Here is a 144,179-nt window from a genome sequence, read left to right on the forward strand (position 1 = left end):
ACTTCTGGTTTCCCATTCTAAGTTATGGAAAAAATGAACTCACAGAAACAAATTCAAGTATCTATTCTGAAAAGTATTTACTTAGTTTGAATAAATTAACTGCAAATAAAAATTAGCTACAATATATAGCCTGAATAGAAATGACTAGAACAAATACAACACAGGACTTGATTTCCTTGCATTAGTCACAAAGCATGTGACAATCTAAAAAACTTCAAAATCAATTGTATTTCTTTGAAAAAGGAGTAACAGCAGTTACTGGTACATCACAACTAGTCAACTTATAATACAAGTTTCCTGACATGCATTTCCTGAGTGAACCCAAATGATCATTTTTTTAAAACAAGTAAATTTTGACAAGTTGAAGTAAAGTAAAATAGTTCATGGCTTCCAAGCAACAGGTTTTGTTTTTTAAAAACCAAAAGAAAATTCAGAACAGTATCATAACAGGATAAATTAAAGCTATGCTACCACATACAAAATCTTGCTAGAGTCAATTAAGTATAATACAACTTTTTGAACTAAAGGAAAACAAATCAAAAGATTAAAAAAATGATTCTGTCTAACCTAAAAGTGTACTGATTTTTACAAGTGTCACAAAGGGTTTGATGTAGTGCAGCTGTCTATACTTTCCTTGTGGGTATTAAAAAAAAACCAAAAATGGGTGGGTGGGGGAAAGGGAGAGAAAATGTTTTCTTCCTTCTGAAACCAAAGAACTTACTGGAAATGAAGAATAAACTGACCATGCAAGTATGTCCCTCTATTTGGCTATCACTGGTGCTCACCTGCCAACCAAATACTTCCTTGAGTCACACTGTGGCAAATGTCCTTTTAGGATTCAAACCCACAGTTAAGGCTGGTCTGTTAAATTTAAAAAAAAAAAAAAAAAAAAGCACTGTTGTCATTCAACCCTTCAAATCTTTCTACGTTTTTTAACACCTGAATAAGTCCAAATACAGGATAGTTAATTCAGCATTCTTCTTCTAAAAGCAAATCAAGTCACTCTCCTTTCTTGTTAATTTATGCTTTTTCTCATGGGAATGATTTTTTTTCCAGAAACAGTGAACAGATGAACCACAGTTTATATCTAAAAAATAAACTTGCCAAATGTTGCTGATACTAAAAACAGATTAGTTATTGTGGGAGAAAAATAGATAATCTAGATTAAATTGCATTTTCAAAGGAGCATATAAAATGTTTCTTAGCATTAAGTTTTCGTTATAGTACTATACTCGGAAGAAACATTAAGGAAAAAATTCTTTCCCGATTACCTTTAATGTGGTTAAAAACAAACACCTCTTACATAGTGGTAATTAATATGAATCTGTTTTTACAAAGTATTCTAATTTACCAAATTTCATATTTAAATGGGGTGGGGAGAGAGTCTCTCCTGTCCTTCTTCCTAACTCTGCAAATCCTTGAGCTACGCTTGCTAAACTACCATTCTCACCAGGAGTGTGAGACCACTGTCACCATGCTACTCTACCAGGAACATTCTAAGATATTTTCTATAATAAAGATAAATAGAAAAAAAGTTAATATACATGTTGCTGTATTTTACAATTTTGCAACAAACTGTAAACTAACATAGTTTGAACCAACAGTACCCTCAGTTATACAAAACCATTTTTCAACACTGAGGATGGGTGATTCAAAAACACTAAAAGGAAGGCATCAAATTAGACTATGTCTTTTTCTCCTCAAAATATATTTTCAAAACTCAGAAATCAGAAGTCTGGTACTTTCGAAAATTCCTTTGCTTGATTTTCCCAGATTTTTGCTCAGAAATTGCTACTATTTATTACAAATGTTTTTAAAAAATCTTCATCTTAATGCAAACAACCAGAGCAGAAAAACTGTGACGTGGACAACAGGTTGGAAAGCCCAGATCACTTAGCTTATAAATGTTTAATGTAGTCCTGGAGGACAACTGTCTGTTAGTCTAGAGGTCCTTGGAAAATAAGTCTGATGTAGCCTTGTTCACCAGCCAACTGATGTGCACAGAAGGGACAGGCGGCATGAAAAGTGTGAGTACCGTGAGGAAGCGGGATCTGGGACCAATAGGCAGTTGTCTTTTCTGAACACACATGCCCACACGGGCTAAACGCATGGGTCGGAGGGCCGGCGTCCACATAAAATCCAGCTTCACATCCAAGCCACAAAGGGACATAGGGACCAACAGACCTACACATAGGACATTCACGATCTTTTCCATCACGTTCTTCTTTGTTTCCCCAGTTATGATAGCCATGCACATGGCCGCAGTTTAGATACACCCAGGGTTGTTTTTCATCAACGACATCTTTTCTCTTCATGCTGGGAAATGCTAGTGTGTTGAACCCTACAGGGCACTGAGGTCGCGCTGCATTGATTTCCTGTCTTAAAGCTTCTAAATGCTTCACGGTAGGAGTGTGGGAAAGGCCTTCTGCAGTACGCCACAGCAATGTTGCGCCACAGAGATCAATTAATGAGCCATCTTGTAACTGATTGGTTTCAATTTCCACCTAGAGGAAACAAGAATCAAAAAACACACACTCACCACAGAGTTTTGGATTTTTACTTCAGAGTTTTGGTCTTACAAGCTCCTTACTCAAGAATAGAGATTTCCTCTGGTTGTTTATTGAAGAAACTTAACGGCAGTCATGAAAAATACAGGTTTCAAAATCAAGGATAAAATATTAAGCAGTAACACATCTTTTCAGAGTTATAGTAAAGACAATTTATGATTAAACCATCTGACTAATCAGTTAGCTTAATATTTACAATTTGGTAAATATCTTGGTCAAAGATATACAGATACAAGTAGAAAATACACAGAGTATTGTTTAAATTGGGAAAGCTTAGGTTTTAAAATATATTAACAAAATATAAAAGAATATATTTTTAGAGTGTCCTCATTGAAAAACTAGGATATTATCCTCCTGGTATAGTGTTTGGAAGTCAGAGCTTGATAGCCACACTTTGTACTTTGTATCAGCAAAAGATTTAATAGTTTTGGGGAATATGTAATGGATTCAGTCCAACTCACCCTATGAAGTCTACTGTAATTAAGAAGTTTACATCTTAGTACTCACCATTTTCCCCCTCTGCTGAGCTGATCTGGTTTCACGCAGGCTAAACACATTTCCACACACTGATATTTCTCTCCATATTCCCGGTTTGGAGTCTTCTGTGAACCCATTGCGTGGATGCATAACAAGAACGCCATTAGTGGTCAGGCCATCCATCTGTCCATCTGATGTCTTCCATTTGGCAGCCTTCTCCTAGCAGGAAAAATAGCTTCTGTTTATTTGTAAACTGGGAAACTGAAGTGGTTGTGAAAGGCAACATTTAGGAAAAAAGCTTCTTACCCCAAGAAAGATGTTTTTTGATGAGTCAAATCCTGCAGCATAAATCCGTGCTGTAAAGGGGGGATTCCGTTCACATATGATTCTACAGGCAAATCTTGATATGGTACTCTGCACTGACTGTGTATCAGAATTACTTTGACTTCCAGGAACTGTGTCAGTTACTACAAAATCAATGGGACTTTCAGTCGACCGGCCAATCTAAGAGAAAAAGAAATATCTATAAAACTACTGAAAGGAACACAGAGGAAAATTCACTCAAAGGCACAAACAATAGGTGAAATCATCAAGCCTCTGAAATTTCTAAAGCTCAAACTTATCACACTTAACTCTGGGGGTATCTATACCCTTGAAAACCAGCCTGTCCGATTTCCTCTAATGTAGTAATCACTTAGAGCACAGAATTAAGTAGGAACTTACAACCCAGAATACAGGAAACCCTCAAGAATGAAGAGTTTAGGATGGCTGAGATTTCTAAGTGGGTGCAGATTTTAATTTTAACCCCTTGGGATAGAAATATGTGTACCACATATTACTCTAGTTTCCTTAACAGAACATAATGAACATAAAAGTAAATCTTCTATGATGACTCCAGGACATTACACTATGAATACTGTTTCTATTAAGCTGAAGTACAGTGATGTCTTTGGGTCCTATAAAGGTGTAGAAGAACACTGATCCCTATGTTAAAACCTTACAAAGCCATGCTTTGAGGTCTTATGTCTACTTCACAGATTTTCTCCTGTCTTTTCTGTCAGGCTGTTAACTCTCATTTCTTGCTGATGGGTATACTTGTTTCTGCAGCATAATCCTCCTTGAACCAGCTACTCTTAATTCTGCTATGGGTTGAGAAATCAGATAACCAAACTTCAAAGAACAGTATTTCAAAAGGTTCTTGGCGGTGGCCTAAGGGATTCTCTAGGGAGTTAGAGAAAAGGAATTTCAGTATATGGACTCTGTGGCATTTATTTGATATGCCTAAATGTCTTCTCTGTTTTCTTCCTGGTTCTTGGCCATATTTTAGAGACAAGTTTCCTTGAACAGTGTTCTGTTGGATGAGGTGTCAGTGAAGTAAAAACATCTTCAAATGTACTAGCTAGTAAATTAATTTCATTTTGAAAGATGAAAGTTGAAAAAATGAAATCGGTGGAAAAGAAGGCAAAAGTGACAATTATCACAGGGTATTAAACATTTAGAAATCAGTTCATTAATGTATTTGTTATAAAGTAGTATCATAGGACTTCCCTAGTGGTACAATGGTTAAGAACCTGCCTACCAATGCAGGGGACAGATCTGATCCTTGGTCTGGGAGGATCCCACGTGTCATGGGATGACCAAGTCCTGTAACTACTGAAGCCCACGAGCCTAGAGCCTGTGCTCTGTCACAGGAGAAGCCACCACAATGAGAAGCCCGCTCACTGCAACTAGAGAGAGCTTGCTCGCAGCAATGAAGATCCAGCACAGCCAAAAATAACTAACACTGAATAAGTAGCATCATAAAAGATAAAGAAAATTGTTATTGAGAAAAACTACTGACCCTTTACAAAGAGGATGACTCTTAAGTTGCTCTTTGCATAGTTGAGCTTTAAGAATTCCTTTTATCAACACACTTTCAGATAAAACTCTAGTGTTTTTATCCTGCCACTAAGTACAAAGACTTATTTAGTCTGGATAGTTTTAGGGGGAAATTTATTGATTAAACAAATGTAACATTTGGATGTTCCTTTTCTTTATTTCTAAGAATACGATATCTAAAGAAAATGGTCTTAAACCTTTGGAACTAAAAATATTTCCACTATTCTAAAAAATTCAGCATTCCATTAAGAGGGCTGACTGTAAAGTGACTTTAAAGAAATATTTTGTTACTGACTACAGCAAAGACACCTCCAGGCCTTTTTATCTTCATTTTATCTCATAAATTTAAGAAAAACTGTAAAGTCACTGGGATAATAATTATAAGAACAACATTATTAGGCACTTTATATCCTATTTGTTTCAAAAAAGCCCAAGGCTTTACAAACACCCAATATTGAGAGAGACGATGTCATGAATATCAAGAATCTTGCTTATGTCTTTAAGGTTTGGCTTTTCTATCATTGATTTATAAAGTCATCAATACTGGATTGGTACAAAGAATGAGAGAAATAAAAACTTACTATACCATTAGCTTTGACCAAATACATGCTGAGAAGAAAGTTTAACTTCATGTATATGATATGAATAATTAGAAACTGTACTTTTAGTTGCCTAGAGAGGAAAGTGAGAAGTAATAGCAAAAAAGATCATAAATGTGTATAAAATATCCCTTGGTTTCTTTTTTGGATAATAATAGATAATAATAATTTTTACAGCTACCAATACTAGTAGCTAAATGTTTACCAGGTACCTGGCACAGTTCTGAATACTTCAGAGGGACTAACACATTTAACACATTTAAGCTTCCTAATAGTCATCTGAAGGAAGTTCTATTATCTCACTTTATAGGAGGAAACTGATGCAGAGAGTGGCTAAGTAATGTTTACCAGAAATTCTGATATCAGAGCCCATCTCTTACCCATGCTATGTGGACTTTTATATATGGGGTTTAGAAATCAAAATATTTTAATGAAATGCATTAAGTGCGATAACCTTTGAGCTGACCACAGCAAAAGTCAATTACAACAGGTTTTTAACCTTTTTTTGTTTTTTAAGGAAAAAAGTTTAGATGTTATAATACCTGAAACATATCAGTGTTGCTGTCATGAGTATATTCAACCACTACTGTCTGCGCTCGAGACAAGGTGTATGATATGCTATGCTGGTCCTTATTGCTTATTGCCTAAGAAAAAAAAAGATTAATAGCAAAAATTAGCAGGTACATCAATCTAAATAGATAACCATAATAGATAAAAGATAACCTTTTTTTCAAAAAAAAAAAAAGAGGGAGCTGTGCTCATTATACTATAACAATGTAATTGGAAAAAGAATTTGAGAAAGAAGAGATACATATAAATGTATAACTGAATCACCCTGTTGCACACCTAACACTAATACATTGTATTGGAGTATATGTACTCCAACATAAAACAAAAGTTAAAAAAAAATACCACTATACTGCTTCAAGGGTAAGTCAACTATTTTATAATTACAAAACAAAACATCTCTTATGTCACTGCTGGTATTCATTTCACCCATACACAGACATATAATAATATATATGTTAATACATAATCAAGGATATCACTGCTGCTATTTTGAATAAAATATGTTTGATCAATTGAGAATAAGAAAAATAGAGGTTTTTATTCTTTCTTTAAAAAAACAGTAATCTATTTATTACATGTATGACATATTTTTCCCCTTAAATTTAGAGATTAATAACTTGCATAACCTTTGCTGTGACAGTGGTTTCTTAGAGTGAGTGGAGTACAGAAGAATTCAGGCAGACCTCATTTTATTATGCTTCATAGATAACTGAATTTTTTATAAACTGAAGATTTGTGGCAACTCTGCATTGTCAGATGATGGTTAGCATTTAGCATTAAAGTACTTTAAAATTAAGGGCTTTCCTGGTGGCTCAATGGTGGGAAATTCCATGGAGAGGGGAGCCTAGTAGGCTACAGTCGATGAGGTAGCAAGAGTTGGACACAACTGAGTAACTTTCATGATGCTATTACTGAACACTTAGTTCTCAGTCACTCAGTCATATCCGACTCTTTGTGACTGATGGACTGTAGCCTGCCTGGTCCTCTATCCATGGGGTTCTCCAGGCAAGAATACTGGAGTGGGTTGCCATTCCCTTCTTCTGGGGATCTTCCTGACCCATGGATTGAACCCAAGTCTCCTAAATGGAGGTGGATTATTTACCAGGCGGATTCTTCACTCTCTGAGCCACCAGGGAAGCCTGCACACTTAGGAGACCATAGCATAGTGCAAACATAACTTTTATATACATATTAGGAAATGAAACCAGTTGTGATTTGCTTTATTGTGGTGGTCTGAAACTGATCCCAAAATATATCTGAGGTCTATCTGTGCACTGAAGCAATCACAGAGTAAAAACGTAAGTTCACTGTATAAAAAAAATTGTAAAATCTGAGTCTCCATTATAAGTATTTCAAGTTATAAGATACTTAAAAATCAAATCCCAGATAGAAAATGAAAGCAGTACTCAGTACTGCTCTGATAAGGAGAAAACACAGAATCTTGCAAGACAAGATTATTTATTTAAGAATCTTATTTAATAACTCAAAGAGGTTTAAAGTTAACAAATAAGCAAAGTTAACTGGTTTTTCTACCTACTCTGTGACTCTATAGATGACAAGTATTTGCCATATGCTAGGCTAGATACAGAAAAATTCATAGAATGATTAAACATACCAAAGGCAATGGATATAATGCTTATGACTGTACTTTTGACATATGCCAAACTAAAAACATTGTTAAAAAGAACTTCTCAGTTTTGTTTTCGGGCGTTTTCTATGCATATGAGTTGATGATAATATCAGAGGGGGAAAAACCTGCACAGAGGAAGTGGAAACAGGCTGTGTAAAAGAAACAGAGAAAGACACAGAAGAATGATTATATGCAGCAAAGAGGCTAAATGAAAAAAAAAAAAAAACTTTCGTAATTAGAACTTTGGTATTATGAAATTTTACTTGGTTTCAATTGGTAGCTAACCTGTAATAGATAAAGTCTTCATAGTTTTAAGATAATTAAGACTGTGAAATTTTCAAATATACAAAAAGAATATATAAATACCTGGGTACTAACTACCCAACTTTTATTATTCTTACTAATACCATTTCTGCTTCTGATATTTTAAAAGAAATTAAACTGCAGATATAATGAAGGCTGCTTATATGTCCTTCCCTACTCCTGTCTCTGTAGAGGAACTGAACCTCAAGAGTACAGTTAACATCACTCCCATGCACTTTAACAGGCTTTACTACACATTGATGCACTCATACACATGACAAAATGGTTTTAAAGATTTAAAAATCTATAATTACTTTATCTCAACATTAAGCAGCTGACTTTTCAATGAAATAATTTTTTAGTACTTTGGCCATTAATTCTTAAAGGCTAAAGGGATTTAAAAACACAGGTTTTGTGTACTTCGAGATTATAAGCTGTTTTTTTTTAAACTATGAGATCTACTCAGATTGAGAATACAGAGCTGTGTCAAGTTAAATTCTCACTGGATTGGAAGTCAGGGTTTAAGCACTCATCCCAGATGACTGCTAGACTAAACAGTTAGTTTTCTTCCTGACCTCATTATACACTCCTCCAAAATTGAAAAAGCAGAAAGTCAATCTTTGATCCCTAAGATTCCTGCTGCCTAGTAAAGATGAAAAGGAGCCAGCAATGAAACATGAGAAGTATGACAGTAAAAACATGGAGAGAAGTACACAACAGGAAATTACAGAAATAAGACTTAGAAAGATTTCCCTAGGATAGTAGTTCTTAACCAGAGGTAGTGTCAGCTGTGTAAGGGGCGTTTGCTGGCTGTGTTTGCTGGCCATCACAATGATTTGAGGGCTGAAATGGCATTCAGTGGGAAGGGACCAAGAATATTAGGTTGGTGCAAAAGTAATGGCTGTTCTGCATTGTTGAACTCTGCCTTTAATACTGGAATAAATTCCTAAATAAATGTGGCTATGTTATTATACATCATTTTAATGTGCATTTCTCACTTTATTTTTTTTGCTAATGACTTATTACTTGTTTATATTTATTTTAGACTATAGAAATGATGCTAGATTTGGGCAATTTTTTTATTCGAGTTCAAAACGGGTCATAACGTAGCAGAGACAACTTGTAACATGAACAATGCATCTGGCCCAGGAACTGCTAATGAACGTACAGTGCAGTGGTGGTTCAAGAAGTTTTGCAAAGGAGACAAGTGCCTTGAAGATGACGAGTGTAGTGGTTGGCTATCGGAAGTTGACAGTGACCAACTGAAAGCATCACTGAAGCGGATCCTCTTATAACTACACAAGAAATTGCCAAAGAATTCAACATCGACCATTCTACGGTCATTTGGCATTTGAAGCAAATTAGAAAGGTAAAAAATCTTGGTAAGTGGGTGCCTAATGAGCTGACTGCAAATCAAAAAAATCATTTTGAAGTGACATCCTCTCTTATTCTACACAACAACAAACAATTTTCAACCGGATTGTGACATGTGACGAAAAGTGGATTTTATACAACAACTGGCAATGATCAACTCAGTGGTTGGACTGAGAAGCTCCAGAGCCCTTCTCAAAGCCAAACTTGCACCAAAAAAATGTCATGGTCACTGTTTGGTGGCCTGCTGCCCATCTGATCCACTATAGCTTTTGGAATCCTGGTGAACCGTTACATCTGAGAAGTATGTTCAGCAAATCAATCAGATGCACCCAAAACTGCAACACCTGTAGCCAGCAATGGTCAACAGCAAGGGCCCAATTCTGCTCCATGACAATGTCCGACCACACACTGCACAATCAATGCTTCAACAATTAAATGAATTGGGCTACGGAGTTTTGTCTCATTCACCATATTCACTGACTCTCTTGCTAACCAACTACCACTTCTTCAAGCATCTTGACAACTTTTTGCAGGGAAAACACTTCTACAACCAGGAGGCGGCAGAAAATGCTTTCCAAGAGTGCATGGAATCCTGAAGCACAGAGTTTTATGCTACAAGAATAAACAAAATTACTTCTCATTGGCAAAAATGTGTTGATTGTAATGGTTCCTATTTTGATTAATATAAAGACATATTTGAGCCTACTTAATTGTACCCATCTCACACGCTAGTAAAGTAATGCTCAAAATTCCCTAAGCCAGGCTTCAGCAATACATGAACCATGAACTTCCTGATGTTCAAGCTGGTTTTAGAAAAGGCAGAGGAACCAGAGATAAAATTGCCAACATCCACTGGATCATGGAAAAAGCAAGAGTTCCAGAAAAACATCTATTTCTGCTTTATTGACTATGCCAACGCCTTTGACTGTGTGGATCACAATCAACTGTGGAAAATTCTGAAAGCGACAGGAACACCAGACCACCTGACCTGCCTCTTGAGAAACCTATATGCAGGTCAGGAATCAACAGTCAGAACTGGACATGGAACAACAGACTGGTTCCAAATAGGAAAAGGAGTACGTCAAAGCTGTATATTGTCACCCTGCTTATTGAACTTCTATGCAGAGTCCATCATGAGAAACACTGGGCTAGAAGAAGCACAAGCTGGAATCAAGATTGCCGGGAGAAATATCAATAACCTCAGATATGCAGATGACACCACCCTTATGGCAGAAAGTGAAGAGGAACTAAAAAGCCTCTTGATGAAAGTGAAAGAGGAGAGTGAAAAAGTTGGCTTAGAGCTCAACATTCAGAAGACGAAGATCATGGCATCTGGTCCCATCACTCCATGGGAAATAGATGGGGAAACAGTGTCAGACTTTATTTTTGGGGGCTCCAAAATCACTGCAGATGGTGATTGCAGCCATGAAATTAAAAGACGCTTACTCCTTGGAAGGAAAGTTATGAGCAACCTAGATAGCATATTGAAAAGCAGAGACATTACTTTGCCAACAAAGGTCTGTCTAGTCAAGGCTATGGTTTTTCCAGTGGTCATGTATGGATGTGACAGTTGGACTGTGAAGAAGGCTGAGCACCAAAGAATTGATGCTTTTGAACTGTGGTGTTGGAAAAGACTCTTGAGAGTCCCTTGGACTGCAAGGAGATCCAACCAGTCCATTCTAAAGGAGATCAGTCCTGGGTGTTCTTTGGAAGGAATGATGCTAAAGCTGAAACTCCAGTACTTTGGCCACCTCATGCAAAGAGCTGCCTCATTGGAAAAGACTCTGATGCTGGGAGGGATTGGGGGCAGGAGGAGAAGGGGACGACCCAGGATGAGATGGCTGGATGGCATCACCGACCTGATGGAGTGAGTCTGAGTGAACTCCGGGAGTTGGTGATGGACAGGGAGGCCTGACGTGCTGCGATTCATGGGGTTGCAAAGAGTCGGACACAACTGAGTGACTGAACTGAACTGAAAATGATTTGAAATTCACAGTTCGAAATCGTAATTACTTTTGCACCAACCTAATATTAAATATCCTGTAACAGGTGGGACAGTCCTGAATAAAGAAGAATTGGCACACCCAAAATGCCAAGAGCACTTCAGTGGGGAAATACTGGAAAGAAGTTCCTCAGATCAATAAACCTTTCACTCTACCACCTGCTTATTATTTATCAGCACATCCCTTCTTTGCAAAAGAACAGAAAGAAACATGTAAAAGAAATGGTCACTTTTCTACATTCCCTGGCCCTTAAATGACTCCTCGAGGACTCTTGCTTAGACACCACACTGGATATAAAACAAAGCCAAAAGTCCAGGGACCACAAATATGACTTAAAACAAGGCACTATATGCCAATTTCGCTCTCATTTATTTTTAATCTACAAAAATATACCTCAGATGGTGTAATATTAATGTACATTCTAGGGTTGCTTAAAGATACAGGTACTTCCAGATGTAAAGAACTCTTTGTAATGTTTATTCATTCACCACAGCATCAAATTTAGTCTGTGTTGTAAAACTGGAAGTAGAAGAATACATAGGAAATTTAAGATCTGAAATGTCCCCTTACTGTCTATCACTCTAGGAAAAGTCCAAGTGTCCTGAAATGATGGCCTAGCTTCTGGAAATGTTAGTTGGGAATAAAAACGGGGTTAGAAGCATGAAATAGGCCAGGAGACTGAGAAATTGTGTTATAGACACAACTGGGTATTTGCTTTCACAGCTTTGATTTAATAATTAATGAAAGTCTACTGTGTTTAAGGCACTATGCTACAAAGCTGTGGGGATCATAAAAAATAAAAAGAGCATCCATAAAACCTTTGATAAAGACCACTTAATTAAAAAAATGATCTCATCCAAACATGCTTCTAGGCCCTGAATACATATATTCTGTACCACGCTCCTTGCCCAGCTCAGGGAGGTCCCTCGAGTAATAGCGGGAACGCACTACATCCCAGGGCAATCCCACAATTCCAAATTCTAGATGAATCCCCATTCCCCCTTCACCCCCACTTTTTATTTTAATGACAAAAAAGGAATTATTTCCTTCTAATTTCTACTCATGGATCCCAGTGTGTCATAAAAAAAAAAAAGTCCTATGCCCTTTTAGATGGCATTTCTTTAGATATCCTATCTCCCAAGTGTCTTCTCCCATCCAAACAAAAGGAAACTTCTGGTATACAATGTGAAGGGTCTGCTAGAGAACATAAACAGCAAATATAAGTCTTTCAATTTCTCCAAGTTAATTTATTTAGTTTTTGTTTGTTTTACCTTTGCAGCCTGAGGAGTACAAGCAATATGCACAGTGCTGGGCTTCACCCCATTTGCCTTAGGTCTTTTAAACAAAGCAAATCTACTTTTCCTCCTTCCTCTATCGCCATTTGGAAGAGACCCATTATACCTGATGGGGGAGAAAAAAGTTTAGATGATCTCATGAAAGAACCACACAATTCTAAAACAAATGCTTTACTTTGTCTTAGAGGATCAACCACTGGTTAATTATCTATTAGTAGATTATAAGCATCTGGAATTAACTTTTAGCAACTGCTGATCCCCAGACCAGCTGCCTGAGTGTGAAACAAAAAAGATTTTTTTCTGTCCACGTCTGAAGTCACAGAGAAGTACCTTTTGGATTACACACAGCTTTAAATTACTTGTATTTTTCTTCCCTCTTTTACTTAAGATAATCAAGAGCTGATTAATGGCATATCTGACTTCTTATGACTCATTCTATTTTTTTTTAAGGTGAATGTTTGCATGTGGTAATACAACCTTTAAAAGTACATATTTAAACAAATATGACTTTTTAAAAATAGAATCTCCTTTAATTATGAACCAAACACTTTATAAATAAGTGAACTTTTGAAATTAGGAATTTTTAGACTTGTTTGTTAGTCTCAGCTACTGGCTTGTACACGTTCACGTTAAGTCAGTAAAACCTGTCTGACTGAGCATAACTAAGTGGCCGTTAAACACAGTTGTTGCTCAGATCTTATGACCATTTCTCCATGATAACATAAACACACCCTAAAGGTAAGCAAGTGAGCGAGGAGTGAACCAATAGGAAAAAGGTTCAAAACAAACATCTGGGTGTTAACTACATACTAGGCACTGCTGCTGCTGCACTGCTTTTAAGTTCCGTCAGTCGTGTCCAACTCTGTGTGACCCCATAGACGGCAGCCCACCAGGCTCCTCTGTCCCTGAGATTCTCCAGGCAAGAACACTGGAGTGGGTTGCCATTTCCTTCTCCAATGCATGAAAGTGAAAAGTGAAAGGGAAGTCTCTCAGTCGTGTCTGACTCTTAGCGACCCCATGGACTGTAGCTCACCAGGCTCCTCTGTCCATGGGATTTCCCAGGCAAGAGTACTGGAGTGGGGTGCCATTGCCTTCTCCGGTACGAGGCACTAGTGGGTTCTATTTCACAAAACACTTTATTTTATCCATTCTCCCATAAAAACTGCAAGACTGGTACCACTTGCCATTGCTACAGGTTAGGAATTAAGTTATTCTTGAGAGGAATTGAGTCCCTCCATTATTTTCTGAAGGTCACACAGGTGACACTGGCAAAGCTGGAACTGGAATCTAGGCACTTGCTGTGCTTTCTTTCATTCTTTACTGCTTCGCTGAAGCATGGACAGTAGCTTAATAATACTCTCTCCTCACACACTGTCCCCTTATTGCTCGACAAAACCCTTTGGTTTGATGGTTTCTTATTTATAGCTGGTTCATCTGGGGGGAAACTGAGGCAAGGAATGGGTACAGTTTTGAGGGTGTAGGAGACTGTGCTTATAAAATGGCCTACACTAGTGGCTGACAAGGAAGGGAAGGGAGTTTACTCAAAGGTTGTCAGATATAGAAATTACAATGAACAACCTTTATAAAATGTAAAACACACTGATTCTTCTGGTAAAAGCCCCTGCTAACCTTGCTAAAGGTTCAGAGTAGTGCCGCTCAGCTAATACATAGAGGATTTTGCTGCATGGGACTGTGCTGCCCCAGTCTCACAAACTGAGGGCTCCTCACTGCCCCTCACTACTGTCTACCAGAGCTCGCCTCCTTCCTCTTTTGGACATATGCTCTCTATTCCTACACTGTATTCCTATAGCTCAGAGCTCTTTTCTAAATAGCACCAGCACAAAACTGACCACCTTATCCAGCTTGAATTCTCCTTCTAAAATGTTGAGAAGCAGCACTGTTTGCATTTTAAGACATCAAGTGCCAGGTATAGAGACAACCATTTTATAAGATTAACTGAGAAACTGCTGGGCTAAAAGAGCCAGTTTAAACCATATACTAAATTTCAAATTCTAAGTCTTCAAATGACTCAAATTTCCTGCTGAAGAATTTAACTTTGAATAGCTTTTAGTGGTTAAAAATCTGTTATTAATACATAAAAATCTATGTGATTTTAAATTGTAATATTATAGTTCCTATATTAAGTTTACAATCTTTAAATTGTTTTTGAGAAAACAACATTTTCTTTAATCTCAAGAGACCTTAGTTGATCTTGTCTGTCATTTTACAGAAGAGGAAACTAAGGCCCAAAATGGTTAAGTGACTTGCCTAAGGCCACACAGCTAGCAGTGTTGGAAAAAGTACCGGAATTCAGGATTCCTGGCTTCCAGTCAAGTTCAGTAACACCATATTATTTCCCTACTTTTTCTTACTTTCTTATCTGAAACAATGGCCACAGTCTCAGTTAAAGAATAATTTGCACCAACCTGATTCTAAAATATGTTGTAAATGTCTAGAACTGCTTTTTAGGCAGGACAGAAACAGTAGGGAGAAAATAAATTTTACAATGTCTAGTTTCTGAGATCTCTAAGAAACAGACTAACATTGTGTCTCCATTTTGACACTGTGGCAAGTTTAGACTGGATAAACTGAAATAATGGAATCATTTATTCGTCAATCATAAGACTGTATGAGTTGAATGGATGAGATTACTTTTGAAGCAAACAAGTAGCAATGTCCTGGGCTTCAGAATCATCATATTGTTATGTCTATACAACTCTTTTAAGTACAGGACCAAAAGCACAAAGCAGCATCTGTCTCAGAGGGCAAAGGGACAAATAAACACTAACCTACATGAAATGACCTAAGCAGAGGGGAGATTTTGAGTATAGTCAGCTGAGGCAAATTTTCTAAAAGAAGGCATAGGGAAGACAAATGGATTGGCTATGTGACTTTAGACAAGTACAGTTTTCACTTCATCTTTAAGAAGGTTTGTCCTTTCTAAGGATGAGGGTGAGGCAGAGTTTATGGAGCATTTGAGTACTTACAAAGGATGACATAAAAATGGAGAATTAAAAGAATTTCTTGATTTGGTAATATAACTCTGTAGCTTTAAATACTCTTTGGAAATAGGCAGGATATAAATTCTAAAAAAAGTTCATTTAACGAAGATGTTCAAGTTACCATATATCATTCAATTTTATGCTCATCAGATGGAGAAGTCTTACCCTAAGACAATGAGTTCACCATATTTCACTGGTGCTTTGGATGGATGATTTTCTTGATCAGGAGAAAACATGAGCTTGGCTGTCTTTCTCAAATCTTTGTTCACTGGTCAGGAGCCTTGGGACACCTTTTGCATTATTTCCTAGAGGGGAAAAAGTTTTCATTAATAATTTGAACAATGAATTTCAATTTAAGTAAAGATGTTCTTTCCTAAAAGTCCTTGTGAGCACAATATTATGAAAATTATCACATAATATATAAAGTGTGTGACGTTTCCCCCAATAATGGTTGTATATTTGATATAACTGTTTAAACACATTAAAATGTAAATTTAGGAATGTTAACTTTACATTAAAAATGTAAATTCCAATTCCAGGACGATGAGGAAGACATTATTTTCCCTATGATTTCTGCTAATTATAACACAAAACCCTGAAATTATATATAAAGCAGAAGAAGACTCTGAAAAGTAGAAAGAAGGCAGAACAGCTAGGGGCTTTGGGGTCCATGGAATGACTTAGTGGCAAGTTCTTTCGGTTTTCTTTTTGCCTAATATCAATATATCCCAGATCTGAAGCTTAAGAATCTAGCAACCTGGAAATGCCAACTGGCACAGAGAAAAACAAACATCTGCTGCTCTCTCTGGTCAAAAGAACAAGAAAATGCAGCCTTAGCAAGACAGAAAACTTTTGACAATAACTGCTCTAATGCAGCCAACACCACAGAAAACACTGTGACTGCACCATCGCACTCACCAGCAAGAGCTGAGTGGTGAGCCCGGACATCTACCTCAGGAGGCCATAATGAGGTGGCCTGACCTCCCCCTGGGCCTACCCTTGCCAGAGGCAGTGTCAGAACAGGCCAAGTGGAGAGCCAGCATGACCACCCTGTTGACTGGCAACATGCCTCCTCCCCTGCCCGAGTGGTGTCAGTGGAGAGCGCAGGGAACCTGAGCTTCCATGTCCAACTAGTAGTAGTAAGAAGGCTCCCCGTACTCCCCTGACAGAGCAATGTGAGGAAAAGCCAGTGAAAATAGAAGGTCTGGATGATATTCAGAGTGTCCGAACATAAAACGAAAATGTCCAGCTTTCAAAAGAAAGCCACTTACTATATAAAGTACAAGACAGAATTAAAACAATGCAAAAAGATAATCAACAGATGCCAGAAGTTTAGATGACAGAGATGTGAGAATTATCTAACAAAGATTTTAAACCAGTCATGATAAAAAATTTCAGTAATCAATTACAAACAAGTTTGGGGCAGAGAGACAAACAAAAAATAGTCTCCACAAAGAAAGAGACAATATGTAAAGTTCACTGGATGGGCTCAACCCAGAATGGAAGGTATGTAGGAAAGGAATGAGCTGGAAGACAGAAAGTACCCAGTCTTAACAACAGACAGGAAATTAGACTGCAAAAAAACAGGAACGAGCCTCATGGACCTGTGGGGCTACAAAACGGCCCTATTAATAACATTAGGGTCACTGGAGTTCAGAAAGAAAGGAGAAAGAATGGAGCTGAAAAAGTACTCAGACAACGACTGAAATTCAACAAATGTGAAAAGGAAACAAAACCACAGATTCAGGAAGCTAAACAAACTCCACATAGGATAAAACTAAAGAAATCTATGCCAAGACACGATAATTAAACTTCTGACTTAAAGGCAAAGAAATTTTCTTGAAAGCAGTCAGAGAAGAACTAAATCTTACCTGTAGGGGGAAAACAATGAATTTTTCACCAGGAACTACAGAAGCCAGAAGCAAGTGGCCTATTTTCTTCAGGTGCTGAAAGAAAGTAACTATCAACCAGATTCCAGCAAAAATGGAAAGAAAAACGAAGTCATTCTCAGAGGAGGAAACATTAAGAGAGTCTGGCACCAGCAGAGCTACTCTAATAGCATGGTTAGCAGGAATTCTCTAAACAGAAAATATATTAAAAAAAACAAATAGCTTGGAACATCAGAAAAGAACAAAGAACATGGTAGTAAAATCAAGACTTATGTTCACACAAACCTGTACATAAATGTTTATAGCAGCTTTATTCATAGTAGCCAAAAACTTGAATTAATCCAAATGTTCTTTACTGAGTGCATGATTAACCTGTGGTACATCCATACTATGGAATAGTACTCAGCAATAAAAAGGAATAAACTACTGGTTCATGAAACATCATGGACACATCTTTAGAGAATTGTGCTGAGTATAAAAATCTAAGCTCAAAAGGTTACATATATGATTTCTTTTATACAACACTCTTGAAATGACAAAATTACAGAGACAGAAATCAGATAAGTGGCTGCCAAAGGTTAAACTAGGGGTGGGAGCAAGGGGGAAGTGAATGTGACTACAAAAAAGCAACAGGAAGGCACCACAGCGGTGATGGAAATGGTCTGTAGCCTTGTCAGTATCAGTATGCTATAAAACCAGAATATTGTGATATTGTGCTATAGTTTAACTATAGTTGAATATAACAAGATCATCTGATCTACACTATGTCATATATCAATATATGAATGTCTATCCCTTTTACTTCTCCCCTAAAGAGGCATTCCATTTTAAAAACCTGAAGCAGAAGATTTAACTAGGGGTTTTAAATGAGCTCTTCTTAGACAATTAACATACTGCCATCTAAACATGCAAACACTGCTGTGGCACACTTCTGACCAAGAGCAGTAAGAATTAAAACTTCAATAACATGAATTAATTAAATTTAAAATTTAAATTAACTTTTAATAACACTGTCCTGATTCAGATTCCTTTTTAGAGTTACTTTCTATTTTTAGGAAGTGGGGGTTTTTCATTTATAGCAGCAAAACATTTCCTTAAAAAGAACTTATTTAAAGAAGTCAATTTCAACAGTATTAAATAGGATTAGTAAGCACATAGATATGGCAAAAATGTGAAAATGATACATAAATGCCCATATTTGGCTGATACTTGTTTTTAGCATGGCTAGCAAGTATTAACCTATGTTATAGTTCTCTTTGAATAAACCAATCTGCTTCCTCATCTCTAAAAATGAAGGGACTAAAGTAAAATGAAGAGAACGTTGGAGGTGAAAATATACGAGAGACCATCTGGTCCTAACGTAAGAATTTACAAGTAATGTGCATACAGCACTATAGATTTAGTCCTATTGCCCCTATGGCAAAACAAGAACTAATTCTAGCTTTGACAAGGAATAAGAGTAGGGCTGGCATATACTCACCATTCTATATTTTCTAGAGCCTCTGGCCAAATTAGCCAAGGAAAACATGTTCCCAGTTATTCTTACTTTGTTTAGATACCTTAGAAGGTCTAATTTGAGATATTTATCAGATATCAAAATTTCAATCACAGAACACACTGAAACTTGGTTTCTATTTCTGTATCTAATAATCTAAAATCTCAAATAAGATACTTTAGTAGTAATGGTTATTTACGATCTTAAACAAAGCCCAGCAGCTAGGTAGTAACTCTTGCATTCACTCTCTGTAGATAACCTGTGTTTTAAAAATCTGAATAACATACAGAATTCTTCGAGATCAATTTTTGAAGACATACTCCTGAGAACATGAAATGCATATGTACATAAGTGTATTCTAATACTTCAATCACAGACAACACCTGGTGGTATTCAGTTAAGTTAGCTGGTCTGACCCCATATATTCAGTCCCATCCCAAAGAGACCTAGCAAAAAGAATAAGAAATAGCACCATTAAGTCTATATGAGACTGGAAAAAATGATAGAGAAAATCTTGCTAACACAATAAGGCTGTTTCCTATAATATCTATTACTTTGAAGTCCGCTTGATCTGTGAAAATTAAGCATGCTGTTCTCATCAGCAGGGACCTTCCCAAGTTGAACAAATTTTAAAAGAAATACATTCTGGACCGCTATTTGCGTGTGTGTGTGGGGGGGGGGGGTCAGGAAAACATGAATAATTCGCCATAAAATACGTTTCTTAGAGTCTCATTAATTTGACTGATACAACATTCTAATCATTTGTTCTTTAAAGGCCAGTGAAATACAACTGTTTTCTTATCAAGTGTTTGCAAAGGAAAAGACTTTCTAATGTGTAATTGTCAGTTTTACCTTAAGAAGGAAAACTGGGGAACCAATCTTGGTCCACATTGCTCCTTTAACATAACATTTTTCTTTTTCACACTGCACACAGCCTTTTTGCTTTCTACCCACTAAACACAAGTACAAAATTCCTGTCCTGAAAAATAAAAAGAAGCAAAACAAACACTAAGCAAGGGACAAAACAGACCTTAGGAATGTGTTTACATGATCTTTTGAACACTCCTATTTTGGTGGGCAAGAGAGTAGGTATAAGGGATGCTGGGGGCGAGGGAGGAAAATGTTTTAAAACATGAAAATGTTACAATTTTTTAATGGTAAAAAATATAATGTGGATTGCATATGTTATCTCTGATGAAACAGAATTCCATCTACACCAGCATTCCCCTGTGGTTAATTTCAAAAGGATGATTCAAACAAAAGGAACTCTTTTCTTATGCTTGTGGTGGTGGAGGCATTTTGTGAAAACAAATTAGCTGATGATTGGAGGGTGGTAAACTTAGAGCAGTTTCTTGCTAAGAGTGAAAAGTTAATCATCATCTTCCTTCTTTCACCATCAGCAGGATTAATAAGCACCATTTTTCCATAAATGGAGAAAAGAGATAGGCAAAATAATGGTGTCAGCTGTAGGAGTATGAGGTTACTGCTTTTCTTTCTGTTGGTGTCTTTTGGCTTCTCAGTAGACCACTGAAAGAAGTGAAGGCCATGTTCCCCTTCTCAAGATACAGGGCACTTCTGGACAAACTCCCAGCCCTGCTTTTCAGGGTGGCCAAGTGACATGCTGATAGTCTATCATCTACAGTGATAACATATTTTCATCCTGATGGGAAAGCAATTAACATCTCTCCCACAGATAGTGACTGTTCCCCTAAACTCGGGTTTCTCAACCCTGGCACTACTGACATTCTGACATGGGGAGTGGAGAGGAGAGATGGCCTGCACATTGTCAGAGGTTCAGCAGCACCCCTGAGAAATGTCTCACCTTCCCACACTCCATCCCCCAACTTCCTTCCTACCCTTCACCCTCAGAACCACTGAGAACAAACTGGAGATAACAATTTTTTTTTAGGAATTTCCCCTATTTTTGTCATAGTACTTAGTACACAGTAAGGTATTTAATAAACATTTGCTTACTACCATAATCATACTGATGTCTTAAAATTTTTTTATTTTATTTGGCCACACCTCACAGCATGCAGGATCTTAGTCCCTTGACCAGGGATCAAACCCATGTTTCCCTCATTGGGAGTGTGAGTCTTAACCACTGGTCTTAAAGAGTTATTACTAAGCCGTGTGATAGGGAGAGCAATGGCTTTGAAGCTGCAGTTTCAGTATTTCATTACACTTGATAAGAGTGGCTGGAATGAGAATGGGAGAACTATCATCTTATCTTGATGGTGATTATTAATATTTCTGTGCATTAAAATATTTTAATATTTTAGCAACCTCTCTCAACCTTCCTTCTGGCCAGTGCTTGGTAGCCTGACATTTTGTAATGTTGCTTAGTCGCTCAATTGTGTCTGACTCTTTGCAACCCCATGGACTGCAGCCTGCCAGGCTCCTCTGTCCATGGGATTCTCCAGGCAAGAATACTGGAGTGGGTTACCATTTCCTTCTCCAGGGGATCTTCTCAACCCAAGGATCAAACCCATACCTCCTTTACTGGCAGATGGATTCTTTACCACTAAACCACCAGTGAAGCTCAGCCTGACATTTAGAGAAAGGCTAATCTGTGGAGGCCAGATGAGGAAATATCTTCTTGACCTAGGGAACCCAAACTCAAAGAAACTAAAAGCAGGCTTTGAAAAGCATAGGGGAATGCTTTTAAATCAAAAGGCATATCAATATCAATTGGAATCAAACTTAGATTAAGGTCTATCTTGCACTTGTACAGAAAGTTAATCAGCAAAGTGCTTTCTCACAGGATTAGGTTATTTGACCCTCACAACAGCCCTGTGAATTAGTTAGGGATGTCTTATTAACTCCATTGTCCAGACAGGGAACAGAAGTTGTCAGTCAGAAAGGCCAGTGACTGGTTCAAGGCCAAACAGGTACTATGTGACAGAGCTAAAACTGAAACCTATATATTAAACAAACACACATTAACTAATTAATTTCTATCACAACTGTATCAAGTATAGTTACTTATCTCCATTTGACAAATGAGAAGACTGATGCTCCTAGAAGTTAAGCAGTAGTTCGGGTTTTTTGATAAATAACTTATCACACCCCAAACAAGGTTGGGTAGGGTTGATTCCTAAATATTAGTAAGAGTAAGAGGCCATTAGGGGGCCATTTAAGAAAAGAGACTGTAAGTAAAATAAACTCTAGACAAGTTACACTCCAGCAGAGACGAACAGCAACTATGCAATTATGACTAGGGCTATTGGACATTATTTGAAATTTTGTCACTTCCTCAAAGCTCACTGTATTTGTCAACCCTGTTGCCTGGTAGTGACCAACAATAAAAACATCAGTAAATAAAGTGGACATTGTATGCTTTTCTTTAAAAATGAGGAGGGGAGAAAGGAATCCAAGGGGAAAAGCACAGTATTACACTAAGACAAATTCCTGGCACCATGAGGAAGAAAAACACATATATGAGAAGACAGCCCAGACAGCGTAGGGACAGGTTTCACGCAATCCCAGAAAAGTTAACAGCCAAGAAAAAACTGCAGGGCAGTATTCCTGACGGGGGTGGGGGTTTAAATACAACCTGGCCACCCTACCCCAAAATGATCACTTAACTCCCCACGTCTAGAAAATGTATTTTAAAGGACACAACTAAGGATTTTTCTTTTTTTAATTGTGTCTGCCCATGCTTGGCCTGTATTCAACTCTTTTAGTTTACCAAAGTGCCTAAAATGATAATATGCTTCTCTCAGGAAAGCAAGACCAGAAATCCCCCTAGATTTCACCACTAAAGTCTTGAAGAAAATTTTGCAGAAAGCAGCAAATTCAGTGGGATTAGATAGCTATTCGGAACGAAAAACATCTGACAGAATTATACTCATTGTAAATGCTATAGTTTCTTCAAGTCAGCAGGCAACCCATGCCTCTGCTACCCTTTTTTCTTAGTGTCCAACACTTTCTGGGTTCTGTGCCAAGCACTGTTCTAAATACTTTACATAAAACAACTGATTTAATCCCAGAACAACCTTGTGAGGTTCAACAGATAAGAAAACCAAGGTTACAATTCAAACTCAAACCAGTACTCTGGATCAGCTGAAACAACTGAGTTTAAAATGAAAAGTAAATGGGGGGTGGGGAGGAGAGAACTGCACTGGGAAACTAAACAACAAGCAAGAAAACCTTCCAACTCTTTCCTACTATAACGTATTTAATAGTGAGAGTTTATATAAATGCTATTGCTCTAATACAGGACAAACTTCTATAATATTGACTAACCATCTGAAGTTTCTAGTAACTCAATTATTTTAAAGCTGAGTTCAAAAGTCCCTTGGATAAAATTTAAACTTGAAAAAAATGAATAAATGGATTTTTCTCAATCACTTTAAATCTATACCACCCTATGAAATTAAAATGGAATATGGAGTCCATGTTCCACAAAAAGTATTGTGTAATGATTATTTTGGACAGTTAGATTACTCCCAGAAACAGAATAATCAAGGTTTTCTCTAGTCCTTATTTTTATTAAAACACTGACCAAATTACATGCATTTAAAAAAGGCCAATAACAGTCTCAAGTATCTCCTCCAAGATACTTATTGATTATGAAGTGAAAAACAGTAACTTACAGAGGGCGAAACCTGGCAGACACCATCTTAACTAACTGATCAAGGTTAACATCTGCAATAAAATGTTTCAATATCGTGTTTTCCCTGATTATGATGTATGAAAGCCACATCACTTTTGTGCTATGTTGCCAGAAAACGTGTAACCTCGATCTAATCAGGAGAACATATCAGACCAACCCAAACTGACAGCCTACAAAACAACTCTCAGTACTCAAAGTACAAAGATCATGAAAGACAAGGAAAGACTGAGAAACTCCCAGGTTGGAGATGAAGGAGATGAAGCAACTACACAGGATCAGGAATTGGATCCTGGAATGGAAAAAGGACAGTGGAAAACTGAAATCTGAATATGGCCTATAGTTTAGTGAATAGTAGTATACCAATGTCAGTTTCCTGGTCTTGATAAATATACTCTGGTTATACAGATCGCTAACATTAGAGGAAATAAAGGGTATATGTAAACTCACTGAATTATTTTTCCAATTTTTCTCTAAGGCTAGAATTATTTCAAAATAAAAAGTAAAAAAAGAAGACAATAAAAATGGAAAATGAAATTTAATAAAAATTTTAAAGTAAAAAATTTAATATAGAAATGAACTAAAGATTTAAAGTTTGCTTCCTTCCAGCCCTCTCACAACCTAAATGTGTGACAGTTTCATTTATGCTGGGCCTGTCAAGTCACAGCGTCTAGTCTCCTGTCCTGTCTCTGATGTGAAGCTGCCCCATTCACAGCCTCTTTAGTGAGGAAAGTTGTTACTGCCAAGTGTGGCCATTCATTGGACTGAGTGATAAAAACTGAACCTTAGTGATGTATCCACACACTGATCTAAATTTGGCAGAATCATGTTTCATGATTTTTTTTCCCCTCAAAGTTATGACATGAGCAACTTCACTACTGAATGCTCTAGAAGGTTTTATTAGAAAATACTTTGTATATGGAATTATATCATAGCTTTTGATTTAATGCTATACTATACACTGACCTTTAACAGGATTTTAGTTTATTTGAGTTCTCAATAGTTTATAAAAGGGAACAGAAAGAAGGATGGGAGAAAGAAGAGTTAGGAAGCAGCAGCCCTGGGTGATTTTTGACACATTTCATTTAGAATAAAATCCTGAAAAGCCAGAAAGTCAAATACTTTCCTGAATCATTCATTAATTATTTCATTGTGGATACTATTCTCTTCAAACAGGAAGCAGCACTTGCAAAGGACTACGCTGTGACAGAGTTCCCTAAGGCCAACCCTAAGAACTCTGGCCCTTGACAGTCATGAGGGCTGGACCCAGGGTCGTTCATGAATTCTCAAAACTACAAACCAGTCCTGTAACACACAACTCCCCCAAATGGGGACGTTTCCCTCACCTCATAGGATTTGTCACCGGATCTGAATGAGAAACAAAGCCGCACTGGGATTTGTTCTGTTGGGCCATCTCGTTGATTCACTTAAGTCACAGAATTTTGAGTCTCTTAAAATTATTCACACTGTGAGAGTTAAACCAGCGATTTTCAAGGTCTTAATATAATGTTAAAAAAAAAAATCAAGTATTTGTAAAATGTATTCAGTTAGGCTAGATAATACTTGGTAATCTAAATAATATATCTAATAATATAAAGTTGGCCTTGATAATAATTTATGGTAATGCTGCCTTATCACTTAATATTTGTTTTCTCAGAGATGCATCTTTATTTCTCAGTATTTAAACAAATGTTTATGGTCTGCTCTTTGTTGATAACTTGATAACATGTATAAGGTTCTAGTTTTCTACTGCTCATAAACATAACAGGCCCTGAAATTAAAAACCTCAAAGATCATAGCAATTAGTTTTAAGGTTGAATGCTATATAAATGTTTTGATTCGCAGTAGTGGAAAAAACTACATCTAAATCAAATTAGATTTAGTGTATTTACTTCCTGCTTTTGATGCTTTCAAATTATGGTGCTTTTGAGACTTTTGAGAATCCTTTGGACAGCAAGCAGACCAAACCAGTCAATCCTAAAGGAAAATCAACCCTGAATATTCACTGGAGGACTGATGCTGAAGCTGAAGCTCCAATGCTTTGGCCACCTGTTGTGAAGAGCTGACACACTGGGAAATACTCTGATGCTGGGAAAGATTGAGGGCAGAAGAAGGGCGTGATAGAGGATAAAATGGTGGGATGGCATCACTAACTCAATGGACTTAAGAGTTTGAGCAAAGTCTGGGAGATAGTGAAGGACAGGGAAGCCTGGAGTGTTGCAGTCCACGGGGTCGCAGAGTAGGACACAACCTAGTGAAGGAACAACAACAATTTCCTGCTCTTACAGGGAGTTAACTTTAACTCTTTCATAGTTTCACAATTTCATTATAAGCTTTACTAAAAAGGAATGGGAAAAGAAAATGTGGTTGAAAATTCAAATAACAACTAAATCTCCAATATTTCTTCTAACAGTAAAGTCAGCTACCCACAGAGAAAAGTCATTATTAAAAGATGACTATTATAATCTCACTAATGAACCAAAGTTTCATCTTATGATTTCTCTGTGGTTCATGAAAAGTTCTCACAAGTAACAGCATCTGATCTTTCTTTGACCAAACCATGTTTTCCCCATAAATTTTTATAGCAGTAATTTAGAGACACTGTGGGTGGGAGGCTAAGAACATCTATTTTTTAGCAGAGTGAATATTTTAAATCACTCAGTATGGTGTTCCTATCTAATTCTTTTCATTAGGAAAATAATACATACATGTAGCCGGGATATTTCTACAAATTTCCTCTTTCCACTCTGATTACCCAAGTAGGTAACTTATTAAGATCAATTTTTCTTCCTAATCTGCAACTTTCTCCTTGTCTTCTGCTGTATACATACCCAAGAGAGTGTATACTCCCCTCTCACGGATTAGAAAATCTGATAAAAAATGGACACACATTACTGGGCAGCATGTTGGTATTCTAGCAAACAGTCAGTTTTAAACAAAATTTTAAAAAGAGAATGTTAGTTGTACCTTTTCTTTAAAAGAAAATAAAATGCTTCAGAAAAGAACACTGCTGGGAACATAAAACTGTTCATTTTTTAGCAGGAGCCTCACCCCCTCTTAATCAGTCAGCAGATCTAGAATTATTAAATCTCTTCCTATCACATTATAGAACAATCACAAAGCATTCAGGTAGAAACATCATCTAAAATTCTTAAAAAGCAAAACTCTCAATATTTTTTAAAAATTCTATAAATTTTCCCTACCTTGTAAAATGTTTAAATAGTAAATTGTAGTTATCTCAAAGCCCTAATCTCTTTGAGGGGACCTTGGGAGACTTACGGTCAAAAAGCTAAATTCTGAATAAGCTATAAACAGCTAACCAAAGTAAAATGACAGTGCCATCATTCTGGCTACCAAACGATTTCCTTCATAGAGCAATGTAATTCTCAAATTTAATAGTTCAAAAGAAAACAATGAATAATACTGAATTCCAAAGTATGTTAAAAACTAAATACTGTAGCCTGGATCGGAAAAACACTGCAAATGAAGAATTTTTAGTTTTCTGCTGACCAACAGTCAACAGGCAGTAAATCCCTGTCTAAGAGTAATGAGAGGTAAAAATTAATATTATAAACCTCCCTAAAAACCCAAAATCCTTGGCGCCTGAGATTTATTCAACCTTTTTCCCAAGAGGGAAGAAAAGATAATTTATACATAACATATTTCTAAAATCAAATGTGAAAAAATTAAGTATAAACCATCTGATGATTCCAATCATTCCTTTTGCAACCCTACCTTTAACCTGAAGCACTGACAATGTGACACTTAAAATTAAGCCATAGAACATCTACCTCTTTATTCCTTTGCTATCACCACAAGCTAGATAAACAACCTTCTCACCAGATGATAAAATCCAGATAGTACTAACGCATCTTCCAGTTACACTTGGAATCACACACAGAAAAGCAGTCTGTTCAGTGTTCTTTCACTTAAGCACCTCATAACGTGTGTGGGTGGGCCTGTGTTAGGGAAAACAGGTAAACACTATGTAATTCTAGATTCTATTGGCTGAGTTGAGAATTCACTTCTCCCCTCTCCTCCCTAAGGAAGTCTGTATCCCAAAAGAGAAGAAACGGAAGTAAGAGGAAAGCATTCAACAATTTTTAACAGACTGAATTTCAAGTTATGGAATACGGTACTTCAAAAGGGAGTATTCTATTTCTTAAAAGGCTGACTGAATTGACTACCTAAAGGTTCTCTAAAAATGTTGGAAATATAAAATTCTGAACTATCTTTTCATAATAAAGTAATAGCCTATTTTAACAGATTTAGTATAATACTTAATCTGTTAAGAAACACTCTTACTTAAAAAAACAGAAGAATCAATACCATTCATGCAAAGAAAGATGGCTCTTTCAGAACTATCCAACGAAGCAGATTTTTTTGGTTTTGTTACAAAAAACTACATTATTCCAGGCATAAGAACAGGTGAACATTCAATCACATTTCCAATTGATCATGCTTATTTTCAGATTTATACTTTAAAAATAGATTCACTGGGTGCTGATGAACATGGAGAAATGATACCAGTACCCAGAGCGAGTTGGGGTTGTATAAGTTTCACCAACAGCCACTGAAGGCACCAAATTATTTACTGACTTCAGCAGCTTTTAGATCCTACTTGTAAGCTTTATTTGAAGAGTTACTGCCTGCTTTTCCAAATTTCCCTGCATCTTTTCTTAAGAAATGTGTTTTCTTATGGTGAAGGGTTATACATGGAACCTGTTATTCCTCTACACAGCCAAAAATAAACCTGCTCTGAGCTTAATTATATTTCAGGGTTTTTTTTTTAAGCATGCTAAATTAAGTTACAAGAGCAAATTCTGGTCCATACCTGTTCAATAAGCTGCACATGCAAACTATCTATACTCTCACCCATTAAATTGTTGTTCAGCTTGAGTCTAGGGAGCAAATGCTCTTACAGAAAAATATTTGGTAGCCCTAATATCTGCCAAATAATAGATACCCTGATATCTACCAAATAGTAGTAAATTAGGGTATCTACTATCTACCTAATATCTACCAAATAATATCTTGTCACAAAATGAACTCTCTTCTAGCTTATAGCTACAAGTCTACTTCTGCTGCTACCCAGCATTCATAACTATGTCATATCCCCTGCAGCTATTCTTGAGCAAATCTGCATAATGTTTCTTTTGCTCATTATGCTGGCAGCAGGCCCACTTAGGTTACTGTGAATGTAAATCTGCTCAGGTAGTCTGCTTTTGTCCAATGTAGATACATGCTCAGTCCAGGAAACCTATTTGTCAAAGTAATCTAGGCATACTCTGACGTTTTGCTGTTTGGTGATCCTGCCACATCATGGGATTCCAGGCTGACGAAACTGCTCAAGAAGCCGGACGTGACCGGTCCAATACTCATACTAAACAGAATGTAGTTGTGACTGACTATGCCTTAAACTTGATGCCACAACAAAACTTGAGGACCTGCCATTCTTGAGACCAATATACTGACTCTCTTATTAACTTGGGGAGTGTATTTCTTGCTCACCTCCTAAGGCAATCAAATACATCAATAGCTCATACACTGTCATTGTGACTTATCTTTTAATGATTAAAAACAGACCATCAGGAGTATAAAAATTCCTTATGTATTTCAAGCTCTGTGTTTACCAAGTAATCTGAAGGAATATATTTTTTTTAAAGAACTCCAAGAAAACACTGAAGACAAAACCTCCCTATTTATTGAGAATGATGAGCAATTTAAAAATGGGACAAAGACCCGTATTCATAAGGGAAAAGGGCTAGAATTAAATTTTTAAGCTTTTCTTTCCCAATCTGAATTGACTAGTTACTTGGGTTTGCTTTTTAAGAACATTTTTTGCTTTTCACATGTGGTTTGTGTTTTATTTACAATGTCTGATTCAGTAATATCTCGTTGTTTTTTGTTGTCCCTGTGTCCATGGGATTTCCCAGGCAAGAATACTGGAGTGGGTTGCCATTTCCTTCTGCAGGGGAACTTCCTGACCCAGGGATTGAACTCGCATCTCCTGCACTGCAGGCGGATTCTTTCACTATTGAACCACTGGGGAAGCCCAGTCAAATACAAAAACAAAACATTAAGTAGTTTTGCTAACTTGTAGGAATCAAAGTTACCAAACTGGCAAATGGACCTTAACCTCAATAACCTTTCCCCACTCTTCTTCTGAATCTGCCTTGGCTTACAGGTGTCAAACTTCCTTGTCTTCACCTATAATATCTGAACTTCTGGGACTTATTTCAGTTGGGCTGGGTTTGTTTGTTTGTTTTTTTGAGATCAGTGATAAACTTTCAGTACCCTGAAAACTTAAAAATCAGTCCAAAAGAAAAATAAAACAAAGTGCACTTACCTGAAAACGTGTATGCCTTTCCAGATGTTTCTTTTCTTAAGTCTTATTTTTCTTATCTGTTGTAGTTTAGGTTTTGATTTCACCTTTGAACACGACTTCCCTCTGAGAGCCTGTTTCTCCTCTAATGGTCTCTGAATTCTTCTGAGGATGCAGTCAAGGACTCTTTCCTCCTAGGCCCTTTACCTCTAGCCACACCCACAGCAAGTGTGTAAACTATTTCATCCTTTAGTTCCACCTCACTGGTGACACGTATGTCATGTTCCTCTAAGACATAAGGCAAATTCACATAGATGGCCTTGGCTAGTCCACAGTAAGCTTTTACTGAACATGTGCCCAGGTTTTTACTTGCCGAATGCACCTAACTCTAATCCTTTTGAAGAAAAGGTATTTGAGGTCTAAGATTTTTCAACAAGGCATAATTCTTCATTGTTAAGGACAGGAAGAAGAAGACAATAACAAAAATATCACTGGTATTACTATATCATATAACCACACTGTAAAGCTGGAAAGAACCTTAAAGAATATCCTATCAGCTTCTTCAATTTTCAATTCCCTCATTTTACAGATGAGAAAAATCTGTATCTAGAGAGGGTAAGGTATTTGATTAAGTCATAGTACTGAGAAATAGATGGGGAAACAGTAGAAACAGTGTCAGACTTTATTTTGGGGGGCTCCAAAATCACTGCAGATGGTGATTGCATCCAGGAAATTAAAAGACACTTATTCCTTGGAAGAAAAGTTATGACCAACCTGGGTAGCATATTCAAAAGCAGAGACATTACTTGGCCAAGAAAGGTCCATCTAGTCAAGGCTATGGTTTTTCCAGTAGTCATGTATGGATGTGAGAGTTGGACTGTGAAGAAAGCTGAGCTCCGAAGAACTGATACTTCTGAACTGTGGTGTTGGAGAAAGATTTTTGAGAGTCCCTTGGACTGCAAGGAGATCCAACCAGTTCATTCTAAAGGAGATCAGTCCTGGGTGTTCTTTGGAAGGAATGATGCTAAAGCTGAAACTCCAGTACTTTGGCCACCTCATGCGAAGAGTTGACTCACTGGAAAAGACTCTGAAGCTGAGAGGAATTGGAGGCAGGAGGAAAAGGGGACGACAGAGGATGAGATGGCTGGATGGCATCACTGACTCGATGGACATGAGTCTGAGTGAACTCCGGGAGTTGGTGATGGACAGGGAGGCCTGGCGTGCTGCGATTCATGGGGTCACAGAGTCGGACACGACTGAGCGACTGGACTGAACTGAACTAAGTAGTGGAGCCAGGTAATAGATCTTTTCACTTCTACTAGGCTGTTTCATTAGTTTTGGAGGCAATATCACAATACTAAAGAAAAGAGCAGTCAGCTGACAAGTGACTCATACTCTGCACCATAGTATTATCTATCGTGTGAGATGGCCAAATACTGACCTTTAGCTCTATTCTTTTCTGTGTGCTGTTACTTTACACCATAAAGAAAAAGCTGAAAATTAGACAAATGAAAGTTTGATGATATGCGTACCATGGAGATTTCTTTTTTAAAAAACATAAATAATCAATAATTACACACAAAAAAATGCTCAATATCAACAGCCATTAGGGAAAGGTAAATCAAAATCTGAATAATGAGACATTTCACACCCACTAGGATGGCTGTAATCAAAAAGAAATATTGTCAAGGATGTGGAAAATTCAAAATTCCCGACCACTGCTGGTAGGAAAGGAAAATAGGGCAGTCACTTTGGAAAACAATCTGTCAGCTTCTCAAAAGATTAAACACAAAGTTACCATATGACCCAGGAATTCCACTCCTGGTATATATTCAAAAGAAATGAAAACACATATTCAAGCAAATATCTGTGCATAAATGCTCACAGTAGTAGTATCCATAACAGCCAAAAAGTGGAAATCAGCCAGATGTCCATCAACTGACAAATGGATAAATAAAATGTGGGACCTCCATACAATTGATTGTTATTTGGCAATAACAGGGAATAAAATATTGATACATGCCACAACATAGGTAACCTCTGAAAACCCTATGCTAAGTGAAAGAAGCCAACCAGAAAGGACTACATATTGTATAATTCCATTTATTTGAAATGTCCAGAGTAGGCAAATCCGGAGATAGAACTATGATTAGTGGTTGCCTAGGGCTGGGACATGCGTGGGGAGGGGCGGGGGGTCGGAAATGGGAACTTGAGGGAGCAATGGTTAAATGCCATGGGCTTATGGGGTTTCTTTTTCAGGTGATAAAAATGTTCTAAGATTGTAATAATGGTTATACAACTCTGTGACTACACTGAAGTATACACTTTACATTTCAAATGCATGGTATATAAAGTATATCTCAATTAAACTATTATATTATCAAAGAAACAAAGCATTTCCACATTAAAAAAAAAAAATGCCATAGACTCTAGATCACTGGATGCTGGCGTGTATGTGGAATTCAAGTACTGATCTTGAACTTACTACTTCTTGAACCAAAGAAACTAAGGGAAACAATCATTTGAACATTCTACAAGATATATAGGTTTTAACAAACAGAGCTGAAGACTTTCCCAAACCAACTGCTTCTTGTACAAAAATCACAAAATTCACAGTCAGGCTTGGAATTTTTAATTTTATATTATGTCAATCTACCTTTTATTGTAGACATTTTTGTTTGGTTTTACTGACATCTTACAGCACCTTCAATAAATACAAGTGAAGGGTGTTCCCCTAAGACCAACTCATCAATTCTCATACAAACTGAGTGTCCAAGAATTCAATTCAATTCTGACACTATCCACCTGGAGGAGTCAGCACAAATCCCACAAGTTAAAGGACTCAGTCCCATAAAAGAGCCCCACTTCAGCACTTACGATGCCAGCTGCAAATCTCAGGCAGCCCTTCAGTTCAGTTCAGTTCAGTTCAGTCGCTCAGTTGTGTCCGACTCTTTGCTACCCCATGAATCACAGCACGCCAGGCCTCCCTATCCATCACCAACTCCCGGATTTCACTCAGAGTCGCGTCCATCGAGTCGGTGATGCCATCCCAGCCATCTCATCCCCTGTCATCCCCTTCTCCTCCTGCCCCCAATCCCTCCCAGCATCAGAGTTTTTTTCAATGAGTCAACTCTTCGCATGAGGTGGCCAAAGTACTGGAGTTTCAGCTTTAGCATCATTCCTTCCAAAGAAATCCTCGGGTTTATCTCCTTTAGAATGGACTGGTTGGATCTCCTTGCATCCAAGGGACTCGCAAGAGTCTTCTCCAACACCACAGTTCAAAAGCATCAATTCTTTGGCGCTCATCCTTCTTTACAGTCCAACTCTCACATCCATACATGACTACTGGAAAAACCATAGCCTTGACTAGACGGACCTTAGTCGACAAAGTAATGTCTCTGCTTTCGAATATGCTATCTAGGTTGGTCATAACTTTTCTTCCAAGGAGTAAGCGTCTTTTAATTTCATGGCTGCAATCACCATCTCCAGTGATTTTGGAGCCCCCCAAAATAAAGTCTGACACTGTTTCCCCATCTATTTCCCATGGAGTGATGGGGCTGGGTGCCATGATCTTCATTTTCTGAATGTTGAGCTCTAAGCCAACTTTTTCACTCTTCTCTTTCACCCTCATCAAGAGGCTTTTAGTTCCTCTTCACTTTCTGCCATAAGGGTGGTGTCATCTGCATATCTGAGGTTATTGATATTTCTCCCAGCAATCTTGATTCCAGCTTGTGTTTCTTCCAGCCCACTATTTCTCATGATGTACTCTGCATAGAAGTTAAATAAGCAGGTGACAGTATACAGCCTTGACGTACTCCTTTTCCTATTTGGAACCAGTCTGTTGTTCCATGTCCAGTTCTAACTGTTGCTTCCTGACCTGCATACAGATTTCTCAAGAGGCAGGTTAGGTGGTCTGGTATTCCCATCTCTTTTAGAATTTTCCACAGTTTCTTGTGATCCACACGGTCAAAGGCTTTGGCATAGTCAAGAAAGCAGAAATAGATGTTTTTCTGGAACTCTCTGGCTTTTTCCATGATCCAGCGGATGTTGGCAATTTGATCTCTGGTTCCTCTGCCTTTTCTAAAACCAGCTTGAACATCAGGAAGTTCACGGTTCACATATTGCTGAAGCCTTGCTTGGAGAATTTTGAGCATTACTTTACTAGCATGTGAGATGAGTACAACTGTGTGGTAGTTTGAGTATTCTTTGGCATTGCCTTTCTTTGGGATTGGAATGAAAACTGACCTTTTCCAGTCCTGTGGCCACTGCTGAGTTTTCCAAATTGGCTGACATATTGAGTACAGCACTTTCACAGCATCTTCTTTCAGGATTTTAAATAGCTCAACTGGAATTCCATCACCTCCACTAGCTTTGTTCGTAGTGATGCTTTCTAAGGCCCACTTGACTTCACATTCCAGGATGTCTGGCTCTAGATGAGTGATCACACCATCGTGATTATCTGGGTTGTGAAGATCCTTTTTGTACAGTTCTTCTGTGTATTCTTGCCACCTCTTCTTAATATCTTCTGCTTCTGTTAGGTCCATACCATTTCTGTCCTTTATGAAGCCCATCCTTGGAATTCTGCCATAAATCAGGGGTTCCCATGACTTCATGGTCCCTAACTTACTAGTATGGCTCACGCAACTCAGGAGAAAATTTAACTTACATTTACCAGTTTATTATAAAGGGAAGTGTTATTTAAATATTTTGAGTATTAAATAGCTTACAGTCTCATTTGGCTAAATAGCTGAAAACAGAAAACTAAGATCTAGGTTACCAGATGATGGTATCTCTCCACAGCAGGATTATAAAGAGCCACCCTTCTCCGAATCCTCTAGATTCCACTAAATGCCATTAATGATTTCCTCTACTAACAGCAGCAATTGTGGGCTTCCCTACACTTTAATTAGCTTAGATGTTTGAGTAATTTTCAAACTGAGGCCTATGGCCTCCTTACTTTTAATTTTATACATCTGAAGTCACATCTAGAGAATAATAATACAATTACAATCCCAACAAATATCGTTTACTATAATGCCAGAAGCAATAAGAATATTCAAACTAATGCAAAAAGTATGATTCTGTATACCACTACTCATTTACTCACAGTTTGGAGGGGAAAAGGTGTAAATCAATCAGTTCAACCCAAATCAGGTACCATATTAAAGCAAAAGGGAATAGATAATGTAACACTTCAAGGAAAAGTATTACCATGTTGGTTGAAGAGCACCCAGGGAAAGGTCCACAGAAGGAGAGGTACTTGAGTTGGGCCCTGAGGGACAGACTAGATTTTGGTAAGTGGGGAAAAATCATTTCAGGTGGAAGAAACAACGTGCATCAAGACTGAAAAAAAAAAAAAAAACACAACTGTACTGTGTGCTCAAGAAAGGTCAGGTTCCCAGGAACTGAAAGGTAAAGAAAAGCCTGATACAGCAGGCCTTAAGAGTCTGGGTAAAGAGATTGAACTTTTCTCTGGAGTTAGTCAAAAGTCTTTAAGAAAGGCTTTCAGAAAGGGAAGAAAACAACTTGTATGCCTGTGTTAAACTCAATCCTTCTAACTGTCTATGACAGATGAGGAAATAAATTATGTGCTCATGGTCATTCAGAAACTAAGTGGCAGAAGTTGAGATCTGAATTTAAACATACATCCTGTCTACCATTCTATCTGGCAAATTCAATCAATCAAGCCAGGGCCAAAAGATGTCTGGCCACAATGTCCATGATCAAATTTGATATTATGTCAAATTAATTTTTTTAGTCTGCTTATTACTACACATTATGGTAAATGGGTTTTTGCCAAATTTGAGTAGACCGATGGGATAGCTTGATCTAAAAATATAGGCTGGAGTAGACACATAAAGGGCTTACCAGGTGGTGCCAGTGGCCAAGAACCAGCCTGCCACTGTAGGAGATGTAAGAGACAGAGATGCGGGTCTGATCCCCAGATGAGGAAGATCTCCTGGAGAAAGGAATGGCTACCCACTCCAGTATTCATGCCTAGAGAATCCCACGGACAGAGAAGCCTGGTGGGGCATAGCCCATAGGATCACAGAGAGTCAGACACGACTGAAGCTACTTAGCACGAGACACATCATTTTTGGGATTCTTGAGAAGTCATCTTGAAGAAAGAGTTATCTTTCTAACAGATTAAACTAATTAAGAGATCTGAAGACGAAGAGGGAAATACATGCCAATGCATTATGACGGAATGGATGACATAAGCCATGGAAAGCCCACAAAGACACAAGCCGCACGCCTCCTTATTCTAGTTACTGAGTCTCTTCACAGTGTTTTGATGATTCTTTACTCTTTACTTATGGAAATCTATATTGATGAATACAGAAGGCTGGTGGGCTCCCTGAGCATTTGTGTATGTTACTATTCAATTTCTCCCAGGTAAACGGTCTTCCCTAAGGAAGGGAAAAGACCCTGGGATCACCATACAGAAATGGATTTGTACCTGTCCTTTTCCTCAGGTCCATGGGTCAAGAACAAACCAGTAATGTGCAAATGTGAGATCATTTGCATACATGTTTCTGGAAGACACATTTGTAAATAAGAATCTGTATATAAAGCTGACAGTTATTGGGGTTATAAAGAATCAGACACAACTAAAGTGACTTAGCCAGCATATAAAGCTGAAGGATGCTTATTAAGCTATTTAAAACTAGCCAGGCCAAAACTGATCAAAAAGAATGTCTGATGTTGGATAGGGTTTTCATATTTTGAGGTTACTGAGAACCAGGAGAACCTGACTATGGTTGAGTTTACCTATGAGGATGAGGAGCTGGGTGGGGTAAGATGGGAAGGAAGCTAAAGAAATCACTTGTCAGTTACGATCTTTAACATTTGTGCAATAAAATATAAAACCTCAGTTTAAAAAATTCAGTTTCCACATAAAGAAAAAGTATGACAATAATTACTGATTCCTCTTTATAGCGTGACAACAAAGAAAATCTCTTCACACTGTATTTTTTCAATCATGGATCGATTACCAAGACCAGAAAAAAACATTCTCTTAAAGCATATTGCAGAAGTCCAGGCTGTGACCTAACCCTTTGCTTATATTTATTAAACAGTAACAACAAAACATGGGAAGACAAACGCACAAAACTCATCCAATCCCAAGCCATTAAGAGCTGGTTTGAAAAGTTTTCAAAGACCATGATTATGTTTTAGTAGATTATGGCCATCACAGCAATGTTTCCTAAACAATGTTAAGTCCGTCAGGTTATTAACACTGCTGAATTGGAAGTAGATGCCTTCTGGAACTCTGTTGTATTAAAAGTATGTTCATAGAGCACCAGGCTGAGCTCCCTCTGTGATAAAGCAACTTCCCACCAGCTGTCTGTTTTACATGTGGTAATGTATGTATTTCAATGCCACTCTCTCAATTTTCCCCGCCCTCTCCTTCCCAGCTCAGCCTGGTGCTCAGTGACAACCCAGAGCGGGGAATGGGGTGGGATGTGGGAGGGAGGTTCAAGAGGTAAGGGACATGTGTACACCTAGGCTGATTCGTGTTGATGTACGGCAGAAACCAACACAACATTGTAAAGCAATTATCCTCTAATTAAAAATAAGTTTAAAAAACTTAAAACAACATTTAACTTTTTCTTTAAAAAGAAAAAAAAGATTTATTTATTTTTAACTGCGCTGAGTCTTCGTTGCTGTGGGCTTTCCGGGGCCACTCCTTGTTGTGGTGCCCAGGCTTCTCACAGTGATGGCTTCTCTTGCTGCTGAGCAAAGGCTTCAGTAGTTGTGGCGCATGGACTTAGCAGCTCTGTGGCGCCATGTGGGATCTTCCCAGATCAGGGATCAAACCTGTGGCCCCTGCTCTGGCAGGAGGACTCTTAACCACTGTACTACCAGGGAAGTCTCCTAACTATCTTGAACTTTATTTCTAATCAGATTTTGATTGCAACAGTTGCAGTTTTGCTAACCATAGTTCTTTTCCTTGTTGTCAAAGGAATTTTGTACCTGAAACTGGAACTAACCCGGAAAATCAAGGTTGTTGCCTCAGCTAACCATTTGAAAGCCAGAATTTAGCTTCCCTTTAACTACATTTGTTAGGAATGACCACTAGACAAGAAGAAATCTATTTCTCAAACCAGTTCTCCACCTTAGTTTACTTTTTTCCAACCAGTCATCTCATTTAAAACCAGATTCTTTCCAACCATATCATTTAGAATCCATATTCTATATATATCAGACACCTGAAAAGAACGAATGCTGTTAAATTGATTTCCCTTTTAAGTAATTTCAGTTCAAGCTAAGACTGTATAGATGAAAAATACCAGTTTTCTTTACATTCAAAACTGAAAACCTATTCGTAGCAAATCTGAGATACAGAGGTGTGTGCCTTATGGTAGGTGGTGGTGGGGAGAGTATTGTTTTAAAGCCCAGCAAAATAATACTGTCTTATATGGATATTTCTAAAACTGTAATTAGTTCAGTTTATGAAGTGCCTACTATGGGTCAGGTACTGTAAGAGAAATTATAGATACAAAGATAATTGAGAAATATTTTAAAATTAGGGAAAACTCCTTTTCCCCCCGGAATTCTTCTGAGATTTCCTACTTTTAACCATTTAATGGTCTTACAAGCAAATAGACCTATACACGATACACTTCTGTGCATTTCAGGCTAAGTAATCAGATTCCAAATGAATTTTTTAAAAGTACTGTATACATTTTAATTGCCACCAACACTTCTTTATCTTTCTTCTCCCACTACAGAATATCTTTTTATCAGACCTCAAAAATTTCCTAAAGTTTTACCTTTTAGTCTTTATCTAAAATTTCCTAAAACTTAACCTTTTCAACCTTTTAACCTAAAATTTATAGAATGAGTTGAATATGATATCTATAATGAGTTTTTAAAAAATTCTTAATTTGCTTCTGCTGTTATCTTTGCCCTCATTATGCTTCCTGCCCTTATTGGAGTTTTATTGTAAAGTATATATATTAAATTTCCACACATATCTTTGAATTTCATACAGTTTACTATTCTTAAGGAGAGGCTTTACTATTGATATTTTCACATATTAACATTGGTCAAAACACTGAGTTTTATGTACTTAACATGATTATTTGTCGCAACAGAAGTAAGATTTAATTAACATACTGCTCTTTCTCTTAGGAGGCTGTGACACAGACATGAAATTTGCTCTTTGGATCTATACATTTGGAGGGCTTTAAGGGTTTTTGGTTTTGTTTTTACCTTAAACCATGCAGCATTTGGTCTATCACTGTGTTTACTGAGCCAAGTAGCTACAAAGACAAATAGCAAAGCTTCCTATTCATTCCACTAAATCAATTAGGTTATTCACACATTTACTGAACACTCGCCAAAAAGCTCTTTTTTTGGTATCAATAAAAAGTAACCTTATAATAAAGGTTTGTTTTGGGGAAAAAAAAAAAAAAGCCAGGGTTCTCAAATTCACTGTTACTTTGCAACTCTTGATTCACTTGCCTTCAATATTGTGTAGGTGGAGGAAGGAAACCAAGACATTCAGAACAAAATGTGAAGTCAAGGGAAATTTTTAGACAGCAAATAAATTGTGAAAATGACTTAAACTTACTGTCAGAACAATCTTTTGTAGAGAAACATAAATGCAGGCACTTTAATATATAACCCTAACATTCAATGAAAAAAATACTAGGCTCAGAAGACCATAAATTCAGATCTTATATGTTTAAACTACTCTGGGCTCTTTCTCATATAATTCAATAAACTGCAATTAAAATCATATTCAAACTGGCTTTGTCTAATAGCTCATGAAATATATTACTCCCTTTTTTGTTGTTATGAAAATGTTCTTCAGTAAATATTTAGACCAATTACAAATTTTCTAAGACCACTCATTTAATGTCACACTGTACTGTGGAAAATCTACTTTAAATGTACCATCCTATATTTGTAAAATGCACTACTGCTGCTGCTGCTACTGCTGCTAAGTCGCTTCAGTCGTGTCCAACTCTGTGCAAGCCCATAGATGGCAGCCCAACAGGCTCCGCCGTCCCTGGGATTCTCCAGGCAAGAACACTGGAGTGGGTGGCCATTTCCTTCTCCAATTCATGAAAGTAAAAAGTGAAAGTGAAGTCGCTCAGTCGTGTCGGACTCTTAGTGACCCCATGGACTGCAGCCCACCAGGCTCCTCCATCCATGGGATTCTCCAGGCCAGAGTACTAGAGCGGGGTGCCAAAATGCACTAGTATCTACATAAAAACCAAGTAAACAGATACACTGCTGATTCTATAAGATATAGAATACAGTCTACAACTGCTAATATTGGTGATCCATATAGTCATAGGGATTTCTTTAATAATGACTCTAATGTTAGATTAATTTGTGGCTCAGAGGATAAAGCATCTGCCTGCAATGCAGGAGACCCGGGTTCTATCCCTGGGTTGGGAAGATCCCCTGGATAAGGAAATGGCAACCCACTCCAGTCTTCTTGCCTGGAGAATCCCATGGACAGAGGAGCCTGGCGGGCTACAGTCCATGGGGTGGCAAAGAGTTGGACACAACTGAGTGACTTCACTTCAAAGCAGTGTAACTACTATTAAGTTTTTTAATTGAAGGATAATTGCTTTACAGAATTTTGTTGTTTTCTGTCATGCACTATTAAGTTCTGATTCAAATCATTGATTACCTACAGAGAAACGACGTTAATTTTTAAATTTTGTCAATGTATATTTAACATCATCTTGTGCTTTATTATTAAGTGCTTCAGAATGAGGAAAACAGTTTTTATCTTGGGAGTTTTCAGCTTTAATAGGAGATAGCATAAGCTCATACATACCTAAAATGTAAAGGTTTTATAAGAATAAGAGTTCAGGGGATAAGGAAAAATTACGTTATAAGAAAAGGAATATCAAAACAGGTCTTGAAACATTAACAGAATTTCTTTTCAACTAAATAGTGAAAATATTCACTAAGAAATGATTCCCAAATTTTTATTTACACTAGGAAGAGCTATTGTGGTGGCTGAAACAGAAAGATCCCCAATTGATGTGTCCCAATAAGCTCTATTACTTCAATTTTTAAGTTTTAAACCCTGTGTCTTCTGAATTCACTGTACTTCAAATTCTTTCCAACTTCTTCCAAATATAAAGTGCCATGGCTGTCCCTCTCTATGTCACATATACCACATATTTTTGACAAAAATGAAACTGAATATATGACAAATGCTCAGTAAACAGTAACTTTTAATGTTTTCACTATTTAGTTGCAAAGAAATTCTATTAATGTTTCAAGACCCGTTTGGATATTCCTTTTCTTATAACGTAATTTTTCCTTATCCCCTGAACTCTTATTCTTATAAAACCTTTACATTTTAGGTATGTATGAGCTTATGCTATCTCCTATTAAAGCTGAAAACTCCCAAGATAAAAACTGTTTTCCTCATTCTGCAGCACTTAATAATAAAGCACAAGATGATGTTAAATATACATTTAGGTTAGATCCTTTGGAGTCTTCATTTTAATTTGGTGCATAAAGCATAAATATTTCTATGATGTCAAGAAATTTAAAAGAAAAAGCTAACATTTCCTAGAGACTATAGAATATTAAAGCTCTATGGGGATGGATATATTCATTCATATACATATTAATGTAACCAAAGAACCAGAAGCAGTATCTAAATGATTGCATTAGAGACTGAAATGCAAATAACATTTACCACTTCATATTTTTGATGTTAAAAAGCAAGAGTAATCCTACAATATCATTTTTTCAATAAAAATCTAGTTTTCATTTTCAGACTAAAATCAGTCATAGAAATCAATATGTGATGCCTTTACTGCTGCTGCTGCTGCTGCTAAGTCACTTCAGTCGTGTCCGACTCTGTGTGACCCCATAGACAGCAGCCCACCAGGCCCCGTTGTCCCTGGGGTTCTCCAGGCAAGAACACTGGAGTGGGTTGCCATTTCCTTCTCCAGTGCATGAGAGTGAAAGTGAAGTCGCTCAGTCGTGTCTGACTCTTCTCCACCCCATGGACTGCAGCCTACCAGGCTCCTCCATCCATGGGATTTTCCAGGCAAGAGTACTGGAGTGGGGTGCCATTGCCTTCTCCTGATGCCTTTACTAGTGTCCCTTATAACCCCTTACTCCTCCCTCCTCTCTCTAAGGCCCTGAGTGTCCGAGAGAATCTTTGATTTTATGGTTCTTTATGAACTTCTTGGTCCAAGAGCCCAGTCTGCTTAAGGCATTCTTCTTCTTCTGAAGTCGCTCATTTGTGTCCAACTCTTTGTGACCCTGTGGACTGTAGCCTACCAGGCTTCTCCGTCCAGAGGATTCTCCAGGCAAGAATACTGGAGTGGGTTGCCATTTCCTTCTCCAGGGGATCTTCCTGACCCAGGGATCGAACCTGGCTCTCCTGCATTGGAGGCAGACGCTTTAACCTCTGAGACACCAGGAAGTGTTAACCTAGAAAAAGATGTTAATCCATAAAGACAATGCCTTATCTCATAAGAACTAGCTATCAACAAATTGGATTACTACAGCTAATAGGAAAATTAGTAGTATGGTATTTGTTAAAACAGCACCAAATTTTACATTTTGATACATTCTCAAAGCGCTTCAGAGGTGAAAATTCTAGCAATTCCATTTACATACTGCTTTTAGTAATTTAAAAGTGAAATCACACAAATTTCAAATTAGCACTAAATATTATATTAAAAAATAATCAAACTGATCTTTGCTAGTTGCGTGCTAACTCTTAAAATGGAAAAGATACTACAAAGTACATCTATTTTCCACTGCCCAACAATCAATCAGTCACCCTTCAGGTGGTAATATTGATATCTTCATTCCCCTTTGTAAATACATATAGTTTTATGTGTGTCTGATGTAGCTGACTAACCCTCAAACTCAAAAGCTGGGTACATGGCTCTGTCCCAGACGATCTGAACGTCACAATCCCTTGGCCACAAGGGCAGTGGACGAGTATGAATCCATGAGATACAGTAAGACTTTTGCTGGGACTTCCAGGGAAAAAAGATAGTTAATTTTTTCAGATTAAGGATTTAGGGGCTGAATGGACTAAAAGTTATCTTTTGCTCATGCAAGGCTTGAGAATAAAGTTACCACTGAGGAAGCAGTACTAAGAAACATACAGAAACTGAGTCTTGATGACTTTGAGCCATGGGTGGAGGTATTCTTGATGCTGCACCTATCCTGGACCAGTTTACAAAAACCCTTATAAATTGTGCCCCCAGCTGGCCCCCACTTGAGCCAGTTTCAATGGAGTTTTCTGTCACAATAGAGTCTTAGCTGATATTATAACCATTTTAAGTGTTTCCCCAAAGTAAATACACTAGGTCACAGAATTCAGTTCCAAAAACAAGTAAAAACAGACTCTTCCCCCATAGATGATTCTGGTTTTTCAAAGTCCACTCCTTTTCAAGAACCTGCTAGCCCATCTCCCTACTAAGTTCGAAGGCTGTGAAAGACTCTGTATCTTCTGCCTTTATACCGTCTAAACACAAAGTTAAAAAAAAATTACTGCAAAGGAATAAGAATAAAAAATCAACAGTGGGAAAAAAGAAATAAGTAATGGTGGGAGCGGGGGGACAAACTGCTATAGAAACTGTAAATAATAACCAGATGTGCTTTAAAGCTTATAAATTAAGCAGATTCAACCACATCTAGAATGTAATATAAAGATATCATAATGCTAAAATCAAAGTTCTTATTCAAAAAGCAGCTGACAAAATTCAAAGGAAAATTCTTTGGGAAATTGAAATAACTTAGACATCTGAAAACAGACAAATCACCACATAATTTCAAGACGTTAATCAAAATCATAGAAATTATTAATTTTAAGCATACTAGGTGGATACAACATGTTACTGAGCCTCCAATTTTCAGCCAGAGAGAATTTAACAGAATAAGTAAAAGACAACTAAAGTCACTTAAGGGTAATATAGAATTAGGACTTCCACTTTCTAGGGATTTTGGTGACTTAACTGCTAACAAGAAAAGGGAAAAATCAAAAATACACATGGAATAAAATGGTATTAAGATGTATATCCTTGTATTTCTCATATCTCGGTGGTGGATTAGTCACTAAGTTGTGTTCGACTCTTGCCTACATAGACTGCAGCCCACAAGGCTTCTCAGTCCGTGGGATTCTCCAGGCAAGGATACTGGAGTGAGTCGCCATTTCCTTCTTCAAGGGATGTTCCTGACCCAGGGATCGAACCCGGATCTCCTGCACTGCAGGCAGATTCTTTACCAAATGAGCTACCAGGTAAGCTCTCTCATATCTTACTGAAGTGAAATTTTACCTGCATATTTTCATCTTCTATATTTCAAACACCAGGCGTGAGTGTTGAAGTGAATTATAATTCTCTTATGATCACAATGAGACCATTAATTTAGAGTCTGTGTGCAAAAGGAGATAAATTCTTATTGGTTGAGATGAAGTGAAACAGAGTGGTTAAGGGAGTTCTGGAGTCAGACTGTCTATGCTGATGCCTGACATTGTCATTTACTAGGTGTGAGACTTGGACCAACTTCACTGAGGCTCAGTTTACTCTCCTGTAAACCTAAGATAACTAATAAGTCATAATCTTAACATGCATGCAGTGCTTATCATAAGTACCAGGCATATTTTTCAAAGACTTTTACATATTAATTCTTTAATTACTTCTTAAGAGATGTTAATGTTCGTAAGAGGCAATAATATCTTGTTTCACAGAGAAGGAAACTGAGACCCAGATCAGTAAATTACTTATAAACATTACAGTGTATTAACTTTTAATCTAACATTACCTATATTATTACCTACCTCAGTGAGTTGTTATGAGAAAGAAACAAAGTGCCTAGTACAAAGCAACAGCTCAATAAAGGTTTACTGTTACAGTTCGGATTGTCAACTTCTATTTAATATTTATTTCGTCAATTATTTTTAAATGATTATTTTAGTATACAAACTATTTCCTGCTAAAGAGAAACTGGGGGGAAAACTGGCTGGAAATTAACTTTTTTGAAGGGTAATAACTCATTCTTCAAAAACTTTTACAGTCTAGTACTCGTAAGGTTCCCATTAGTTTGAGCACAAGAATCTGAGTTACATTTGAGACATCCATGGAAAACAACTATATATATAAGTCTGGAGCTTGGAATGGAAATAAAGACCTGGAAATCTTCAACATACAAAAGAAATTACCTAGGAAGAGTATAGAATAAGAGAAGAAAACCTAATCTAAGACTAAGCCTTGTGGAATTCAAAATTTAGGATTCTACAAAATCAGCAGCAGCTTCTGAAAGACATTAAAAAAGCAACAGCATTAAGTGTTAGTGTAAGGTATATGATATCCTGGAAGTGAAGAAGAATGTTTCAAAAAGTAGGAAGTATCAACAATACCAAATGCTGCTGAGAAGTCAGGTTAGATAAATGGTGGAGAAGAGTCACTGGATTTAACAATACAGAGATAGTAAGTGATCTCCACAGCTTTTTTCTCCTCTACAAAACCAAATCAGGATGCCAATAAGAATAAACACAGCTTCTGAGTTTTGAGCACGTACTGAACACTTAACACTGTGCCGAGGGCTTTACATATAATTTCTACTCCTTTCAGCAACCCTATCTGGAAGGTATTCAAAGCTTTGAGAGGAAAACCAAGTCAACTACATAAGGCTGCTAATCAGTGAGGGAGGAATTTGAATCCAATTTTCTTCAAATCAAAGCCTCTTTCTACTGTATTATACTACCACACTAACTTGAATGGCTGACCACCTATGAAGTTGGTTCTGGAAAAAGAAAAACAGCAAAACTAAAGAAGCTGTTAGCCTGAGAAAACAGGGAATGAGTCTAGGAAAACAAGGCTTCAAAAAAAAAAAAAGTTTAATGGATGATGTGAAACAGGTGGAAAGAAAGAAGTAAAGATTTAAAGATCCAGCACAAAGAGCCTCATATCATCACAGCACTTTCATAAAGCAAACTCTGGTCCATGGCACACAGTAGTAGCACATCTGGGAGCCTGTTAAACATGCAAAATCTCAAGGTCCATCCAGACTTACTAAATCAGGATCTGCACCTAATTATGACCCCCAGATAATTCACACACTGTATTAATGTCCAAGAAGCCCTGGTCTGTTATCATTACATAGCTGAAGATACTAACCAGGTTAACAAGTTTGCAAAGCTAGAACTCAGGCCTCTTCTCTCTCAATTTAGGATAAGTCCTGCTTCATTATGTGCCCTCCAAACAGATACAACATTACTATGAACTTCACTAACCTGAGGTTTTTGCCACAGAAACACTTAGGAGTTAAAATGAGTCAATCAAGTTATCACTGACCATTTTGACTTGTTCCACTTCACTTGGAATTTTAAGTGTACCCAAGAATTTTCTCCAATCATTTTTTCTTAATAGTGCAATATACCTTAGTCCATTCGAGTTGCTATAACAGAATACCATAGACTGGATGGCTTATCAACAACAGATATTTATTTCTCACAGTTCTGGAGACAAAGAAGTGCAAGACTAAATCACTGGCAGATCTGATGTCAGGTGAGGGCCCACCTGACATTTCCTCATTCACAAATCTTTTTGCTCTGTCCTCACATGATAGAAGGAGCGAGAAATCCCTCCAGGGTCATTTACAAGGTACTTATCTCATTCGGGAGGGCTCTGCCCTCATGACCTAAATACATCCCAAAGGCCCTACCTCCAAACACTGTCATATTGTGGATGAGGCCTCTACACATGCATTTCGGGCAGGTATAAACATCAGTCTACAGTCCTGTGTGAAATATACACATGCTATCCCTGACTACAAAGAATAAGAATGCTTAAATTTACCTAGTGAGTTTCAACCCTGACACTCATGTGAAAAAGACAGTAAAGACTGGGAGAGGGAGATGGCCTATGGGAAGTCATGGAATCATGGAGTTAGAAGGGACCTTATAAGGCTGAGATGACAGACTTCATCTAGAATACCAACCATATAGGTGCTGACAGTGCTGTACCAAAAAGGAGTCTAGGGCCATTTTGGGGTTCAGTTCAGTCCAGTTACTCAGTCGTGTCCGACTCTTTGCAACCCCATGAATCACAGCACGCCAGGCCTCCCTGTCCATCACCAACTCCCGGAGTTCACTCAGACTCACGTCCATCGAGTCCGTGATGCCATCCAGCCATCTCATCCTCGGTCGTCCCCTTTTCCTCCACCCCCAATCCCTCCCAGCATCAGAGTCTTTTCCAGTGAGTCAACTCTTCCCATGAGGTGGCCAAAGTACTGGAGTTTCAGCTTTAGCATCATTCCTTCCAAAGAAATCCCAGGACTGATCTCCTTCAGAATGGACTGGTTGGATCTCCTTGCAGTCCAAGGGACTCTCAAGAGTCTTCTTCAACACCACAGTTCAGAAGCATCCATTCTTCGGCGCTCAGCTTTCTTCACTATTAGCTTTATCTGCCATAGGTTGGTTCCAAAGAGGGCTCCCATAGAGTTCCTGACTTTCCTTGTAAAGAAAAGGAAGCTAAGACATTAAGTGAAATACATGAGGTACATCCCAAATAAATGGACCAGAACTCTACTTTTCTTGACTCCTGAATCAAGAGACATTCTTATCCTGAACCATACTGCTTCTCCTTTTGGATACATTTATTAAAAATAGTAAATCATTTTCATGTAGTAGATAATAAAAATCAAACCAATTAAAATTTAACTGGCAATAAACAAGTCCTTGAAATTTACAAGCCTATGATAAAGACTTAGATGAAAGTACATTCAAAGATTTAAATGAAGCCCACAACCTCTAAGTTGTATCACTGTGATCCATGAATGATCTCTGACTCAGATTGTTTTCTGACAATTTTACTTCATGGTGAGTGTTTCCATGTGACAATTCTTCTTTAGAATTTAGCCATGATGACTCAGGGCACCTAGGTGCTATGAAGGCGCTTTCAATTTAAGAGGTAGGAGGAGAATGAGGGGGCATACTGAATTGTTCACAGCCTACTCAGCTTGGAAAAGTAGCAAATCCTTTTTGGAAGCCATTTAACAGACAGCCTCAGGAGGCAAATTCTGGTGAAAGCCTTAAAAAGACTGGTCTTTAAGAGCTCAACTATCTGCAGATAAACTAGTGTGCCATTTCTAAAAGTGATACAATCAAGAAGCTTCAGTAAAATGGGATTTACTTTCTGTTGAGGAAGTGTCTGTAATGAAATTAAAAAAGATCTGGGACCACTGACATCACAGATCTGCTCTCTGATGAACAGTTTAAGAGTCTACCTCAAAATTCACAGCCCTTCAGTGACCTGACAGGACTAATTCAGAGACTGAATCTTCCTACTTTAAATGAAAATTACAGTAAAGCAGTAAGTAAATTTGAAAAGCTTTCAGATACGTGAAGTCTGTCTATAGGACAGTGGTTTCTAATTAGCAGCTCATACTTTATAAAAGACACACAATTCACACATTTTCTCATGAATGATAAACTTAACTAGTTTTGTAATTTGGGTGTTTTAGTCCTTTGGTACATTTAAAGTATGGCAGTGAGAGACACTCTGAAGAAAAATCCATTATGTTAACTGTAGTCTAAAATTAAAGAAAATCAGCTCTCAGTGTTTCCAGTACATGTAGTTCATTAAATCTGGTGTAAACCCACAGGAACACGAAGTACTGTGGATAGTATCTGCCAAGAACCAGGAGTACAACTCTAAGGTTCTGAAGAACCACATACCTCCAATTGTTTTCACTTATTGTTAAAAAGTAAAATTAAACTGAACTGTGCCTTCTGAAGATTAAGGCAACTGATAGATACCTTGAACACTACAACTAGCAAAAAAAAATCAGGGCCAGTCACCTTATAATTCACTTTATGGATGGAAGAAGTTATAAAGGACTTCATCACATTACTGATCTTTTTCTCCTTTCTTCTCCACTGCCAAAAAACAGCTCAACAGAAGTCCAGACAGTTTTTCCCCAAGGCTATTTATGATTAACTATTATTACAGTGATGATGAAGTTCTTGATTGTTTGACATTTTCAGAAAAGACAACAACATACACCAAAAGCTGAAAACAGCTTTTGAAAATCCACTAGGCTAGCTGAGGTATAGACTATGGATGGATGCAGGATTAACTCATGAGGCTGAGTTTATTACTATTTCCTACATTACTCAGTTCAAAAAATATCCCACCTTATTAGGTCAGTTATCTCTGAGTGCCAGCTGATACAATATACTATCTCTCCACTAGAACATGTACCATAAAAAGCGCAAGAAAAGATAAAAGAAGCTAACTAGGTAAGACACACAGGAAAAGTACTACACTTGCAATCTACATGTCACTTCTTTTAGGCCCTTAATTCATTCCAAATCCACTTTATAAGTATAAAAAATGGCAGAAAAAAATGTGGAAGAGCAATGGGCTCTACTAAAGCTAGCAAAGGAAGATAAACAGCCAGTGGCAGAGTGGAGAGGAGAGTGAAAGAGAGATGAAGTCAGAGTTGGAATGAGTATTTGCAACGCACAAGGTGAACAGAATAACCTGGAACCTGATGCTGCAACCATCAACAGAGCTTAAGTAACAGACTGAATTTTCATATAACTCCATAAACTACTATTAATCACCATCATCATTATTCACTCCAAAATGAAATATAGGCTTTATCATGGTCATAATGTTCAAGTCAATGTGAAATATAACATGGCCCTTTTGCAAAGCAACTTTTTTCCTTAAAAGAGAAGCTGTATTTTTATTACTACTCTCTACTGCATTTATAAGTTTGAATCTTAGCTCATTAGGTCACGGACACTTAAGTAGATCCAAGTTACTAGGGCTTTCTGGTCATGGTTACTATTTTGTGAGAGCCGATTTTTTTCTTTCCTTCTTTCTCCTGCTCTCTCCCTTTTCCCTCTTTCTCTTTCTCCTCCTTCATAAGCTATTTATTCCACAAAAAATGGAAATGAGAAAACAGCTTCATAATCCTACCACCAAAATCAAAAGACTGCCTGTCATTTCAAATACAGTCACTTCTTAGAATTTCAAAGTCCTTTCCAAAAAACTACCACCACTTTTATTTCACAGATGAATCAAAGATAGTTGTTAAAGACTTCCAGAGTTAGTGGAAGCCCAAAAATTAAACATGGCCTATGTTCCATGCTCAAAGGATAGTGTTTAAAACACATTAAATAATCCAGCCAAGCAGCTTAATCCTAATAGTATGTGCAGTATATGAAGAAAGGATCTGGCTATCTACCTATCTATCCACCAAAAGGATAAAAACTCTTGAGTGAATTAAAGAACCTAGATACCTAACAATTTTCTGAAAAATAGGAATCTTGGTTAAAGTATTTCTTATACAGTTACGTATTTATGTGCTTAGTGGTCACTGTTAGTAATCTATTATATAATAAAATTTCATAAATTCTACCTAATTCCATTAATTTCTATGTTGTTGCTACTGTTCAGTCGCTAAGTCATGTCTGACTCTTTGCGAACCCATGGACTGTAGCACACGGGGTTTCCCTGTCCCTATCTCCCGGAGTTTGCTCAAACTTATATCCACTGAGTTTGGTGATGCTATCTAGCCATCTTTTCCGCTGCCACACTCTTCATTTGCCTTCACTCTTTCCCAGCATCGGGGTCTCTTCCAATGAGTCAGCTCTTCCCATCAGGTGGTCAAAGTATTGGAGCCTCAGCTTCAGCTTCATTCCTTCAGGGTTGATTTCCTTTAGGATTGACTAGTTTGATCTCCTTGGAGAGATCTACATATCATATTATTGGATAAAGAAAATATTGTGCCTTCTTATTATGCATAATTGACTAGAAAAAGGATGTTTTCTTTATTCAATGTTACTAAAGAGCATTCAAATGTTAAGTTTCTCAGGTTGAAAAACATTCCTATTAAAAAAATGAACTAGTATAAAAAATTTCAAAACTAATAGTCTTTACATCTACATTGTCCTATAAGTAGATGATTAAAAAAACTCCTATTGATGGGTTTTTTTTTGGGGGGGGGTAGGGAAAGGGGAGCTTTCAAACACTTGGAGGATGGAGGGTCTGATTTTTCTGTAATTTTAATAAAGATTTAAAAAGAGTTCTTTGTGGGAAATCAGCATGTTCTTGAAACAACTACTAATCTGAGATTTGAAACATGAACACAAGAAGACTTGAAAGCCAGATTCCTAACACTAAATGCATGCCAGTCTTTCAATTCCAAATGTATGCCATAGCAACAAGAAAGTTACACAGTTTCATTATGATGATAAATGCTATCTCTTCCATTTTGGATGCATGATACACAATTTATCAGCAATGACTGTTTTGAATACTTAAGTATTAAGAAATATGCATGGTCCTGTGTGTATATATTATGTGTTTTCATGTTTGAGATAGAACTTAAATATCCAAATGAGTATAGTCTCTTCCATGTCAGTCATTCTCACAGGTTATATCCTTATTCTACATGATGCTGCAACTGTCTAGGACATTATTAAAACTTCTCTTTAGTCTATGAGTAGATCTGATTTTCAGAAACAATAATGGCCTTCTCAGAGTAGATCTGATATTCACAAATAGCCTGAAGTTATTTCCTATTTTCTTTCTGTTAAAATCCTTTCTGAGTCATATCTGATAAATAAATTGAGATACCATTGTAGCTAATACCCCCTTTTTCCTTAAAAACAAGGAGTAAATAGAAAGTAATGAGCTATTTTCATGTGTGGCTCTTAAATTGGCTTAGAAGGCAATTTTTCAAAAGTTACAAAAATATTTGAGTAATGCTAGTATTGTTGATGGAGAAAGAAATTGCAACCCACTACAGTACTCTCGCCTAGAGTGTCCTGTGGACGGAGGAGCCTGGTGGGCTGCCGTCTATGGGGCTGCACAGAGTCGGACATGACCGAAGTAACTTAGCATGCATGCATGCTTTGGAGAAGGAAATGGCAACTCACTCCAATATTCTTGCCTGGAGAATCCCAGGGACGGAAGAGCCTGGTGGGCTGCTGTCTATGGGGCTGCAGAGTCGGACACGACTGAGGCGACTTAGCAGCAGCAGTACTGTTGAAATAAGTGCAGAGCTTTCAGGGTGGCTAAAGACTTATTTTAGATAAGTGTATAAAATAAGTATCCTTACTCTAAAGGAAGGATGGACAACCAAATCCTATACCAGCTGGTCTCCTCTACCCTCCATTTACATTTCTGACTGCTGCTGCTGCTAAGTTGCTTCAGTCGTGTCTGACTCTTTGCCACCCTAAGGACTACAGCCCACCAGCCATTTCTGTCCATGGGATTCTCTAGGCAAGAACATTGAAGTGGGTTGCCATGCCCTCCTCCAGGGCATCTCCCTGACCCAGGGACTGAACCCATGTCTCCTGCATTGGCAGGACGATTCTTTACCACTACTGGCACCTGGGAAGCCCCGTACTTCTGACTATCCCTGCTATTCTCTCTCACTCTAACACAGACACACTGATTTTCTTGTAATTTCTTGCCTTCCAACCAAACTTCAACCTCAGGGTCACTGTAATTGCTCTTCCCTCCACCTGGAATGTCCGGCCCCAAAATTAGCTCCAAGGCTTTTGCTCTCAACTCCTTCAGGTCTTTACTCATATAATTATTACCTCCACACTCCCATCCCATATATCCCCTCTTCTCCCTTTCTGCTTTATGTGTGTGTGTGTAAAACTGTTAATTACAGAAATTTTCAAACATACACAGAAGTAGAAAGTAAGAAATCTCATGTATCCATTATCCACTTTCAACAACTTTCAATACGTGGCCAATACTGTTTCATCTATGCTCTTTTCCCCTCCCAATTATTTTAAAGTAAAAACTTCGGATATCATATTTTAATTCATAAATATCTATTTCCAAAAGGTAAGGCTCTTGTTTTAAAACTACATTACATGTTCAATACATTATACCCTAAAAACTAACAATTCCTTTTCATTAAATATCCCAATGTCCAAATTTCCCAAATTTTTCATCAATGTCTTTTACAGTTAGTTTGCTCAAAGCAGGATCTATGGACCATACAATGCATTTGATAGATATGAGCTTTGAGTTGCTTTTAAAGTTATAATACCCCTCCCTCTCTGATTTCTTGCTATTTATTTCTTAAAAGAATCCAGGTCATTTGTCATTTAAACACAAAATATTTTACTTGTTTATTTTATTGTCTGTGTCATTACTAACATGTAAACACCATAAGGCAGAGATTTTAGTTTGTGTGCTATTAGCATTTAGACCAATGCCTGACACATAAAAGGCATCCAAAAAACACTAAATGAATATTTGGCATTCATGCCAAACGTGCACAGCAGAAATTGCTAATCACAGCACTCTGTCCTGCTAAGCCTGAACCAGGACTCCATGTTTTCTACCTGGCACTCTAGGCAGTCACCACCAGGCAATCAGATTTGGTACCCAAGTTGAAATCTACTAGCTATATCCGCCACCTTTAAATTAAGTACATTTCTATTTCCAAAATAGATTCAACGAACCTTGTACTTTGAAATTTAGCTGAAGCTTCGCATAATAAATTACTGACTGTATTTCTTGTCAGGTATGTTTCAATATTTCTTGGCTCATTTTAGACAATTTAGAGGGAAAAGCAAATTGTAGCCAAAAAATTAATAGGAAAAACTGCAGAACATGGTGGGAAACTAAGCGGAAGTACTACATATTTTTAGAAGTAGCAACATCCCAAGAGGCACATTATAAAATCAAAAATCAGCAATAAACTCCTCAAAAAGGAAGGAAGGAAGTAAATTACATGTATGTTCAATTAAAAACTTTTTTTTAACTACATGGATGGTCACGATTAACCGGGTGATGACAAATGTCAGGATTTTCTCATAGGCACCAGCAACATATTCTATTTTCTGTAAATGGTATTTTGAAGTGTAAAAAAGTATTACGGGGGTGATACAAGGAGTAATTGTAGAACTCTATTTCCCTGAAATGGGAGTTTATCGTAGCAAAATATCTAAAACATGTACAACATTCTGAAAAAATAACCAGTTCTTAGACTCATTTGCAATTCAGTTCTTTTAAAGTACCTGATGAAGCTCTTTCCCTTTGAGTTTATTTCTGAAGAAAGCTATGCTAATTGAAGGGCTTCAATCAGATGTTCATGTTTCAGTTAGTTACTTCTATTTAAAATGAAATAAATTCTTTGACTCAAGAAATCTTGTGCTTTCTCTTTATCTTGCAAATTCATTCAGCAAAAACAAAAACTATGTAAGACCTACTACGTGCAATTATTTTCAACCTCTGGAAGGAACAATTATTAGAATTGCTCTTTTGAGAGAATATATATATATACATACACATATATATATATAAAAGCTAGTGGTACAACCTGAAATTATATCTAGATATTTCAGTATCCAATATTTCTTGCACTGAGGTTCCTATACATTAGTCTGGGGGAAACTATTCTCTAACAGAAAACAAAGAAAAACAATAAACCCCCCTTACCATGTGTGTAAAAAAAAAACCTCCCAACAACTCAAATCCCTTGAAGGAATGATTTCTATTTACATTTCTTATGTGATATATTTAGAGAGAATCTGGAAAACAAGGCTAGTGATCTATAAACAGAAAATGCTAAGTGGAATTCACGGTTTACTGACTTTAGCTAGAATTTTGTCCCTTACATACTGTTGCCAGTAATCTGTAATATTGTACTCTTTAAAAGTATCTTCATCAGGTTTCCTTCATTATACCGATTTTCTTTCTTTTTTCTACTGGCTTTTAAATTTTTTTATTCTCCTCATTAAAAGACACAAATGTAACTTCATGGATCAGCATGATTTTTCCAAAGAAACTTCTAGCACCACCTCTCAGTGCCATCATGTGCTTGTCATTGTTTTCATAGATACAATTACAACAGAGGTAACAAAATAATCCATATAAGTCTTTCTGATTCAATAAATATGAGAAAAGGTCTCTACTGATGTGCCATGATAAGGCATATTATGTGAGAATGTTAGTGTTCAAAGTCTTCCAGATTAAAATCTCTTCTTAGCTACAGAAGCTTCTGTCTGAAAACAGTTCTTCACAGAGCACGACTACTGCAGGCCTTATCATCTGACCTACTGGACAACCACAATAAGGCATATTCTGAATTCACAGAACTCTTCGTATAGAAGTGATATTTTGACAACCTGAAAGGAAGGTGAAACAAAGACAGATGGAAGCATATTTAGGCTTCCCCTTGAAACTTGGCTCAGCAGCATTTAGCATACTAGACTCAGTTCCCTTCCCTGTACTTTTCAGTCATTTCCTTTAAGGGGTTCCAAAGAAACTAGGAAAACCTGCAATGCCAGCCTTTTGACGGTCAACACTAACTGCTGCCTTTGGACTCCAGTGACTGAGCAGACATTGTGTTAGTAGCTTTCTTAAAGTACAAATAAATGCCTTTGGTAAACCTGGTTTGTAAATGCTGCAGAAAAAGTTCAACTTAACCAACTGTAAGGGCACTTCAGTGAAAATATTGAGAGCACAGATTTCTCCCTGCCCCCAAATCTTCCACAAAGAGACAATTCCCAGGATCTCTTTTTCTTTTTTAAAGTCAATAAATACCACTATTATTATATGACAGCACTTCTGTATTATTAATAAAAATCTAGGTGACAGTTTTCTCTTTAAAAGTCTTAAATTTATTAGATTTAGTATTATAAACACTTCACTACATACATCTTTCCATACACTTAACTGTTCTATTTTCCAACTGTTTGTTTCAAAGTCAAGATCTCTTTCAAGATACTACAGAAAGAGAACACAAAGAGAACAGGTTAGAAAACTGGGGGGAAATATCAAAATAAGAACATCTTTCCCTTTTCTGATGGAATCACCAGAATCTAAAATCTAGGGGCAACTATAAAATACAAAATTAAATTCAAGAGAATTGCAGATAAGAAAAAGTCTTGTTATTACAGTTCTGATCATTATTCACCTCAGGAAATAACCAGTAGAAATGATGCTTGATTTAAATTTGCACTACCTTCTAGTTTGGGTCAACTACCAAAATAAACTTGTCTTCAGAATTATCTTCCTCCACAAGAGGTTGTTGGTGCGAGTAAAAAACATAAGGGATTTATATGCTGTATTTGTACAAGACGGACAATGTTTTGAAAGATATAAATCTGATCACTCTGAGAAAACATTTTCCCTTTGTTAGTTACAAAGAAAACGCCATAAACTGAAACAAGAACTGGAGAAACTGAACCTTCTCCACAATTCAAAAATTTAAATTCACACTACTATGAAAAGTAAATAACAAAAACACTCTAATCTTTCTGCTCAATTAAGGTAACACATACACAATGTAGAAAAAGACAAAGCCAGTTCTTAAACAAAAGATCAGCTGCTGTGAAAAAATAACATTTTGCAGACTAAGAGAAGTACACCGTCTTTGAACCAAAACAAATAGATGACCTTTTCGTATATTTAAAGCTTCAGTTCTTGGCACAACCAGCACCTTATGGATAAAGCGCTCACTCAATTATCTGATGACTAAACGATGGGAAAGCTGTTGGTGCTATTAAAACCAAGACACATTTCCTTGTGTGCAGTGATTAAAATCTGTGAAGCCTACGTTAAAAAGTCTGTCCTCCCACCCCCATCCCCCATCCCTGCTCGTCTGCCTTGTAAGAAACCTACATGTACAAAAACCAAAACTAGATGGGTGAGGTGAGTTTATGATCACAGTATTTTCCCCACTCCGGGCATTTTTCAAAAGACTTTTGAGGTTTTAAAATTCAAACACTACGTAAGAAGAGTTATGGTTTGAACTACCTAACAAGTACCCCGACCTCTTTTAGACTTTAGTTAGCCTATAAGTAAAAGGAACATCTTTAACTTTTCCACGGGGCACTGGAGAACGAGTTCTTACTCATAAATGCTTTCAGGTCTTCAGACACCAGGTGCGGTGGAGGAGCAAGCTCTTCTGAACCTCAGTATACCCACTTACAGAAACGGGCTTATTAACTTGTTTCGTCGGGGCCCCGGAGGTGTAATTAATTAATGTTTTTAAGTGCTCTGTGATCCAGAGATGAAATGCGAGGGACACGCAGAGATGATGACAATAATCATAATAAAAAGAATGACTAACTTGGAAGTCCGTGTTATGTAAGGAAAGGAAAAAGAAGTTATCAGTTTCGCACAAACAAAAGAAAAGCCCACCACCCCTTTTGTTTCCCTTTGGTTTCGGTCTCGCTCCCAGCCCCCGCGGAGCTCCCCTCCGGCAGCTGGCGACCCTACCCCGGGCGCGGGGCTCGGACTTGGCCACCCTCGCGCCCGCTCCCAGGCAGAGGGGGAGGGCACGCCGGGCAGGCTCCTGACAAAGGCGCTTCCTCCTGCGAGGGCGCGGGATGCCGGCGCCGCAAACTCGGCTCCCGGCCGCCTCCGGCGCGGGGGCGCGCAGGCGGGCGGGGAGAGCCGGCCGGCCGGCCGCCCCGGTAAGCCGCTGAGGAAGTTGCGCGCCTGCCTGGCCCGCACCCCTCGGCGGCCCCGCCGCGACCCCTCCTGCGGCCACACTCACCGGACAATTGCTGGTGGCCGGAATTCCCAGCACGGCCCCGAGACACGGAGCGAGGGGGGAGAAGTGTGCGTGCGCGGGCAGCGCGAGCAGACAGCCCGGCGTTCCGCCGCCGCCTTGTTCGCCAGCCGGCCGAGCCCAACGAGGGGAAGTTGGCCGCGGAGCCGAACGCTGGAGAAGCCGCGGGCGGAGGAAGAGCCGCGGGATCCGCCTTGTGATGCGCTTCAGGAGGGCTCGAGGCAAATCCGAACGCGCGGGGAGGCTGGTGCTGCTGCTGGAGGCGGCGGCGGCGGCGGCGCCCCCCGACGGTTCCACCGCCTCTGGGTCTCTGACCCACGCTCGGAGGGAGGGGAGGGGACTAGCGGGGGGGCGGGACTGGAGGGAGGGGACAGGGCAGGGCCACAGAGGGAGGCGGTGCGGCGGCGCCGAGCGGTCTCTTGGGAGTTGTAGTTCTCCTCAAGAAAAAAGCTGTACATTGTTGTTGAGGACGCGGCTGCGTTCGCTCTGCAGTGCGCATGCTCGGGAGGGAGGCTCGGCCCTACTGTTACTATGGTCACCGACACACTAAGGAAGGGAACGTGTTAAGCGAGGCTGCTGACTGAACAAGGCCCTGCTTGTGTTATGGTACTGTTAAGGATCCCACTTTTGGCTAGTCCTTTAACTTCGCTCCACCCCCAGCTTCTAGCCTCATCACGCCAAGTGCCCAGTGAAATCTGACTTCCTCACCATATCTCGGTCTTCCCTGCTGCTTAATTTTATCCCATAAATTCAGGATCACAAATACCCATTTCCCTCCCTTCCCGCAAATGTATCCTCTCTGCCTTAAATTTAAGGTTCTTTGTTTGTTTGTTGTTTAACCTAAGACTTGTAGAAAGGTGTTAGTCGTTCAGTTATGTCGGATTCCTTGTGACCCCAAGGACTGTAGCCCCTTCAGGCTCCTTGGGATTCTCCAGGCAAGAATACTGGATTGGGTAGCCTGTCCCTTCTCCAGGGGATCTTCCTGACCCGGAGGTGGAACCCAGGGCTTCTGCATTGCAGATTCTTTACCATTTGAGCCACCAGTTGCTTCCGATATCTTAATTAATTAGGTTATAAAAGGGTTAGGAGCATCACCACTGTCAGATTCCCATCATTTCTTCACGCAGTCACATCCAGCTTTAAGGCCAGCAAAGGTAAAGCTCAAGGTTAAGATCACTATATCTTACTTCATCCATGTTAAAAAATTTCTTAAATTTTAAGGCCTACAATTTTCAAGAAATACAAATTTTATAAAGTAGAAGTTCAAAAGATAAGTGGAAAGTTGAAAATTGTTTGTTGTACGTACATTGACCAACTTTCAGTTGGCAATAAGAGAAGTCTGAACCAAGGTCTGAGTATGCTTTGGGGCTGGTCAGCTAAGTCTACGCCCATGTGGGACAGCCAGGTGTGAAGAGATGGTGGACGAGGGTGGTGCAAGGCAGGACATGTTACTGGATTCCAGAGAACTAAAGGCAACCTATCCCAAGATCTTTTGTTTTCCTTCTCTGCCTACCTAGAACCCCATACTCTGGAAGAAAAGGACTAGTGTTTAGAAATCAGAAACACAGGAAAAGCTGCGGTTTTCAGGTAGAGAGTTTCAAGGTCAAGGATCCTTGTGTTTGCAGACCCCATGATTAATATTCAAAAAACAGTTATTGAGTATAGTATGTCTCAGGTACTTCTTCAGTTCCCAGAAATAGAGATACAGGAGTGTAAAAGAAATATTTATTATTTTCAAAGTGCTTATTGTGCAGAGGAAGAGCCAGGTAAATAAACAAACTGCAATAAATACCTTAGTAGAAAAGTTTACCAGATGGTTTGGTACACACCTACCCCAGACTCAGATAGGGTCAGGAAATGATTCAAAGAACATTTAAACTTGAGGATGACTAGGAGTCAGTGTGTCTGTGTTCTTTGGTGGAGGAAGGAAAAGGGAGAAGTGAGAGCACTGTGGGCAGGGCTAGGGCTAGGGTTAGTGCTAGAAGTGTGAGATCAAAGAATATTTTGGTCCAGTAAAGAATTCATCATTGCTGGTGGTAGGATGGGGTTAAACAGAATGGCTAGAGGAGAGAGGAAAAGGTAAAGGAGACAGATTGTGACGAATCTCGTATAATATGCAAAGAATGCAGGCTTTTCTAGAAGCAATGGAAAGTTGTGCCAGGATTGGAAGCAAATTTTAGTAAGATGTACATTTTATAAATGCATTTTATTCATTTAAAAAAAGATGAGAGCCTGAACTGGCACTGGCAGTGGCAGGAGACAGAACTGAGGGAAATCAGACACTATTTAAGTAAAAGAATTACTAGCACCTAGTGAGTCAATTACCTGTGATAGGGAGTGAAGGATGAAGAAAAGTTATCAGTTATGATGCTTTGGATTGCAAGCAGCAAAAATCCCAACTCTAACTAGCTTAACCAATAAACCAACATTGACTTGTCTAGATATGAAGTCCAGTGAAAAGATGGGCTACAGGGCTGAATGATTCAACAGGTCAGTGATGTCATTAAGGACATGCTTCTTTCTTGTTTCATTGCTCTTCTTTAGTGTTGGCTTTATAGTTGCCAACAATTCTTGTGGCTGTGAGTTTCACCATCTAGGTCCAAGAAGAGAAGATGAGGAAGTCATTTTTGTAAACTCTTTCTAAAACTCTTTTAGAAAGGAGAGAAAACTCCTTTCTTAGAAGTCTCACCAGTTGATTCATGGTGACCAGGGGATGGCATGAGTCTAATTATCTTAGGATAGAGAAATATATCCTGCCTCTAGATCCAAAGCCATGATGAGAAGGTGTGGATATCCCAATGAAAATTGAGGTGATAACCTAGAAAAAGAAGAATGGAGGCTGAGAAGGGGAGAACCACAACACCTACTACATGGAAGGAAAAGGATAATGACTCCCAGATGTTTTACTTGTATGACTATGAGCAAGTGATGCCATTCACTGAGTTAAGGAATATAAGACATTGAGCAGCTTTTGAGGGGGAATTTGATGAGTTTCTTTTGGGGTATACTGAGTTTGAGATGGCTCTGAATCTATGTGGAGAAGTGGAGTGGGCAGTTATATACATGACTCTACTGCCCTGAAGAGAGGTCTGGACAGTAGAAGATAAAATTGGAGTATACCATCATATAGATGGTAATGGAAATGTTGGAAGTGGATGAGATCGGTCAGGGAGAGAATGCACAGCAGAAAAGAAGTCACTCATAGCATCCAGGAGTCTCAGAGCCGATAATAAGCACAGAGGCAGCGTCACGCTCTCCCTGCCTACTTTCCAAGTGCTGGGAACGTCAGCACTTAAGATGCCTGGGAACTAGCGAGAACACTAAGACATTCAAAGTAGGAAAACATAATCTATACGCAGCGAAAAAGTCGGTCAATAAACAAATCTAGAAATTACAGAGATGGTAGAATTAGCAGTCATATTAAAACAATTACTGCAAATATGTTTTATATGCTGATACAGAGAAATTAAAGGTTTAAAAATGGAATTTCTAGAGAAACAACAGTTAAGACAAGTAAAACAGAGAACCTCAGTGATCTGTGGGATAATATCAAGTATTCTAATATACATGTACTATAGATGAGAGGAGGGTGAGAAGGGTGATAGAGAAGTTATTTGAAGTAATATAGCTGATATTATTTTTGTATTTGATGAAAAATTATGAGATGAGAAGCTCAGTGAGCCCTCAGCAGGATAAACACACACATTCCCACATACTCACAAAAATGGTGCAAAAGACACCATTAAATTGTTGAAAACTTGTGATAAAAAATTAAAAACAGCCAGTGGGGGATAAAAGATTATGTATAAAAAAAATAATTTCAGTAAACTTCTAATTAAAAACTACACAAGTCAGAAGACAATGAAAGGGCATTTTTAAAGTGCTGAAAGAAAAAAAGTCTGTCACATAGAATCCTATATTTAGAGAAGATATCTTTCATAAATGAAGGCTAAAGAAAACAAATGCTGAGAGAATGTTGCCAGCAGAACTGCATTATAAAAAATGTTAAAGCAAATTCTTTGGCATAGAAAAATAGTACTATATAGAAACTTGGATTTATACTAAAGAATGAAAAGTGTCAGAAATGGAAACTATACGCGTTAGTATAAAAGATTTTTCCCTTCACTTAAAAAAATTTTAAAAGATAATTGACTATTTAAAGCAAAATTTATATAACATAACAACATAACATATATGGGAGTAAAATGCTTGACCACAATAACTATTTGAATTCAAAGGGTGGAAGCAGGAAATGGAATTACATTATTAGAATTTACATCATATGTAAAGTGTTATACTATTACTTGAATGTGTGTGCTTAGTGCTTCAGTCATGTCCAACTCTCTGTGACCCTGTGGACCATGGCCTGCCAGGCTCCTCTGTCCATGGGATTCTCTAGGCAAGAATACTGGAGTGGGTTCCCATTTCCTTCTCCAAATCTGATGTAAGACAAGCCAAAATGACCACCACAATTTATTTGAAGGCAAATTGTGATAAATTAAAACTGCATATTCTAAACCTTAGAACAGCCATTAAAAAAAAACAAACAGGTATAGCTAATAAGCCAATAGTAAGCAGGTAATAATAACAGTATAGCTAATAAAAACAAAAATATAAATGAAATCTGTGTCCCTAAGGACCATGGAAATGACATGCAGCTCTGGATTTTCCACCTCTTGACTTCTTTTAAGTGAGAGAAATAAACTTCTGTTTTCTGTAGAGGCATAGTTTTTTGTAGTCTGTGCTACGTACAGCTGAAGCTAATCAGAACAGCCACAAGCCTAAAGTAATTTCATCAAGTAGTGTTTCCCAGAATCAGGCAGACCCACACATTGCTCAGAATTTGGATGCAGGGCCAATAACTTCAACATATGTTTTGGGGTCATGTATTTGTCACTAGAATTCCAAGGACAGTTCATCTCTTGTATAAGTATCACTTATTACAATCAGTTCAATCAGTTTGTTCTTGAAGGAAAAGATACATGTAAATTGCTTAGTGTAGTCCTTGGAATACAGCAAATGCTTGGTAAATATCTGTTACTTTGAAACAGAGCCGCAATAACAAGTAGATGTACCACCACTTAGGCCCACGTGGGGTTTGTGCTCTAGTGCCAGGTGTAGAAAATCGAGGTGGCATTCATTTATATGTCAAAATCTGTGAATCTGTTTTCGAAATTTACTCACCACAGTTCTACTGTGTTCTTCAAAATCTGAAGTCCTTTGAGTAAAGGACAGTTGAGTCACAGAAGATGCGTTCACCTCCAGTTGCCACCTACTTGGTCCACATATCTAGTCTAATACCTACATTTCCTTGACCAAAGCAGCTATCCTTTGGTTGAAAATCTATAGTTCCAAATTTGTTATATTCAGATATCTAGTCATTTTAGTGAATCCTAAGGAGAAGGCAATGGCATCCCACTCCAGTACTCTTGCCTGGAAAATCCCATGGACGGAGGAGCCTGGTAGGCTGCAGTCTATGTGGTCGCAAAGAGTCGGGGACGACTGAGCGACTTCACTTTCACTTTTCACTTTCATGCATTGGAGAAGGAAATGGCAACCCACTCCAGTGTTCTTGCCTGGAGAATACCAGGGACAGGGGAGCCTGGTGGGCTGCCATCTATGGGGTCGCACAGAGTCAGACACGACTGAAGCGACTTAGCAGCAGCATCAGCAGCAGCAGCAAGGAACTAATAGGGCTTCCCTGGCAGCTCAGCTGTTAAAGAACCCACCTGCAATGCAGGAAACCTGGTTCAATTCTTGGGATTGGGAAGATCCCCTGGAGAAGGAATAGGCTACCCACTCTAGTATTCTTGCCTGAAGAATCCCATAGACAGAGGAGCCTGGTGGGCAATAGTCCATGGGGTCACAAAGAGCTGGACACGACTGAGCAACGAAGTATACAAGGGACTAAATAAGTTATATTACTGGGATCCCTTGAATTGTAAAAAGTTTTTCATCTTGGAAAATTGCTTAGTAAATTTCAATATTTCCTCTACCTTATGACTATATGAAAGTCAGCTAAAACTATGTTTCTACTCTCCCCCAGGCAAATATAAAAATGGTATTTAGGATGTGAACATAAGGAAAAATCACATTGTTGGCACCTGTCTCTAAAACATTGTGCAATAAACCTAATTTACTAGTAAATGATGCAGAGGAAATTAGACACACTCAGCTTTTCTTATGACTTGAAATATTGCAAACTTGTATTTCTCCTTACATGGGAAATTTTTCATTTCCTGCAAATGAATATATCTTTTTATGTTTAATCCAAATTTCTCATATTTTATACTGACAAATGATTACATACTGTTAGTTCACGTATGCTAAAAGTTATTTTTTGTTCCTAAAAATTTAGGCAGACTTCCCTTTTGAATCAGGAAGACCCTAGACTGCATATTTAACTCTTGCTGAGGCTCTTGGATTTCAGAGTAATAATGTATGTGTGTGTGTGCATGTATGTGTGTTCATTTCAATATTCAGATAATAAATAGGTTCTCTCTCAAAACTCCTACTTTCTAACATTTCTCCCCCAAATAAAATTATTCTCTTCTAATGTCCTCAAAAATCTCCAAATAGCTCATAGTCAACATGGAACATGTTCCTATTTTAAACCTGTGAATGACACACAATTTGAAGGCCTGGGCTTTCACTCAAAAGATTTGTAGGCCCCAAATGTTGGTTCTGACATTTTAGATGTATGTGGAAAATGTCAAAGACAAGCTAGTTAAGATTTTAATGTTTTAAAGGAGTATGTTTGTACATCAAAGAATGCAGTGTCTATATTAGTATTAGTCCAACCAACATGTGTGCCAGCAGTTACTTTGGGACTGTAAAAGTTACTGAATAATGAAAGAAGTGGAAAACTCATGAAGGGAAGATTTAGATTGTGTTTCCATCCCTATTAATTTATTTAATCATGGAATAATTACTTGTATTGATATCTTCTTACCTCAAATTTCATGCATTTATTCTTTCACCACATACTTATTGAGCATCTACTATGGTGCCAGGCTATGGACACAAAGATTAATTATCATTTTATCAACCCTCAAGAAGCTTATAATCAAGTGTATAGATAAGTGCAATGAGATTTTATAGGCACTTTTCTAGCAGAATGTTTAGGAAATAGTGAGACTATAGATAGGGAATAATTTCTCATGAGAAAGCAGTCAGAAAACACTTCAAAGAAGAGGTGGTAGTTGGGTTGAGTCCTGATAAGTGAGTAGGTGCTTATCAGATAAGCAAGGACGTTTCAGTGTAACTGATACTCTAGAAAAGATGTGGAAAAATGAAATAGCAGGTCTCTGACTTTGAGTCCCCTTCTCCTGGCACAACTTTTTTTTTTTTTTTGCTGCAAGCTCAGCTTATGTATTTCATTCAAGCTGAATGAAATTATCTCTCTCAAGCTCAGCTATGTATTTCATTTTTGCTTCTGTTATACTTCTGCAGCATGTCTATGTATTTGTATCAGAAAAGGTGGCTCCAATTAGCTGTCTGCCATGATGTAGGAACTTATTTTTCATTCTTTTAGAAAACTATTTTAAACACTTAGCCATATCCCCAAACTTTTAAGAACACATCTGTCTTTCTAAAATACTACTTCATTAGTACTCAAAGTGTCTTCCCTGGTGGTTCAGAGGGTGAAGCATCTGCCTGCAATGTGGGAGACCTGGATTCGATCCCTCGGTGGGGAAGATCCCCTGGAGAAGGAAATGGCAACCCACTCCAGTATTCTTGCCTGGAAAATCCTATGGACAGAGAAGCCTGGTAGGCTACAGTCCATGGAGTTGCAAAGAGTCAGACATGACTGAGTGACTTCACTTCATTTCTTCAGTGTTCAAAGTGGCTAAGACTCCATGCTCCCAACACAGGGTGCCTGGGGTTCAATCCTTGTTTAGGGAAGTAGATCCCACATGCTGCAACTAAGACCAGCACAACCAAATAAATAAAACAATTTTTTTTTTTTTTGGTAAAAAAGAAACATGTTGACTTTTAAACATTACAGTCTTGAGTAGTAGAATAGAAAGTCTTAGGAGGCCAGGGGAGAGTGGAGAGAAGGCTCTAGGTAAAGAATCATATTTAAATTTGCTAAGTTATAAAACTATAAACTCATGATACTTGCTTTAATGCTCCCTATTTCATCCTCCCAACTAGGTAGATGCCCTATAACCCAATCTTCCCTGTTTATTTCATCTAGTTCTCTGAGCTACTTTAATAAATAAAGTAGCAAGTTACTCCCTAAACTCCTCAGTTTTTTGTTTTCTGTTTGTCTGTTTTTAATCTCTTTGTAGGCCTAAATACAGGAATGGTGAACTTTGCCAATAGAAATTTCCTACTTGAGTTCTGCCTCTCTGAGAATTGATTCTTTGTAACTACCTCTCTTGAACTGGTACCCCCTTAATATTTTCCTAAGTAGTTCCTCCATGCAGTTTCACATCCTGCTTTAATCATCTGTGTCTCCTCCTGCTTGTCCTGCCTCCATAGTTACCTCTCAGACATCAGTTTCTTCACAACCCCACCTCACTGTGTCACTCTGCAAAACTCCCAGCCTCCCAACCCGTGTCACCAGATGCCCCCTTCTAGTGTTACCAGCCCAGGCTCCTGTCCCCAGCCTACCCCGTCTCTTCTCAAGTAGAATCAGCATCACACGTTAGTAGAGATCCAGTTCCATCCATTTGATTAGACTTAGCCAGCCTGGAGTTTTTCAATTTGTGAGAGTACTTATAAAAAATATATTATTTGAAAATCTTTTTATTGCAGAAAATTTCAAGTATACAAAATGACAGAGAATAGTCTGATGAACCCCATGTACCTACTCATCATCCAGGTTCAACAATTTTCAGCTCCTGGTCAAACCTGTTCTGTCTCTACCTCTACCAAACTAGTTTATTTCAAAACAACCCCCAGATGCCATATAATTTCATTTGTATCCCTCTTCAAAAGTATCTTTAAGAACATAACTATAATGCAATTATTACCTAAAAATACCATCCCTCAGATACTTCCCTAACCTCCTCAAACACCCAGACAGTTTTATGAATTGAGATTAAAAAAAAAAGAATATATGTGCTATTGGTTGCCGTATCTCTTAAGTCTCTCTCTCTTCATAGAAAAAAACCAAAAACTTGTACTTTGAAAATTTCCAAACATATGCAAAATAAACAGAAAAATATATGTACTCAATACCCAGCTTCAATAATGATCAACGGCTTGTCATTCTTGTACCACCTATACCTCCATCCACTCTCCAATTTCCATTCAATCGTTTGAGGTAAAATGTCTATATATTTAAATATACAAGTCCTAGTGGTACAGTTTTGACAAATGGATATATGAATATACCCAACACCTCTGTCATTACACTACACGCTTGTGCTCAGCCATGCCCGACTCTTTGCAACCCCATGGACTGTAGCCACGGCTCCTCTGTTCATACGATTTCCCAGGCAAAATTACTGGAGTGGGTTGCCATTTTCTATTCTGGGGGATCTTCCTGACACAGAGGTCAAACCCTCATCTCCTGCATGTCCTGCATTGGCAGGCAGACTCTTCACCACTAGTGCCACCTGGGGAGTGCTTATCATCACACAGGACATTTCTGTCTCCCTAGATGGTTCTCTTTTGCTTCTTACTTCTTCACTAGCAACCACTTTGATTTTTTTTTTTAATCTTAGATTAAAGAGTCAGGCCCTAGTGAGGACCAGATTCAGGACATAGTGAGGACCATAGTCAGGCTGTAGTGAGGACCAGCATCAGGGCCCAGTGAGGACCAGAGGCAGTTTTGCCCAGTGAGGCAAAGAGTCAGGCCGTAGAGAGGAACAGAGTCAGGTTTCAGAGAAGACCAGAGTCAGGCCATAGAGAGGACCAGAGTCAGGGCACAGTGACGCACAATGTCAGTTTCCAGTGAGGACAAGAGTCAGGCCCCAGTGAGGCAAGGAGTCAGCCACAGAGGACAGAGTCAGACCGTGATCTAGATGAGAGTCAGGCTGTGGTGAGGATGAGAGTCAGGCCGTGGTGGGGATGAGAGTCAGGCCAAAGTGAGGACTAGAGTCAGGCTCTTGTGAAGGCCAAAGTCAAGATACAGTGAGGACCGTAGTCAGGCCATAGTGGTGACTAGAGTCAGAGCCCAGTGAGGACCAGACTCTGGGCCCAGTGTAGACCAGAGTTAGGTCCCAGTGAGGCAAAGAGTCAGGCCGTTGTGAGGCAAAGAGAGGACCAGATTCGGTCTATAGTGAGGACCAGAGTCAGGCTGTAGTGACTTACAATATTCTTGGAATATTATACTATTTTATGTTCAGCATCTTCTCAGTATAATGTCTATGAAATTCATCCTTATTATTGGATTAGTTTTTTATAATTGCTCTTATTATCACATATGTTTATCTTTTCTCTTGTTGATGGACATTTGGCTAATGCAAGGTTTTAGTTATGGAGAATAAAGCTGCTAAGAACATTGTTACATAAAACTACCAATGGTTAAGTCTCTTAAGTTGCACGTCTTTTATAAAGTTGCTGTGAACAGTGAACTAGCAAATACTGAATGATTACTCTGAGAGGAAACACAAGGTAAGTTTCTGAGAGTGTCTGGTCCTAACATTTTAGTCAACTGATCAGTACATAACCATGTTTTATGTGCACTTCTTCTTAAAGACACCTTATTTAATATGTACTGTTGATCCATTAACATTGAACTCACAGTCAACAGCACTATAACTCATGCCAAATGAAGCTTCAGTTCAGTTCAGTCACTCAGTCATGTCTGACTCTTTCCAACCCCATGGAAAGCAGCACTCCAGGCTTCCCTGTCCATCAGCAGCTCCCGGCGTTTGCTCAAACTCATGTCCATCAACTCGGTGATGCCATCCAACCATCTTATCCTCTGTCTTCCTCTTCTCCTCCTGCCTTCAATCCTTCCCAGCAGTAGGGTCTTTTCAAATGAGTTAGTTCTTCGCATCCGGTGGCCAGAGTATCGGAGTTTCAGCTTTACCATCAGTCCTTCCAATGAATATTCGGGACTGATCTCCTTTAGGATGGACTGGTTGGATCTCCTTGCACCAAGGTACTCTCAAGAGTCTTCTCCAACACCACAGTTCAAAAGCATCAATTCTTCGGTGCTCAGGTTTCTTTCTTTTTTTTTTTTTAATTTAAATTTTATTTTTTTACTTTACAATACTGTATTGGTTTTCCCATACATTGACATGAATCCACCACAGGTGTACATGAGTTCCCAACCCTGAACCCCCCTCCCACCACCCTCCCCATATCATCTCTCTGGGTCATCCCAGTGCACCAGCCCCAAGCATCCTATATCCTGTATCAAACCTAGACTAGCGATTCATTTCTTACATGATAGTATACATGTTTCAATGCCATTCTCCCAAATCATCCCACCCTTTCCCTCTCCCACAGGGTCCAAAAGTCTGTTCTTTACATCTGTGTCTCCTTTGCTGTCTCACATACAGGGTCATCATTACCATCTTTCTAAATTCCATATATATGTGTTAGTATACTGTAATGGTGTTTTTCTTTCTGGCTTACTTCACTCTGTATAATCAGCTCCAGTTTCATCCACCTCATTAGAACTGATTCAAATGTATTCTTTTAATGGCTGAGCAATACTCCATAGTGTATATGTACCACAGCTTTCTTATCCATTCGTCTGCTGATGGACATCTAGGTTGCTTCCATGTCCTGGCTATTATAAACAGTGCTGCGATCTCAGGTTTCTTTATAGTCCAACTCTCACATCCATACATGACCCCTGGAAAAACCATAGCTTTGACTAGACGGACCCTTGTTGGCATTAATGAAGCTTATCTAACACGTATTTTCTCCAAAGGAAACATCACACTTTTCTTCTACTTAGGAACACTAGACAGCACCTCAGTACTATGTTTGTGGGCCATTTTGAACAAAATCACCAATGAAAAGCACAAAAATCTGAAAAATTTGGCACTAAATGGACCACGAAAAGGACGCTGGTTGACAGTGTGAGAGTTGAAAGAAGGCAGAGCATTGGCTCACTCAGTCGTAGCTAGGAATGTGAGCACTGAGTGACTCAAATTTTGGCTGCTGTTCATATGGTTACAAATGATCTGCAAAGTCACTATGAGTATTGATCTGAGGGTTCAAGTAAGTTTTAGTGAGTAGGTAAGTTCACAAATATGTACTGCACAAATAATAAGGATCAACTGGATATGTAAAACAGGGTTCTCATCTCTTCCCAATGGCTAGAATTGGGACAAAAAAAAAAAAAGAAAAAGAAGTGGTGCTGGAAAAATATTATATATGTTTAAAGAAAGCAACTTGGCTAATAAGATTATCATTACTATAGACAGCTACATTGTAGTTTCTGACTGGGCAAATTTCATAATATTTAGGAAAATTGTGAACAGTAATTCTTACCTCTTAGAAGATTAGAATTCAAGAAAGTGCTGTCACTCAGAAGTAGTTTTACTGATTGAAAAGAAAGGTAAAGGATTTCAGTAAAAGGATTCAGTAAAAAAGTCTTGTCTGTACACATAAAATAGTAGGATTGATATAAGATAATAAGCCCTTGTAACTGCAGGTTCATTTGAACTTTTATTTACTCCTTTTCTAATTTTCATTGTTCAGTTAGAACAGTTATGAGATGATTTTGCTATCCAGAACAATTTGTTACTATTCACTCCTCAATCATAGCTATCTACCCTCATCTTTTACTGTCCAATTCCAGATCCCAACAGATAGTAATACACTGGAGGTTTAGACTGGGCTAGGGAAGTCACTGCAGATGGTGATCGCAGCCATGAAATTAAAAGACGCTTACTCCTTGGAAGAAAAGTTATGACCAACCTAGATAGCATATTCAAAAGCAGAGACATTACTTTGCCAACTAAGGTCCGTCTAGTCAAGGCTATGGTTTTTCCTGTGGTCATGTATGGATGTGAGAGTTGGACTGTGAAGAAGGCTGAGTGCCAAAGAATTGATGCTTTTGAACTGTGGTGTTGGAGAAGACTCTTGAGAGTCCCTTGGACTGCAAGGAGATCCAACCAGTCCATTCTGAAGGAGATCAGCCCTGGGATTTCTTTGGAAGGAATGATGCTAAAGCTGAAACTCCAGTACTTTGGCCACCTCAGGCGAAGAGTTGACTCACTGGAAAAGACTCTGATGCTGGGAGGGATTGGGGACAGGAGGAGAAGGGGACGACCGAGGGTGAGATGGCTGGATGGCAGCACTGACTCTATGGACGTGAGCTGAGTGAACTCTGGGAATTGGTGATGGACAGGGAGGCCTGGCGTGCTGTGATTCATGGGGTCACAAAGAGTTGGCTACGACTGAGCGACTGAACTGAACTGAACTGAGATGATACATAATAAGAAAATCAGAACAGGTCAAGTTACTCTGAAGACAAATTCTCTTATAAGGCCATGAGAGTCACAAGTGGTCTGATTAGTGACCCTCTGTAATGTTAAATTTGGAGTCAGATCTGAGATTTGGGAATGGTCTTCAATGAATCATTGTTGCGTCTTACCTTCCCCCTTGGAAAAATACCTGCTATGTTGCTATCACTGAGCATTTGCCAAATACTTTCTGGGATGCTCTAATCCTTCTAGGAATACCACCTCCTTCAAGCTCTAATCCACTCTGTAGGAAAGTTTTTGAATTTCCAGACTCTAGCCTGTTGCCTCTAGATCCTGGCCAACCAACCTAACAAGTGTGTGGTTCAAGTGGTCCCTTCAATCACATGGATAACCAAACATGTCCAGGGAACAGAAGAGAATTATCACGTTAGTAGTAACATGTGCCTGATTAGATCTTGTGTGTAACTCTTCACACAGAGGGAAGAAACTACCATTAGAATTCTACTGATGTTACGATCAATGTCAAATAGTTTCTTGATTGATAAGCATAAAAAGGAACACAGGAAAAACCTTGTTTTATAGGTACAGAGTAGTGAGATTGAGTAATAGAAATAACCAATAGTAGTGAGACTGTAAATAATTCCTTTCATAGCTTGAAATCAGTTAAAACTTTTGTTTATTCAAGTTCTAGATTTAATTGAACCATCTGTGTATACCACATAAGTGATTTCTTTTGCTCTTCTAAACAATTGGTTGCTCTTCACTCCTCAGCAATAGGCATGTACCCTCATTTTTTATCACTACTTCCAAATTACAACGAATTATTCAACTGGAAGATTAGACAAAACAGAGTTGAAGACAAATAGATGATACTTAAACACAAAGAAATGGAATACATAATGTAAATATTTGACTTCTATTTGCTATTTAAATGAGTTTGGTGTTAAGATTTAGAAATACAACTGCTGTGAATTTTTACTAATGACAGGCTGAATTGTCACCTTGGATATTGACACAATTGGTCACACACGAATAAAAGGCAAACATTTATACGTGAGAACACATACAAACTGGTTAACTTATATGAAACTTCAAATCTATCACTGTAAATAAAACAGAGAAAATGGATTAAAATAACAGTAAGAAAAAAAGATAGGTTATCTCAAAGACTTAAAAGGAAAAAATTCCAATTATCTTGAGATCATATATTCGGCAATCAAAATAGGACCCACTCACCCAAAGGTAAGTGTAAAATTTCTAAGTGGCTTTAAAAAGAAAGGAGGGGGAAAGCTTTAAAAACTAGACTAAAGCTCATAATCTTTATTAGTAGAAGTTTTCTTATACTTAAGCTTATTTAAATAAACTTGATTATTTCATTTCTGGGGGCACAGAACACTAGAAACAATAAATTTTTGCCCCAGTCTTTACGGACCCTAACATGTATTGTGTATTTACCGTGGGTGAGGGATAGTTACAGAAATAGCTAATTTGATCCTAGGTGGTATGTATTATGAGTCCCCTCATTTCACAGAAGAGGAAACAGTTGGAGAGAAGTTGATAAACTTACCCAGGATCACACAATAGAAACAGATAGGGTCCGAACTTAAAGACAAGTGTTGTTTGACCAGAGACCACACTGTCAAAGTTCTTGTGGCAGGCATCCAGTGATGAACAGGTCTGAGGAAGTTCCTGCTGTCACAATCTACAGGGACAAGCCAGTGTAAGAGAAGAAAGCTGGCAGGAGCAAGAAACTGACACACAGCAGAGCACGGAAGGAGGCTGGGGACTGGGGACCACCAGACCCTTTACAGTTATGATTTAGCTCTCTCTTTGCAACCATTCTGCAAGTTAGCATAAGTACTTTGCAGATGAAGAAGTCAAAACTGTAAAGAGCTAAACAAATTTCCCCCAATTGTATAATTCACCAATAGCGGACCTGGGATTGGAATCCACATCTGCATGACATGAAAGCTGAATTCCTTGCTCCTACACATCACTTCTTGTTGTTGTCCAGTGTTCAGTCATGTCCAACTCTTTGGAAGCATGCCAGGCTTGTCACTACTCTAACAAAACGCTGCAAGCCCAGGAGCATAGACACCATTCAGTCTAGTCCACTTGGTGCAAAAGGAGACAGTCCTGTACATACTACACCAGGCTGTGAGGGACTTGCGCGAGGCATAAAATGGTTAAATGTAAAAGTGGGACAATAATGAATGTGTAAAAGTGATACCTGAACAATCAAGAACCAGTTACATTATGCTGATTACTCTGTTTAAGAAAATGTATAGCATATTTTAAAAAATCTAAAAATAGGCATGGTGAAAATAAAACAAATTTGTGGATTTAAAGAGATGAACTTTGAGTGTCTGGAAAATTTTTGGAATACTTCTTTTCTAATGAAACCAGATAAATAAAGTTTTCTATGTTGGGAAACAGTACAAATAGACAGGTGAAATAAAGGTTAACACAATTTTGTGTCACAGGGTCCAACAAAAATAGTCCCAACACTTTAATACCAAGTTGGATTATGTGTTAACACTGAATGATTCAGCATCTAAAAAGTGTGTCTACAAGCTATGAGAGATTATAATTAGAGGAATTAAAGCTTTTAGGAAAGTAAAATAATTGGATTTCCCCTCAACCATACTTTCATGAGAACAAAAGGACATTGGGTATTCTTCCAAGACTTCTGAATTTAAAATTCAGGTAGTCAGTGCCAAGCAAACAGAGGATTTACATTAGAGAACAATATTCGTGGCATGTATTAATCCAATGTTTAACTATGTTTCCTACACTGTCCCATGTATGGCGCTGTATTGATGATTGTCTTGTAATGATAATGTACGTTCTGAGCTATAAAAAGGCAAAAAGTTAAAAACTATAATCAGTGTAATTTGGGAGTAATACATTTGCTTCTGTCTTTTAAAAATTAGCCAACTGTTGCTTAACTAATACATTTCAGATGACACAAACATTAGAAGACTTTATTCTCAGGCCTATTCAAGGGAGCATTTGAAAAAAAATTATAGAAAGTAGTTCTAGAAATATAAAAAATTATAATTTTTCCATGGCATATTAGTTGTATTGACCTGAAAGCTCTTTTAAAGTCCTATGTCCTGCTTAGGTGTTTGATGCATTTTTTATGAAAAAATTTAATAATTTAAAAATTGCTACAAAGAATTTTTCAATTGGCTAATGATCATAGACAAGACTCAAACAAACAAAAATATTACTTGTTACTGAGTAGCTTTAATATTTTACTGTGTTGCAAGAAAACAATGTGTGGGAGATAATTACTTAATTTCCACCTATATATTTGTGTGCTCAAAAGTGCACTTCAAAAACATAATCACAAATAAGGGTTATGTTTTGTTCAAGCCCTCTTGCTAACTGTAGGGGATTTTCCAAAAAGATCAAAGAAATGGATTTAGTTTAAAGTACAAGAGAAAGAAAAACATTTTCTTCCTGAGTTTTCACATGGTGGAAGGAAGATGTATAGCTACAATTACTTTCTGTAAAATTTCCAGGACAGTTCCAGTGTTAACATTCCCTTTTGAAACTATGCTAAGCCATTCACTTTGATTTTTGCTTTAAAATATTTGGACACCATAGAGGGTAATGGTCTAATATTTTTAGGAAAATATTACTTTTACTTTGATTCCTAACAATATTTATGAATAGCAAACAGTTTGTAAATATAGGTCCCACACTCATTTAGATACTTAGAACATTTAATTAATAAAAAAATTAATGATTTTGAGTAGGTCTTTCTTTTGATGGACTTCTGAAATTTTACAAAATATGATTTGAGTTTATAACAATAAAGAGAGATTACTTATGAACTTTCTCAGGCCAAAAATACTCTGAAAGGTCTTTCTTCCAGCCTTGGTATAAATATATATAGTGCATATATACTAATTAATCTGTAAGTTAGAAAGACTCCATTGTCTATTATTAGGACAACATTTCAACATGTAAGGTGATATATTTCCCCTTTTAAAAACATTTACTGTAATTATATCTTCCAGGGAATCATTTAAATGTTGAATGGACTGCAAGAAGATCCAACCAGTCCATCCTAAAGGAGATCAGTCCTGAGTGTTCATTGGAAGGACTGATGGTAAAGCTGAAACTCCAAAACTTGGGCCACCTGATACGAAGCACTGACTCACTTGAAAAGACTGTGTTGCTGGGAAAGATTGAAGGCAGGAGGAGAAGGGGACAAAAGAGGATGAGATGGTTGGATGGCATTATTGATTCAATGGACATGAGTTTGAGTAAACTCCGGGAGCTGGTGATGGACAGGGAGGCCTGGCGAGCTGCAGTCCCTGAGGTCTCAAAAGAGTCGGACATGACTGAGTGACTGAACTGAACTGAACTGAAGATAGACTTCGTCAAAGCAACGATTGATCAATTGGCCTAGAATGATACTTCACACACTCAGAAGAGGCTCAGAGAGTAGTTCAAAAAAAATAAGCCACTGTTTTCACTGTTTCCCCAACTATCTTCCATGAAGTGATGGGACCGGATGCCATGATCTTGGTTTTCTGAATGTTGAGCTTTAAGCCAACTTTTTCACTCTCCTCTTTTACTTTCATCAAGAGGCTCTTCAGTTCTTCACTTTCTGCCAGAGTAGAGACTCAGAGAGTAGAGACTCATTAAAAGAACGTGATGTCCTATTTTCTTCCCCTTTAAAGGAAAAGAAGCATTTTAGCAGGAATATAAAGGCAGAGCATACCTATTTCTCGTTTATTAAGGATAAGGTTGAAAGGGAAGATTACCTCCACCTGCTTGACATCTTCTCAGAAAAGACTAATCTTTTACTTTCCTTTTTCTCCTTACAACTTTTAGTTGGTTCACATGTTCCAGACCTCAAGGGACAATGTCATCTTTCATTTTTAATGTGGCATGTCCTCAATTTCCTAATGACCATGCACACACAATGGGTGTAATATTGGTGGCTCCTAAGACACACCTGTCTTTGTGTCATACTTATTACATATATCTTGTGTAACAATTATGACATACTTTTCATGTCTCAAATAAAGATTAAAAAAATTTTTTGAGATAATGCATATAGATCTCTTAAAAATTATGCATATATGTATGCATATATATACACAGAAATTTATATATTAGTGTCATTATTATGACTCATAGTTTGACCCCAAATGTATTTTTTAATGACAAAATCATACACATGTAGCAAAGAAGGAAGCTCTTAAACCAACTACATAATCATATAGAATGGATCTAACAGCTGCCTCAGAAACCTCAGGACTCAACTCAAGGCTGGGGACTGGAAATGAGAGAGCATTTCTGTTTATATTTGATTTCCTGGCTCCATGTCTTTATATAACTAAGAAATGATATGAATTCACATAATCATGGCCAAAAGCCAAGTCTTCTACAAGCGCTGGTGAGTGTATGTTTATGTTCATGACTAGATATATTAAAGATTCCTATCTTTTTAATTCATAAGCTTTTGTGTCTGAACAGAAAAAAATACAATGCAATGTTTGCCTTAAAATATGTGGATTAAATGTGGTGCTTCTAAACAGAAGCCCTGTCTTTCTCACTCTGGAGAAAATTTGTTATTCTCCTTAACTAATTTTTCCCCTTTGAGTCAAGGGACACTGTGACTTGACAATGTTTTCCTTGTAGGTATTTTAAATAATATACTATAAAATAACATACAGTAAATTAAAATTAATTAAATAGGGAAATATTTAAGAATAAAACTTTTAGACTACGCTCTTGAAATTTAGATAATACTCTTCCTTGAAGTTTTAATGAGCTTCAAAATTTGTAAATGTTTTGCCCTTTCTTATAAAATATCATCCAACATGTAATTGAAAAATAAAAACTTACATATTACAATATTATTGTGTCTATTCATCATATGCGATGCACTACTCTATGTGATTGAGCAATTTAATCTGAAAGTGTCATGAGGCCACTGTTATCTGCTTATGACAGTTACAGCAAGATGGATGCAACTAGAGATTATCATACTAAGTGAAGTAAGTCAGGAAGAGAAAGACAAATGCCGTATGATACTGCATTTGTGGAATCTAAAATCTGACACAAATCAATCTATCTATGAAACAGAAACAGAATCGGAGACATAGAGAACAGACTGGCGGCTGCCAAGAGGGAAGGAGATGGGAGCAGGTTGGATTGGGAGTTCAGGATTAGTAGATGCAAATTGTATATATAGAGTGGGATAAGCAATACGGTCCTACTGTATAGCACAGGGAACTATATTCAATCAGTTCAGTTCAGCCATTCAGTCATGTCCAACTCTTTGCGACCCCATGGACTGCAGCAAGCCTCCCTGTCCATCACCAGCTCCCGGAGTTTACTCAAACTCATGTCAGTTGAGTCAGTGATGCCATCCAACCATCTCATCCTCTGTCGTCCCCTTCACCTCCTGCCTTTAATCTTTCCCAGCATCAGGGTCTTTTCCAATGAGTCAGTTCTTTGCATCAGGTGGCCAAAGGATTGGAGTTTCAGCTCCAGCATCATTCCTTCCAAAGAACACCCAGGACTGATTTCCTTTAGGATGGACTGGTTGGATCTCCTTGCAGTCCAAGGGACTCTCAAGAGTCTTCTCCAACACCACAGTTCAAAAGCATCAATTCTTCAGCACTTAGCTTTCTTTATAGTCCAACTCTCACATCCATACACGACTACTGGAAATACCATAGCTTTGACCAGACAGACCTTTGTTGGCAAAGTAATGTCACTGCTTTTTAATATACTATTTAGGTTGGTCATAACTTTTCTTCCAAGGAGCAAGCATCTTTTAATTGCATGGCTGTAGTCACCATCTGCAGTGATTTTGGAGCTCCACAAAATAAAGAAAATAAAGTCTCTCACTGTTTCCACTGTTTCCCCTTCTATTTCTCATGAAGTGATGGGACCAGATGCCATGATCTTTGTTTTCTGAATGTTGAGCTTTAAGCCAACTTTTTCACTCTCGTCTTTCACTTTCATCAAGAGGCTTTTTAGTTCCTCTTCACTTTCTGCCATAAGGGTGGTGTCATCTGCATAACTGAGGTTATTGATATTTCTCCCGGCAATCTTGATTCCAGCTTGTGCTTCATCCAGCCCAATATCCTGTGATAAACCATAAAGGGAAGGAATATGAAAAAAAGTATGTGTGTATATATATATATATATGTATGTATAACTGAGTAACTTTCAGTTCAGTCACTCAGTCATGTCCAACTCTTTGTGACCCCATGGACTGCAGCATGCCAGGCCTCCCTGTCCATCTACCTCCTGCCACCTCCCAGAGTTTACTCAAACTCATGTCCATTGAGTCAGTGATGTCATCCGGCCATCTCATCCTCTGTCGTCCCCTTTTCCGCCTGCCTTCAATCTTTCCCAGCATCAAGGTCTTTTCAAATGAGTCAGTTCTTCACATCAGGTGGCCCAAGTGTTGGAGTTTCAGCTTCAGCATCAGTCCTTCCAGTGAATATTCAGGACTGATTTCCTTTAGGATGGGCTGGTTGGAAATACTTAACACAATATTGTAATTCAACTATACTTCAGTGAAAAATATTAATAAATTAAAAAAATAAAGACAGTCACAACTTAGCGCATTGGTGGCTTACCAAATTTTCCCAACGTAAGTTAATGGTCTGGGCAGAGTAAGATCTTTGGCCATCCTTCAGGGTCAAAGTTCACTCTCTAGTTATGTCATCCAACCTCCCTTGGTGTTCACCGGAAAGAGTCAGCAGCAGCTCGCATAGCCCTTATTTCACCATAATTTGGTCTTGCTAAGCTCACAGCATGGCTTCTCTTTGCTGTATCTTTGAAATCTCCAGAATGCCTCTCTACTGGCTCTCACCTAAAAATGCCTCCGCCATCCACAACTCTCCTTTAGCTCTCACCCTGTCTCCTTTTCTTCCCTTTCAAGCTTCCTGAGAGAGGGTTACATTCAGTCCGTCCACTTTCTCATCTCTCATTCCCTCCTTTATTCTCACTCCCTTTTACTTTTAGTGAAATACACATAACATGAAGTTTGCTGTTGCAACAATTTCCAGCGTACAGTTCCATGGCATTAAGTGCATTCGTATTATTATACCACCATCACCGCTATTGGCTCCACAACTTTTTCATCTTCCAAAACTAAAACTCCATACCCACTAAATAATAATTCTCTATTCCTCCTCCTCTACCATGAGCCCCTGGCAACCAGCATCCCACTTGCTGTTTGACAGCTCTGGGTACCTCACACAAGGGGAGTCATACAGTATTTATACTTTGGTGGCTGATATTTCACTTGGCATAATGTCTTCAAGGTTCAGCCCTGTTTCCCTTATTGTCTTTTTTTCTGATCCTTTCTTCTTCATGTCATCAAAGTGTTCCTTGCCAACGTCACCAGATATCCCCTCTTTACCTTTCTGGAAAATTGTGTGTCTTAACTATTCAAAAGCATTCAGCTGCCCTTGGCATTTCTTAAAACTCTCCTCTCTTTTCGCTTCTAAGACATTCCTCTCTCCTGTGACATATCTGGCATTTATTTGTGAGTTCCCTTCCATTTTAAATACTGTTTTTCTTTTGTGTGTACATTTAGAGCAGGTACATGTACATGTACATTTTAGAGCGTCCTCCCTGGGTGATTTCATCCATTCCCATGGCTTCTGCTACCATCCACATGTGGATTCTGACTCTGTCTCCAACCTGGATTTCTCTCCTGAGCTCTGGAGGTGGGCAAACTTCTGTAGCTGGAGACTGCCCCATGAATGCATCATGGACAATATGTTCAAAACTGAATTTAGCATTTTTACCTCCATATTTATATCAACAAATGGATGGAACTATCCTCTGAGACATTCTTGACTTTTAAATTTTCCCTACCCATATCATTTCTTTTTTTTTTTTTTTGCTCTTTTATTTTATTTGTAATAATTTTTTTCCTTTATCTTAATTTACAATACTGTATTGGTTTTGCCATACATTGACATGAATATCATTTCAGTTCAAGACATCACTGATGTCTTACAGTTTCCTCAGTTTTGCTCACTGACAATTTCTGGAATATCCATTCTCACTGCTACTGTTATTAGTCAGTTCAATTATTCTTTGCTCTGGGTTCACCATCACAGTGCCCTGCTTCACTTCCTTTGGTTTCTTCCTCATCTAATACATTCACCTGTTGCCAGAATGATATCTTTACGGGGCAAATCTGATTATATCACTCTCAGAATAAAAGTTTTCGCTACCTTCCCATTGCATTCAGGAAGGAGTCCAAACTCCTTAGCACAACACGTCATGTTCCACGTTTAAACCTCAGCATTTATGACTTTCCTTAGACATTTGTAGAAATGAATATTCATTTCTACAGGCATGACAAACCATCCTGAATGCGCTCTTCTCAGCTGCTATGTCTTTGTACCTGCCTTTCTCCTGGACAACAACTGCCATCCTTCAAGACTCAGCTCCAGGGTCACCTCCAGAAAACCTTCCCTGGAGGTTGTTATAGGGATGAAATAGTGTGCCGCTTGGATTCCTCTGCCTCCTCAGGACTAAAGCACTCACCTTCTAACTGCTGAGAGTGTTGGTAGCAGTTCAGATCCCTGCCATATTTCATTTTGGAGACTACCTTGAGTTGAAGAGCTACTTACTAAAGGTCATGCCTTCCTTCCTTGGGGCAGCCCATTTGCAATGACTAGTCACAGAAGAAGACAGAGGCATAAATGCCTGGTCCCATAGCCCCCACTGGGACAGTGCCGTGGGCCATTTCAGCCCCATAGTTCTCTCTTGGAAAGACTGAGGACTTTGTCACAAATGTATCACAGCTCAATTTATTCTTTTCCCCAGTTCACCTTCTTTCACTTCTTCCTACAGGTGTCAATCATGACAGCAAGTCTTCTGCACATAAATTTCCATCTTTGACTGTGTCTCACAGGAAACTGCATGGTAACACTGGATTACGGCTCTCAACACCACTTGCTTATTCCTAGTGTGACTCTTACCCCATCATTGTTTACTTGTGGGGCTATGCCTAAATATAGTCAGCAGCTTGAGAACAGGGATTTTCAATCTTGTCTTTTCATCTTCACTTCCTTTTTCTCCTCACTCATTAAATCTTTTTGAATAAGTGAATGCATAAATGAATGCATGAGGTCATCATCTTGAAAAGCCTTGGGGGCTTTCCTAAAATCAATTCAATCCTTCCCAAGTCTTATTTCTTCTAGGAATAGCCCCAGAAAATCTGGAACATTTCTCCTAGAATGTATTTTAAGTTTGCTGCTGCTTCTGCTTCATGAAATTGTGAAAGCATAGATTTGAAAATCTGCATTTAGAAGCCTGGATTGAATTCTCAGTTATCAAAGCTGTGTGACTTTGGGAAAATCATATAACCTCTTCATATAACTGCTTCTAAAATTATATAACCTCTTCTTCTTGGTTTTGCCAGCTGGAAGACAGTAATAGCTAGTCCACTGATACGGGTTTTTGGTGAATAAATGAGATAATGTCTGTGTGAAGTGATGGACATAGTAGATACTCAGGAAATTTTAAGCCTCTTTTTCTTTTTAGAGTGAACTTACTCTTTTTACAATAATTTGCAAAAAAAATAAATTACAGTAATTTATTTCTGAGATGATCTCATTAGCTGTCATTATCTTTTCCCTCCCCCTTACCACATGGCAAAAATCCATCATCCTCTGCTACTATTCTTACTTTAGAAGAGAAAAAAAGGCTGCTGAAGGCATCTACTCAACAGTCCAAGTCCTTGCTTGCTATAAGTTTTGCTATTTATCATGAGGCATCAAATTTGCTAGTGGCAAGAGGTGTGGCTAGGTGCGTTGAGAGTGAATCAAAGGTGAGTAAATGACATGAACATAACACTGCTTGATGGGTTTCAGTGAAGCAAAGGAGGAGCTAAAATGATTAAGGCACCAAGGAAAGACTACGGGTATGGTAAAGGTATCCCATATTTAAGTACCCAATTTACCCATGTTTCCATTTTTCTTCTCGGTACTTGGAAAATCCCATTTGTCAGCTTCCTTGAAGTTGAGTGGACCATGCGATAAGCTCTGGTCAATGGCTGTTAGTAGAAGCAATAGATCACAGGTAGGGAGAAGAATTTAAAAACGAGGGATTAGTTTTCAGCTAGAAGTCTGGAATGTTGAAGGACTTATGCTCTAGACATAAGCATAGAGCTTGTGCTTATGTCTCCTAAAATCTGGAGCAGATTCTGTACAAAGTGAAATAATTTGTTATGTTAAACTACTGAGTTGATCCTGTTCCTTGTTACCACCACAAAACTCAGCCAGTTCTGACGAATGTACTGCAGTACAGGAAAACTCAGGAAAAACCCAAGTAAGCAAAACATCTCAGGAAAAACAGGAACCATGGCCAGCTGTCTCAGAAAATAGAACTGGGAGGTTATTCAATATCCTTGTCAATCTTTGCTGTTCCACCACTGAAGTAATTCAGCTTCTCCCTTTGAATCTGCTTCTCCTTTCTGTGTCCATCTCCTTCTCCCACTTCCAATTGACACTTGTTTTTCTTGGCATCATTGCATCTCTGTGTCTCTGTATCGTTTGTCCTTCAGAGAGATAGAACTCAGTTGCTCCAATCTGGACACGCATTAGGAAGTGCTCTTGGGTTTCCCTGGTAGCTCAGTGGTAAAGAGTCCACCTGCGAGGAGACACAAGATCAGTCACTAAACTGGGAATATCCTATGTGCCGTGAAGCAATGAAGCCTGGGTGCCACAATAATTGAGCTTGTGCTCTATGGCCTGGGAACTGCAACTAAGCCATTATGTGCTACAGTCCGTGCTCCACAATGACAGAAGCCACCACAATAAGAAGCCCACACACCAGAACCAGAGAAAAGTCTGCACAGCAGTGAACACTCAACATGGCCAAAGAAATTAAATAAATAAATAAAAAGAAAGTGCTCTTGAGCTAGATTACTTCATAGCCTGCTACAAATCAGTTCAGTTCAGATCAGTCGCTCAGCCGTGTCCGACTCTTTGCAACCCCATGAATCGCAGCACGCCAGGCCTCCCTGTCCATCACCAGCTCCCGGAGTTCACTCAGACTCACGTCCATCGAGTCAGTGATGCCATCAGTCTACAAATTGGTTCTCCTTGAGTCAAATGTCCTCCTCTGGTCCAATTAACAAAAACCATGAAATAAGGTCATGAGCTACAAAACATGGTCATCCATGCTTAAGGAGAAGTTTGGGATCTCCCCTGACCTTCACACCCCTACCTTCCCCTCATCAGGAACTGTAGTTTGGAGTGCTATTAGATAGTGCTATAGATATGGTAGGCACCATGTTGACTTGCCCAGTAAACCAGGATCCAGATCTCTCAGGTCAGTGAGAGACAGGATCTTACTCCATTGCTGTGGGCGTAGAACTGCACAGGTACCTTGGCCTTGATCTGCAAATTGACCAGTGACCTGTGACAGGACAGAATTTTTGTTGAGCTAATGATACTTCCTAGATGAGACAGGAAAAGTGGATCCAATACAGGGTCAAGTGCAGGAGATTTCTGGTCTCTTATTAATAGATTTCATTCTTTCTGTCATTGATCAAGAACTAAATATCTCACTCAGAATTTTTTTGATTCATAAGAGACACAAAAGGTGATAGTTTTAGGGTAGTGCAATACTCAATGATTTAAAAATGGCTTTAATATCAAAATATAAATTAAGGACCATTTCACTTCACTCTGGGCATTCAGTTAACTTATAAATGTGAAATAAGACCTTCTCTCTGCTCTTAACATCAGTCTCCTACGACATTCTCTCTTAAATATTCTTTTTAATGTGTGGTAATCTTTGGTTGGACTATATTTATTTATCTTCTTAAAATGCTTTTTCCATTTTTAACTCTACTCTTTAAGCCAACCCCTATTGTTTTACTTTCCCCTAAGGCACCCTCTTCAGTTCAATTCAGTTCAGTAGCTCAGTCGTGTCCAACTCTTTGCGACCCCATGAATAGCAGCATGCCAGGCCTCCCTGTGCATCACCAACTTCCGGAGTTCACTCAAACTCATGTCCATCGAGTTGGTGATGCCGTCCAGCCATCTCATCCTCTGTCGTCCCCTTCTCCTCCTGCCTTCAATCCTTCCCAGCAACACGGTCTTTTCAAGTGAGTCAGTGCTTCGTATCAGGTGGCCTAAGTATTGGAGTTTCAGCTTTAGCATCAGTCCTTCCAAAGAACACCCAGGACTGATCTCCTTTAGGATGGACTCGTTGGACCTCCTTGTAATCCAAGGGACTCTCAAGAGTCTTCCCCAATACCACAATTCAAAAGCATCGATTCTTCGGTGCTCAGCTTTGTTCACAGTCCAACTCTCACATCCATACATGACCACTGGAAAAACCATAGCCTTGACTAGACGGACCTTGTTGGCAAAGTAATATCTCTGCTTTTGAACATGCTCTCTAGGTTGGTCATAACTTTTCTTCCAAGGAGTAAGCATCTTTTAATTTCATGGCTGCAATCACCATCTGCAGTGATTTTGGAGCCCAGAAAAATAAAGTCTGACACTGTTTCCACTGTTACCCAATCTATTTCCCATGAAGTGATGGGACCAGATGCCATGATCTTAGTTTTCTGAATGTTGAGCTTCAAGCCAACTTTTTCACTCTCCTCTTTCACTTTCCTTTCCCAAATTCTCTACTTTCCCATTCAAATGGTTTCAACTCCCTAACTGCCCTCAGTTTATCCGCAGTTAAAATTCCCATTGCCTCTGAGGTGATCTTGTATTGGGCTTAGTCGCTCAGCCATGTCCGACTCTTTGCAACCACATGGATTGTAGCCTGCCAGGCTCCTCTGTCCATGGGATTCTCCAGGCAAGAATACTGGAGTGGGATGCTATGCCCTCCTCCAGGGGATCTTCCCAACCCAGGGATTGAGTTCAGGTCTCCTACATTGCAGGTGGATTCTTTCCTGTCTAAACCACCAGGAAAAGCCCAACAATACTGGAATGGGAAGCCTATCCCTTCTCCAGGGGAACTTTGTGACCCAGGAATCGAACCAGTATCTCTTTCATTGCAGGCGGATTCTTTACCAGTTGAGCTACCAGGGAAGACCTGAGGTAAATTTAGTTGGGATAAAAAGGAAATAAGCCAATTCAATTACTACATATTAAGATAAGGAGTACGTCAAGGCTATATATTGTCACCCTGCTTATTTAACTTATATGCAGAGTACATCATGAGAAATGCTGGGCTGGAAGAAGCACAAGCTGGAATCAAGATTGCCGGGAGAAATATCAATAACCTCAGATATGCAGATGACACCACCCTTATGGCAGAAAGTGAAGAGGAACTAAAAAGCCTCTTGATGAAAGTGAAAGAGGAGAGTGAAAAAGTTGGCTTGAAGCTCAACATTCAGAAAACTAAGATCATGGCATCTGGTCCCATCACTTCATGAGAAATAGATGAGGAAACAGTGGAAACAGTGTCAGAGTTTATTTTTGGGGCTCCAAAATCACTGCAGATGGTGATTGCAGCCATGAAATTAAAAGATGCTTACTCCTTGGAAGAAAAGTTATGACCAACCTAGAGAGCATATTCAAAAGCAGAGATATTACTTTGCCAACAAAGTTCCGTCTAGTCAAGGCTATGGTTTTTCCAGTGGTCATGTATGGATGTGAGAGTTGGACTGTGAAGAAAGCTGAGCATTGAAGAATTGATGCTTTTGAACTGCAGTGATGGAGAAGACTCTTGAGAGTCCCTTGGACTGCAAGGAGATTCAACCAGTCCATTCTAGTGGAGGATTGCTGCTGCTGCTGCTGCTAAGTCGCTTCAGTCGTGTCCGACACTGTGCAACCCCATAGACGGCAGCCCACCAGGCTCCTCCGTCCCTGGGATTCTCAAAGCAAGAACACCGGAGTGGGTTGTCATTTCCTCCTCCAATGCATGAAAGTGAAAAGCGAGAGTGAAATCGCTCAGTTGTGTCCGACTCTTAGGGACCTCATGGACTATAGCCCACTAGGCTCCTCCATCCATGGGATTTTCCAGGCAAGAGTACTGGAGTGGGGTGCCATTGCCTTCTCCAAATGGAGTATTACTCAGCCATTAAAAAGAATACATTTGAATCAGTTCTAATGAGGTGGATGAAACTGGAGCCGATTATACAGAGTGAGGTAAGCCAGAAAGAAAAACACCAATACAGTATGCTGCTGCTGCTGCTAAGTCACTTCAGTCGTGTCCTATAGACGGCAGCCCACCAGGCTCCCCCGTCCCTGGGATTCTCCAGGCAAGTACACTGGAGTGGGTTGCCATTTCCTTCTCCAATGCATGAAAGTGAAAAGTGAAAGTGAAGTCACTCAGTCCAACTCTTAGCGACCCCATGGATGGCAGTCCACCAGGCTCCTCCATCCATGGGATTTTCCAGGCAAGAGTACTGGAGTGGGGTGCCATTGCCTTCTCTGCCAATACAGTATACTAATGCATATATATGGAATTTAAAAAGATGGTAATGATAACCCTGTATCCAAGAAAGCAAAAGAGACACAGATGTATAGAACAGTCTTTTGGACTCTGCAGGAGAGGGAGAGGGTGGGATGAGTTGGGAGAATGGCATTGAAACATGTATAATATCATATAAGAAATGAATCGCCTGTCTAGGTTCGATGCAGGATACAGGATGCTTGGGGCTGGTGCACTGGGATAACCCAGATAGATCGTATGGGGAGGGAGGTGGGAGGGGGTTCAGGATTGGGAACATGTGTACACCCGTGGCGGATTCATGTTGATGTATGGCAAAACCAATACAATATTGTAAAGTTAAAAAAAAATAAAATAAAATCTGAAAAAAAAAATAAAGGAGATCAGTCCTTGGTGTTCATTGGAAGGACTGATGCTGAGGGTGAAACTCCAATACTTCGGCCACCTCATGCGAAGAGTTGACTCATTGGAAAAGACTCTGATGCTGGGAGGGATTGGGGGCAGGAGGAGAAGGGGACGACAGAGGATGAGATAGCTGGATGGCATCACTGACACGGTGTACATGAGTTTGGGTGGACTCCGGGAGTTGGTGATGGACAGGGAGGCCTGGCGTGCTGCTGTTCCTGGGGTTGCGAAGAGTCGGACATGACTGAGCAACTGAACTGAACTGAAGATGAGAATTTCTGGTAGTTAAGTGACAAAATAAAAACACTGTAGAAAAGTGTTTTGATCAGAGATGCCTTCCTACGGTTCTTTAAATTGTTGCAACAGGTCCTTTGTGCTTCCTTTTGACTCTACAAACAGAATAGAGGCTCTGACATCAGCTCTCGGTCAGAGGTAACGAATGACACAGGATAGGGATGGTGGATTTAACATTTTTTGAGAAACCATGAGCACATTTCAAGTCACATAAGAGGCTATCATTTATAAAACACATCCTTATTTCAGCAATGTTAAGTTGTGAAAAAGGCGTGCCGTAAATTCTACTGAAATGTGGTAAATGGTAGACATGGGGTTGGTATACAGTGGGGAAGCTGCAGTGAGGGCGTGGAGAGTGTTGATCTTTAATTGAGACCAGATTCAGCTTCCAGTTCTCTTTCTTTTTAGCTGTGTGACCCAGAGCAAAGCATTTCACTTCTTTGAGCCTAGGCATCCTCATCTGAAAAATGGGGATAAAAATAGCTACAGGGTTATTAGATGCTTTACGTAAGATATTGTACATGAAAGATCCTGACACATAGCAGGTTCTCAGTGGGTGTGAGCTGAATGTGAATCTGCCTTTTAAGCACCTTATAAACTCAGGAAAGGGATTCCTGTCTTACTGAGGATTAATCTTGATAGAGACTGGAATGAATTCTCTGGCTGGAAGAGAAAAGACCTCAGCTTTGGGTACCCCACCCACTTTGTACCATTGTTGGTGAGATAGTGGTTTGCTTGTTGTCTCTTCCTTCATTCATTCCTTCACTCAGTCATTACTTTTTGGGTTCCTACTTTTTGTCAGCCATTGGGATAAAATGATAAATAAGACATGGTGATCTCCGTGGATCACTGAACCTAGTAGGGAAATAATGGCATGTAAGCAAATAAGCTGGAGAAGGCAATGGCACCCCACTCCAGTACTCTTGCCTGGAAAATCCCATGGATGGAGGAAACTGATGGGCTGCATTCCATGGGGTCGCTAAGAGTCAGACACGACTGAGCGACTTCACTTTGACTTTTTACTTTCATGCATTGGAGAAGGAAATGGCAACCCACTCCAATGTTCTTGCCTGGAGAATCCCAGGGACGGGGGAACCTGGTGGGCTGCCGTCTATGGGGTTGCATATAGTCGGACACGACTGAAGTGACTTAGCAGTAGCAGCAAGCAAATAAGCAAGAAATGTTAAACAACCTTTTTTTATTTTTAATCTGCAACCCTTTCCACTAAAGAAAGAGTTAAAAAAAAAAACAAAGCCAAGGTAGAATCCCGATGTCTTTTATGACTTGTAAAATGTTGTTGAAGCATGGGTGATCTAAATTAAACTCTATCACAAAAACGAATTTGCCTTCTTCAACTTTTCTCTCCTGCTAAGTTAATTTTGACTTTGGTATCAGGACACATTTTGTTTTCCTTCTGCTCTCACATTCGGCATCTGTTACCTTCTCTGTCAGGCAAGTAGAGAGAGTAAATCCTCAGGCAAGAAACAATAAGTATGCCACACATCTAGAATCTGAAACAAAATTGGTAGGCATGATTTTAGCTCTTCCTGTTTTCATAGTGCTTTGCATATGGAATACTGTATTACAGGACTTTTAGTTTTGGTGAGGCAGTATGGCACAGTGGGGAAAATATAGGTGTAGGAATCAGTGTAAGTTTAAATGTTGGCTTTATCATTTGTTAGTTGTGTGGGCAAGTCATTTAACCTCACCAACTCTCAGTTTCCTTATTTGTAAAAATGAATGATAATAATACTTACAGGATTATAGTAATGAAGATATATGCTTACTGTTGTCAGTTATATTGACACGACAGCATATGACACAAAAGAAAATATTTTCTCAGCTCTTGGATAATTGTATAAAATATTCAAACAAATTTAATATAAATTGTGTATATTAGGGGCAGAATCTGACCTCATTATATTAAACAGGCAAGTAGTTATTAAAATTTGCCTAACCTGGGACATCTACTGGGGAAAAGTCATTATAAGCTGTAAACTCCTACCTAGAGTGGTCAACTCTGAAAATATCTGGAGTTCTTTGGTAAGGAAGAGTTGTTTCTTATTCATTTATTCATTCGTATGGACTTGTGTTTCTTTTATATTTTAGGTAATAATCTAATGCGATGTTATTTATCTTGCTGTTCAAATTGTTCTGGCTTTGACCATGGGGAATCCTTTCAGGTTGGTTCTTGTGCCCCTCTGATACACCTACATCCTTTTTTTGAGCACTACTTTCTTTCTGGGACTATAGCATGCTTTGGGCTCATCTTATATTTTCTCTGCCCCAGCTCTAGAATCAGCCGTCTCTCCAAGGAGCCCTGGTTCCTTTGACTGGGAAATGGCTTTTAGCAATCAAGATCTGGTGATAGGTGTGCTCACCCAAAATTATCTGAGCATTTTCTATGCATCTGGCACTATTCTGGGCACTGGAGATAGCAAGAGCAAAGGTCTTTGACCTCAAGGAATTTACATTCTAATGAATCATGAAAGTTAAAGATGATACTCTGAACAAAAAGTCCAGAAGAATACTTGGGTTATAAAAAGTGCTCAAAAATGTTAGTAATTCCTTCCCTCCCTCTCTCCTTCACTATACTCACTCTACAATTGTTCAATTCCTTTCTTAGGGATCGGAGCAAACTGGGCTATGCTGTGGGTTGGAGTCCCATCTAGGATTGGTATAGGGATTGTTGCTAGAGCTGGGGTACATAGCACATGTGCTCCGCAAAGCACATTTGAAGTGTCCCTAAGAAGGCAAATCAAACCCTGTAACAAAGGATTAATATCTAACCCTAACCCAGGGGCACAACACAAACTATTGAGGAGATGAGTCAAAAGCTCAGAATTTATGTTGATTAAAACCAAGTATAGAAGGAGAGTAGAAGTTGAATCAAGTAGAAAATGTCTCAAGTGAAGCCTGTGAATGAGGTAGTGGAGTTGGGTCTTTATTGGATGTTACCTCTATGGTATAGAAGCACCTTACCTGCTTATAAACCCAGACAAGGCAAACACACCTGATCTCTGAGTGTCCCTATGTTTTGTTCCCTCCCTCATATTTCCTGTACGTTGGTCCCTGTTTGTCTTGCCATGTATTCCAGAGTTCAGGTAAAAGTCCATGATCATCTGGAGGAGCTCTTAGTGCAAGCATAATGTTGACACCATGCTGGCCATACTGTCATCCAGAGGCACAATGCAGGGACTGGAGAATAAGCTGCCAATAGCTGCCCCCAGAATCGAGGCTTAGTTAGGGAATACCACATCTCTCAGCTCTCTGCCTTTGTGTTCAGGTACTCTTTGGTGCTGGATGAACTGGGAAGTTGCTACTCGGAAGTGTCTGTGTTGGGGAGTGGGAACCCAGGTTCTCACCAGGAAATGTGAACAGGAGAGGCAGATGTCAGTACCAGGTTGGTGGTAAGCAGAGTCCTGTGTGGGGCTACAGAATAGAAAATAACCCAGGAGGCCAGAATCTGGGTGAGCTGAGAACTGGTAGGGAAAAGAAGTATGAGAGGGGGCATACAGAGAGGTGCAGGACCAAGGCTGAAGGTTAGGGCTCCATGTGTCCAGTTACCTGGGCTGATGGCTACAGAGGGGTTGGGCTTAATGGGATAAAGGTTCTTTTCCAGGCCCTGCCCAAGAACTCCAAGAGACCAACGTTTTTCCTTTTCAGTTATAGTAAATAATGAATAATTATTTATTATAATGTAATGATAATTAAGTATAAGATAATTAGCAACCATATTTTTAATAATCATACATAATAAATGTTTAATATTTACTTTCAGATACCATTCTGAGGCTGTGGTAACCTCTTATGAGGCAGAACTCACCAAAATCTAGTGAACAAATCCAGAAGACAGATTGTGGTGGTTTAGTCATTAAGTCATATCCAACTCTTGCAACTCCATGGACTGTAGCCCACCAGCTCCTCTGTCCATGGGGTTTCCCAGGCAAGAACACTGGAGTGGGTTGCCATTTCCTTCTAAAGAGGATCTTCATGACTGAGGGATTGAACCCACGTTTCCTGCAATTGCAGGCAGATTCTTTATCAACTGAGCCACCAGGGAAGCCCCTAGAAGAGAGGGGCTTTTAAATAATGGCATTTTAAGCAGTGCTTTGGGAGAAGGCAATGGTACCCTACTCCCTAAAGGAGAGAAGGGAAGGGATGGTTTGGGGCAAGAGGACCTCTTCTGTCCATCCTCTCATAAAACCCATTGTCTTCGCAGAGTGTTGCCAAAGCATAGAGATCAATGCTTAAAATGCAAGTCAGAAACACTGCATGGGCAGATGGTGGGAATGAGAGGATTTGTCCTTAGAGCCAGGTACAATGTCCTCCCGCCTGTGTGAACATCAGGACCTTTGATGATCACTTTCTGTACTCAGAGTCTTAGCTGCTTCAAAGTGGAAAAGAAAATTCAATAAGATTTTAAACTAATTTTTATGCCTCCTTGGCAGCTGTCATATTATGCATAGTAAATATCCAGGGTAAACCAAGTAGTCACATGGAAAATGATTTTTCACACCTCTATTTTGAAATTATGTGCAAAGTTTGCTGCATCCTTCATGCTGAATATCACATAGTTAAATTGAAAATTACCCCAGTTGAACATGATGATCTGAAATTAAATTATCAGTCATTGTTCTATTGCTTAAAAATATTTGCTTTCTCAACTCGTGGACAAGATCTGTAATAAAGGTGGCTGGCTTACAAGGTTCTAAATGGCTTAAAAGGTTCTGACATGCAAGGTTCTAAAAGATTGATTAACAGTCTAAAAAAGAAAAGTGAACAATTTGAGAAATTACGAGATTCTCTGTTACAAAAAAGCAAAACAAACCTTTTATGAAACTTTAGATTCAGTTTCTAATAGAAAGGTGAAACTGAAAGGGCTTTTGCTTCCTCAGCAATTGAACACTGGAACTCAGCAGTCCTCTGGCATATATTAGCTATGCTTAAAATTCCCCCTTTGTGCTAAAAAGGAAGTATTGGGAATTCCCTGGAAGTCCAGTGATTAGGACTTGGTACTTTCGCTGCAAAGGCCCAGCGTTCTATCCCTGGTCAGGGAACTAAGATCCTGCAGGCCTCTCAGTGCAGCGTGACCAAAAAACATAAACAAAAACAAATGACTCACTATCCTGTCCCCCTTTATTTTTGATTCCTTACCACTGTCCTCCCCTTCTTCCTATCTAGTTCTCATTGTTTCCTTTCTCCTTATTTATAACTTTGAAGTCTTGCCTCTTTTCTTTCTTCCCTATCTCCTTCTTCCTCGTCTCCCTCTTCAAGGCAATTCTGCACAGTGGTCATTAAAAGCATGGGCTTTGGAAGCAAACTAAGGCTTCCAAATGTGGCTCCACCAGACACTGAGGGACTTTGGGTAAGCTGCTTTATCTTGCCATGTCGCTACAACCTTGTATCCGTCAAGGTTCATTTAGGGAAGCAGAACTGCTAATGTGGGAGGTACTGAGAAAGTGAAGGTCTGAAAGGGGGAGTTGAAAGGTAAGAGGGTCTGAATGGGTCTCTAAGCAGAGAGCTGGTGGCAAAATCTATGAGGAACTAATGCCTCGAAAGGTTTGCATTCAAACATCTGGTGATGTTGAGTTTGACCAGGAAAGCCAGAGGTACCTGCAGGATGTGGAGTGAAGAGTGGATAGCTGGAACCTACTGGTACTTCTATGTCTGCCCATTGTTGCATCTAACCATGATGACCTTCAGAATAACGGCTACTGGGTCATTCTGCCTTTCAAATCTCAGGAAAATTCCACTATGGGCTAAATCAAACCCAGAATCACACAGAGAAGAGGATTCTGGGGAACTTAGGTCTAGTTGGACCGGGATTTTTTTGTTTTTTTTTTTTAAGTACAAACCACCATGTGAATCATTTCAAAATGCAGTTATTAAGAGTTCATAACTCATGGAGATATGAAAAGTAAATGGGACTTGAAACATGTAAAGAAAGCGCTTATCACAGAATCTAAAACACTGTAAGCACCCCACTAAATGTTAATTGTCATTTCTTCTTTGTTTTCAATCCTTTTTCTCTTATGTTTCATGATTCTACCTAAGCACTATGACCAAATTTCTGTGTCATTAACATTCCACCATCAATGTTTAGGATAATCAGTAAATTATGTGGCAAGTGTAACAACAAAATAGATACTATTTATTGAGTACATACTTTGTGACCTTTTTATGCATCAACAGGCATGATGCTAATAACAACCCTACAATCCAGCTGCCATCATCATTTGATGAGGAAATGATGAGGACATTGAAGTAGAGAGATTATTACTTGCCCCAAATAGCACACGATTTTGACACAGTACCAGCTGAGAGCGGAGTCATGGAAGCCCATTTTAAATACTCTGTTTTCATTAAGGGTGAGAGTACCACCTCCAGGGAGAGGTACTTTCTAGAGGTGTTTAGAAATACAGCACCTTCAAAACTAACAAAGGGCCTCAGAACTCCTTTCTTGTTGTTATTGTTTCACACAAAATTTGGACGGATTATAAATCTGCTCTCCATGGTTTGGACTATAGAGCCAGTGGTCAGAAAGAACTCGGTATTTGGCTATGTTAGGCAAAGCAGCCTGAATCAAGCCAACAAGTGTTGAGGTGTTTGGGGAGGGAACTGGAGGAGAGTTGGAGAAAGGTTAAAGTTAGTTTATAATTAGATATAATCTTGCAACCTAAAACTCGAAAAACTCGCTCCAAAAGGACTGCCTTGCCTTCTTAAATCATGGCCTTGTGACTTTTACTGGAATGCAAAGTTTGTCAAGTTATTCCAGCCAGTAACTCTCTCCCCAACCTGCCCCAAACCCAGTCTGCCCCCTAAAGCAGAAACTCTAAATTTGCAACCCCATGGATTATACTCAATGGGCTTCTGGAGTTTTTTAAACTTTTTTTTTTTCAAAAATTTAAATATTTTCAGGTGGAGCTTATCACAGTTCCCATTCATCTCTATTTTCTGTCATACAGCCTTATTTACTTCACTCATCAATGTTACATGCCTTGACTTACAAGGCATTTGAGTTCCCAAACTTGCAATGGTCTCTAGAAGCACAGATTTCAAAGGGATTGTCTGGTTTTGGATTTCCACACAGAAATCAGCAGAGATGAGGCACATGGACCTTCCCAATTATATTTTTCTACTCATTTGGTCCCTCACCACCCAACATATTCCTTAAAGTTCTTCATGGATGAACTTGTGTAACATTCTGACAACCTCTTAGGTTTACCTTTTAAGAAGCAAGGTCTGAATTGCTCAAGAGCCAAGTGGAGAAATCATACATTTGTAACTTTGCCAAGTGTGACATGCAAAAGTAAAACCTCAAGATATAAGGGCTAAGTACTAAAAGAGTGAAGCAGAAAATCTAAGCATGTTCTTAAGTAGACACAGGTGAGATCCATTCTTGCAAATACACTTAAAAAAGGGTTACTGGTGTATTTTCTTAGTTTGTTGGGCTTGAAGTTTTAAAGTGTGCTGTTAGGGAAATATTTGATTTCCCATGGTTTGGGACACCTTGATCTGAAAATTTAAAGGTACTAGAATATGATAAATGATAATGTTTCAGCTATGTTGACAAGCATGTTTGGCATTGAGGTGGTTACCTGTCAAAAACAGTGCTGGTACTTGTCACTTCTATTAGTCTCTGAAACTTAGGATGTGAAAATGATGCTTTGGTAAAATGTATTTGGTTCAAAAGCTGGTTTGGACATTTTATGATACAGATTGACAAGTATGTGATATGTAACTCAAAACATGTAGGTGCAGTTAAGGTAACCATAGTATTTACTGGATAGAGTCTTTTGTGTTTTTATAGAGATGTGGATAAAAACAGGATGAGATAGAGTCTAGTTTGCTAAAAGAAGACCCAGAACCTTGCTTTGTATTACAAGAGACAAGCCTCCTAGGGACTTGCATCTGCAAATGTCTCCTGGTATCTTTGGTTTCCTGGTTTGTACACCTGAATCTGAGTACCTTATCATCTTTACCATTCTCTTTAAAGGAGAGAAGTAAAAATCTATGTCTCTATTTTTAAAAATTAAAGTTTTATATATGTGAACATAGATATTTTCTTGGTAGATTAATGGAACTCAATAGAAGAAACTTCACTTCTCTAATCTGTGTCTTAGTAAAGCGAAGTCGCTCAGTCGTGTCCAACTCTGCGATCTGTGGACTGTAGCCCACCAAGCTCCTCTGTCCATGGGATTCTCCAGGCAAGAACACTGGAGTGTCTTAGAAGGTATTTAAATGAGGCTGAACATCTAAGGGCCTAGGATGTAGAACACTTGAATTTTATTCTAGATTATAATACTACTCAGCTGTGGGTGTGACTGGGCACCTGCTTTCTATACAATGTGACCGGTGGATTGAGTGCCTGCTAAGTCACTTCAGTCATGTCCAACTCTTTTCTACCCTATGGACTGTAGCCAACCAGGCTTCTCTGTCCATGGGATTATCAAGGCAAGAGTACTGGAATGGGTTGCCATTTCCTTTTCCGGGGCATCTTCCTGACCGAGGGATCAAACCCGCGTCTCCTGCATTGCAGGAGGATTGTTTACTGCTGAGCCACCAGGGATGCCCTGACCAGTGGATTAGACAGTTCCTAAAGCTTCCTCATGGGACTTTCCTGGTGGCTCAATGGTCAAGAATCCTCTCGCAATGAAGGTGATGTGGCTTCAATCCCTGGATGAGGAAGATCTCCTGGAGAAAGAAATGGCAACCCACTCCAGTATTCTTGCTTGGGAAATCCCCATGGACAGAGAAGACTGGTTGGGCTACATACAGTCTATGGTGTTGCAAAAAGAGTTGGACATAACTTAGTCACTAAACAGCAAACTTAACTAGCCACATGTGTTTAGTGGCTATTACACTGGACAATGCTGTTCCAAAGTGTTACAGATAAAGCCTCTTTGAGCAATATCTTTAGTTCACACATCTATTCATGTACACATTTTATGTATTTTTACATTCATTAATTCAAGAAATATTTTTTGAGCACCTTCTTTGTTTCAGGCACTGAGAATATGATGAGCACCTTCTTTGGGTTTATATTCTCTCATGGAATAGATGAAAACCAATCAAACAATCACACAGCTGGTGGGAATTAGGAGAATGCGATGGTTGTAAGATTATCCCATGTGGCTGATTTCTGTGAGGAAATCCAGGCTTATTCAACCTCTTTAAAGTCTTCTGATTTCTCTCAAGGGAGTGACCTCTGACCTGGGATCTGAAAGCTGCTTGGCCCTTTGAAAGGGATAGATTTTATCAGTTGACACTACAGAGATCAAGCAGGGTTGGTAGAAACAAATTTAGATAATTATCAGACTGACTACTCATGTAAACAAAATCGCTGTTTCTCTTTAGAAAGAAGAAGAATATCAGGAGCCTGGTGGCTTAGAAGAATTAAAACTGTCAAAACTGAAAGTAGAACAGTTGATCAGGGGGTATCCAGGGAGTTTCCAAGTCATTCTGTCTTGCAATATATAAAGGCACAGACCCTCTTAAGTGCTTCATTCTCTTTTATTGAAATAAGTTGTAGAACACACACACACACACACGCAAGCACACCTGGGTAAAATTAAGAAGTAAGACATTAGATAAATTACCTTTCCTTAAAGAAATATTTTGATGTTCTTGGAAACCTATACCCCTACTGAATACTAGCTAGGTTTCTGATATAGACAAACTATGTCTCTTGTAAACATGCCACATGAAACAGCACTGATCTCTTCCATCTAAATATTTCCTAGTGCCCTAGAATGGTCATCTGTGAAGGTTCAGGAAAGTTCAGGAAATAAAATGATCCAAAGGAGCATAAATAGTCATCAGAATCTAGTTTGCATGTTAGAATTCCAATCTCCTTGGAAGTTCTAGCTGGTAATCTAAATTAACCATGAAATGATATATGATAATTTGAAAATAATTATGTACTCTTAAATGAGACGCCACTAAAGAACAGCAGCACAACATTAAAGTAGCATGTGACACTCTCTAATTTTACCTGCTGTCATTTTAATTTGGGGTTCAGAGTCAGGGTGGCAATGCCTCTTCAAAATATTCTGACCTTGGTAAAAAAAAAATATCCTGGCAGAATATCTAAGAGAAAAACAGTCTATCATCCTCCAAGGAGAGTATCGAACACTTTGCCCTGTGCAGTATTTCATGACTCTGGTTTTGTGGCATGCTGCCAGATGGCCGAACTCTACTCCCACACCACCTCCCCCTAACCCCCCTCCCCCCACTTTTCCTGGTATCCCTGACAGCATCTGAATTAGGCTAGCACCATGCTTACAGAAAAATTACACTGTGCTTAGCTAACATAAATCACTTCAGAACACACCTATAGACCATTCTGGGGTGTGTGCTGGCTAGAACCACTAGGAACTCTAGGATCTATGTAGCACCGAATGTTTCTCTCTCACCTACAAATGTTGACCTGTAAGCCAACAGGTAAGATCTCCATGAGTGATGGGACAATGCTCCAAAATTCACATCCACAGATACCCTGAAGCCTCTAAACTTGACTGTACAGAGTTCAAGTTTCTATCAAACCCACACTGATTGTTTTTATCAAGATACATGCTCACGCCCTCTCCAGAGGTAGGCATTGCTACTAGGGGATCCTTGGGTTGTTATTACCCTACATCTAGTCTTTCTAGTCTGCAGTTTCACGTGAAACAATTCTTGTGGAGGGGGCTTCTGTGTATGGAGGGGAGGCAGGAAAGAGTAGTGGTTTGGGGAGGAGAATTCCATTCATTTCACTGTGTGTGTGTGCGTGTGTTCCATCACTCAGTTATGTCTGACTCTTTGCAGGCCCATGGACTATAGGCTCCTCTGCCCATGGAATTTTCCAGGCAAGAATATTGGAGTGGGGTGCCAATTCCTAATCCAAAGGATTTTCCCAACCCAGGGGTGGAATGCATATCTCTTATGTCTCCTTCTCTTTTTTGAGAAGAGTTGATTCTTTATCACCGTGCCACCTACCCTTAGTGGTCACTAATGCCTCTCTGTCCAATCACTCTTTCAGGCCTAAACCATTATACAATACGTTTTGTAGCTTTTTGCATGTAGGTTACAACACAAGCAAATAATCTCCTGGAATACTTTAACTGTCTATAATAGAAAACTTCAAACTTTTTATAATAGAAAATTTACAACGTATCCCAACAATGAGGCACACTTGTACAATAAAGCTCCATATACTCCCATCACTCAGCTTCTACATGACCAGCTTGTGGCCAGTCTTATTTCATCTACACCCTTATATACCTACCACTTGTATTATTTTGAAGCAAGTTTGTGAATAGTTTGCACTTGGATGGAGCAGTTAATAGAGGAGGTCACATTCCCTCTATAGATGGCTTTGATTTTTTTCTTCCCAGCAGGAAGGAGCGGTGATCCTTGAACCTCCCTAGCAGTTTATGTCTACCTTTCTTTTGGCACTAATCAATCACTTCCTGTCTGGAATTATAGATCTTTTGACACATCTTATCTTTCCTATTGAACCTTCAGGTCCTCGAGGGCAGAACTTAGGCCCAATTCATCCAGAGTTCAATAAATGCTTATTGAATGAAATAAGAAATGTACAAAGACGGGCTACAGTGACTGAAATCCAAATTCAGATCAAGATAGATACACATCCAGCACTGGGAATTAAAGAGACAGACACCTGTTCACCTCAAATTTGCTTCTTCTATTTATGAGTCTTAAGTAGAGATGTTGAGTTTCTTCCACATGCCAATACAATCTTTTTTAAAAATTTATTTATTTTTTACTTGAAGGATAATTGCTTTACAGAATTTTGTTGTTAGGGAAAATGTGTCTGTCTTGAATTGAATGATGATGGATTTAAATATGGTAAAAGATGTATTTGTCATTTATGATAATGTAAGATAGAAGTGGTTTAATGTAGCTATGCATTATATAACACAAACTTGAAAATGGCAATCCATATTTTACATGAAATGACAAAAGAAATTTAGAAAGGATAATTTTCTTCCACTGAGAAAGAAGGTGGACTTTGGAGCTGGGTAGACTTGATTGCAAGGCCCTGCCTTTTGCAAGGTACTTAATGTCTCCAACTCTTACTTTCCTAATTTATAAATGTGGAAGGATTTTTTTTTTCTTGCTTCACATGATCATGAAGGATTAAATGAGAAAGCAAATATGAAACCTCCAGCACTATGTGTTACACAGTCAGTGTTCCTATATGTTGATGATAATATTAGCAGCCACTTAAGAGTTTACTATGCGCTGGTCCTGGATCAAGCAGGATACGGGTACTATGCTAATTCATCTTCACAGGAACTTTGAGGAGAGTTGATATTTCCATTTTCTTGATGAGAAAACTGAGAACTAGAAAATTAAGTAACTTGCTCAAGATCACGTTACTAATAAGAGGTAGAGCTGTGGTTTGGAGATTAAACCTGGGTCTCTTTGACACTAAAGACTAATTCTTTGTAATTATTGCACTGCCTGACTTTCTTTCATCAAAATCTCTTTGAAACTTTGCATAGAAAAGGGCCTTTCTTAAAACTTGAAGGAAAACATCTTTTCTTTCAATCACTTACTGCTGTTGTAATCATATATAACTGAGAAATAGGCAGCTTTGACTAATTGGGCATTTTTGAAAGTGGGAGACAATAATGGAAGGATGAACATTTGAAGATCACACTCACTTTTATTTTAAACACTTGTAAGAATAGTGTTCAAATAGAAAATTAATATGTTTGTTTAAGGGATGTATATAATACACAGAGACATTTTTATAACACTAATTCTAGTGATATAGCAGAAAAGCATACTTAAAGCACAACTTCAGTAAGGCACCAACAGAAATAGCAACATCAAAAATGTATACAATCTGGAAGATTTCAAGTGAAGAAGCTAGTAAAGTGTTCAGTGCATGATAATGAACAGGCTTTCCAGGTGTTGCTAGTGGTAAAGAACCCGCCTGCTAATACAGGGGACGTAAGAGACAACCCAGGTTTGATCCCTGGGTTGGGGAGATCCTCTGGAGAAGGGAATGCAACCTACTCCAGTACTTTTGCCTGGAGAATCACATGGACAGAGGAGCTTGGTGGGCTACAGTCCAAAGGCTCACAGAGAGTCGGACACAACTGAGTGGCTAAGCACACATACACATATAATGAATGTAGAATAGGTATTTGTCGGATAATATGAAGTGTGAGTCGTCAAACACCTAATACATTAAGTCACTCAGAATCTGAAGCATTGTCCAGTGCCTAAGCATCTTATGAAAACCTCAAGAGTATATATTTTCCTTTTTTCCTTCTCCTTATTAGAAGTTCTGGCATTTGCAGTCCAGCCTGAAAATTTGTCTTTAAGCCTGAACTGGAGTGGCTGGTTCCCTACACATTTCAGCATTCTGATCACAGACTTAGTGTAGTAAAGAAAAATCTGAGTCAAATGTCTGAGGAACAGGGTGTGATTTAGCTAAAATTGCCGATTTTGTTACAGCATGTTTGTAAAAGTTGCCCCCGAACCGGCTGTCATGAATATTTCTTAAATTAAAATTCCCACTGAATCTTGTGAAAGTAAATAGTTGACGTCCAAGAACCTCCAAGAAAAAGCCACTGTAAAGTCTCTTCAGGACAGAAAGCTTTGTCTATGGCACTCACCTCTGCATATTGACAGTCTGGTACCTGGCAAGTGCCATAGATCTGTGTTGACTTTATAATAAAGGGAAATTATTTATGCCACAGTCAGTTATACCAGGAGACTGGCTTTGTGCTTATTCTTATGGTTAAAGCTTTCCCCTAAGCAAGTTCTGAAACTCCCAGATGTTATAGTAAACACTCCTTAAATGGGTTTTGGATAATAACCTCGATATGGTCCAAGTCCTATGTGGCAAAGATAAACCTTCCCTGGTAATGTTGAATCCTGAAACTCCTCTTGGATTTGGATGCTTGCAGAGATAAAGCAGAGCCCAAGACGGTCTCAGCTGGACAAATGTTGAATACAACAATTGCTTTTGACACAAATATTTGGTGGGGTGGGGAGCAGAGGAGGACAGTATGCTTGCTATTCATGGACAGGTGTTTTCTTATTTATCCTGCAGGTGTTAATGATAAACTAATACTGTAGGGTCCTTTAGGTCAGGCACTCTGTATCCTATAGGCACCTGGACTTCCAATCCACTCAGATAAGGGGAAAGATGAAGGAGCAGTAGCAACTTGACTTTATTAAAAATGGTCCTTGGTGCCTTGCTAGGGTTCTGACAGTTGGGCACCTCGCCACTCAGAGTTCCTCATGGGGACAAAGTCTTGAGTGGGGTGTGCAGCATGATGGCTGAATCACCAGATTGAAACACAACTCTAAATATATTCATCTTGTCCTGTGAGCATTTCAGGAATTTACTTGCTCCTGTATGTTAGGGTCCCTCACTTTTCCCAAATTTAGCCGTGGGCAGAGAATGCACTTCTACTCCAGGGGCTGCTGCTTGCAGCCAGAGGTGATGCTCTTGTGTGCCTTACTAAGTACAGTGTGAAATTAGTCCCCAAAGGGGACTAATGCATGTCAGATGCATGCATGACCAATGCATGTCAGATGTTCAGGCTTTCTGTGTGACTCCAGCCAGGGGCAGGGATGTGGCTATGGGGAAAATAGGGTTTAGGGAAAAAAAGGAGCTTGAAGGCAACCAGAGTTCCAGGCTAACCCCACAGTATAAAATGCATGGAGAGGGATGGAGGGTCAGTGGAAGGCAGTGGAATAAAAGAGGAGTAGGGGGACTTCCCCTGAGGTTCCAGTGGTTAAGACTCCACACTCCTAATGCAGGAGCCTGGGTTCAATTCCTGGTAAAGAAACTAGATCCCACATGCCCCAACTAAGAGATTCCGTGTGCCACAACTAAAGCTCTCGAGTGCCGCAACTGAGATCTAGTGCAAACAAATAAATAAATAATTTTTTAAAGAGATCTTTGCTAGCCATATATTACTATTAGAGCTCTTGTTAACTGGCCTGTCCAGTCACCAGCAGTGTGACCTTGGACAAGTTAACTTTTCTGGGTCTCACTGTCCTCATGTGTAAAATGTCACGTTGTTAACAAGTTCAAATGAATACATGGAAAATCTTTAGGTATGCAGCTGGTGCCTCCCCTTACCCAAAATGCTCAATAAATATTAGCTCTTATTATCTGTAGCTCAGGCTTGCTTTTATGATTTGGTTTGATTAGTTTATCTGCTGTTTGTACCAAGATAGGGTCATTTGGGAACATAGAGTTTCCACTTGGTATCACTGCAAAGTTTGAATAAAATCACGTACGCCTGTGCTGGGAAAGGTTGGAGATGCTTCAGAAATGTTCTTACGGAAGATTACACCTGCCACTAGGTGGTGGCTAATTTAGTGTTACAACTAACACAAAGAATGAAAAATAAAACTTTCCTTAAATCTAACCTCACTTGGTAATATAATAGGACACTTAATGGCTCACTCTCTCACTTGTTCAAGAAAAGGCAGTTAAAGAACTTCACAAAACAGTTAGTTGCAAAGCCTGAAGAGAGTGCACCTCTCAAAAGCAACTCCTTTCCTCTGCAGGAATACATTATCACTAGGCCTTGGGGTCAGCCTGCCTCTGGGTTTTGAGAGAGAATGTGCTGGCTTGAGGCAGACCTCTGGACCAATTTACCATGAGATCTGATCAAAAAGCCCATGAGAAGAAGAAAGAAGCTGTGAGCTTCCAAATAACTACATGGTAAAGAATTCACAGGACTTGAAATGCAACATCTGATCTAGACCAGAATGTTCTTTTGAGAAACACAAAGGAGGAATTATTGTAAATGTGATATGTTAACTGGCCCAGTAGGAGGAGGAAGACAACAATGTCAAAAAAATATTTTTAAAATTTTATTGCTTAAATCCTGGGGTGAGGGGAAAGCCAACAAACTTTTAGGTTCATCTTTGCTACATACCTTACCAAAGGGGCTAAAACATTTGATACAAGGTCATTTTAGATGTTAAAACAAGAAAACATGGAAGCATAAGTATCATATCTAAAACATAAATCACAGCAAATAATTGGGAAAGGGATGGGCCAGATAGCTGAGGGGGATTAAGAGTATAAACTACCAGATATAAAATAAATAAGATTAAGAATGTCATGTACAGCATAGGGAATATTGCCAATATTTTACAAATAACTTTATATAGACTATAATTTATAAAAATATTGAATCACTATGTTGTACACCCGAAACTGATATAATATTGTTAAGTCAACTATAATTCAATTAAAAAATTTTAACCACAGCAAATTTTTATAGAGACTTGGCTAGTTTTGGTGAGGAAAAAATTCTTGTATTTTCATGGCGTCTACCTTCATAATGTAACCTTGAGGAGGGACTAATACTAGAGTTACTGGAAAGTCATTATTGTATGACAGCTTCTACAATTAGTCTATGATTAATAGGTCCCTGATGGAAATTAACTCTGAGGAAAGCATCATAGGGAAACTCAGTTTTAATCTAGGGTTTTGCAACTTCACGCAAATGGCAGTGACCTAAGGAGCAAAAGAGGTTAATTGAAGTGGGTTGTTACTAAATTGTTTGAGTTCAACCTTAGTTTTCTTATCTTATTAAAAAGGTAATGAGTTTTCAAGACAAATATTGTGAACGCCTCATGAGTAGAAAAAATAAGTTATTAGTCAAATGGCTATAGTCCATCAGGAAGGAAAGAATTAAAAGAGAAAGAGAAAGTTGAACTTGATACTTCCAAGTTTAGTATCAGAACCTTGGAGTCTGGATCTTGCTCATTTGTGGAATCCTGAGTAGTTAACTTAGTTTCCCTATGTATGGAATTGAGTAAATAACTTAATCTTTCTGGTATAGATTAGGAATACTTTATGAACATTCCGTCAATGTCTACACAGCAAAAAATTAAGAAGGGATTGTTGATAGCCTGGCTTACATGATCAGTGAAGATAGCAGAACCAGTTAAGACAAGTCTGAGATTAACTGCCCTTGACTCGCCAGCCTTGATTACTTATATGACCTTAATTAGCCAGTTTGGTGCAGACGTCCCTTCACTCTGTACTCAGCAAATTTGACTGTAGAGTTGTTTTCCTCCCCTCCTAAAATAAGCAATGTTTCCATTATTAAGATCTAAAAGAAAAATTTTAAAGATGAATAAACACTAGAGGGTAGAGAATTTTCGCTGATTGAACCTCCACTTTCTATTTTCTTGTATCACCCAAAGGGTGGCTTCTCACTCCCTGGGTCACCTGACTCTAGCTCAATGGCTCTCAAGCTTTTTTTAAAATTAATTTTTATTGGGGTATAGTTGATCTGCAATGTCGTGTTAGTTTCTCCTGTAGAGCAGAAAGGATCAGTTATACATTACATATATTCACTCTTTTTCCATATAGGTCATTACAGAGTATTGAGACAAGTTCCCTGTGCTGCACAGTTCAGTTCAGTCCAGTCGCTCAGTCGTGTCCGACTCTTTGAGACCCCATGAATCGCAGCACGTCAGGCCTCCCTGTCCATCACCAACTCCTGGAGTTCACTAAGACTCACTCCATCAGGTCAGTGATGCCATCCAGCCATCTCATCCTCTGTCGGCCCCTTTTCCTCCTGCCCCCTATCCCTCCCAGCATCAGAGTCTTTTCCAGTGAGTCAACTCTTTGCATGAGGTGACCAAAGTACTGGAGTTTCAGCTCCAGCATCATTCCTTCCAAAAAACACCCAGGACTGATCTCCTTTAGAATGGACTGGTTGGATCTCCTTGCAGTCCAAGGGACTCTCAAGAGTCTTCTCCAACACCACAGTTCAAAAGCATCAATTCTTTGGTGCTCAGCCTTCTTCACAGTCCAACTCTCACATCCATTCATGACCACTGGAAAAACCATAGCCTTGACTAGACAGACCCTTGTTGGCAAAGTAATGTCTCTGCTTTTGAAGATGCTATCTAGGTTGCTCATAACTTTCCTTCCAAGGTGTAAGCATCTTTTAATTTCATGGCTGCAACCACCATCTGCAGTGATTTTGGAGCCCCAAAAAATAAAGTCTGACACTGTTTCCACTGTTTCCCCATCTATTTCCCATGAAGTGATGGGACCAGATGCCATGATCTTCGTTTTCCGAATGTTGAGCTCTAACCCAACATTTCACTCTCCTCTTTCACTTTCATCAAGAGGCTTTTTAGTTCCTCTTCACTTTCTGCCAGAAGGGTGGTGTCATCTGCATATCTGAGGTTATTGATATTTCTCCTGGCAAACTTGATTCCAGCTTGTGCTTCCTCCAGCCCAGCGTTTCTCATGATATACTCTGCATAGAAGTTAAATAAGCAGAGTGACAATATACAGCCTTGACGGACTCCTTTTCCTATTTGGAACCAGTCTGTTGTTCCATGTCCAGTTCTAACTGTTGCTTCCTGACCTGCATACAGATTTCTCAAGAGGCAGGTCAGGTGGTCTGGTATTCCCATGTCTTTCAGAATTTTCCGCAGGGAGGAGCTACCCCACGCCGGAGGCCAGGGGCGGTGGCTGGGAGGAGCTACCCGATGCCCGAGGCCAGGGGTGGCAGCCCATGTCCAAGGAGCCGTGGCTGCCTGGGCACAGGAGGGCTGAGAGGAGACACACTACGTTCAAGGTCAGGAGCGGCAGCGATGAGGAGATACCCCTCGTCCAAGCTAAGGAGCAGCGGCTGCACTTTGCTGGAGCAGCCGTGAAGAGATACCCCATGTCCGAGGTATGAGAAACCCAAGTAAGACGGTAGGTGTTGCAAGAGGGCATCAGAGGGCAGACACACTGAAACCATAATCACAGAAAACTAGTCAATCTAATCACACGGTCCACAGCCTTGTCTAACTCAATGAAACTATGCCATGCCCTGTGGGGACACCCAAGACGGGTGGGTCATGGTGGAGAGGTCTGACAGAATGTGGTCCACTGGAGAAGGGAATGGCAAACCACTTCAGTATTCTTGCCTTGAGAACCCCATGAACAGTGCTGTACAGTAGGTCCTTATTAGTTATCTATTTTATATGTGGTAGTGTGTATATGTCAATCTCAATCTCTGAATTTATCCCTCCCCCTGTCTTTCCCCCTTGGTAACCATGAGTTTGTTTTCTATATCCAGTGACTCTCAAACTTGACTAGTTTCAGACTCACTTCGAAAACAGATGGCTGGGTTCTGACTCACTGGGTCTGAAGTGAGACCTGAGAATTTGCCTTTTTAACAGGTTCCCAGTAATGCTGATGCTGCTCTGCCTGGGACTATACTTTGAGAACCACAAAGAGAGTTGGCCTCCTGTCAGCTTATAATCTGAGCCATCAGTGTCCCCATAACCACCCTCTCTCCCCCCACTTCACCCCCAAACCTTTATCTCCTCCTTGGGTCCTTGCTTCCATCACTGTAAGTAACCAATGGGATCCTTGACCTCCAGCTCCTCCCTCTGGGTGGCCCCTGCTGGGAGCTGATGTGAAGAAGTCTTACTTTCCTGAACCCTCTCTAATGAAAGACTCCTGATTTTTTTAAAATGAAAGGATAGAAATAACTAGAGGGAATTACAAACAGAATGTGTGAAAATAATGTGAAATGGAGGCTGAATGTGACTGTTCTAGTACACAGAAGCTTGGATTGGAAACCCCGTTTTTGGCAAACTGGGGAAGGTGCCTCCGTTATTAAGGCCACTGTGCACCATATCAGTGATTTCTACTCCTGGCTTCGAAAAGATTTTAGAGGTGCTCTAACTGAACCTTACTCTGCACTGAGGCATGAGATCCAGATGCGTGCTCTGGCTTATCTAGGGTGCCTTTGCTATTAAGTTCAAGACTCTGGTTCTCTCCCAGAGACTACCGAGCTTTGTAAAATCTCATGGTAGAGAAATTTTACAGTCTGTCTGGGTTTAGGCTCCAATTTTCTGAAGAACTGAAGGAAACAAAGTGAGCTTTTTGGTTTCAAAACATGAAGATAAGGAAAGACTACAGAGAAGGCCCAGACTTTTATCAGAGCTTCTCTGCATTTTTCAGGAACCTCCCAGTGAGCTCCAAAAAATCTTTCTATGGTTGCCACACAACCAACATAGCAACCAGAAAAGGAAAAAAGGAAGCTAAGGGTGAGGTCTGAACAAAGGTTTCCCTTTCCTTCTCGAGTTCCTCTTTTAGTATGTGATGCTATAGAGACAAGGTCCAATGACATCAGCATCTTTGGTGAAAAGGAAGACAGAAGTCTTCCCAAAAAGGTCTACAGAGAAGGGACCAATGTGTATGTTCAGCAGCTTAATTAGTGGAAACACCATCTGAATGTGGCCTTACTTGCAGGTTTGGGCCCAGATTCATCTGTGACTTGGCTTAATTTAAAACAAGTGAAATATAAGGTACTGATTATGTGCCAGGTAAGTGTTATGGGAGATAGATAAGCATGACATGGATTCTGCTTTCAAGGAATCTATTATCTAGAAGGGGAGAGAAGACCTACATACAAACCACTAAGACAGAATGTGACTATACTGTTAAAGGGGGAAAATCAAAGTTCTTTGCCAGTCCTGGGCTATGGTTGAAAATTGGGTCTTAGCCAATATCCCATGCATCTGGGCCACTGTCAGAATTTAGAGAAGGCTGAAGTAGAGACCTGTGCCACAGAGTTGGTGGCCACTGGGGGACTGGATGATAAAGAGGGTATCAGTTGATTGCAGAAGAAACTACATACTTCTAATTAGCTATTTGTGATCACTGAGGGCAATTTTCAGTTTTAATCTATATATTTGCATCATTAATTTTGGTGTGGTCCTTCTTCCTACTTACAAATCGGTGCTCGTAAATGACCAATGGTTGTTCTTTTCACTTAAGTAGTTAAGCAACTAAATGATTGCATGCTGCAAATTCAGGGGTTTGCAGACAAATACAACTGTGTTAGTGGTTGCGTAACCCCACACTGGAAATGGAAAATTAACAGGCAACCTGTGAAAATTGCTACTGCTTCTGAACTATCAAGAAATAAAATTACATATTTGATCTTTGGGACATAATAGAGGAGGTAGATATCTATCTTAGACAAGCAACACAGCAAAGTTCTAAGTAGCTTTGTTATTTAAGTGAGTTGGATCTATAACAACAACAAAAATAAAACCAAATCATGAGATCTGAATATTTTGAGGCCATTCCAATTTCGGTTCAAATGGGTCTGGAAATAAAGCGTAAGTACATCCAAAGTAGGGAGTTTAAAATTTTGTGTAGCCGAAATGGCTAAGAGATCACCCAAAATTCATCTTCCTCCTTCCATAACGGAATTGTTGCTGTGAGGTGGATTGAAGCCCAAAGAAAGAGATGATCCCATAAAGAATCCTATGTTCCTGCAACCCCATAACCACCTGCCTCTGCCCACCCTCTCCGCCTTGAATGAATGCCAGGAGAGGGATACCAGAAGGATTCAGACAGAGTTGAAACAGAAAAACCTTTCCACTTTTCAGTTTTGTATGAGGGTGGGCCCTTCACGCAACTGGACTCTTTCAGAAGCACTAGAAGAAAAGGGTAGGGTCATTCTGGAGTTCCAGGGGCCTTGGAGACAGGCATGCTGGGTGAATGTGTGAGATGGAATGTGGGCAGGGGTAGAAGGGAATGCTTGTGATGGAGTCAAAGTGACACAAATGCCCAGAGGCTGCAACTAGCTAATCCCTGGGCACCTTGGGCAGGCCATTCTTATCTCTCTTGCTCAGCATGTTGGTTAGGCTCCTGAGAAGTGAGTAATTAAAAAAAAGTAAAAGTAAATCTTGTCATAAGAAAAAAATGCAAACATGCTCCAATAGGTTGAAAAAGAATTATTAGGTATTATGTGCGTGTATCTGATTATTATGACCAAGGACTTTATGTCCACAAATGTTAAGTTTATGGGAAAGAAGTGCATGTATGCATGCTCAGTCATGTCCAACTCTTTGCAACCCCATGGACTGTAGCCCACCAGTCTCCTCTGTCCATGGCATTTTCTAGGCAAGAATACTGGAGTGGGTTGCCCTTTCCTTCTCCAGAGGATCTTCCTAACCCAGGGATCAAACTCGCATCTCTTGCAGTGCAGGTGGCTTCTTTACCACTGCGCCACCTGGGAAGCTCACATAAAGACATAAAAATGATTATCTACAAACTAGAGAATAGTTTGTGATGATGTCTAAGTTGCAGAGACAGTAGCTTGCAGCCAGTAAAGTTGTCATTCTCCACAGTCTCCACTGCATCCATGATAGGAACACAAGGTTGGAAGTTTGTCGTGCTCAAGGCTATGTGCTACTAAAAATCTAATTGGCTCTCTCACACCATCCTCTGGCTGTGGTCTCACTCAAGTCATATCAGTCATTCATTTTAACATATTCTGTTTGGTGGTTAACTTCCATTTTTACCTTGTCATTTGCTATTTCTTGGCAATGTTAATGGATGTATTGTAGCCAGAAAAGGTGGATGGTGAACAGGACTGGGCTTAGCTCCTCACTGCATAGGGTATTATATCACGTTCCTCTGGCCACCAGCAACTCTCTCCAAACTACACCGTCAGCTCCAATTCCAAGATATTTTGGTGGGTTTAACTAGTCTTATTATTCCCGAACTAGTTTTTATTTCCTCTTTGTTTTATTAAAAAATGAAAATAAATGTGTGAACATTGGTAAGTTGGTGTATTGTGTGAGATGAAGCCTTGGCAACAGTGTGTAAAATCTACATCTAGGAATAGTTGAAACCAGGAGTCAAACTGTGCAATGCTTAGTATTACAGGCTTTGGTGAACAAAAGGGATATAAAATAAACAGGCAACTTTTGCTTCTTCCTTTCACCTGAAAGGTAGTTAGTGAAGTCCATGTTGCTCATACCAAAAAAATATACACTGAAGTGTTAAAAATACAGCAGGAGAAGATTGATTTTTTTTTTTAAAGCCAAATCTTGGCATTAACAAAGCACAAGTATTGCGATTCAAACTTTATAATTTGTAGATGTGCTTTCACATTTGTATTCCTATTATTTCTAGTCTGTTTTCCCAGAAGAGCCAAGTAGGGTTGTAGATGAAGGAACTGGCTGAACAGGAGGCCATAAAAGTGATGGAACACCCAGATGGGATATAAGAAACTAAATATTGATCTTTGTTCTTTCAGTGAGGACTTCCAAGTTTCTAGGGATGTCATCACAGCTATGGTGGCATTGGTTAATCTGATCTGCTGTTCAGCTGTGGTCTTGAACAGTGTTGAAAGAACACTTTGTTCAGGAGCTTCAGCTGACAACCAGAGAGCTCTCTGAAGCAAGGGTTATAGAGAGAACATTCCTTTCCATGTGTTATGTAAGATATTCAAGGTATGCAGGACTCTGAGGCAATGAATAAAACTTGTTTTTAAAAATGATATAACTAAAAATATGACACAGCATATACATTCAAATTAGTATTTATCCTTCAAAGAGTTATGTTGGAAGACATATCCTAGCAAAGCACTGCTCAAAGCATTTTGGAACTTTTTGTTTCAGAGTTGCTTTCAGAACCAGGGTTAGGGATTGTGAACCACTTAGGACTAAATACTTAGCATTTCATCTCAATTTTTAGCCATGACACAAAAGGCTGATTACTTTTCTCCCCTGTAGACTTAACTCCAAATAACTTATGATTTTTAGAAAAAGTACCTACTCATTTATTCATTTATCCATTGATTAATGTAATCAATTAAATATCCATTCAGTGTCCCATATGCCAGGCTATATGTTAGAAGCTGAGGATTCAGTGTTGCACAGGACAGAAATGTTCCCTGCTCTGTTGGAGCTGAGGTTATAATAGGAAAGACAGACTAAAACCATCCCCACAGCAACATGCTAACAAACAAATTTTAAAAATACTTGCCAGTTGGGGTAAATAGTATAAAGGAAACAGATAAGGGGTTGAGTTAGAGAAATAACAAGAAGACAGTTAGATGGGAAAGGTGACTTTAAGCACAAATTTAGCCTTTAAAAACATCTACTTGCCACCACTGAGAGTATTCAAATGAATACATTTTAATTTTGAAGGACAATCTTGAAGCCTGGGTGGACTGGGCACAGCCCACTTTTCCCACAGCAAAAATTTTTTTCTGTAGGATGTGAAAGTGTAACCCTAATCAACAAAGTAGCCTCAAATGTGATACCTCAGTTGCCACAAACAATCTGTGATAACAAATAAGTTGTATGTCACTTGGCAGCCCTGGCCAACTGACGATAGCTGTTCTTTTTGGATTAAACAAACACACACACACACACTTTTCTCCCCAGATGGCAGAGCCATTGCGACTGTCCCATTTGCAAGGCTCCAGGATTTTTAATCCTTCATCTACTGAGGCTCTCAGAATCCCCTGGGAAATGTCTTGGAGGTCCCCAGCACTGCAGAGGCAGCATTACTTCATGCTATGCCCAGGACTTGCAGGCCAAAGTGGAACAGCATCAGTAGTGTGTTTATATTCTCAGACTCCTCTGGGATGACACCAGTGATCTTGAGAGACATCCCGAGGCTATGCCCTGGCTTCCTGGGAAACCATGCTGAGAACATTGGTGGTGTCTGCTATGGGCTTGGAATGGGTCATATAGTGTCAGTTTGACTATCATTGGCAATGTTAAGTTTGATCATAAGATTAAGGTGGTATCTGACAGATTTCTTCATTGTACAGGTAACTTTCTCCCTTAAGAGTATTAAGAAATAGCCTTAATATTGGTAAAATTTTGAGATTATGTTAATTTCTTGTTCTCCAGCAGTATTTGATTGCCAGATGAGTTGCCCAAGTTCACAGCTAGTAAATCACAAAACAGTTACAGGCATTCTATTTCTCCAGCTCCCAGGCTCAACAACTTTCACTCTGCGATGACGGTTTCATTCATTAGCACATGAACGTTTCAAGTAGAATGTGAAGAAGTCAGGGTTTTTAAAGACTCTAAGAAAATCTAGATGCTATTTAGATCTTCACAGTTTATTAAGTATACAAAAAAATAAAAGTTTCATTAGAAACTCCTATTTTGTGGGAAATAGATTTTTCTTGATGTGGCTTCCTTGGACATCCCAGGTGGCTCAGACGGTAAAGCATCTGCCTACAATGCAGGAGACCCGGGTTCAATCCCTGGGTCTGGAAGATCTCCTGGAGAAGGAAATGGCGTATTCTCCAGTATTCTTGCTTGGAAAATCCCATGGACGGAGGAGCTGGTAGGCTACAGTCCCTGAGGTCTCAAAGAGTCAGACAGGACTGAGTGACTTCACTTTCACTCTTAATGTGGCTAAGGAAGCAATAACGGGTAACACTGCTAAGTAGGGGGAAGATCCCCTGAAGGAGGAAATGGCAACCCACTCCAGTATTCTTGCCTGGAGAATTCCATGGATAGAGGAGCCTGGAAGGCTACAGTCCATGGGGTTGCAAAGAGTCGGACACGACTGACGGACTAAGCCCACACTGCTAAGAAGATGAGTTGTTGCTATTATTATTCAAAAGAAACACACAAATGTTGGGGCCAATTCTCCTGCCCTCAAATATCCTTAAGCAGATTTGGATCCTGTTTCCTCTGCCCTTCTTCACTTATAATTCTTTTTTTGGCTACTTATCTCATGGGATCTTAGATCCCTGACTAGGGATCAAAGCTGGGACCTTGGGAGTGAAAGCACAGAATCCTAACCACTAGACCACCAGGGAATTCTCTGTCCTTCTGCGCTTTGAATACCAGTGTAGATTTGTTGAACAAAAGACTGTGCTGAGTGAGTACCAATATCTTTCCTTAGAATCATTAACTATGACTCTAAATCAGATGGAGTAATGTTCAGTTTCATTTCTTAAACCATATCGTGTTGGTTTTTACATGAATTGAATTCCTATTGTTGAGTCATTCTAAACATCAGAAGCTGTCCCAAAGACTTCCTGCAGCAGCGTAGTCTATGGGGTCATTGTATTAGGATAATAGAGTTGAAACATTTCATAATTTAATGAATTTGTAGATTTCTTATTCCCAAAATTAAAAAAGAACTTCTATGAATGTCAAATTCAGTAATTATCAGACAGAACAGAATTTGGCTCTGTTTAACCAACTGGCACACTCTCTGTAGATAACAACATGGTTTGATATTTATAAAGGGCCCATTCCCCACCCCCCTCCACTTAGACACCAGAAATTCATTAAGTATAAAGCCTTACATAATTCTGTAAAGAAACTCATTTCTCTGCAGTTTTCCTAGCTTCTAAATTCAATATTAAAAAGAGGTATCAATCTTTGGGTGCAGGCTTTCAGCTTTCCCTGAAATGGAGTGGCTGGTTGTGGTCCAGAACACAAACTGCCTTTGGTTTGATGGAATTTAATTAATTAATTAATAATAAAAATAAACACAGGGTCCCCTTGGTGTTAGGATAACAAGCAAATTCTGGGGAGAGAGATGAGAACAGAATGTGGATCAAGTCTAAAAGTGGCCTAGGAATAGAAGATTCCTTCTGGCATTAGGTACACACATTTGGATTTCTTTGGGTTGGAAATATAAAAGCATAATTTTTGCCTTTAATTAAATTTTTTGTGTTGAATTCTTGCCAAATGCCCAAAGAAACAGAGCTGGATAGGAACAATAGCTGACATTCATGTTTTAGGTGTTTTACGTGAATATCATTTAACCCTCATAGACAACCCTTTAAGAAGTTACAAAAATTATGTTCCTTCTTTGAAAAATGAAGAAACCAGAGCCCCAAAAGTTTAGGCAATATCTTATAGAATAATCTGGCTTGAAAACTCAGAACAAACAGCATGAGTCTGAGATGCTGAGGTCCTGAAGATAGGCAGTGTCACCTCCCAAACTCTGCTGCTTCTCCACGGAGGGCTAGGGAGATTTCTCATGCTTTTCACAGGAAGACTGTTAAGTGCTTCTCTTGAACAATATGATTATTTTCCACAGCAATCCTTTCATGCAGCTTATAAGCCAAGAACCGGCAGTCCATCAAATGGAAAGTGACTTGTATAAAAAATCCCCTGTGGTCCTGGGAGATCCGGGCAGACGGTAAAGAGGCTTTTACCTTTACTCCTGGGAACTCACCAGTGGTAGCCTTCTTCCCAACTCCTCATCTTGAAAGACAAACAGCATCCTTCCTAGTTGGAATGTACTCACTTGATACTTACTCTGCATTTCTCCCTAGAGGCCAACATTCCTGGCAGGGAAAATGAAACCAGGATAATAACCATTGTAGAGATTATGAAACTGCTTCCTATCTGAATCCATACTCTAAACCTCCTTCAGTGCTTTCATAAACCATTCCACACTGATAGAATTACTTTTTATGACTCCTAGATATATTTTACTTTTCCAGTTTTATCCTCTTAACTTTCAAGGAAAAGATCAGATGATGGAAAAGAAAGATTCACCTGCAGAGCTATGTTGGATTTTATTTAACCCTAACACATAGACTGTAGACTGAAAAAAGAAATATGGCCAGCTTAGTATTACGTATATAGATACTTTTTAAAGTTTTACAGAATATAATCCAATGGTAAAATTCATTCTCTTAACAAATATTTATTGAGTTCTTTCTACATATAAAGTGCTGCAATAGGTGCTGAAGTACAAAAGCAAGCAAACCCTATCCCTGCCCTCAAGATGCTTATAGTCTTATGTGTGATATTGTGTGACCGTTTGTATGGGCCTGCCTGGGGCAGTCTTTGGTTTACACCTCTTTCCCTAGTGTAATAATAAATAATGCTGTTTCAATCTCAAAATTTCCCAGTTTAGATGACAAATTGCGTATATCCTGGCAATAATATTTCCCAATAGATGATGCTTTTAAAATATTTATAATTCTTGGATACAAATAAAAAGTACAAACAGCAAAGGTGCAAAAAATATACTGACACACTGTCTTCATTTTTTAAAAAAAATTTGGCTGTGCCAGGTCTTTGTTGTGGCCTGGCAGCAAAGTTGTTGCCTGTGGGATCTAGTTCCCTGACCAGGGATCAAACTCCCTGCATTGGGAGCACAGAGTCTTAACTACTGGACTCCCAGGGAAGGCCCACCATCTTCATTTGGGAATTATTAATACTGTCTGTGTGTGTCAATTGAAATAAGTTCATTGGGAAATTGTGGCATTTGGTTTTGACATTATTTTTTTAGAATGCAACTACTGTTCAATCTCTATTGAGAGGATATATTGGCCAGAAAACTAAAGAAGATGAGAGAATACTGCACTAAAAGGAGATAACAGTATGTATCATACACTCAACTCCAGTTTTAGGAGCCAAAGGTGAATAGGACACAGGGAAGTGTCAGGTGGAGCAGACGGAGCAATGTTTGGAGGCACTTGGGGTCAAGAGCCTCTCATCTGAGAGTTCGCCATGGCATCTACCTTCCTGTCTCTTGGACTCCTTGGTCTCTATCCAATTCCTATAGGTACTGAGCTCATTGGTTCTTAAAGCCACCTGCGATGAGCTTTTGTGAAAGGTTGGTGTCTGCAGAATTTCTAATTACACGTCATTTTGTGTACTGTTGTCTGAATATGTATATATATGTATTTTGATATTGAAGACAAGCTATTTTTAGTTTCCTTTTGGATATGTTTGGAGAAACTCTTAACTGTTGCTATGCTGCTATGGAAACGGTATCCACGTATACTGACATGTTTACAATTGTTTAAAACACTATAAACTTTCCAGGGCAAAGGCAAGTGGCTTACTTCCATCAAAGTTGCTCCCTGGTTTCCTTTTTTTATTAGTTTATTTATTACTCTTAGACCCATGTTGGAATCTGTTTCATCTGTGCCGGGCATTAAAGGGCTGTTTTTTGCTGACATGCATCATTTAATTGATTTCACATTTGTAACTAAGGTAGCGCCAAGAGCAGATGAAGTTTACCCTAAAATCAGAAATATTCTTTGGTCTTGCTAGGAACTGAGAATTAAATACTTTCTAGGCTCCCAAATGAAAAAAAAAAGAAAGAAAGAAAGAATGCCTCTTGAGGGTATGTTGACTAAACTAGAATTTGCAAGTTAGGATTGTTGTTTAAATGTAACTACTGTAATTATTATTCATGTGGACAGAATGAATTTAAAGACTAGTCTAATTGCTTAGAAATATGCAAAGGAGTTTTCTGGCTTATTCCAAGCATGGAGAAAAGTAGGTGGCTAAGAATCTTTACAATTTCTGGAAAAACGAATCTTAACAAAGACGCATGAATTGAAGCAAACAAGAACTATGTTTGTTTGAAAGTACCAGGAAAGTGATTTTTGGCAGGGTAATTTTCCAGGAGTCAAAAAGTATTTTAAAGTGGAATCTGTAATTGTGAATCACACAGTGGTGGGTCCTGACAACATCAAGGGCACATGTTCTAGGAGAGTATAATATTTTATAGATTTTAAACAGAGTGCTTACACCTTTAAAAAATTCTCTTTTCTAAAGTTTGATGTCTACTTTGAGTAAGTATACAGTAAAGAAAATTTTAGCTGTTATGGAATCTACTTTCTTCACTCTTTTGCTAAAATCTCATTTTTGTCATCTTCCTGAAATGGTCATTTAAAAATCACAGATTAAAAAAAAATTTTAAATCCATTCAATGGAGTATAGTTTATTAACAACTATGCTCTGATATAAAATAAAAATTAAAACAAAAAACACCCAGTGGAAGCCCTGTGGGAATGATCCTATTCGTGGACAGCTAGTTGACTTGGGCCTGGTTTGCATGTAGAGATCACAGTCCCCCCTCCCCCACTTCCACCTCCCCTGACAGGCCCCTTTAACAGTGTTTATACACTTTCTCTCCTTCCACTCATCAGCGGATATTCCATTCTAAGCCCTTCAAAGGGATGACGTTTATGTGATTTTGTTTTTCTTCTTTGTGGGAAGGGTTCCTCCCCCACCTCCTGGAGTTTAGCAGCAGCTAAGAAATGTGACCCCAAGGTCACATTCAGATTAGAACTCAGTAAAACCTGAGGGTCTGTTATTTCACAGCACTAAAGGAAACTCACAAAATGAAAATGGTAGCTGGGTATGGAGAGGGTTTGGAGCTTCTCTGGTGGCTCAGAAGGTACAGAATTTGCCTGCAATGCAGGAGACCCCAGTTGGATCCCTGAGTCTGGAAGATCCCCTGGAGGGGAGGGCATGGCAACCCACTCCAGTATTCTTGCCTGGAGAATCACCTGGACAGAGGAGCCTGGCAGCTACAGTCCCTAGTATCACAAAGAGTCAGATATGGCTGAAGCTGCTTAGCATGCACGCACGCGTGGAGAGGGTTTGCATGGGAGGGGAATCTGGCTTAGCATTGGTTGCACTCATTCCCCTGGGGTGGGAGCCTAGAAAGAGGGGGTGTCAAGTGGCTCTGGCAACTGAGTCCCATCAGGGTTGCCCTCAGGATCAGGATGAAAAGGGGGAAATGAGGTATCAGCAGCACTATGGCTTAACACTGAGCGCTCCCCAGGCAGCCACTAACTGGCTTACTCTTTTCAGATTTCTCTTAAGAAGCAGATTTCCGTTTCTGTTCTGTTGCCTCTGAGGGGATTTCCCAAATTAACCTTCTCTAAGCTTTCTTGAGGGACTGTTTTTGAGGGCTGGTGGGGAATTTCCCTCTTCTGACCAAAGTGTTGCTGGGAGAGATTTACTGCTGATCTTCATCTGGGGATTTTCTCACAGGCCTTTGCTACTTCCTGTTTCCCAGGAGTCTCTGCTCTCTGGGAACTGAAGACCTAACAAGCGAAGGGCATAAACAGGTTTAAGGAAAAGGAAAGAGGGTGTGTTTCATACAGTGGTACTCTTCTTCTCTAGAACTAGAAGTTCTTTGCCATAGTGATATTGGATTTGAAGACTGGACCCAGGGACCTTGCTGAGGGCCTCAGCTTGATTACACTAAATGTTCCACGGGAACTTGGGTTGGACAGTGAACTCACAAATCATAATAAATGATCAGTTTTACTAGAATAGCTATTCTGTATTGGGGATGGATAGAAACTCCTATGTTAAAAGAAGCCACCAAAGAATCATTGCACATTTTACTTAATGATAATACTCTTCCAGTAGTTGAGTTCTTTCTGTGTCATGCATGGTACTTGGAGTTTTGCAAACATGTCTCATTTGATCCTGGCAGCTACCTGGAGAAGCAGGCTTTACTAAGACCCATTTAACAGATGAGCATATCAAGGCTCTGAGATGTTAGGTTATTAGTCACATTTTCCAGGCTGGTATTAGGAGCCCAATTTTGTGGCATCCCAAAGCCTGTGTTTATTTAGCTATAAATTTGTCCCAAATTTGATATTTGTTTCATTGGTCTTTTAAGTTCTATTACCAGAAAATTAATGGAAAGGATCCTTAGGAGAAGCAGCCCCCCAAACCCATGAGTGAAGATACTTTCAGGGCAGTTGACAGTTGTTAGCTTAGCTCTGTACACCTGCCAGGCCCTCCTGCTGTATATTCACTATTTTCACATCCCCTGAAAAGTGATGCTGCTGACCTGGGAATAGGAATCAGTATATAAAAGAAGTGCCAATTGGAGCAATTAATTAGTCCTTCCTCTTCAAAAACCTTCTGCCTAACCACTGCTTTATACCTTGTTATTTTCTACCCTAGTTTTGTACATTTTGTCAAGGTTCTTAGAAATAATTCCCCTGAGGACAGGTCCTGGAATATCTCTGACCCTGCTTTGGCCCAGGGAAAATAACATTCTTGATTGCTCTGAAGCTAGATCCCTGTCTGTATGTGCAGTGGTGTGTGTGTGTGTTTTCTTATATGAATTTCTCATTGAGGTAGATTATTAGCCACAGTTGACATTAACAAAGTTCTCCATATATTTTCAGTTCCCCCAGAGAAGTTGTGAGCATGGGGGAGGGTGCTGGGGGCAGCAGTGGCACTGATAAAGCAGTTCCTGGGCATTCCCAATGGTTGGGATGCCCCTGCTGCCTTGACACCCCTTCCCTACTGCAGACTCCAGTCTGTCTAGGAGGGCTCCTGACCACATCCTCTTCATCCAAATGGTGAACTCCGATAGCCATCAACAGTTAAGAGTTGACTAGCTGCCAAGTGATTTACTGCCTTAATTGACCTGATCCTCACCCATGAAGGTAAGCTGAATGATTCCCATTTATTTTATCAGTGAGGAAACCAAGGCCCTGTCAGGTTAATAATTGACCCAAAGTCACCTAGCAAGTAATCTGAGGGACTGGGACACAAATTCTAACCTGTCTGATTCCCAGTTACGACTTTGTTGTGGGAGAGGGGAGTACACCTTATTTATGTGTTTATTTACTTTTACGAAGATATACATTTCAGATGTACAACATTTTTATGTATCATGAAATGATCACCAAAATGATCTCCAGTTACCATCTGTCACCATGCAAAGTTGTTAACAATATTGTTGACTAGATTCCCTTTGTGTACGTTACATCTTTGTGACTTATTAATTATATAGCTAGAAGTTTGTACCTCTTAATCCCCTTCACCTGTTTCGTATATTCTCCCATTCTCCTCCCCTTTGGCAACCACCAGTTCTATGAGTCTGTTTCTGTTTTGTTTAATTTGCTTGTTTTTTTAAAAAATTTCATACATGTATATATATATATCTTTTTTATCCATCTATTGATGAACACTTACCTTGCTTCCATATCTTGGCTATATAAATAGTGCTTCATGAACATAATGGAATGAGTTATTTTTGAATTAATATTCTTTAGAAAAATATCCAGAAGTGAAATTGCTGGATGGTATGCAGTTCAACTTGCAGTTTTTTGAGAACCTCTATATTGTTTTACATAGTGGCTGCACCAGTTTACACTTCCACCAAAAATGCATGAAGACTCCTGTTTTACCACAACCTCACCATCACTTACTGCTTGTCTTTTTGATAATAGCCATCCTGACAGGGGTGAGATAGTATCTTACTGTGGTTTTGATTTGCGTTCCCCTAATGGTTAGTGATGTTGAGCACTTTTTCTTGCTCTTTTTGGCCATCTGTTTGTCTTCCTTGGAAAAATGTCTACTCAGATCCTCTAAGTTTTAGTCTTGTTGTTTGTTTCTTGATATTGATTTCTTCACTTATGGTTTGGTGCATTCCATTATTGTTATATTTGGGTTCCCTTCATTTCGTGTATGTATATCATTGTAGGATTTTTTTGTTATTACCATGAGGTTCATACATACAAACCCCTGTCTATAGCAGTCTATTTTAAGCTGATAGTCATTCAAATTTGAAGGCATTCTAGAAGTACTACATTTTAGTTTCCTTGTTTCCATGTTTTATGTTTTTGATGTCACATTAAAATTTTTTTTTATTTTGTGTATCCCTTAACTACCTATTGTAGTTACATTTGTTTATACTACTTTTGTCTTTTAACTGTCACATTAGCTTTTTAGTGGCTATGGTTTTTCCAGTGGTCATGTATAGATGTGAGAGTTGGGCTATAAAGAAAACTGAGCTCCGAATAACTGATGCTTTTGAACTGTGGCATTGGAGAAGACTCTTGAGATTCCCTTGGACTGCAAGGAGATCCAACCAGTCCATTCTAAAGGAGATCAGTCCTGGGTGTTCATTGGAAGGACTGATGTTGAAGCTGAAACGCTAATACTTTGGCCGCCCGATGTAAAGAACTGACTCATTTGAAAAGACCCTGATGCTGGGAAGGATTGAGGGCAGGAGGAGAGGGGATGACAGAGGATGAGATGGTTGGATGGCATCACCAACTCAATGGACATGGGTTTGGGTGGACTCCGAGAGTTGGTGACGGACAGGGAGGCCTGGCGTGCTGCGGTTCATGGGGTTGCAAAGAGTCAGACACTAAACTGAACTCACTGCCTTTACAATATATTTTCTTTTACGAGTGAAATTTTTATTCATATATTTTCTTATTTCTAGTTATGGTTCTTTCTGCTTAAAGGAGAGAGACCCTTTAACATTTCTTGTAAGGCTTTTCTAGGCATAATGAACCCCTTTGGTTTTTACTTATCTGAGAAACTCTATCTTTTTCTCAATTCTGAATCATAACCTTGCCAAACAGTTTTCTCAGTTGTATAAGTTTTTCCTCTTTGCATTTTAAATATATCTTGCCTCTCCCTTCTGGCCTGTAAAGTTTCTGCTGAAAAATCAGCTGTTAGTCTTATGGGATTTCCCTTGTATATCATTAGTTGTTGGGTTTTTTTTTTTCTTGCTGCTTTTAAGGTTCTCTTATCTTTACCTTTTCTATTTTCGTTATGTCTTGGTGCGCATTTCTTTTAGATCATCTTGTTTGGAACTCTCTGTACTTTTATATCTAGATGTCTGTTTCCTTCTGCAGTTTAGAGAAGTTTTTGGCCATTATTTCCTCAAGTAAGTCTTCTATCCCTTTCGGTCTCTCTTCTAATGGGATCTCTATAATGCAAATGTTAAGTATGCTTAATGTTGCCCTAGAAGTTCCTTAAATAGTCCTCAGTTTAAAAATTTTTTTTTCTTTTGCTGTTCTGGTTGGGTGATTTCTACTCTTCTATTTTCCAGATCACTTTTTCATTCTTCTGTATTGTCTAACCTGCTGTTGATTCCTTCTAGTATGTTTTTTATTTCAGTTATTGTATTCTTCAATTCTGATTTGTTCTTTCTTATGTTTTCTAAATCTTTGTTGAAATTCTTCCTAAGTTCCTCCATTCTTCTTCCAAACTCAGTGAGCATCCTTGTGATTGTTTCTTTGAATGCTTTATCAGGTAAATTACTTATCTTCATTTCATTAGGGTTTTTCTTCTGGGGTTTTATTTTGTTCTTTCATTTGGAACATATTTCTCTGTCTCTTCATTTTGTTATGTATATATATATATATATAACTATACAAACAACTATACAATCTGAAAAAATATGTATTTCTTTTTCAGTTTCCTTTCCATTATAGGGCATTATATTGAATATAGTTCCCTGTGCTATACAGTAGGTCCTTACTATTTACCTGTTTTATGTATAGTAGTATACATCTCGGAGAAGGCAATGGCACCCCACTCCAGTACTCTCGCCTGGAAAATCCCATGGACGGAGGAGCCTGGTGGGCTGCAGTCCATGAGGTCGCTAAAAGTCAGACACGACTGAGTGACTTCACTTTCACTTTTCACTTTCATGCATTAGAGAAGGAAATGGCAACCGACTCCAGTGTTCTTGCCTGGAGAATCCCAGGGATGGGGAAGCCTGGTGGGCTGCCGTCTATGGGGTCACACAGAGTCGGACACGACTGAAGTGACTTAGCAGCAGCAGCAGCAGCAGCAGCAGTATACATCTGTGGGAGAAGGGCATGGCAACCCACTCCAGTATTCTTGCCTGGACAATCCCATGGACAGAGGACTTGCAAGCTACAATCTATAGGGTTGCAAAGAGTCAGACATGACTGAAGTGACTGAGCATACATGCATACATCTATTAATCCCACACTTCTTATTTATCTCTCCCCATCCCTTTTTCCCTTTGGTAACCATGAATTTGTTTTCTATGTCTATGAATCTGTTTTATAAACTAGTTCATTTGTATCATTTTTTTAGGCTCCACATATAAGTTATGTCATGTGATATTTGTGTTTCTCTGACTTATTTCACCTAGTATGATAACCACTGGGTCCATCCATGTTGCCGCAAATGACATGATTTCATTCTTTTTTATGGTTGAGTAATACTCCCCTGCGTGTATGTACCACATCTCTATCCATTCATCTATTGATGCACATTTCAGTTGCTTTCATGTCTTGGCTATTGTAGACAGTGTCACTCTGAACATTGGGGTACACATATCTTTTTGAATTAAAGTTTTCATCTTTTCCAGATATATGCCCAGGAATGGGATTGCTGGATCATATGCATCAAGGAAATTATATAGTGGAGGTGATTTTATAATCTCTGAAATGACCTTGTACAGAAAGTAATATTAATAGTTAAAAATTAAATAACTCCATAGTGAATAACCATGTTCAGGACATGTTTGTCTATTTGAAAGAAAATAGAGCATTCCCTTGGAAATTATTAATTATTCATATTATAAATGAATAAAATGTTTCAGAAAATGGGAGCCATAGCTTCATTTCTTTGTACTCTTCTAAGCAAAAGTTTTCTAGTGAGTTATCTATATTTTCTGCCTCTAGTTTCTCTCTTCTTACTTTACCTCTTCAAACTTGTTCCAAGCATGTATCTGTCATGAATGCTTCATTGAAGCTACTCTTTCTGAAGACGCTGATGACTGTACTTTTCTAAGTCCGTCTGTCAGTTCTCAGGCCTCTGCTTAGGTGTGTGTCAGTCGCATTTGCCGCAGTAACATGTTTCTTCTACTCTGAAAGTTTCTTCACTTTGCTTCCAGGACACACCCTCTCTTGGGTTTCCTCCTCCTCACTGGACATTCCTTCTCAGTCTCCTTTGCTGGTCCCACCTCTCCTCTGTGACCTCATAATCCCGGAGGGCTGTCGGGTCTTCTTCTTAGGCCTCTTCTCTTCCTTACTCTCTCCTTGGTTATCTCAACTTAGTTTCACAGCCTTAAATATCATTTACATGCTGCCAAAAGTATATCTCCAGCCCAGACTCCTCTTCTGAACTCTAGACCTTTATCCAACTTGACATCTCAGAATTAACAAGTCCAAACTCGAACTCCCATTCTTCCTTTTAAAGCCTGCTCCACCCACAGTCTACACCTCCTCAGTGGATGACGATCCTACCCTTAATTAGTTCTGACCAAAGCCATCCTTGACTCCTCTTTGTCTCTTTTTTCACATCCAAATCTTGTTGGCTCCTCCTCCAAAAAGTATGTTTGGCATCCAACCACTTTTCACCACCTCCACCTCTCCTAGCCTGGTCTGAGCCACCATCATCATCTCTCTCTTGGATAATTGCCATCACTTCTTAACAAGTCACCTCTCTTCTACCCTTTCCCCTTGCTTCTACTACAGGCTAGTCTCAAGAATTCAGTCAGAGAGACACTTCAAAAATAAAGTCAAATCATACTATGCTCAGAAACTTCATAATGGTGTTCTATTTCACTCAGAGTAATACATGTGCCCATAAAGACCTATACAATCCAGGTCACCTGCTTCCCCATCACCTTTCTGGCCTCAACTCCTGCTAACTTCCCCTTTATTCACTCCCCTCCAGCCATGCTGATCTCCTTGCTGTTCCTCAAACACCCCAGACATTCGGCCTGGAAAGCTTTCCCCAGATAACCACATGGCCTACACCTTCAACTTCTTCACATGTTCCCTAGGTTTTCACCTTCTCAGTGGGGCCACCCCACCACCTACTGAAACTAAACTTGCCTTCCCTCTCCACACCCAGAACTCCTGATCATCTTACCCTGCTATTTCCATTTTCCATAACATTTATCCCTTCTAATGTCTATGGAAATTACTTACTTATTGTGTTTATAGTTTATTTTTTGTTCCCCACCTATAATGTAGTCTCCAAAGGACAGAGATCTGTTTATTTTGTTCACTGATGTATTCTAAGCACCAGATCAGTGTCAGTCACCTGGTATGAAATCAGTAAATATTTTTAAATGAATGAAAATTCAAATCTTCAGAGACAGAAATGAGAAAAGCCTGTAAAGATCATATCTATATTGGTTCAGTAATTTTAAAAAGGGATTCTTATATCTTACTTCCTGATGACAGAAATGAGCATATAACTTCACAAACTCACATATTAAAAGCACCCACGGCAGTTTGTTCACTTCAACTGTTGCTTTTGAAGAATTTGATAAAACATCTTATCTTTCTTTTGGGGTAAGCTCCTTTTAAATACTCAAATAACCTGGTTGTTTCTGCTGGGAAGACATTAGAAAGGCATTTAGATGAAGGATAGAATTTATCAGGGCTCATGGTCAAAACAACTCCTCAATATTTATTCTATATTGTCTCTGAATGATAATAATCATAGTTTTCACCTGGATAGGCTTCATAATGTTCATAGTACTGTTAGGGGCCTTAAAATTCATGCGACCTATTTTCTCAGCTGAAAGTGGGAGGGATCTGACAGCAAGTTGGTTTGCGGGTAAAAGCATGACACCATTGGTCTAGGTCTGTTGGCCTGACTAACCATAGCTGTTACATGGTTATATTAATACATGTGACCTATTTTCTCGGCTGAAAATGGGAGGGATTCTGACAGCAAGTTGGTTTGTGGGTAAAAGCATGACACCATTGGTCTGGGTCTGTTGGCCTAACTAACCATAGCTGTTACGTGTTTATATTAATACTTCCCTTTTTGAGACATTTCAAGAAGTACTTTTCTCAATAGTATAAGGTTGACTGCATGTACTAATGACAGAATTTCTGAGGTTGCCCTTGAGTGTTTTCTGGTAAGCCTAACCATGACATCATGAGTGCTTAGTGAATGACAACATGGTAGGTATAGAGGTTAAAATAGGGTCATTATCTCACTGTCTTTCTCAACAGAAAGCCCAAAATAGTATAAGCTATTTAATTCTGTAGTTTTCACCCATGCCCTTTTCCCTACTCCAGGGAAGCCTTAAGAGGATTTGCTGTAACTGTGTTATGCATACGGTAGATAGGATCTGTTACTATGATTAAATAATTGATTTATATTTTAAACAAGCAACTATCTGTTATTTATAGTGGCAGTTCTATTACTTTAAAGTAACTTTGTTTGGACAGATCAAAATTCATCACTCAATTTTTAACACTATTGCTCGAAATTACTGTTTCTCTTTAATTAAAAGTATTAGAGGAATATACCACCATTATAGGAATATGATAACATTATAGAAGTTTGGACAGTTAAATAGATTACCTGTAACTCCATCTAACTGTTATGATCATTTGTGAACCAATAAAATAGTCTGATGTTGGTTGTAGATAACTTTTAGGTCCTCTGCAAACCCACTTAAGAATTCTTTCTTTTGGCCATAATTTTTCAAGCACCTGTCTGTACTAGGTCCTATGCTACCCTATAGGTATTTTGTTGGTTTATAGGGAGAGGCTAAAGTCACAACACTTTGAAACATCAGCCATTCTGTAACTTCCTCTTTTTCCCAGAGCTCTGGGAGAAGCATGGTGGGCAGGGGAGGAGGGAGGATGCCAGCCCAATGGTGACATGGTCACTCCTCTGCTTTGGCTTGAAGATAAGGGCACTAATTCCTTTGCTTCTCTACCTTTCATCTGCAAATTACCTGGGCCTAGACTGGCTTTAAATCTCTGAGACCGGCTGAACCCTAGTAAATGGGTTACAGATCCTAAAATAAAATTGTGAATCAGGTTTGAAGTTCAATGTAAAAGCCTGAGAGACATAGGTTTGTTGCTAATTTAGATTACAAATGTCATCAAAGATAGAAACCAAAAAGGTTAGGTAATTTCTAAATTAAACACTCTTTCTTAGAATAATTATCAAGTTATAGCAACTGTGTACTTTGGTAAAATTTGAATAACACTTTATTGCTCAGAATACTGTTTTATTTTTGTCACCAAATAATACTTGTGTACATGCTCTTGTACTCCCTGACTGCAGGAAGGGTGTTACCCTGGATGCTGGCACACCCTCTGCAGTGAAACTTGGCTTTGATGGAACTTTTCAGGTTCTAAAGAAAAAAAAAAAACAAAAACCTTTTTCTATTCCCCATTCAAGGGGAATTCACAGGCAAGAGACTCATGGCTTTGTTACTTTTTCCTCAATCTAAATGGACTGAGAGTCAGGCTTTTATAGTCACCATTAAGGACAGACCATGGCAGCAGGGAAAATATAATTTGAATCTCCTTTCCCTGGAAATTGGCGATGAAAAGGGCAGGTCTATCAATCATAATTTGAAAGGCAAGTTACAAATCCTTTGATGAAACCTTCTCAAGCTGTCATGGCAGCAAGTAGAACTAGGAACTCGTTTTTCAGTTGAGGAAATATACCTGGTCATTTTGGATATTTAAATCTTGATAGCTTAGCCAGTGGCCGAAGCTTCCTGGGCTTAAATAATAGCTTTTCAGCATTTTATGTTTCTAAGTTTGAGTCTGAATTTAAGAAATGCTAATTTGTAACAATAATTACAGAATTCCACAGAATTTTGTCTAATGTGATGTGAACTGGTCATCATAGTTTGCAAGATAATTCTTCACTAGGCCACAGCATTGCCTTTAGTCAAAGGTCTTACATGCACAAGCAAACAATGGCTGTGTATTGTATACTTCTTGTTACTCTAATGTGTTGAAATCTCAATTATGGGTGTATAAGACATTGTATTGTATTATTAAATTATCCTTTATGCTTCTTAATAAGGACTATTTTCTTTCTGAGTGGAAAAGAAATCCCTTTCGCTTAAAAACCCATGTATTCTAAAACTGAGTAATCACTATACAGAGAGTATACAGAGACTATGATCACTGTGGTATTTGTCCCTTAATATGTGTTCTCCTTTCTTCCAGAGCAATAGAACCCTTCATTTTTAAGCTGGGAATGTAGCTGTTCAGAGGGCGGCGGGGTGAGGTGGGGCGGGGGGGACGGCGGGGGTGGAGGGGGGGACGGCGGGGGTGGGGGGCGGGGAAAGGACTATTTCCCAGTTTCCTTTGCATAGGACTGGGTGGAAGTTTTATATGGCAACTTCTGGAACTTGCCTGAAGTGACAGTTAATGTGTACCTCTTGCCCTTTCTTTGTCCCTTCCTCCGTCATGCTGCTACAAGCATGGGCATGCTAGCAGGAGCTCTCACTGACACCTTGGGTCATGAAGAAAAGGGCAACACAGCGGGGGTAGAAATGTCATACCAGCTTGCCCACCTTTGCAGCTTTATATGAAAGAAAGATAAACCATCCTGTTTAAATGAGTACTCTTTTGGGTCAATGTTTTTCAAAATGAAAACTAATCCACATGTACACAATCACCTACAATGGAAATTACTGGACTATTTCATTTGACATGAAGAAATAAACATACTGTAGCAGACACCTAATAGCTCATCTCTCTGACACCATTTTCCAAAACTGAAAACTATAAGCTCTCTCTGCCACCATTCACCTAGTTAAAGTGAAGAACATGACCTCACCTTAATTGAAGCATGAGCCCCTGACTTAGCGTGGGCCAATCAAAAGCTTTCCCCAGGAACTTGAAAATAAAAAAGAGATTCATCTCTTTAAATTATAAGACTGTAACAGTAAATACATGAGCTATTGGCTGCTTTGTTTTCCACCATGTATTAGGAGAAGTAGAAGAAAACAGGCTGTAATGAGTGAAAACAATGAATCAGAGTCAAAGAGAGAAGCAGAGATTTAGGGATGGAAGCACAGAAGAGGTTCCCCAAAGTCCTCTCATGCCTGACTATCTCAGCACTACCACTTGCTTCCTTAACATCCATTCTTCATTTTCTCCTTTTTAAACAATATTGATGTTCTGGGTCCTCCCATCCTTAGAGGGGGTTGCAGATTGACTGAAAAAATATGGGCACAGCAAACCCCTGGCCAATGGTATTGATCCAGTGAGGGGCATGCCTCTTATATTGACCCAATCTGATTGAAAATTTATATTTCATGTCTGGGGGAAGTTACTCTTTTTCCTGCTGAACATGAACAGGAAAGCACATAGTCCTGATTATCATTGTCTGGTCTCTTGCCAGTATGAGAGTGACCATCCTGGGATGAAGGCAACATGAAGAAGGTAGCAGGAGGAATTCTAAAAAGCCTTTGATGACATTTTTAAGCCCACCCTGGACTGAATCAACTGTGTTAGATAATAAATGACCTGTTACAGAAGTCAGGGTCATCAAAGTTTTTCTTAAAGGGCAGAGAGTAAAAAGTTTAAGATTTGAAGACTATTAAGTCTTTGTTGTGGATGTGACTGGTGATAGAAACAAGGTTCAATGCTGTAAGAAGCAATATTGCATAGGAACCTGGAATGTTAGGTCCATGAATCAAGGCAAATTGGAAGTGGTCAAACGGCAGCTAACAAGAGTGAATGTCAACATTCTAGGAGTTAGTGAACTAAGATGGACTGGAATGGGTGAATTTAACTCAGATGACCATTATATCTACTACTGCGGACAAGAATCCCTTAGAAGAAATGGAGTAGCCATTATCATCAAGAAAAGAGTCCAAAATGCAGTACTTGGATGCAATCTCAAAAATGACAGAATGATCTCTGTTTGTTTCCAAGGCAAACCATTTAATATCACAGTAATCCAAGCTTACGTCCCAACCAGTAACGCTGAAGAAACTGAAGTTGAATGGTTCTATGAAGACCTACAAGACCTTTCAGAACTAACACCCCCAAAAGATGTCCTTTTCATTATAGGGGACTGGAATGCAAAAGTAGGAAGTCAAAAAACACCTAGAGTAACAGGCAAATTTGGCCTTGGAGTACAGAATGAAGCAGGACAAAGGCTAATAAGAGTTTTGCCAAGAGAACGCACTGATCATAGCAAATACCCTTTTCCAACAACACAAGAGAAGACTCTACGCATGGGCATCACGAGATGGTCAACACCAAAATCAGATTGATTATATTCTTTGCAGCCAAAGATGGAGAAGCTCTATACAGTCAGCAAAAACAAGACCAGGAGCTGACTGTGGCTCAGATCATGAACTCCTTATTGCCAAATTCAGACTAAATTGAAGAAAGTGGGGAAAACCACTAGACCAGTTAGGTATTGCCTAAATCAAATCCATTATGATTATACAGTGGAAGTGAGAAATAGATTTAAGGGACTAGATCTGATGAGCTATGGAATGAAGTTCGTGACATTGTACAGGAGACAGAGAGCAAGACCATCCCCAAGAGAAAGAAAGGCAAAAAAGCAAAACGGCTGTCTAAGGAGGCCTTACAAATAGCTGTGGAAAGAAGAGAAGTGAAAAGCAAAGGAGAAAAAGAAAGCTATATCCATTTGAATGCAGAGTTCCAAAGAATAGCAAGGAGAGTTAAGAAAGCCTTCCTCAGCAATCAATGCAAAGAAATAGAGGAAAACAATAGAATGTGAAAGACGAGGGATCTCTTCAAGAAAATTGGAGATATCAAGGGAACATTTCATGCAAAGATGGGCTCAAAAAAAGAGAGAAATTGTATGGACCTAACAGAAGCAGAAGATATTAAGAAGAGGTGACAAGAATACACAGAAGAACTGTACAAAAGAGATCTTCACGACCCAGATAATCACGATGGTGTGATCACTCACTTAGAGCCAGACATCCTGGAATGTGAAGTCAAGTGGGCCTTAGAAAGCATCACTATGAACAAAGGTAGTAGAGGTGATGGAATTCCAGTTGAGCTATTTCAAATCCTGGAAGATGATGCTGTGAAAGTGCTGCACTCAATATGCCAGCAAATTTGGAAAACTCAGCAGTGGCCACAGGACTGGAAAAGGTCAGTTTTCATTCCAATCCCAAAGAAAGGCAATGCCAAAGAATGCCCAAACTACTGTACAATTGCACTCATCCCACATGCTAGTAAAGCAATGCTCAAAATTCTCCAAGCCAAGCTTCAGCAATACATGAATCGTGAACTTTCAGATGTTCAAGCTGGATTTAGAAAAGGCAGAGGAACCAGAGATCAAATTGCCAACATCCGCTGGATCATGGAAAAAGCCAGAGAGTTCCAGAAAAACATCTATTTCTGCTTTATTGACTATGCCAAAGCCTTTGACTGCGTGGATCACAATAAACTGGAAAATTCTGAGAGAGATGGGAATACCAGACCACCTGACCTGCCTCCTGAGAAACCTGTATGCAGGTCAGGAAGCAACAGTTAGAACTGGACATGGAACAACAGACTGGTTCCAAATAGGAAAAGGAGTCCGTCAAGGCTGTACATTGTCACCCTGCTTATTTCACTTATATGCAGAGTACATCATGAGAAATGCTGGGCTGGAAGAAGCACAAGCTGGAATCAAGATTGCCGGGAGAAATATCAATAACCTCAGATATGCAGATGACACCACCCTTATGACAGAAAGTGAAGAAGAAATAAAGAGCTCTTAATAAAAGTGAAAGAGAAGAGTGAAAAAGTTGGCTTAAAGTTCAACATTCAGAAAATTAAGATCATGGCATCCACTCTCATCACTTCATGGCAAATAGATGGGAAACAGTGGAAACAGTGGTTGACTTTATTTCTTTGGGCTCCAAAATCACTGTAGATGTTGATTGCAACCATGAAATTAAAAGACACTCACTCCTTGGAAGGAAAGTTATGACCAACCTAGATAGCTTATTAAAAAGCAGAGACATTACTTTGTTAACAAAGGTCCATCTAGTCAAGGGTATGGTTTTTCCAGTGGTCATATATGACTATGAAAGTTGGACTATAAAGAAAGCTGAGCACTGAAGAATTGATGCTTTTGAACTGTGGTGTTGGAGAAGACTCTTAGAGTCCCTTGGACTGCAAGGAGGTCCAACCATTCCATCCTAAAGGAGATCAGTCCTGGATGTTCATTGGAAGGACTGATGTTGAAGCTGAAACTCCAATACTTTGGCCACCTGATGCAAAGGGCTGACTCATTTGAAAAGACCCTAATGCTGGGAAAGATTGAGGGTAGGAGACGGGGACGACAGAGGATGAGACGGCTGGATGGCATCACTGACTCAATGGACATAAGTTTGGGTAAACTCCGGGAGTTGGTGATGGACAGTGAGGTAGGGCATGCTGCGGTTCATGGGGTCACAAAGAGTCGGACACAACTGAGAGACTGAACTGAACTGAAGTGAAAGTCTTTGTCATTACTTTGTCTACTCTGCCATTTAGCACTAAAACAGCCTTCGTAAATACATGTATGGATGGCTATGAATGTGTTCCAACTTAACACCTGGGGACCAACCTGAGGCTGTCATTTGCTCAGTTCAGTCGGTTGAGTGGCTCAGTCATGTCCGACTCTTTGCAATCCCATGGGCAGCACACCAGGCTTCTCCTCCTGGAGATTACTCAAACTCATTTCCATCAAGTCAGTGATGCCATCCAACCATCTCATCCTCTGTCTCAACCTTCTCCTCCCGCCTTCAATCTTTCCCAGCATCAGGGTCTTTTCAAATGAGTCAGTTCTTTGCATCAAGTGGCCAAAGTATTAGAGTTTCAGCTTCAGCGTAAGTCCTTCCAATGAATATTTAGGACTGATTTCCTTTAGGATTGACTTGTTAGATCTCCTTGTAGTCACTTGCTAGCCTCCATTATAAGCCAGTTTGAGTCCGTTTTCTGTTACTTGTTGCCCAAACTACTACCTATGATACTCCGGTTTTAGTCCATTTCTGAGGGCCAGCTGCATCTTGCCCTTGGAGTCTATGAGGATCTTCAGTGCTCAGAAGAGATGGCCAAAATATTTAACCAAGGGTATGCATAAACACTGGGCTTTCCAGGTGGCACTAGTGGCAAAGAACCCATTTACCATTGCAGGAGACATAAGAGATGTGGGTTCGATCCCTAGGTTGGGAAGATCCCCTGGAGAAGGGCATGGCAACCCACTCCAGTGTTCTTGCCTGGAGAAGCCCATGGACAGAGGTGTCTGGATGGCTCCAGTCCATAGGGTCACAAAGAGCCGGACACAACTGAAGTGACTTAGCATGTACACATGCATGCAGAAAGCACCAACCAACCATAAACACAACAGTTATCTTGGGGTAAATTGGCTAATTATTAATCTGTCATTATCCCTCTATTAAGTCCTTTTTGTAACTTAAACCAGCCGAAGTTTACTTCTGTTATTTGTAAACAAACACATCTTTACCTTTTTTTTTTTTTCCAGATTCTCACCATCAGTTCAGTTCAGTTCAGTTGCTCAGTAGTGTCCAGCTCTTTGCGACCCCATGAATCACAGCACGCCAGGCCTCCCTGTCTATCACCATCTCCCGGAGTTCACTCAGGCTCACGTCCATCGAGTCCGTGATGCCATCCAGCCATCTCATCCTCAGTCATCCCCTTCTCCTCCTGCCCCCAATCCCTCCCAGCATCAGAGTCTTTTCCAATGAGTCCACTCTTCCCATGAGGTGGCCAAAGTACTGGAGCTTCAGCTTTAGCATCATTCCTTCCAAAGAACACCCAGCACTGATCTCCTTTAGAATGGACTGGTTGGATCTCCTTGCAGTCCAAGGGACTCTCAAGAGTCTTCTCCAACACCACAGTTCCAAAGCATCAATTCTTCAGCACTCAGCCTTCTTCACAGTCCAACTGTCACATCCATAGATGACCACAGGAAAAACCATAGCCTCATCATAGATACTCTTTTAATCGTTTTACTCTTTCTTTTTTCTGGTTAAGATGCTGATCAGTTTATATTATTTCTTCTTTTTGATTCTTCCTTTCTTAAGTACAGTATTCCAGTGACAAGATTATAATACCAATTCTTTTAAAAATTGAGCAGATGAAAACTTTCCCTGATAATGAGCTCTTTTTTGAATTCTGCAGGCCTTATGATCAATAACATACAGTCTAGCACTTGACACATGAGGTATGACTGTAGAGTATCAAAAAGACTTAAGCACACATGCCACTGCTCAGACATCCAATGAAGTTTGTTAAATGCAAATGCAGCTAAAAGTTAATATTTCAACAATGCTGCCGTATCAAAGCATCTTTGGAATTTCTCCAATCTCCTCATTTTATTTTAATATCTGATGTTGATGAAGATCTATCACATTGTCATCAGGATTGGCTTTGAATGAATTCCTGCCATTTGCAAAAAAAAAAAAAAAGATTCATCTTAAATATCTGCAATCATTGAGTATTTTTTTTTCCTTTCCTTTCTCACATAATTGTTAGACACCATGACATGCCCAATAAGCACATTTAAGTCTTCTAGGTGCTGGTGAGATGAAGTCCCTAGTATCAATGTGTCCATAGTTTAAAAGGAGAGGAAGTAAATAAATAAGTCATTATGTAACCCAAATTTGTCTAGGTTTCCACCAGTTCATGAGTACAAATATGGTCCTCCTAAGACAAATAGCCCAAATTTCACAAGCTTTGTCCCACTTACGCATGTGGAACACAGCCTCCTGTCAAGCTTTTGACATGGGTTCCCAGGCTGACCACTTACCCGTTTCCATTTCAGGTTTCTGCTGCTTTTTTTGTTGTTGTTGGTCAGTTGGTTGGGTTTTGTTTTGTTTTGTTTTTTGATTTTCAAAACTTTTCTTTAATGGTGGAAAACAATGATAATATGGTTTAAGCTTCTCACTTTGTAATTTTTAAAAAAATTCTAAAAAATAATTTCAGTTCAGTTCATAACTGGGGATAAATCTCTGTAGTATGTAGCCTGACTGGCCGTTAGTGTCTGTAGAACCATTCAGAGTAGAGAATTCTTACTGTTTTCCAGACTGACCTGCTTCATAAAGGAAGACACAAGTTTAACTCAGTAAGCTAATGTAGAGCTAAAACAGGAGAAAAACTGCCACACAATTGCACTCATCTCACACGCTAGCAAAGTAATGCTCAAAATTCTCCAAGCCAGACTTCAACAGTACATGAACCAAGAACTTCCAGATGTTCAAGCTGGATTTAGAAATGGCAGAGGAACCAGAGATTAAATTGCCAACATCGCTGTATCATAGAAAAAGTAAGAGAATTCCAGAAAAAATCTACTTCTGCTTCACTGACTATGCTAAAGCCTTTGACTGTATGGATCACAACAAACTGTGGAAAATTCTTAAAGAGATGGGAATACCACACCACATGACCTACCTCCTGAGAAATCTGTATGCAGGTTAAGAAGCAACAGTTAGAACTGAACATGGAACAATGGACTGGTTCCTAATTGGGGAAAGGGTACATCAGTCTGTATAATGACATCCTGCTTATTTAACTTATATGCACAGTACATCATGCAAAATGCCAGACTGGATGAAGCACAAGCTGGAATCAAGATTGCTGGGAGAAATATCAATAACCTCAGATATGCAGATGATATCCCCCTTATGGCAGAAAGTGAAAAGGAACTAAGGAGACTCTTAATGAAAGTGAAAGAGGAGAGTGAAAAAGTTGGCTTAAAACTCAGCAAAAATCTAAGATCATGGCATCTGGTCCCATCACTTCATGGCAAATAGATGGGGAAACAGTGGAAACAGTGAAAGACTTGATTTTCTTGGGCTCCAAAATCATTGCAGATGGTGACTGTAGCCATGAAATTAAAAGATGCTTGCTCCTTGGAAGAAAAGCTGTGACAAACCTAGACACCATATTAAAAAGCAGAGACGTTACTTTACCAACAAAGGTCTGTGTAGTCAAAGCTATGGCTTTTCCAGTAGTCATGTATGGATGTGAGAGTTGGACCATAAAGAATGGTGAGGGCTGAGGAATTGATGCTTTTGAAATGTGGTATTGAAGAATACTCTGGAGAATCCCTTGGACAGCAAGGAGATCAAACCAGTCAGTCCTAAAGGAAATCAGTCCTGAATATTCATTGGAAGGACTGATGCTGAAGCTGAAGCTCCAATACTTAGGCTACCTGATGCGAAGAACTGACTAATTGGAAAAGACCCTGACTCTGGGAAAGATTGAAGGCAGGAGGAGAAGGGGATGACAGAGGATGAGATGGTTGGATGACATCACTGACTTGATGGACATGAGTTTGAGCAAGCTCTGGAAGTTGGTGATGGACAGGAAAGCTTAGTGTGCTGAAGTCTATCGGGTCACAGAGTCAGACACGACTGAGCAACTGAACTGAACTGAAGTTTGACTCATTAAGCAAATGTATAGCTAAAGTATAGGAGAAAAATGGAACAAGAGAGTGGCTGAGACCATATTTTCTTCTTAAGCTCTGACAGTTGCCCCTCATTTTCAGCAGTAGATTTTAAAAGAAAATAAATTTCTGTGCATCATATGATATCCCTTACATGCAGAATCTAAAAAGACATGATAACAATGAACTTCTCTACAAAGCAGAAACAGATTCACAGACTTAGAGAACAAATTTATGCTTGCTGGGGGAGGGGGCAAGGATGGGGCAAAGGATAGTTAGCGAGCTTGGAATGGATAAGTACACACTGCTAAATTTAAAATTGGTAACCAACAAGGACCTATGGTATAGCACATGGAACTCTGCTCAATGTTACATGTGGCAGTCTAGATGGGAGGGGAGTTTGGAGGAGAATGATACATATACATATATATATGTATGGCTGAGTCCCTTTGTTGTCCACCTGAAGCTATCATAACATTGTTAATTGGCCATACTCCAATACAAAATAAAAAGTCTAATAAAAAATAAATAAACATAAAAAAGAGCATAAATTTCTGCAGACAGTAATTCTTGGTCATCATAGCAACAATAAGCTCCAAGAAGGCAGGGGTTTTGTCCTTTTTCTTCAGTGCTGTATTCTTTGGGTCCAAGACAGTGCCAGACACTAGCATCTCATATAAACAAGACATACATGAACAAAATGAATGGATGATGCCAAAATAAAGTTAGTCCTGTATTCCACATTTCACTGCTATCCAGTAATGAATGCCCCTCCCCTCACTGGATGCTACATTTTGTTCTCTGGGTCCTAATGCCCTTTCTCTTCCCAAGTCCTTGGTGATTACAGTCTTTTCAAATTCTCTGTCAGATTCTTTCTGTAAGAATTCAAGCCTGGTTCTTGGGTCATTAGTGGAGAATAGACATACATGACCCTCAACTATGGCCCAGGCTCAAACTTAATTTCCAGACTTGCAGATAATATAGAGTTATAAGAATTATACTAGATGCACATACAGAGACCTGGCAAAAGAGATGAGAAACTGAAGACAGCAGGAAATTAGGCGGAGGGGGACTGCTGGTGTCCCCCTCCCTCTGATGGTGGTGGATTAAACTTCTGCTTCATAGTTGTGCCTTTTACTTGCCCTGAATATCGTGTCTTCATAACCTGATTGTAACTTTCTTCTTCTTGTTTTAGAATTTCCTCTTTCCAAGTATGCAATAAGTGCTAATTAAATATTTGTTGACTGGGTGACAAAGAGAATTAAGACCTTAGTATAGTCCCATTCCTTGTCCCCTAATATTTGCTTTTCTATATTGATTGCTCTGTGGTCACACTGGTCTGTGAGACCCTGGATAATGAGAACTCAACAAACCCTCATTTGTTCAAATTAAAATCTGCTTAGGGACTACACAGAATGTGTCAAGCATTGTGGTAGACAGAAATCCACCAAGATTAATGAGATGTATCTCTAAAGAAGCATACAGTGTAGCAGCAGGAATAATGCATGTCAGATAACTATAACGTAAGGTAGAAAGAGTTCCGTGGTGTACTAGAAGATCACATAACTTGTTATGGGAACATAAAGGAAGCAAAGAGAACTCTAAGAGCTCTGAGAATGGAACACAGAGGAACACTAAGAATAATGATGACCTAGATGATTGGAATGGGGTGGGGTAGGAGAGAGGTCCAAGAGGGAGGGGATACATGTATACATATAGCTGATTCACTTCATTGTGCAGCAGAAACTGACACAACATTGTAAAGCAATTATTCTCCAAAAAAAAAAATTTTTTTGAAGTGTAAGTAGAATTTTAAATGGTGGATAGTGGGGGAAGCATGTGGGCAGCGGGAATTCCATGAGTAAATATATGGAGGTGAAATTCAAACTACAAAAGAACGTATATCATAGATGTTTCCAGTACATTTCTCTCATTCTTTATCAGCTGTGTATCAGTCTCATAAGACAGAACCAGTAGAATAGTGGTGTGGCAGGTTTTTTTCCAGTTTGACTGAAGGGGAGGGTTTCAATGAACAACACTGCTGGCAGTATTTGAAAAGAAGGACTGAAGTAGCATGCTGCATGTGAATTGCTCTGTCCAATTGTACATGCAAAGCAGATGGCTGTTAAACATTTGTTCCATCCTACATATTGTCTGCCTTACAAATGCTAAAGAGTAGCTGAAAGGGAGAATTCTATCATGTTAAAGGAATTTTTGCTTTTAATTTGTGTACAACACACTCTTGACTAACAGGCAAGCTCCCCTCTCCCTGGGGCGATGCTCCAAGTGCACACATACTCCAGAAAGATTAGCCTTTCCCCTGTTACCACTAAGAGCCCTAAAAGCCGTGGAAATCAATACATACAATGATTTATCACTGACAGATTAAAATTTTCTATTGATTTCTTCTGGAATGGAAATTTGTGTCCCCCAAGGAGCTTTATTCTTTTAATAGACAACTAGGCGATCAGTTGTAATTTTAAGTTTTGAAATGCTTTGGCAACAGTTTTTATGAAACACACAGAAGAAAAACAGCAAAAGGCCCTGGGTAGTTTCAAAGTCTTGCTGAGATGTATGGAAATGAATATATTGCTTGCTTGTCTGGGCCCACTGTGAGCCTCAGTCCCCTGAAGCAGAGGCTCTGTCCCTTGCCATATATCTGATGACTATTGTCAATTTGCAAGCACTTGACGTCTGGTGGGCTCCTTGTCTTTCTTTCCTTTCTGGAAAGAACCTGCTACTTGAAATGCACTCTGAGGCTATGCCTCTCAAGAAATTGGCAGGCAGTTAGTGTTCAGCGGGCCCACCATTCGAGCAGGCTTTACATTCATGCTTTTCAAACTTAAATGTGTGCATGAGTCTTGTGGAGACCCCATGAAAGTGCAGATGTGGATTCTGGGGTGAGACCTGAGATGCTACAGCTCTAGCACCCTCTCAGGTGTTACCTTGAGTGGGATTTTAAACTCATCATCTCTCCAAGGTAGTACGGACAAGCGGTATGACAAGGACAGTGTGCTGAGCACTCACCAGGCCACTTGATAACATGATGCCCCAATCAAATGTCCCACAAACATCAGGAAAAGAACCCGGAGGAGAGTCTGACTCTTCACTGGGAAAGCTTGTCCTTATTTATGTGTTTCCCTGAGGTGATACGGTGATGGCATGACAGACGAAGAGAAAGATAATACATGGTTCATTTCTCTGTTCCACATATTTTAATTCCCTACTCTGAGCCAGGCATTTTAGACACAGGGAATAGAGATATAATAAGGAAATGGACAGAGGAGTAGTGTATTTTGGAAAGGCAGGCATTGAAAGCATTCCCGTCACCCCTTTATTTTCATCAGGAAACTTCTGCCCCAAGAGAACCTATAAGGAATCTAGCTGTTCGGCGTTTCCCAGGAGAACATTATCTGTCACTGTGCTTTGTGTTCAAAGATTCTTCTGGCAATGATGTTACTATTCCTGTGTGTGAGTCTGGCAGAAAGCCCTAAGATGTGACCTAATTTCCAAATAGTGTTGTCCTTCTGGTGAGCTGTTATTAGTAAAACCTGCTGCTGTAGTTTATGTGACTCTACCCTGTAGACTTTGAGAAAACAGGAGGGCAAAGGAGATTTCTACCTGGATCAGTTCGTGTGGCTAGACGATATTCTTGGAATAACAGCTTATGGCCATTATATGAAGAGATAATGTAGAAACTAACACACCATCTTTTCTTTCTGAGAGAAGGGACTTAAAAGCCTGGAAGATCATTAGGTAATTTGTTGTTAGCTCAAGAAGGGCACATCCTGGTGTATTTATAGTCAAGGCTGCCCAGGGGGAGAATGCTGATGTATGGACCTGTTTCATTATCCCTTCTCTCCTGAGTGGATCTTGAAAGTTGAGTTATAACATTGCATTATCCTTCAAAGGAAAGGATGCTTCATAGAAAAGGCTTTTACTAAGCTCTTAAGGGACTGTTGTGCACTGATCAAATGACAGATGGTGTTCAGTTTTTCACAATGTAGGAGTGCGAAAAGAATGCAGGGTCACAGTGAAGCCATGGAAAATCAGAGTAAAATATGGTGCAAGTTGTTCTAAGCCTGGCATAAGAAGAGGAGGTACTAGGAAAATGATCCCAACCACCCAGGGAGGAAAGGAAACTGAAATAAAAAATGACAGTACTTCAGTGTCTGAAAGGCAGGTATGTGTCCTAGTTTAGCTATGGGGCACTGGGGGTCACCAGTGTTTGGGGGCCTTGCTCTATTAATGCAGCAGATAAGAGGTTTTAGATGATCTTTAAGATCCCTCCAACTCTGTAACTCCTAGTACTAATTCTGTGCTAAATGCATCATAAAACAAACACGTTCACAAGCAACATCTTCTATCTCTGGGAGACTTTTTTTTTTAAATCATCCACATTTTGCAGAAGAATAAACTAAGGTTCAGAGAGCTTAAGAAACCAGGCCAAGCTTACACATCTAATCAGAGACAGAGCTGGGATTCATACCCAGGCAACATAACACCATAGCTAATACTTTTAAACTTTACAATGTGTTGTGTTTATGAGAATTTTATGGGTTAAGAAAGATGGAATATTTTATTTGTTACATTCTTAGAAAATCAGCTGGTGAAATGGGAGTTCCCTGGCAGTATTTGTTAAATACCTGTTTTGTAATTCTTGACGTATTAGAGTTTGATCCTGATAAAGGAAGATGTTGTAACTGGTGTCATAATCTAATGTCCAGGAATTTAAGATGAGAGATGAGCAGTGCACACCTTCCTCATCTTTTGCCTTCCTCAGCTCACTTAGCTGCAAGTACTGATAGCTTTACTCCTCAAGTTCTGACCTGCCCAGCTGAGCCCACTCTGTCAGGCCAGGCTGCTGAAAAGCAGCCACGCAAGCATTGACTAGGGGCATCTAGGATTGATGTTCTTGTCTCCTAGACTCAAGATCCTGGGAGATGGGAAGTTTTGGGCTGCAGACAGCAGCTTCCTCTCACTCTTCTCCAATTTCCCACACCCACATGACAGGGTTCCAGTAGAGTTTCCTAGTTTGCATGCTGACTTTCCTCCTGAGACTAGAATTCTGCATTAAACATCCCATCACTCATGGCAAATAGACAGGGAAACAATGGAAACAATGACAGACTTTATTTTCTTGGGCTCCAAATCACTGCAGATGGTGACTGCAGCCATGAAATTAAAAGATGTTTGCTTCTTGGAAGAAAAGCTATGACCAACCTAGATAGCATATTAAAAAGCAGAAACATTACTTTGGGGACAAAGGTCTGTCTAGTCAAAGCTATGGTTTTTCCAGTAGTCATGAATGGATGCGAGAGTTGGACTGTAAAGAAAGCTGAGTGCTGAAGAATTGATGCTTTTCAACTGTGGTGTTGGAGAAGACTCTTGAGAGTCCTTTGGACTGCAAGGAGATCAAAACAGTCAATCCTAAAGGAAATCAGTCCTGAATATTCATTGGAAGGACTGATGCTGAAGCTGAAACTCTAATACTTTGGCCACCTGATGGGAAGAACTGACTCACTGGAAAAGACCCTGATGCTGGGAAAGATTGAAGGCAGTAAGAGAAGGGGACAAAAGAGGATAGGATGGTTGGATGGCATCCCCGACTCAATGGACATGAGTTTGACTAAGCTCTGGGAATTGGTGATGGACAGGAAAGCCTGGTGTGCTGTAGTCCACTGGGTCACAAAGAGTCGGACATGACTGAGTGACTGAAATGAACTGAACTGAACTGCCTAAATGGGGCTAGACTACCCTCTCCAGCCCTTGGAGGTGATGTGGCAAAGGGTAGTGGTGGATGCAACCTTCATCATTTTTGGATATTTGCATCTTACCGGTATATACTCTTATTTACGTATGCATGTGCACGCACACACACACACATATAATTGGACACACTCTTAAAATTGGAATAGCTTAATCTTTTGGGGGGATTCCCTGGTGGCTCAGACAGTAAAGCATCTGCCCGCAATGCAGGAGACCCAGGTTCGATCCCCAGGTTGGGAAAATCCACTGGAGAAGGAAATGGGAACCCACTCCAGTACTCTTGCCTAGAAAATTCCATGGATGGTGGAGCCTGGTGGGCTACAGTCCATGGGGTCGCAAAGAGTAGGATACGACTGAGCGACTTCACTTCATACTTAATCTTTTTGAGAAAGAAAACTTCAAGAAGGTTTATAGTTTTAAGATTTATATTTAGGTCTATGATTTATTTTGAATTAATTTGTGAAATATGGTGAGAGGCATGGGATGAGAGGTTTCATTTTTTGCATATAGACATCCAACATGTTGTTGGAGAAGGAAATGGTAACCTACTCAAGTATTCTTGCCTGGGAAATCCCATGGACAGGGGACTGCTGGGCTGTAGTCCATGAGGTTGCAAAGAGTCAGACACAACTGAGCATGCAAGGATCCAATTGTTGTAGAACTATTTATTGAAAGGATTATCTTTTCACTAACTGATTGTCTTTGAACCTTTGTCCCTCTCCTTGGGAGTTAGAGTGGCTTCGGTGTTTCTCTTAATTTCTAGCTTGGGAGCCAAAATTAGAGCTACCACTCACCTGGCTTCAACAGCTGCCCCTTTCAGGAGGTTCCTGCTGTCCATTCATTAGCCTGGACTAACCAACAATTAAAACTAAGTTTGCTATATCTTTGGACATTGTACTTTAGTCCTCATTGACCTCTCTTTGGTTAGTTTTATTTATTAGTATAATGCTCCCCTTTCTTGAGGTTTTACTAAGTATCCCAGCCCTATCTCTTCCAACGCTTCAAATTCTCTCTCTCTTTTTTTTTAAAATATCAACTTGTCCTTGATGTTCAAAAAGTTACAACTTGAAAAGTGAATTTGAAAATTTTAGGGCATGGGATAGGGTAAGAAAAGTTTTAAATTTTGTACAGAAGAAATGGGTGGGTATTCATAAAGCAGTATCATTAACTATTGTCATCTCCCTATTGAGATTCACTATTAAAAGGCTCTGGTGCATAGTTATTTTCCTCATGGGATTCCTGTTTTAGGGTTGGGCCATTGCATCTAGGTACTATCACATATATATGCACACACAAAGGTACACCTACAAAAATTAAAAATACACACAGACAGAGCTATCTGGAAATATTTTTTGCATTTAACTGTGGCTCATTTCCCAGTTACAGACATATTTTATATTTATACTATAGGGGAAATTTTTAAGTTATAGAATTTTATAGACTCGAAGGGATCATCTGGATTGGGTAGACTGTCAACTCTGTCAGCTCTGATGAAATGGTGGTGATGGTCTTGGAGCTCTACACTGAAAAGGATTGCTAGGCTGAGCTTAGCTCAGTGGAGAAAAAGAGCTTTCATTGATTAGTCATGCCTGCCATGGTCAGGGTATAGGCATATATATGGTATATTATTAAGTCCAATCTAAGACCAGGCCACTTTCTTTTCCAACACAATAATTTCTTTTACATTATCTTTGAGTACTGTCTTCTACCCACTACAGGAATACTTTCAGTAATTGTGAGCTTGCTATTTTAAAGAATGTTCATTGCATTGTTGAACAGTTTACATGTTGAGTCCAAAATCTATCACTGCAACTTCCAATCATTTGCCCCAATTCTACTACTTGGACTGGACAACCAAGTTAATACCCTATTCCCATTATAGCTCTTCAAATATGAGAAGATAGCTATTACTTGATCTCTTCTCCTAGGTAAACACCACCATTTTTTTCAATTAGTTTTCATATATTGTGGTTTCTGGGTCTCCACCATCCTGGATGTTGTTTAAGTTTTCCTTGCTACCTTTCAAGTATGCCACTCAGAAAGGGACAAAGAATTTTAGAGACAGGATCTGACCAATTGGAATTAATTGGACTCTTTCTTACTGATTTACGCATACTTACATTAACAAGCTTTCATCTGCACCTGAAACATGTTACTTGGTTATTTCACACTGAGATTACAGTAAATATAAAAAAATTCTTTTGATTTTTTTCCTGAGTTCATATGTGACTTTTTACCTTTTAAATTGTATCTTAATAATAACTGTCCTTTCTTGAATACCTGTGTTGCATGCTCTATTGTTTTTTCTTTCATATCTATGAAGTAAATATTTATTCCAGTTTTGCAGTTGTGAAAACTGACACTCAGAGATACCCAATGCTACAGAGCTAGAAGTTGCAGAACCTGAACTCAAACTCAGTTCTTTCTAGCTCTAGAGTCTATTTTCTCTTGGCTGCCAAATGTTCAATTTGATAGTTTTGAAACCTGAATCTATCACAGGGGGAAAAAATGTGGGAGGAGATAAACAGGCTGTCCTTTTTGTCAAGATGTTATTTTTGGCATTCTGGTTCTAGTCAAGTACTTCATTTAAATACATAAATAAAAAGAAAATAAACTTTTTCCTGACCAGTTCTTGGTGAACTCTTGTTGTTTTCTTAGTGGTCATCTGTTTTAAAGTGCTCACTAGACGCCTGCTTAACTATCCAGTCTGGAAGTTTGCTGGGGATTAGTGGCAAGTTTATCAATCTAAAATTTCCAGAATCCACGATTACTGGGACATTTCTTTGTGTCATTTGTCCCTGTCCTACTTCCCATAAGATCTCACAGCTGCTAGCAGTGGTTCTACCCTTCCATCTGCATATGTGTACAGTTGTCTGGGATGCAAGTGGAGTTGGAGGGGGGCG

General features: G+C 39.2%; 1 protein-coding gene across 1 annotated transcript; it reads right to left on the reverse strand.

The window, feature by feature from the left end:
* Window positions 1–388: 388 nt before the first annotated feature.
* On the reverse strand, window positions 389–57,832 carry PELI1 (pellino E3 ubiquitin protein ligase 1). Its single transcript, XM_052648337.1, has 7 exons — window positions 57,530–57,832; window positions 15,864–16,003; window positions 12,673–12,802; window positions 6,064–6,165; window positions 3,351–3,548; window positions 3,075–3,263; window positions 389–2,504 (listed from the first exon to the last, which is right to left on the reverse strand). Exons 2-7 carry the CDS (start codon window positions 15,932–15,934, stop codon window positions 1,938–1,940), a joined length of 1,257 nt encoding a protein of 418 aa, XP_052504297.1. The 5' UTR covers window positions 15,935–16,003; window positions 57,530–57,832; the 3' UTR covers window positions 389–1,937.
* Between the last annotated feature and the right edge of the window lie 86,347 nt (window positions 57,833–144,179).

This window comes from Budorcas taxicolor, chromosome 11, assembly GCF_023091745.1.
Source record: "Budorcas taxicolor isolate Tak-1 chromosome 11, Takin1.1, whole genome shotgun sequence".
Lineage (NCBI taxonomy): Eukaryota > Metazoa > Chordata > Mammalia > Artiodactyla > Bovidae > Budorcas > Budorcas taxicolor.

Coding starts and splice junctions, on each gene's coding strand:
- PELI1 (XM_052648337.1), bottom strand. CDS start 15,934: ATGTTTTCTCCTGATCAAGAAAATCATCCATCCAAAGCACCAGTGAAA. Junction 6,166..12,672: donor GTACTCCTCAGGCTGCAAAG/GTAAAACAAACA, acceptor TTTTTTTCTTAG/GCAATAAGCAATAAGGACCA. Junction 3,549..6,063: donor GCAACACTGATATGTTTCAG/GTATTATAACAT, acceptor TTTTTCTCTTAG/ATTGGCCGGTCGACTGAAAG.